This window comes from Ceratotherium simum, chromosome 14, assembly GCF_057802395.1.
Source record: "Ceratotherium simum simum isolate JZ-2026a chromosome 14, ASM5780239v1, whole genome shotgun sequence".
In the NCBI taxonomy this organism is placed as follows: Eukaryota; Metazoa; Chordata; class Mammalia; order Perissodactyla; family Rhinocerotidae; genus Ceratotherium; species Ceratotherium simum.
This window is the reverse complement of record NC_141913.1, coordinates 43,974,474-44,118,652: the sequence shown is the minus strand read 5'-3', so window position 1 is coordinate 44,118,652 and position 144,179 is coordinate 43,974,474.

The following is a 144,179-nucleotide window of genomic DNA, read 5'->3' as shown; positions in this document are numbered from 1 at the left end:
GGTCAGGATCTGAGTGGTGACCTCCTCTGGAATGGATACACAGGTAACAAGACAAATGAGTTCTTACTCAGCTGGGGGAGTTTCCATGGCATTTCACAGAGAAAGAAGAGGACAGTGGGAGAGACAGAGAGAGTAAGAGAGTGAGAGAGACCTGAAGACAGACATCATTTGATACCCTGGGAATGACTCACGGGGTTGGGGGGTGCAGATGGAGGCGGTTGGTATAGAGAAGACAGCAAAGGACAGATAAAAACCAGGGATAAGGAATTCTGGAATGTGGAGTAGCTGAAAGAAGTTTCTTTCCCTCCACCTCTCTAAAGACCTCTCAGTGGTGTTGGGATATAAAAGGGAGTGTGACCCAGAGGGCTGGAGGGCTTAGTGACAATGGAGCTGAAATTTGCAGTTATACCTCATTTTGAATTCTTTACTTTTGCTTCATGTATCAATCTCATATCTCCAAGGAGATTTTTAGCTCCTAAAAAAAGACGAGATTCGCCATATATGTATATGTATATATACATACACACACACACACGTATAGATATATATACACATACAGAGATATGTATATACATATGTATGTATATGTGTGTGTTATTTATATATATACACACCTATATATGGATATGTATACATATACACATATGTATGTAAATACACACACACACACATATATATATATCTTTTAATGGTCCCATTCCTAATTAATTCTTGCATATGAAAGATCCTCTCCAATGTTTTGCTAAATAGCTCGGAAAGGAAAGATTCAGCAACCAGTACTTTTGTGCCTGTTTTGTTTCACATTACCTCGTTGTTGTCAGGAGGTAAATCTTTCCCAGTTTTTGTAGCCAATCTTTGTATGTTATGATTTTTAAACAGAGAGCTTCGATCACCATGATTGTACTTCACAGCTTATATTTTATGTGTAATTTCTTTTTAAGCACATATATAGATTTTCTTTAAAACATGGTGTCTATGTAGCTTTTAAAGAGGTATGATACATTTCTTGGTTTAAAAAACGCATTTTTTTTTTTTTTGGCAAGCAGGTTGAGAGCTGTTCTGTCAGCATTTCCACAGCAACATGGTCTTCATGTTCACAATTGAGATAATGTGTGTGTCAAATAAGAGTTTGATGCTTCATCAAAACTGGCATTCATGTAAATATCTAGATTATCCCAACAATTAATGTCACCTCTAACCTCTATTCAATGTCATTGTAATTGTCAATTTCCAAAGGAAACTGAAAAAATATTATTATATCAAAATACAGTAAGAAACTACTGTTTGCCAAATATAATCAACAGTTATTTACTTCCAAAAACATTGTATAAAGACAAAAGAATAATAAGTACTATATATTCTTGGGCTTCAGTGACAAGAGAGAAAGAAAGGACCCATAGTCCTAGAGACTGGGAACTAGAAATGTAAGAGGCTCTTCTACTGCCCTGATGAATGGGCTTGAATAAGGCACTTTATTTTTCTGTGCCTCAATTTTAAGTTTTTATCGATAATAATGAGGCAGCTTTTTTGATGTCTTCCAGGAAGCCCCCCTCATCACTAATGAATTTCTGGCAGCTACTTTCTTAGTGTTTATTACACTTGAGTAATGTTTAGAGAAGTTTTAAAGAAAAAAATTCATGAACTTTGGTGCTATCCTGAGATGTACTAATAACGTTCTATAAACATGTACTAAAGCAAAACTTGCTGTAAGTTTCCTCAAAATAATAATAACTAATCTTTATTGAATGTTCTTCATGTGCCAGGGACTATACCAAGCATTCTACACGCATTAGCACATTTATCCTTGAGTTTTTAGCATTAGTGAAACTATATCACCAAAACCACACAGCCAATAAAAATCAATTTGACAATATGAATTTAAATGTGATGGATTATGTTGTTTTGCTGAAATTAAATCTGTGATGTTGGGTTTAATCATGGGGAAAAAAATAAAGCCTTAGTTTTAACTTAAACCTGCTTTTGTGTCTTAACTTTAGTAATTAATATTAATACACAGAATGCCTATTTAACTATGTACAACTAAACTAGCATTAGTAACGTCAAGGCTGTATTTGATAATTGAGGATAATCAAGTCTCATACTTAACCAAATTCTGATGATGAGCAATCTTCAAACATCAACTTTAATGGAGTGTCACTTGATCTCTCTGTAAAGCTGACTCATTCACTTGGAAATAAGGTTAAGATGATGGTGTTATGGATATTTGCATTAAATGAGTACCTAATCCAATGATTACTGGAGTCAGAAATGGAAAAATTCCTCCTTGTATGCTTACGGCTCAGTGAAGATGGAATCCTGCTATGGTTCAAAGTCTTTTTGAATCCTCATGACAATATTATGGTACATTTCAAAACTCAATTCTTTCATTAGTTTTATTTATTTGGACTTCTATGAAACCTGAATTTATACAGTGGGCTGTGCTGTCAGTAGACCTTCACCTGGAAGAAATGCATTTGTAAACATAAATATAAATTCAAGCACTGGAATGACTAAATAAAAATTCTAAATTTCTCAAAGAAATTTTGGATGCTCAAGATTTCTTAGACTTAAGTTTGAGATACATGGTCTACATCATTCACTCGGCATTCTGTCATATTCTGCCTGGTGCTGTTATTTAACCTTTTATGTATATTTCCACCTCTTATTTTATGTAGAATTAATTTACACATTTTTTCAATTATGCAAGAAGGCATTTGAAACCTATTAAAAATATATCTATACTCATTTTGGAATAACTTGGTTTAACAATAGTCTGCCAACTTTTGAAGGTCTTCTGTTAACGTTTTTTTCAGAATGCTGTCGCGGAGAGGGGGGCAGCTAACTACTTACAGCAGGATGCTAAGTAGTTTCCAAGACAGCATCCCCATGCCCAGTAAACTTTTGATGCCATATAGTCCTGATTTTCCACAAAATCATGTTTTTGTTCTCAAGCTATATGCTTGTAATGGTTAATTTTTTAATTATATATATTTGAACGGAGGAGGATTGGCAATAGATGTTAGCTCAGGGCCGGTCTTCCTCAGCAAAACGAGGAGGATTGGCATAGATGGTAGCTCAGGGCTGATCTTCCTCACACACACACAAAAAAAAGTTTCTTTAAATATATATTTAGTGAAACCATGATTATAAAATGTTAATTTTGTGATGGCCATCAGATAAAGAAATAGGAAAGGTCAATGCTCTTGAATCATTTACATTATTTTGTCATTCTTCTCAGGGTCATTCACATTTTCCCTCCATCATCTCCTCTCTATTCAAGAAATTAGGCCTTTTTGTTCTCATTATCTCGAGGCAGCATATGATAGATCACAAATCAAAAAAAGGATGCACATTCTGGTTTTGTGTTTTGAAAGCAACAGGGAATGGTGAGGCATAAAGAAAACAGTTGAGAACAGCTATACCATCTCTCAACACACACAGCACAAACACACACAAAATTCCCTCTCTCTCAAAGAGAAAAAATCCCCAGATAGGAAAAGCCTTATAGAAGACATAAAGAAGGGTATGATTAGTATGGGTAAGCACTGTTTGGGTGACTTCTCATGAAAAACCCTGGAGAAGAGAGGACTAAGGTGTGTGATCTCTGAGAGCCGGGAGACTGGCTTTCTTCTCCCCTGGTAGACCTCTAAGGAGGCAGCAAGTCATAAGGAGGAAATGGTTGCAGTGGGTTTAGGCCAACTGGGCCACAGGGCCATAGACAAACCCATTTTTGTCCAACTTTTTGCTTCAGAGTGGTATAATTCATATGGCACAGAAGCAGTGCCAAGAAATCCTTTGTTAAGGGTACAGGCAAACAAGAAAGAGGGATCCTCCCCACAAAAGCAACCTATATGGACAGAGAACTGGGGACCATATAAGGCAATAGGGTCCTAGATGGATAGACAATATTGAAGATTAAAGGACCTGACCCCAAGCACATTGTTACTTTTTAAGTATTGACAACTTAGGTACAATACTAGGAAACAAGAGACCTTAAGTTGACAAAGATTATTCTGTCACATAATATATTGATTGTCATATCTTCTTGAGGAATTGACCCTTTTATAAAAATTGACCCAATAAAATAACCATCTTTATCCCTTGTAATATTCTTTACTCTGAAATCTACTTTGTCTTTTGAAAAGTAAATTCCAGCTTTCTTTTGATAGGTCTTAACATGGTATATCGTTTTGCATCCTTTTACTGTTTTCTTATTTGCATCTTTACATTTAAAGTGCCTTCTTTATAGGCAGCATACAGTTGGGTCTTGTTTTTTATCCAACTTTACAACCTCTGCATTTTAACTGAGGTATTTAGACCATTTACATTTAGTATGATTATTTATGTGGTTGGGTTTAAATCTATCACCTTGTTATTTGTTTTCAATTTATCCCATTTGTTTTTTGTTCCCTTTTCCCTCTTTTTTTTTTTGACTTCTTGTGGATTAACAGTATTTTTTATGATTTCATTATTATCTCCTTTGTTGGCTTATTAGCTATCACTCTTCACTTCGTTATTTTAGTGGTTGCTTTAAAGTTTATAGTGTATATATTTAACTTACCAAGTATGTTATATGACTTCATGTATTCAAATGATATTGTACCACTTTGCATATAGTATGAGAACTTTACAATGTTATCCTTCCATTTCTCCCCTCCCAAACTTTCTGCCACTGTTGTCATATATTTTACTTTTAGATATAATGTCCACACTAAAATTGTTATTAATTTTCTTTAAATAGACAGTTACATTTTAAAATAATTTAGGGGCCAGCCTGGTGGCGTAGCAGTTAAGTTTGCGTGTTCCATTTCAGTGGCCTCGGGTTTGCTGGTTTGGATCCTGGGCACGGAGCTACTCACTGCCCATCAAGCCATGTTGAGGCGGTGTCCCACATAGAAGAGCTACAACTCTACACCTAAAATATACAACTATGTACTGGGGCTTTGGGGAGAAAAAAGAAAAAGAGGAAGATTGGCAACAGATGTTAGCACAGGGCTAATCTTAAAAATAAATAAATAAATAAATAAATAAATAAATAAATAAATAAATAAATAAATAAATAAAATAATTTAAATATTAATGAAAACATTTATATATTTACTAGTATTGATACCATTTTCAGTCCTCTCCATTCCTTTGTTTAAATTCATATTTCCATCTGTTATCATTTTTCTTCTGTCTGAAGAACTTTCTGTAACATTTCTTTTAGTGCAAATCTGATGGGGATGAATTCTTTCAGCTTTTGTATGTTTTTATTTTGAAAGATATTTTTACTGGGTATATAAATCTAGGTTGACAATTTTTTTTCTTTCAGTACTTTAAAGATTTTGCTTATTATTTCACTTGCACTGTTTTAGATGAGAAATTTACTGTCATTTTTATCTTTGTTCCTCTGCATGTGACATGTTTTTCTCCTCCTGCAGCCCCATTTAAGATTTTCTCATTATCATTATTTTTGAGCAGTCTGATTATGATGTGCCTTGGTGTGGTTTTCTCTATATTTCTTATGCTTGAGGTTCATTGAGCCTCTTAGATCTTTAGGATTACAGTTTTTATCAAATTTGGAAAAATATTAGCCATTATTTCTTCAAATATTTTTGCCCCTCCCATTTTGGGGACTCCATTTATACCTATACCAAGCCATTTAATATTGTTCTACAGTTCACTGATGCTCTGTTCGTTTTTTAAAATTTTCTTTCCTCTCTGTTTCATTTAAATAGTTTCTATCACTGTGTCTTCAAATTCACTAATCCTTTTTCCTGCAATGTCTAATCCAGTGTATTTTTCACCTCAGACATTGTAGTGTGTGTGTCTGAATGTCCACGTCACTACTTAATTTTTTTCCTACTTAACTTAGTTAACATATGGAATACAGTTATAATAACTATTTTGCTGTCCTTGTCAGCTAATTCTTATGTTTGGTTCAGTTTGGGTCCTTTTTAAATTAATTGATTTTTTCTCCTCATTGGTGGTTATATTTTCTTTATTTCATGCCTAGTAATTTTTGATGGGATGCCAGATTAGTTTTATTTTTGGGGTACTGAAAATTTTTGTTTTTCTATAAATATTCTTGAGTTTTGCTCTGCAACATAATTAAGTAAATTTCAAACAATTTCATCCTTTTCAGTCTTACTTTTAAGATCTGTTAGGCAAGACTATAGCAGTACTCATGCTGGGGCTAATCTGAAGCAAGATCTTTCTATCCACTACCCCCAGTACCTTGTGAATCATGGGATTCTTCAGTTTGGCTGATGGAAACAGGTAGTATTTTCAACTCCGTGTGAGTGTAAGGCATTGGTATCCCTAATCATTTCAGGTGAGTCTTTTCTTGACCTTGAGTATTTTCCTCACACACATTATCTGATCAGTATTCAGCTAAATATTTGAGGGGACCCCCTGTAAATCTCTGAAGTTCCTTCACTGTGAAGCTCTCTCTGCTCCCAGACTCTGTATTGTATAATCTAGTGGCTGCTCTGCGCAGCTCTCAACTCTCCCATACTCTGCCCTGTATAATCCAGCCCTCTTGATCTTGTCAGTGTCTCAGCTCTGTCTCCTCAACTCAGGGATTTCACTACGTTCTGCTTGGGTTCCCCACCCTGCACTGCAACCTAGAAATTCTCTTAGGGTGGTAATCTGGAGGCAATTGTATAGCTGGCTTACTTAATTTGCTTTAAATTTTCTTTAATACTTTGTTGACAAGTGTCTTGAAAATCATTGTTTCACACATTTTTTCAGCAGTTAATGATATGAAAAGGGATGTGCGTTAACAAGATTAATATGGAAACAGTGGTTAGATTAGGTGATGGATAGGATGATAAAGAGAATGGGGCCCTGGAGACCAGAAAAGAGGTGATGGGTCCCTAAATCTGCTTGGCCTTTGACAGTTTAAAATGTGCTTCACACCCAAAATTTTATTTGCTCCTTATAATAATCCTGTGATGTAAGTAGGAAAGATATCCCATTTTAGAGATGAGAAAGTCAAGGCTCAGTTCAGATTCTCTGATTCATGTCAATGTTCTTTTCACCATACCATGCTGATTTTTGGAAATTTCAAGGTTAACTTTATAACTATGAGCCTTCAAATAGTGCTAAACCTCAGAGATTCTGGAAGTTCTTTCAAGGGTTTGCAGTTGTAGGCTCCAGGCTCTCAGTTCAGCCTCTTCTTACCACACCTGCTTTTCTTATGTCTGTGCTTTCATATAAGATTTCCTTTGACAAAGTGGTTCTAGGGTCAAACAAATAAATTGAACAAAAAACAATTTAAAAATTGCCAATCTACAGAACTTTGCGATTGATTAACTATAGGGTGTGATGGAGAGAGGGAAATCAAGACTTACCTTGTAAGATTTGGGCCTGGGTACTTGGAACAACAGTAGTCAGAGCAACAGTAATAAGGAAAGCAATAGGATTGGTTTGGGGAGGCAAATACGATAAGTTTGATTTGGGATGAAGATAAAGATATTGTTTAAGCATCCTGCAGGATCTGGAGAATAAGACCTAATTTCTACTCACAAAGATTTGAAATTTTTACAAAAGATTCTAGTAATTAATGCTTAACAGTTAAACTGAAATGAATAACTCAATCAATAAGTATTTCAAGGAGAAGAACTATTGTGAACTGAAGTGGTCCGAGAACTCTTCATGGAAAGCTTGGAATTGAGCTGGGTTACAAATACTGTTTAGATGGTTGATAAAGAATTTTGTCCAGTAAAGAGTTGGGCACTTACATAACTTGCCAACTTTGGGTGGCATTAATTTGGTAAAAGGTAGTGGTTTATATTTTTGCAAATGTGTTAGGATGAATTCATTTTCTGCCATTAGCAAAGAAAAATGTAGAAGGAGATTGTTCCAAAGCCCAGATAACCACCCATAGACCCAGAGAAATCAGACGAAGAGAGTTGAGTGTGACATGGTATTGATGACAGCAGCCAAATCAGCATTCAGGAGCCAATCACTTGCTTTTCCATTGTGTCAAGTGATGAAGTTGACTCTAGGTCAAACCAAGCAGTAGGATGTGAACATTCAGTTTCAGGAATGTTTCCACAATATCACTAAAAGGATCAGATAGGAATTAACCGTATCCAGGAAGAGGCAGCAAGGAAAACAGCAGCAGGTGCCACAGAGGAGAGGAGACATAAAAGCAGAAACCAAGAAGTTATGATGATATCTTGTCTATTCTTACTTCCATGTGGCAAATGAAAAGTGGCTTCATTTGCTAGCTCCGTATCTATTGGACATGGCTGGGAAGTCTTCTCAAGCCAGTTCTTTGTGTGGGATTTCAAATGTCCTCTTGCTCATAGGATACCATTTAAAAGGCCCTGGAGAAAATAGCAAAAATACAAATATGCCCACCAAACACAAAACTTTGCCTCCTGAAAGTGCGTCAGCCTAGAATTCAGCTGAATAAAGGACCCTAAAACATTTTCTTTTCTGTTGTTCTAAAAGATTGTAAAAGTTTTCTAAATGTAATTTTTATCACCTTTCTTTCTTTTTTTTTACCATTTATGAACATATGTGTTTTTTATTATATTCACAACATGCTTGTGTCACAAGATTCAAATTTAATTTCCTGCAATTACTGCACAATATGCATGGCAAAAAATGATATAAAAATGACAGAAAATAATGAACAGTTACTCCATTTCTGCTAAGTTACCTTTTTGAAATAAAACTCAATCATAACCCAGCCGAGGATTTTGATTGGCTATCCCCAATCCATGTTGTTTAGAGGCATTGGTAATAATCGTTAGAAATTTTCAAATCTTCCGATAGTAGCAAGATTTAGTTTATTGGGAAATTATCATCCGGCACATGCAGAGATTTAAGAGAGGTTGTAACTTCCTTCTTACTACTCAGGAAATATGGAGTTAGGATGGTTAGATGATGGTTTACCAACAATGCTTTGCACCTTCTAATTTGGAGTCAAATGTACTTGAGCTAATTTATTCATGTCATTATGTATCTCATTTCTTACAGGTACAGGTAGTTCTACAATGAACTTGTAGACAAACGTTTGCTTATGACAGAGGTGGAAGAGAAATCCTTCTTCCTATTTCCATGGAGGCATTGAAACACAGTGATTAAAAACTCTGGATCTGGGGCCAGCAGACCTGGTTTAAAATCCTTCTCCACCACTTGGTGGTAACTGTGACCCTGGGATAAGACTTTTAAACATTCTAAGCCTTAATGTCCCCACCAGCTAAATGGACATTTGAAAAGTTTCTATTTCAAAAGGTTGTTGGAGATGAAGTGAGATAATGCATATTACGTGCCTGGTGTAATGTAAACACTGGATACATGTTAGCTATTGTTATAATGATGATGATGCCATCCACAACAATGAAGATGAGTGACCAAGACCTTTTCCAATGTAGAAAATAACAGCTATAGTATATTGAGGTAGATGTCGGAATACAGTAATTTCTGTTGCATGAGTGACACCTCCCACCTGTGTTTATTTGCTTTAGTTCTAATTCAGGCATCCAAAAAAGGGACAAAATATGTTTTGTCTTACTAGGTGTAATTTTCATGAAATGTCATTCCTGAATTGGCTTAACTTCTCCCAAATGTTCATGAGTGGGAGAAAATTCTCAAGTAAATAGGAAAAGAAAGAAAGGAGGGAAGGAGGGAGTAAAAGAGAGAGAAAGCACAAGAATTGCAAAAGATGACTGGCTTTAAAGATAAAATTCCTTGGGGAAAAAAAAAATTAACCAACATCATCTCCTGCTAAGTAAGAAACACTGACATCCACATGTTGGCATTTGATGAGCTACAGTTCTGCAAGGATGAGCCATGCTTCAGTGTTTTTACTCCATTAAAACATAGAAAAGACTTTTCCTGAGTGGGAATAGAGCTCCCTGCTCCAACTATTTGCTTTCCTTAGCTAACTCACTGATAATAAAATATCCAGCTATTGAGAAATAAAATGACATAATGGAGGATATTGAGAATTATAAAAGACTCTTTCATTTTGCCTTCACTCCCTGGTTGCCCATTGTTTATTTATATTTCACCTATTACTCTGGTTTTATCTAGTCTTCCAACCCTTGGATTGGAGTTGACAGGAATGCATGAGTCTGGGATGAGTAAACATTCCTTAGAAGTCTCTGCTCAAAGAGAACAAAGGTGGAGGAGGGAGAGAAGGGTTCTCTGAATGGGACTGAATGAGAACAGCATATCCTTAGACCAGTTCTGTATATTAGCTGCTTAGAGCCCCATGTTGAGAGAGTGTGATCTTGTATCCAGGCTCAATGGGAATGATTACCAGTCAAGAGAGATTATTGAGGTCTTCCATGGGCCCAGTATAAGAATTACTTGTTTATGTCATCCATGGTCCAGAAGTTAAGGGCCCACGTTGGATTATAAAGGCAGGCCAGGGTCCAGGGGCAGTGGTAATAAAGGAACTAAGGAAAGTATACCCATAGAACCCTATGGGTTCTCTAACCCAGAGAGCTCACACTCGTAGGGGACCCATGAGCATCCGTTAGTATCACGTCTCCTTTCTGCAGTAGATATTGTTGAACAATAAGACTGTGACTATTTAAACAACTGTGGATTGACTACTGATTCACATCACTACCACACTCACCCCCTGCATACGCACACCCTGTTTTTATTGAACTGAACTAAAAATCATTTGATGTAAATTTTTTTAAAAAGTCATTTGTCAGGGAAGCCCAGGTCACCTTGTGTAATCGAAATTTTGGATACATGTTTATCACCTAGATATTTTTCATGTTTTTAATTTCATGAGCTTCACATGGTTATTGAAACATTTTAACGAAAAAACAGCCATAATAATTTTTAAGTGATTAAACATGCGTATGTCTCGCCTAGCATGAGGTATATTTTTAAATGTGAGTAATAAGCCAGTGGCATGGAAGCAGCAGGTTTCCACCAAAAAGCCATCTTGAAATCACATTTTTCACAGACCGATTTCATGTAAACAGAAGTCTCTCATCACCAGAATTTCCACTTCGGTTAGCAACAATGAAACAATCCGCTGGTATCTGCTTTAGTCCAAGGTCTCCATGGGCAAGTGCCCCCAAGCTAGTTCCTCTCAATGAATTAAGGGTTCATGTATATTAAGGGAAACATGTATAGCTCTGTTGTAATGTACATGTAAACATTCACGGAGTTGATTTATTGTGATCCCTGTTTTCTTTTGAATTAATACCAAATGTAAAAGAAAATGCTTTAAAATTAAATGTTTCATAACAGTCACTCATTGAAAACATTACTGGCAGATGTGGGCTGAGTAATATAACATTGTTTTAAAACTGTCAAAAGTGTAAGTCAGTGACCTCTTTGCAGAAGTGGAGGTTTAAGACAAAAAACTCTCTTTAGGCTGCGTTAACGCAAGTAGAGTGTCCCTATCAGAGTTCTGTGCTCTGCAGAACACATTTACTATATTTGTTTTCAGTGCTGGTTCCCTACATGTAAGAGAGACAGTGACAAATTAGAATAGAATTGTCCAGAAGAAGACAAATGTAACAGAGAGGGGAGTTTGGAAGCTGTGTTTTCTGAGAAACAGTCAAAGGATGTAGATAAAATTTTTTTAAGAGTCTGAGTTGTCTTCACGTAATTATCAGAATAATTTGAGAAAGAGGGGCAACCTGCTCTTTGTTGTTCCCTAGAGCAAAACAAAGCATAGGGTGGAGATATCAGAAAAGCAAATTTCACCATAATATGAAGAGGATGTTTCTAAAGATAAGAGATTTGATTTTCCCTTTATGAGACTTATTCCAACAAAGGCAGATCTCTGTGCTTCAGCCATTATAAAGGGGCTTCCCTGCCCTGGGAGGAAGGGGGTACTACCTTCAAAAGAGTCTTAAATTTCCTGAATGTCTTCCTATCACCCTTTGGTCTGTCAGTTTGGTTCCATTCAGTCTTCAGAATATGTAGTTATAGATATAGATATATAGTTTATCTCGAAACAATCAATGGATCCACTTGGAAATTGTGTCAATCAAATCTTTTCATAGATAAATCATATTATAAATGCACTTAAGTAACTCACTATTTAGAGGAAACAGAATGTCGATCTTTTGTTGAGAATCCTTTTGCATGCAAATAATTACTTCCAAAATGAAACATTTTTATTTCCTTGAATTGGTCTTTCTTACACAGAGACATCTGTATATCCTGGCAGTGCAAGATGCCCCACAAGTCATTAAAGAGAAGAAATTCTGATTCTCTTGGTGTTATGGAGAAAACATTGAAGCTCCACCCTACTCCTCCTCTCATGGAATAAACACTTCATTAGAATGTTTCACACTGGAAATATTAACACCAAATTAATGAAATTCAGTGCCATCAGGAAGCTACAACATTAACTTCTTGCGCCCTGTGTGGGAGTTAAAGTCCTCTTTACTAGAGCTCCTTCCCAAATCTTGCACTAACCACCCATGGGATCTGCTTCACCCGCTTCAACTTCAATTTCCTCATCTATAGAACGCTGGTAACAGCATTATATGCCCTTGGCCGTGAGGACTGTATCCAAATATACTACCACATAACTTCAAGATGACTTGGAGGAGCAGCCTCTGTTCCACATGGGTTGGCCAAAGCCAGAAATACTTGAAGATGGAAGGAATCTTTAAAGGAATCTTTAATCCAACGTCAGACAGCACCATAGTTGCCAAAGTACTAACCGGCCACACACTTTGGGGCAGGCTTTTACCTCCAGTTTCTCTAAAAAGATTAGGAACTAGAGAAATATCCCATCTAAAGCAATGAATGACAATAACGTTCTCTAAAGTTGTGATCAACAGTAGATGTTTAACAGCACACACCTAGGTAGGAGTTACTTTTTAGAGGGATTTACATAAAATTAGAGGAAATTACATAAAAATTTATAAAATAAATTTGATAATTTATAAAACCTTATTTTCAAGGGGAAATCCTGGAGTTTGCTTAGGGGCAGAATCACATTTTGTATGCTCTTGGCACCATTTTTTAAATATATATTTCTCTCTTCCTGCTAAAAGGTTTGCATGGTCTAGAAGCTGCTGTCTTGGTGAGGTTTCTAGTAGTGGTGGGTAACAGTATTTCCACAAGCATGAATATTTACCCCACCAGATCAATGCCCAATTGGTCTCTGGAATGTCCACAATCACAAACACATCCGAGACTGTACAGTTATGTTCTCCAGTCCAACATTTTATATTTTGAACAATCCAACATCAAGAACTATCCTCTATTAATGATATTTTCCTTTCTTTCTTTCTCAAAATGAAATGAAAGGAACAAATCCGGTCAAGAGAAGAAAAGTTACCATGACACTTGCTATGCAACCTCAGGCAAGTCATTTCCCTTCTGGGCCTCTGTTCTGTTTTTGTAAATAAGGAGGTTGGATGAGACCAGGAGTTGGCAAACTACAGTCTGTGGGCAAATCCACCTGCTGCTTGCTTCTATATGATCTGAAAAAGGCTTTTACATTTCTAAGTCATTGATAAAAGATCAAAAGAAGAAGAATGTGTTGTGACATGTGAAAATTATAAGAAATCTAAATTTCAGTGCCATAAATAAAGTTTCATTGGAACAGCAACACCCATTCATTTACGTATTGTCTATGGCTGCTTTTGCACTAAAATGGCAGAGTCGAGTAATTATAACAGAGACCACACGGCCTGAAAAGCCAGAAGTATTTACCACTGGCCCTTTGCAGAAGAAGTTTTCTGACCCCTACACAATTACTAAGGTTCTTGCCAACTCAAATGGTTCATAATTTCTTCCCACTAACTTTACTTCAACTCTCTTTCTTTACCTGATCTTTAGACTTCAAGAATTATGGAAACAGAATCAAAAATAAATGAAGCAATATCAACAAAGTGATATGGCAGAGCCAGGGACGGAATGCAGGCCTCATTTTAGTGCCCTCCACAGCTTTCTGCTTTTCTTATCCCTACTGGGTTCTCTTTCTGTCTGACCCTCTGCTCCCCTCCTTTGGCCTTTCTTGCTTGGGCTCACCAAAGTCATTTCTCGAATGTCTCCCCTACTGTACTGCAATGATGATAGATGCTTAGATTTCTATAAACGTCAATAAGAGAAGGAAATATTACTTTATTTTCCAAATATAATAAGCAAAATTTCCAACGAAATGGTGGTAGAATTAAAACCCTAATTCTATGATTTCTGGTCTGAAGGTATTACCTTTATCTCCTTTGTCAGTGGCCCCTTCCAGCAATTCAAATGATTATTGTTAACATTTATTGAGGATTCACAATAAAATAGGGATAGAGTCTTGAACCTGAAAAGCAGTCATTTTGGACGTTACCACAGCCACAGCTGGACAAACTTCCTCTCTTCCATCACCTTCAATCTCTTTGCTGTTTGCTTTATCTATGTACAGTTGCCTTTAAAAAATAGTCATTCTTGAGTAGTAAATAAATCATAGAGATCTGATGCACAGTATAATGAATATAGACAATAATATTGTACTGTAATGATGTAATGTGCTAAATATTGCTTCAATGGCACTCATATTACAAATTACAGTGTACACCTTAAATTTGCAAAATGTGACATGTCGAATTTATTAAATAAAAAATAGGCATGTATAGGATGTATAATCAAATATAAACTATTGTCTGGAATATTTTATTTTCTATTACATGCAAAATATATATAAAATTCTGACATTTATAGGCTTTTCCCTCTGAAAATAAGATTTCATAAATTATCAAAAGGTTGTAAGTAAATTCCTCTACATATCAACTCCTACTAAGGCCATGTTAAACACCTATTCTTAATCATAGCTTTAGAGAGCATCTTTGTCATTCTAGGATGTGGACTCTCTCTTCTGGTAACTTTCTTAAGTGAGCAACCAGATTTTCTTGCTAATGTATCAGGGTAGCAGTATAATAAATCTCAATGAAACTCAAATTTAGACCTTTCTTGGTAAGGAAAAAAAAAGTGAAGAGAATATGTATAATCTCCCACAGGCCATGCTAGTAGATTTGTAATTTAGTAATTTGCGTTTAGTAAGTCATTGATAAATTCAGCAAATGTTTATTTGTGCCTTCTGAGTTCAGGATACTATGCCAAATACTGTGGAGTGTAGAAAATAGTACATGGGCCCAGTGAATAAACACCTATAGGAGTTTACAGTCCATTTTCTGGGTTGAACACAGACAGGCTCTTGGAGAAGGTGACATAAGACCTGCATCTTGAAGACTTGAGAAGATTTTTCTGGGAAATATAAAAGAAGCATTTTTGCCCTGGATGGAGACATAAGGACTGAACAGAGGCCAACTGAAATGTGTTCCTGAAAATTCCTCTAGCAGATATTTTTTCTGGGTTTATTACTAAAAATAGAAAAGAAAAAAAAAGAATAAAGTGTAGTTTTGAAGTCAGGAATTTTCTACATTGCTATTTCTCACTTCATATCTTTAAAGTTCCAGTGCCCTTTGAAGACACTGCTCTGAAGCTTTCACAAACCAATCTGAGGACATTTGTACCTAATTTATCCAGAGATGATAGGTCCTTGTACTGCACACATGGTCTGCATATTCTGAATTGCTAAAGCCGTTCTGATGATTATTTTTATTGGTTTTATGAGGGTGATAAAAAGAAAGTGTGTTGCATTTGCAAACATTTTTTAAACATTATTTATACCTAGGATATATGGTTGCATGCTCCTAAATAATAAAAATGAATGGATTTGTCTAAATTTGTGGCATAATACAGAGTAACCAAGAGCTTTTGTCTGTCATCATGAGGAATACTAGGACAAGAGGATTAAGGAAAAAGACTTTGAAAATCAGAGTTCTTGTTAGTGCCTCTTAATGGACTAACAATTTAGATTTAATTGATCACAGCTTTAACTGTCCATAATCTCTATATACTAGGGTAGCCTTGTGGGATATTACTAATCAAATTAAAACTAATTCAAAGCAATCTCCAATTACAGAATGTTTTGTCTCTCTTTCAGATTTGGGGAGTCAGGGGCAATGTTGTGTTGAGGAGAAGTTGAGCCCTGTCCCTGCATGGTATAAATGGCTTTTGAAGACTCATTTTCATGGAGCTGTGCTGCACAGTAGCCTTATGCAATTGAATCTAACGAAAAAAAGGACTTTTAACATTTTTAAATTAAGAAAAAATGATGACATGCTTAGGCTTCAGTTCAAATGTATGAATCTGCCAAACTTTTCACATTGGATTTCTGTGGTAGCCTCATTCATTAGCAACACACAGAGTTAAACAAAGTGTTATAGACTGAATGCTTGTGACTCCTAAGTTCGTATGTTGAAATCCTCCCCCCTCCCCCCAGTGTAATGATATTAGGAGGTGGGGCCTCTGGGAGGTAATTAGAACTAGATGAGGTCAGGAGGGTAGAGCCCTCATGAATGGGATTAGTGATGTTGAGTCCCAAAGAGCTTGCTTCTCTCTGCTCTCCACCGTGTGGAGAAGGAATGAGAAGATAGCCATCTACAAGCCAGGAAGCGGGCCCTCACTGGACATCTGATCTGCCAGCACCTTGATCTTGGACCTCCCAGCCTAAAGAACTGTGAGAAATAAATGTTTGTTGTTTAAGTCACCCCATCGTCTATGGTAATTTGTTATAGCACCCTGAACTGATTAAGACAGGGAGTGATGAAAATCCTTATAAACACAATGAGCAGATATTTTTGTTTCTTGGTCAGTGTTGAATCATGTGACTTTATGGTGTTGGGTTATAGACCAAGGAAGAGATGAGTGTGCTTTCAGAATTCTGCTTTAATGGGGCAATCCTCAGCCTAAAATCCCTTGGTCTCCATCATGATTTATAAGGAAACATAAGGAAAACAAACCAGCCTTTCCTACTCCTAATTCATGGCCTAATCCATCCATATCCTCTCCTGGCACATGGAAAATTCCTATTAAAAGCACTTTTTAACCAACAAGGTGAGAGACATCATTTTGCAAATCTACTCTGTGGTTGCTAAAGACTGCTGAAAATGTTAGAAAAGAGTGCAGATTTGTGCCACATATCAACTAAGCCTTCTTTTTGGGCTGGCAGCAATTCTCACATCTATCTCTAGTTATTCTCTCTGATTCTCCAAGATGGGAATTTAAAAACTTCAGTCCCCACAGGCCTCCAAACCCATCACCACTTTCTTAGTCTTCAGACAGTCTTCCCATGTAGATACAGAGTCTGTCTCACTTTCCTGCCATCGAAGTTTGCATTTCCTGTATTTCTCTGTTACTGTGGGATAGGCTCCTCCACTGATGTCCCCAAGCACCCCGTATTTACCTCTTCTTAACCCTTCATATGCTGTATTAAATTTGCCTATATATGTGCCCACATTTCTCACATGACTGTAAATTTCTTGGGGACATAAAGTTTTATTCACACAGTATCCCCAGTATCTAGCACAGACCATGATACAGAGTAGACACTTAATAAATATGTTAACTGAATTTGTAATTCCTGTACTTGTAGTTCAGTCTGAGCAACCTCTATTCTTACCCTGGGGTTTAAAGAAGAATTCAGCTCACAAGCACACTCTAAAGCTCCATCTCCGTAATGTATCAGACGAAAAGTTTTTCCTTAATGTCTCCTGTAGAGGTGGGAAGAAGATTCACATCAAACACCTCCTAGAACACAAAAGTCTTATTCCTGATCAGATTTCTCTGGTCTTTCCCCAAAATTTGGTTTTCTCAACCAATTTCTCATCTCTTACCACCTTGCTTTCCCTACAGCCTCTAAAATGTCCACCTCCCTGCAGCCTCTGCAATTCAGCTCCTCCCCTCTGCTTGCATACCCCATTCAAAACAAGTTGGCAAATTAGCTAAGCAAGGATGATCTCATTTTCCCCAGCACACTAGAATGTGTTGGAGCAAAGGAAGGGAAATTGGGAGGAGTCTAAATTGGCCACAAATAATGGATTAATGAACGACCAGCAGTATGCTAAAAAATAATTTGAGAACATACTGTTTATCTATTCAAACTACTTCATCTTTTTTTCTTCTAGCCTATTCTCTGCCTTCCTATTGTAAATTTTCCTGATCCTCAGCAAATATCTTGAGAAATCTGTCAACACTTCCTCTAGATGGACCCTTCTAACAATTTTAAAGAAATAACTTCTTTAAAATTATTTAAAGTTATTGCCTTGGAGAAAAAACTTCTAAGAGTGGGGACCAGTCTTTTACAAAAAGTCTTTTGTTCCTTAATGAAGATAATAACATATTTTTATGCAAGAGACCAAGTCTAGGCATTCTGGTGGAATTTCTGGCCACAATAATGCACAGGCATGATAATACCATCTACCTCATAAGGTAACTATGAGGACAAAATGAGATACTACAGTTTCTAGCACATAGTAAATAAATATTAGTTTTTATTTGTGACATTATTAATTAATGTTAACATTGATTAATGATCATTGTACTCTTGAAGAATTGTCTAAAGAATTTTGGCAAAGAACCTTATAAAAATGGTATAGCAAGGATCCTTACTAATTATTAGCAAACTACACCAGCAACTCAAACTCATAGCTACTTTTAATACAATTATTATTACTGCTACATCCTGAGGCAGCTTGCCCTAGACCTTCTGAACACGCTTGATCATGAAAGACATTGAACTCTCAATTATCTAACAAGAAATTCAGTTCTCATTTTTCTGGTAAGTAGCAAGATCACACGGTTTTCTTTTTCTTTCCTCCTTTTATGCTATTTTATTGTAGGCTTAGAAGCAAGAATGGGAGTTTTAGAAGGAATTGAGGCATCAATAGCCAATCATGTTGGCTACAGACATGACTAACTTTTTTCAGGAAACTTTGGAAAGAAAATTAGGAAGAATGTTGAAGAAGTGGAAAATTGATTTCAATGACAAGATGTTTTATGGTTAATCCTGCAAAGGCAAGGAGGCCTAGCTTCAACAGAGATTGTCTGTGTCCACAGCAAAAAGGACGAGTCTAAAGGCAGGGATAGAGTTATACTTTTGTGATATTGCATTATGGCACAGAAGCCAAGGAAAGATTGACCTTTAAAGGATCACCTGGGAGATGTTCCCTGGGAAATTCAAGATTAGGGATCCTGAGTTTGAGTCCTTTGTGGCTTAAATTTAGTGGAGAGCCTTACAAGATGAGACTTGCTAGTTCAAGGAGAGAAGGGCTTTAAAATCCTATAAACAAAAGTGTCCCAAGGCGTCTAGCAAATCAAACAGCCCTTACCAAACATTTCATGAATTAAGTGCAAATGATTTAGAAACATGTGCATTAAATTTCCTTTAAAGTGCACATGGGTTTAAAAGTTAAAAGGGAAAAATTTGCTTTGTGGAAGTAGTTTTGGGTTTTGTTAAACACAATAAAAGGAGGCAGATCTGTGTTTCCTCCCAGGAATGTGTCAGTGTATTCAGCACTCCAGTAATAATCACTTATTGTTCAAATTCTATGATACTTCTTGTGTATAGCTGAGAATGAAATACTGTATTATGTATTATGTACGTATTATATATTGCCTGTATTGAGGCAAGACTTAAGCGGTATCTAAACTGACCGCAGGAAAATTTGGGTTTCTCTAACATACATCAAGGTATTGCAATAAATACAATTCCAGGGCAAGTTCTGAACTAGCATAAAAGCTATACATTCTCTTCTTTAATCTTATGAAGAGTGATTGTAATGGAAAGAATACAAAATGTGCAATCAAAAGTCCTGGGATTAGGTTCTCATCCTCCACTTACAAACTATGTGATCTTGGGGAAATAACTGGCACTCTCTGAATCACAGTTTAATAACATCTACCTAAAAAAGACTATTGTTAGCATACTAAGTGATAGAGTGTGGGTAAATGCATTAGGTGAGTTGTTAACATTTTTAAAATGTATTTTTCCCCTTAGATTTCAGTGATACATAAAAGAATCTAAATATATACCCAATTTCTAATCCATTGGGAACATTTAAAAGCCTAACCTAAAATCAAAGAGAGGTAATTTTCCTTTAGGTCCTCAAACTCACAGGTTAATGATCTATTAAAATCTCACTAAATTCCGCTTTGGACTGTTCTGTACTTATTATCTCTAAGAACATTTTCCAAAACGTATTCCTTGAATCAACATTTATACAAGATGATATGGTCTCAAAACAACACTATATGAGCAGAGAAGTTTGCAAAATACTGTATATTCTGGTAGAGAGTCATGATGCTCTGTAGCATATCAAAGTCACTGAAACAGAATGCAAAATGGGTGACTCATGGAATTCTTTTTTTATTTGAGACCTATTAATATCATAGAACACACTTTGACAAATCCTTCAGGAAAGTGGTTTTTTTATGTATAGATTGGTTTGTGTAAATAAGGGTTTCTTTTTATTTTCCCTAAAACAATTCCTTCAAGCTTCAAGAAATAATATAAGAGGAGCAACTTTCCTATTCTGGGATTTAATGTGAAAACCAATGTTCCACTATCCATGTCTTCAGGATTTTATTTTAGTACAAGGCCTGCATATAACAAGTACTTTATAAATACTGGTATATAAACTTTGGTCTTCTTTTAACTTTCTTTCTCCTCTAAATATTTTTTTCATTTATGCCTCGCATAAAGTTGCTCTACACTCTTGACATTTCTAATTACCGTCTTCTCATTCTCCTCCAGCTTTTTATCTCTTCCTTGAGGTAGACATATCAGAACAGCCCCTGAAATATTTCAATTGTAGATGCACTACATGTAAGATAAGATTTGTTATTTTGCTTCTGATGATGACTAGCATCTTGTAGACCTTCTTGGTATAAACTCAGGAGGCAAGTGGATTTCCACACTGGACTCTAGTCTGTAACTTATAGCCGTTTCTTACTTCTGTTTTATTGAAATGTTGAATGTATTAAAAATGAGGCATACTGAGATCCCAGTATGCTATGATTTAAGAATAGTCTGTAAGATTTCTTTTTGGGGAGTTTTTGCTACATGTTGCATGCGACAGTAACTTGAAGGAAACATTTTTAAAAGCTTTGACTTTCCTGATCTGCCTTCCCAGAGTCCAGCTCTTTCCCCACTGCCTTCTGCCTTTTGCCCTTTCCTCATGCCTATTTAAAAAAAAAAAAAAGATTCCACATCATATAAATTTTGAAATTGCTACATATTATCTCTCTTTTTTAAGATTCCCAGTGCACATTAGTATATTTTAAAGGCTCTGAGAAGTCTTGCAGAAAAAGAAACCTGGTGAACAAGGTTTAGTCGTGTTTTCAAATGATTTGATCACTGTACCTTATTTCTTAACTGATACCCAGTTCAGGAGGAGAACAGTTGGAAAGACTCATGTTCATAAGTTTATGATCCCCTCATGCATAGCACAGTGCCTGTCACTCAATAAACACACGCAGAGTTACTGTAAGTATTTCTGGAGTTCAGTGAAGACATGGAAGAGTTAAAGCAGGAAGTGGAGGACCAAAACTAAGCTTTCAGGATGCTTAGTGGCAAACAATAGAAACAAACTTTGTTGAATTTAAGCAGAAAAAAAAAATTTTTAAGGATATTGAGGGGTCTGGCCCTGTGGCATAGTGGTTAAGTGCGCTCACTCCGCTGTTGGCGGCCCTGGTTTGGACCCCTGAGGCGCCACTTGTCAGGCCATGCTGTGGTGGCATCCCATATACAGTGGAGGAAGATAGGCACAGGTGTTAGCCCAGGGCCAGTCTTCCTCAGCAAAAAAGAGGAGGATTGGCATGGATGTTAGCTCAGGGCTGATCTTCCTCTCAAAAAAAAAAAAAAAAAAAGGATAGTGAGTAGCTTCTAGACTCTCAGGGCTAAAAGTTTGGAGACTACACAGCCAGGAACACTCTAGAATGACAACGAAGCTCTCTAAATCTGTGATTAAGAGTAGATTTTTAAAAAATTTTGTTTATTATTATTGTTCTCTCTTAATTTATTTTTGCTTTTTTAATGGTGGCAGTATGGTATTGTGACAAGACCTGAGTTTGAATCCCAACTCTGTCTAAGACTCTTGACCTGAGACAGTCAGCATCCTATCTGGGTTGTACAAAATAACGATCAGAAAACTTACTTTGGAGGGCTCTTTTGAGACTGAAATAAGGAAATAAATGTTAAGCTCTTGGTACACAGTAGGTGATTCATAAAAGGTAGCTATATTATATTCTAAAGAGAAATGCACTTCTAATTCAGGAAACAACCCTTTAATCACATGGGGACATCGAATGGCAGAGGAAGAGGGGGCAGGATAAAAGGCACGGGCTCTCCCTGGGGATCTGCACTTGTTCCCCTCCCCTGCTCTTGGCTCACAGACAGCGCTTGGAGGCAGTCTCCCCTTAGACCCAAACTTGAGGGAATCTTCGACCATTTCCTTCCTTTTAGAGAACGGGCTGAATGTTTGGACTAGAACACTTTGACTTCAATTTTTTTAAATATGATTTATTGATTCTAATTAAATTTTTTTTAATGTGTAGCAGAAACTAGTTAACTTTAATTTAAGGCTGACATTTACATCCTACCTAAGAAGTGGGAACCCAAGGTGGACAATTCATTTTCATTTTGGTGAAAAGCATCATTTAAATGTCAGAAAACTGCATATTTACCATTTGCAGTAATTAAGGGACTTTAATTTAATAATAAATCTCTCTGTCTTTATCTATTTACACACTTTCCTCTGTCCTGGTCTGGCACCTTCCTTAGTGAATCAGCTATCACTAATTGCTTCTTTTTGAAGTGTAAATATTTTTTAATTCTTCGTACAGGCCAAGTAGCACGTTTACTATTTAATTGGTAATTACCTTTTCCATGAATTACTTCCTTTTGGGGGCTATTCTCAGGGGAGCAAAAAATTTTGTTTACACTTGGCCACTGTGGAAATCAATCTCCCTGTAATTCTAAGGGAGGCGGCTCCATGACATCCACACGAGCGAACAGGGCTCCCCTCAGTTTTGTGTTTCAGCTCAGGGGAGACCTTCCCCTGAGAGCCAGATGCATCTCAACTCCTAATGGGGACAGTACAGTGTTCCACAGGAATACACTGTGGATGAGGATTGAAAGATGGTGAAAATACTTTGAGATTTTAATTTGCCTTACAGTGCAGAGTACACGTTTAATATTAAAACATTGTTGAAATATGGTTGACTTACATACAAGGGTTCAGATCATTGAGGTCTTGTCATAAGACTAGCCAATATGATGGTTTCGATAACCCACTATTAAGCAGTTTTAATAAGGTTAATGAAGTTATGGAAATGAACAAGACCTAACATGCCCTTTGGAGAGCAAAGGTCAACTTACATGCCCCAGATAGAGCATAAGATGATCATTTATACTAAAAACAAATCAATAAAATATCAAGGCAGTTTATACACATAGTTTTCTAATATTCTGAGATACACAATAAATGAAGAGTAATATAATGTAGCCTAATGTGAATATTACTCTTTAGCCTATTAATTTAAATGATCTTCTTTTTTGCTTAGATAAAGCACGCATATGACACAAAATTCAAGAGAAGCAGACAAATGTTCTGTGATAGATTAATCCTTCAACCACCTAGATCCCCTCACCAGAGGTAACAACTATTCCTTGTTTTCTTCTGTACTCTTCCAGGGACAATCTTCACACATATAAGTATATAAGTATGCATATTCTTTTGTTTTTCACAAATGGTAGCATATTATACATGTTTCCTTATGCCCATTTTTTTTTCACTTGACAATGTTTCTTAGCTATAGTGTTACATATGGAATAGACTCATTGTTTTTAACAGGTGCTTAGAATTCCATTGCATGGATTTACCATAATTCACTTAACCTGTGTTAAATTAATTAAACATGGGGGCCATTACTGAGGCAGCTCTAATATTCCGGCAGCCTATGTAAGCACTGAGCCTGTAAATGCCTCAAGGTTATGAAATTGAAATCTAAGGACAACCAATCACAAACAGCCAACTAGGCTTTAAGCTGTTGCCAATCAATCATTTCCTTACTTTGCTTCTGCCTTTTCTCTGTAAAAGTCTCTCCCTGAGCTCCTTTCGGTGGATAGCTCCCAACCACTTCCGGTTTGGCACTGCCCCATTCCAATTGATTTTTGCTCAAATGAAGTCTTAAAATTTTTAACATGCCTCAGTTTACCTTTTAAAACCTGTCCCCCATCATTGAAATTCACATTGTTTCTAACCAATTCTTATTAAAAATACTATAGTGAATACTTTTGATTATGAATTATTTCATATCTGTGGAAGTGCGTCTGTAGAATAAATATCTAGAAGTAGAGTTGCTGGATCAGACAGTATATGCTTTTAAAATTTTGATTGATATTGCTATTTTGCCCTCCACGTAAATTGTAAGCATTTATATTCCCACTAGCAGTCAATATGCTGCTTTCTCCAGAAGAGAGCTTAGCCTACTCATGTGCCAGAACCATAATGTTTTAATCATTGTGATTTATCATTGTATCATTGAATTGGTCACTGGTAAACCTAGTCTTCCTTAATTACGCTGTTTTCTCCCCAAATTTTTGACTATTTTGATTTTTTTGACTATTCTTGCCAATTCATTTTTTCATATAAACTTTAGTTTATTACATTTAGTTCTAAAATAAATCCTGTTTGTATATTTATTGAGATTGAGATAAATATAAGATTAACTTATAAAAATTAGCATATTTTTGACGTTGAGTTTTCCTATAAGAAAAAAATGCTTTTTGTTTTTTTCAGTTCTTCTTTTATGTTTCTTGGTAGCATTTTTAAAAATCCAGTATCCATTCCTCATTAAACTCTCAGCAAACTAGCAATAGTAGTGAATTTTCTCAACCTAATAAAGGGTATCTACAAAAAAAACCATGGCTAACAACATAGTAAACGTTGAACGACTAAATGCTTTCCCCAAAGACCAGGAGCGTGACAAAGATGTCCTCCTTTACCACTTCTATTCAAGATTATACTGGATGCCTAGTCTGCACAAGGAGAAAAGAAATAAGAGGAATCCAGATTGCAAAGGAAGAAGTAAAACTGTCTTTATTCACAGATGATGTGATCATTCCTGCAGAAAATCCTGTAGAATCTATAAGAAAGCTGCCAATACATGAGTCTAGCAAAGTTACAGACTAGAAGATACATATATAAAATCAATTAAGTTTCTATACACTAGCAATGAAAAAATCAGAAATCGAAGTTTTAAAAATAGCATTTACAATGGCATAAAAAAATCTGAAATACTTAGAGGTGAATCTAACAAATGATGTGTAAGATTTGTGCACTAAAACCACCAAACTATTTGAAAGAAATAAAAGAAAACCTAAATATAAATAAATGGAGAGAGATACTATTACAATGGATCTGAAAACTCAATATTGTTAAGATCTCAATTCTCCCCAAGTTGATGTATAGACTCAACGCAATCCAAATCAAAATTACAGCAGGGTTTTTTGTAGAAATTGAAAAACTGATTCCATAATCCATATGAAAATGGAAAAGGCCTAGAATAGCCAAAACAACTTTAAAAAAGAACAAAGTTGGAGGACTTACACTACCTCATCTCAAGGCCTGTTTATAAAGCTACTGTTTTCAAGACAGGGTGGAATGGGTATAATTATACATAAGTGGATCAATGGAACAGAAAAGAAAGTCCAGAAATAGACCCACATATTTGCTATCAATTATTTTTTGACAAAGGTGCAAAAGTACTTCAATGGAGAAAGACTAGTTTTCAACAAATGGTGCTGTAACAATTGAATACATATTATACGTAAAAATGAACTCAAAATGGATCATACAAATAAATATGAAACTTGAAAACATAAAACTGCTAGAAGAAAATACAGCAGAAATTTCTGTGACTCGGGTTAAGTATAACTTTCTTAGACATACACACCAAAAATACAATACATAAAAGCAAAAAATGATAAATTGGACTTCACCAAAATTAAAAACACCTGCTCTTTGAATGATACCATTAAGAGAATGAAAAGACAAGCCATGTACTGGGAAAAAATATTTGTAGATCTCATATCTGATAATAGACATTTATGTAGAATCTATGAAGAACTCTCAAAACTCAGTAATAAGAAAATAAACAAAGCAATATTTAAAAAATTAAAAACTAACATTTTAGGAAGCTAAATCTAGAAGCTAGAAGATGGTAAGCCTGGCTGAGATAGAAAACGGAGACTGAGAAATCAATTATGGTGGATGCTTAGTTTTTGTGTTTTTTGTTTTTAATTTCTTTTGTAAACATTTCAGTGTATGTCCTTAAATGATAAGGACCTTTTTAATAAAATATAATCACTATACCATTATCACATTTGAGGAGCAATGCTAATTGATAATTCAAGCATAATCGTTATATTATATACCCACTATGTGGCAGAAATTTTAAAGACATTGTTGAATTTACAGAAGCCCTATAAGATAGATTAATATGCCCTCTTCAAAGATAAGGAAACTGAGGCTTAAGGACACTAAATAACATGTTCAAGATCATGTAGCTCAAAAAGTTGCAGCGCTTGCATTCAAACCCAGATCTATCTAGCTTTAATACGTCATTGATCTCGCCACCGTAGTATCCAGTCTTTTAGCAATTGAAGAAATAGTGAAAAGTAAATAAAGAATGTTTTTTAAATTCCTTGCTATATTAATTAGGCTATAGACTAAGCTTCTATAATCAATTCAAACATGATGGAAAGTTTAAAAGTGTAAATAAGATAGACATTCATTTATCTCTCACAGAGCAGTGAAGAAACAGATGGTCCACGACCAGTACAGCAGCTCAACTCCATGAAGTCATCCAGGCAACTAGACTCCTTCCATCTTGTTGCTTCACCGTCCAGACTGATCTTCACATCTGTATGATTAAAGCTAGCTCACTAGTATCCTTTCTGGCTCATGAAAAAGGAAAGAGACAGCAAGCTGATCCCCTTTATGAATTTGACCCAGAAGTTATGTAACTCTCTTGCACTCATATCCAGTGATTTTAGTCTCATGAACACACCCCGCTGCGAAGAGGCTGAAATACATCTTCTCCAGCTAGGCACCCAAAGAATTCTACTTCTAAAAGGAAGAAACGATGGATGGGGGCTGGGGAAGGCAATTAATTATCGGCCAACTGCGCTTTCTCTTGTCGTATGTTCTTGACACAATAGATCTGACTTCTGTGGTGTGATATTGGGAGACTTGTGGTTATCATCTCTATGCACCCTGTGAAAACTGGCCAAGTGGTATCTCCATAGTTCATACAGTCTCATTTCTTGTGTTCTGTTTCTTCCCTATCCCATAGCCAGAAAATGGTAACATTGTTGAATAATAGCTATAATTATTTGTATATAACCTATGTTGTATATAGCCAGAAATCCTATTTGAGGAAGGGAGTGAGTGTAGCAGAATGGTCTTGGCCTCTCATCAAGAAGAAGACACCAAGATTAAGGGTTAGACTCCAAAACTTTCAACTAATATTTTATTAATTGGTAAAAAAATAAAAATCAGACCAAGGAGAGTTGTGGTCTGAAAGCCAAAAAAATGTCTTGCTCTAAGCTAACCCCAACTGCCATTGTCACAATAATTCACAATTATTTATAGATCATCCTTTTTCCCCATTTAAATTTTGAATTTTGGATATAATAAAAGGCCAGCGGCTAGAGAAAAACCAAGATGTATTCAGAGCTCCCCTCAAAACCAATCCACTATTAGAGCTATTCAGAGACTGTGAAAGCTTTCTTGTCTGAAAGCCAAGGAACTTCACCATAATGATGACATGATGCTCTCCTTTCAAAACCAATTTATTTCCTAAACATGAGAGTAATGTCTGAAACACAGAGGAAACCCTCAATTCTGACAGATAGAAAACCCTAAATTTCCTCCTAGGTAGACATAGGACTAATTCAACCACACGATGGGAGGCCCAACTTACCAAGTCAGAATAATTCAATCATAGTCTCAAAGACATTTCAGTAATATAGTGTAAATAAGTACAAGATAGCTACACACTAATTTGCTGGTACTACCTTCATAGTGTGGAAGTTATAATTACGGAGATGACTTATATTTATTGGGCAATAACTTCAAAAGAGGAACTCTAAAAAAGGACTTGGTTTCTAGAAATGCACTAAGGGTTCCTATGGAGCAAGGGTGGGGCTCAAAACTCAACTGTTGAAAGTGTAGGAGAGATGGAAGAAAAGGATAGGATGTGCCACGAGTATAAGAGGGATGTTTTAAATCTATTCTCAGAGTTTATTAATTCCATCTTTGCTTTCTGCTCAAGTAAACTTTTTCTAAGACTAAAGCAGCGTCTTTTAGAAATTTAAGTTAGGCAGAAAGTTATTATTTCATTTATCTTCTAGTACAGTTTTGTTATACGACTATATAATGCATATGTGACAGGTCATGATGTTATATATGATGCTGCTGGCAGATCTGAGTAGATTAGAAATGACTCTAGTTACTGGCATAGTGAGCATAGAGCTGTGGGAGTCTATTTTCTGCCATTGTTCTGAAGGACAGGCTAACTGTTTCAATTATTTTTCCATGTATTACAAGTATTACTCTACTTTTATATATGGAGTGAAACATTCTGCTAGACCAGAGGCCGCAAACTAGTGAATGACAGGCAGATTCATACTCAGTCATGTTTTGATGGCCAGCATGGTGTTTATCTTTTTAAATTTGAATTGGTTGTTTTAGTGGAAATTTGTCATGCTTTTTCGTTACCCATTTCTTTTGAATACTCCTCTTTTTTTTTTTCTTCCTGCCTTATAAGTCCTTATCTCTCCAAGATAGAAGACAGATACTCTTTCCCCCAGGCTGCCTTGAAGCAAGAGTATGGTTCTCCCAATTAGACACACTAGAATGAGACTTCACTTCAAAAATAGCACTGCAAAGAATCCTGTCTGATTAGAGCAACAAGAGTGGTGGCAGAAGTTCCTGCATAGTATCAGCATCGATGGTGTGAGTTTCAGTGTCTACGCCCATTGGCAGCTGTAGTACGGTCTTCACCAGGCTAGCCCTGCAGTATGTTCTGGATGCTGTTGTTGGCTGCATAGTTTCTAAGACTGTCTTAGTCTTTTCAGGCTGCTACAACAGGACTAGGTGGCTTATAAACAATAGAAATTTTTTCTCAAGTTCTGGAGACTGGAAGTCCCAGATCAGGATACCAGCATGGTCAGGTTCTGGTGAAAACCCTCTTCCAGGTTGCAGACCACTGACTTCTCACTGTGTCCTCATATGGTGGAAGAGACAAAGGAGCTCTTCCTGGCCTCTTTTCTCAAGGCAGTAATCTGTCTTGAGGGCTCTGCCTTCATGACCTAATCACCTCCCAAAGGCCCCACCTCCTAATACCATCACCTTAGGGGTTAGGATTTCAATGTATAAATTTTGGAGGGACACAAACATTCAGACCATAGCATTGATTCTCTGGTCTCCTGGAGCCTGTGTGCATGTATATTGTTTAGTAAATTCCTTTGTTTCTTAAACTAGCTTGAGGCGTGTCTGTTATTTGCAACTAAACAATCCAACTGATACATTTTTCAACCTTAAAAAATTGACAGAATTCACAAGAAAAACCTGAATTTCTGGTTTCTTTGGGAAGAGCAGATCTGGCAACCTTGAGCTTATACTCCTGTAGGCCAACATTTAGCAGGACCCCTCATACTAGGTTGTGATATTGTGATTTGGAATAAGAGATATGTATTTGGTCTTCATCCCCATTTCCAGCACAGAGCTCCTAAAACTCTTGGAATTTCCTGAGCGACAAGAGCAATGGCAGCATCTTTTGTTATAATATTTGGTCCCTTGTCCTCAGTTCCTGAAAACCCTTCAGAGCCATGAAGGTAAAATGGGTGGGGTGTCTTATTATTCATTACAACCCCCTTTCCACCACAACTGGGATTATGTTAATGAGGTGACATTTGGAAAGCACCTAAGGATGGGGCTCGTTGCCAGGGGAACCAACCATGAATAGAAGTTGAAACTTTCAGACCCACCTCCTGATTTCCAGGGAGGTGAAAGGGGCTGGAGGTCGAATCAGTCGCCAATGGCCAATGAGTTACTTAATCATGCCTATCTAATGAAGCCTCTATAAAAACCCAAAAGGAAGGGGACTGAGAGAGCTTCCAGGTTGGGGAACCAGAATGCTTCCGCTGCCACTGTGCTGGGCACCAAACTCCACGAGGACAGAAGCTCCTTTGCTCAGGACCTCGCCCTATATATGTCTTTATCTGGCTGTTGATTGTATCCTCTGTAATGAAACTGGCAATCTAGTGAGTAAACTGGTTTCCTAAGTCCTGTAAACCACTCTAGCTAATTAATCAACACAAGGAGGGGGTCTCAGGAACGTTTGATTTATAGCCATTTGATCAGAATCACAGGTAACAACCTGGGCTTGCAATTGGCATTTGAAATGGAAGGCAGTCTTGTGGCACTGAGCCCTCAACCTATGCTATCTCTGGGTAGATAGTGTCAGAATCGAGTTGAACAGTAGGACACCCAGCTGGTGTTGGAGAATTGCTTGTTGGATGGGGGGGAACCCCTCCACACACACACACATTGGAATCAGGTGCACAAGCCTTATAGGCACACGTCATGTACTTTATATATATTTACTCTCTGTAAGTTTTTCAATCTTTAGTTCCTGTTACAGTTTCCCATAGGCCCCACCATTCTCTATAGTCATGACACCTTCTCAGATCATGTATGTATAGCACCTGATGCCTTGACCAACTCAAAATACAGTATTTTTATTCATTTGTTTTTAATTAATGTATATATTTTTAGCCTAGGTCAGTAAATAATCTTTAAGAATTATAACTTAAGAAAAGATAGGGAAGAAATGAAATAAACTACCATGTGGATTGTTCACATTTCCACAGAAGCTATAGAACATGTTGTGTGTATCGTAGAAGGCCCCAATGAATATACAATTACCCATTTACTCAGAAAACATGTATTTGCTATTTAGGCACAGTGCACGTGGTCAAGTTCTTATAACGACCCAAATGTTTCTGAATTATTTACACCTACTTACCTATCCTGAGCACAATTTTTGAGGAACAGTCAAGAAAAAAAAAAATGGAAGAAAGAAAGAAGGAAAAAAAGAAAGGAGAAAAGAAAGAAAAGGTAAAGAGCCAGGAGAAGAGGGGAGGGGAGGGCAGGAGAGAAAAGAGAAGGGAGGGTATATAAAACTATACGGAAAATGTGAGTATCCGAAGGTTACCAGTTGTCTTCATGAGGACGTACGAGTGGAAGGGGTTCCCTGAACTAGTTGGACTCATGCTTCTCTATCAAACTGCCACATTACTCCATCAGATACATCTAATTGTTCATTATGTAGATTGATTATGGAACCAAGCCACAGTAAACCAATTAGATCATATTTAACTGTCTCTTTATTAAAAATTGCCCTCTATAATGTATGGTTGTATTGATATTCAAAAAGGCAAAATCTATTGTTATAAAAATCTTAGTACCCTGGGTGTGAATCCAAATAAAAGATGATGGAAAGATTAGTATAAGTAAACTATAAACACTGACACTTCACAAATCAAACTATTGTTGGGTGAAATTGATTTATTATTAATAGACACACGTTGTCTTCTTAAATCATTACTCATCAACCATAGAGTTTATATTATGCATTTGCTTTAGAGTCAGAGATTGGCTCTGCAACTTGAGATGATTTTGTTGTCTTGAGTTAGTGACTTATTAACCCTGAGTCTCAGTTTCCTTGTCTGTAAAACAGAGATGATCCTATCTACTGTGAAGGGTTTAATAAGAAATAAAGATAAAAGAGTAAATATGCCAAACTGGATTGATGTGGAAGGACTCACCCTAACACCCACACACACACACACCACACTCCCAACTCCTAGAAATTCTGGCTAAGACCTTTGCAACAATAAAAATAAGCTGTTAAAACATAGTCAAGGGACTTGTGGTTAAATATGGCATAACGAACATGTGCATTTAGCATTAATCCTTCCCAAAATTTTATTGAAATAAAGGAATAAAATGATATAAACTCTTAAAGGCAAATTGAACAGAAGAAGATTCAACAGAGAACAAGTGTCAACAAATGTTAGAAGATAGGAAACAGGTAGAATGGTGATAATTGACTCAGCACAGAGGAGAAAATTACAAGATAAATGCAAAAGTGTGGTATCATGCAAAGCAAGCTCATTTGTCAGGTACAAATCTAGAAGGCATCAAGAAATATAAACACCTGATGTGGTGGAATGTGGTAGAAGGAGAATAAGGCAAGGGCTAAAATCGGGGGGCAATGGTTAAAAATGTTTGTATAGCCAACAACCCCACCCCAGCCTGACAATGACTCCATTGCCACATTAGGAATTTATTCATTTCGGGTTTGGGGCTGGGGGGAGGGATTAAGTTGAAAGTCTTCAGACTTGGAGACCCAAGGCTCAGCAGAGGGCAGTGAGTCATTGACTAAATTGAATGGTAAGATGCCTACCCCATTCCCTCTATCCTTCTCCCAGAACATCAGCTACCAGCTAGGAGACTGGAAGATTCTTCTGTGAAGCTGAAAAGCCTCAGAGGGAAAAAAATAAACATATACTACTATTTATACCCCAACAAAAAAGTTATTCTACTCTTCAATCCTGCTACAATGAAGCCCACCACTTACTAGGAAATGATAGCCAAAGATCACCAGAAGTTTGAAGATGGCTTGAAACATGAAAGATAGAACCCAAAACAAACAGGAAAGAGGAACTTGGAGGAAAACAATGGAGGAAGCATGAGAAAAGATCAAAAAACTAATATTAGTTCACTTGATATGATAAAAGAAGACAATGCACACAGGAAACAACAATAGGATGCTGTATTTCAAAAACGAATGGAGAACTTGAAAGAGCTTTGAAAATTAAAAATGGGGGGGCCGGCCCCGTGGCACAAGCAGTTGGGTGCACATGATCCGCTGCAGCAGCCCGGGGTTCACCCGTTCGGATCCCAGGCGCGCACCGACGCACCGCTTGGCAAGCCATGCTGTGGCGGCATCCCATATAAAGTGGAGGAAGATGGGCACGGATGTTAGCCCAGGGCCAGTCTTCCTCAGCAAAAAGAGGAGGATTGGCAGATGTTAGCTTGTTAGCTCAGGGCCAATCTTCCTCACCAAAAAAAAAAAAAAAAAAAAAAAAAGGAAAGAAAATTAAAAATAGGATAGTGAAAACATAAACTACCAATAAAATGAATAAAACATAAAGTCCTAGAGGTAGAAAAAAAGATAATGACGTGCACCAAGACACTTCACAATACTAATATCTTCTAAAAAGATGAAAAGAAATCATTGAATACAAAGCATTAGGAGTCAGATGGCATGAGATTTTCAGGAATAATACTGGAAGCCAGAAGACAGTGGAGCATTTCAAAATTTAAAAGAAAAATGATTTCTATACCCAGCCAGTCAATCCAACATGAAGTTAAAATAAAGATATTTTCAAATTCATAAAGTATCAAATAGCTTACCCCTTATGAGAAGCTACTAGAAGAAATAGATCCAAGACAATATGTGTGCACCAGGCCTAAAGAAAACTAAACACAGATTAGAGAAGGAAAATGGGTGTGGAAAGTAGAGGGTTAACAGAACAAAATGAGACTGGTGAATTGCTGTGTTTACGAGTTCGAATTAAAATACAAAAGTAAAAAAAAATAGTTGTATGTTGTCTAAAAGAAATATTTTTGAAATAAAACAACACAATTTGAAAATAAAAGATGACGAAAAGATATTTCACATGAGTCAAAAGGAAACTGTTCTAAAAATAATTGATATCAGACGAAATATAATTATGGCAAAAAAGTGCCAACACAGGGACACTCTTAAAAGTAAAAGATAACAGTTCACCATCGAACTCTAATAATCACGTTTGTCTTCATTTAAAACCTTAGCCTTCACTCACACACACACAGAATTTCATCATTGCATTTGTAAAAACAAAAAACAACAAAAACCTTAACCTAAAGAATTAAAGCAAAAACTGATAGAATTCTAAGCAGAAAATGATATATCCATAATCATATTACAATTTCAACATACGTCTCTCAGAAACTGTGTTCTCAATCAAACCAAGAATTAGTAAGACTTTAGAAAGTTTTAATAACAATTAACAAGCTAAAAAAAGTCATGGATTTCTTGTTTTCTTGTTCATTGTTATATCCCCGTTGCCAGAAGAGTGGTTGGCACATATTAGATACTAAATATTTCCTGAAGGAATGAATGAATGAATGAATGAATGAAAGAATATATAGAACCCTGCACCCAGCAAATAGAAAATATACATTTTTTTTGGTGAGGAAGATTAGCCCTGAGCTAACATCTGTTGCCAATGCTCTTCTTTTTGCTGAGGAAGATTGGCCCTGGGCTAACATCTGTGCCCATCTTCCTCTACTTTACATGGGATGCCGCCACAGCATGGCTTGATAAGCGGTGTGTAAGTCCGCACCCCGGATCAGAACCTGTGAACCCCGGGCTGCCAAAGCCAAGCACATGAACTCAACTGCTACACCACTGGGCCAGCCCCCGAAAATATACATTTTTAAGTACATGCAACACATTCATAAAAATTGACCAGGTACTAGGCCACACAGAAAATCTGATAAAGAAAAGACAAGTGATGGAATCTGTGTCCTATGACAGTGACTGACATATAGTTAGTTAGTTGATGTTTATAATCATCATCTCATTTCTTTACAGAGAATGGAAATAGACTCCCGAAGTTTTTAAAGTCTGTATTTCTAGAGAGTGAAATATTGACATGATAGAGAGGAGGTGTGTTGAAGTTCCTAGTTAGTAGTTCCTGCTCTGCTAGTAACTAGAATTGAGGCTGGGCCCAAAGGAAGCAAGTCACTTAACTTTAAGCTTCAGTGCCTCCTTTTGTAGAATTTGGAGGTAAAACTAGTATCTACAGTCCCTTCCAATTCTAAGACTTGCTGCTTATCAGCACAAAAGTCCTGTCTATCTTCCATGTCTTCCTCCCTAGATTTCTTAACCAAAGAATGTAATGTGGCTTATTTCTAAATAATAAAAAGCATCCTGACCTATCCCAAAGTAGGTTAAAAAGACACTGTCAGAAAGTTTTCACATTGAGCATATAGGAAAGTTGCCAGGTATAGAGTGAAACCTAAATAAAACATATTTTATTTTATTCAGGGTGAGGAGCTGTCAACCTAAGGAGATGTAATAGCACATACATATCTAAATGGAATACAGATTTAAAGAAGAAGGCAATTTCTGAAATGCCACTCCGTCATTAAAGATGGTCTCTTGGGGTCTGCAATTTCTCCAGAAGGAAATAAGCATCCTACCTTGGTCTGGAATGGTCTTGGCATTTTCCCATGCTTCCTTCCCTAGTTTAAAGCCTTAATATCCATTCAAACTGTCACAGTACTCCAATTATCTCTGGTACAAAATATACCACAGTTCAGTACTGTAAGACATTGTGTGGCTTATAAATGACTAAGTTTTGCCCTGACTGATAACATTTTCCCAAAGTCAAACAGACTCTGCTTTTGTCTCCCTGCTCTTCTCAATATAGCTGCACTTTATTTCAATACTTCTCTTGTAATTGAGCAATTCCATAAAATCAAATAAAATGATTTATAATGGAATGATTACTCCAGGGTAACATTTCAAGTGAAATTAAGATTGAAATCTAATTTAAAAGCTTTAATGTAAATGGGTCATTAGAGGAGGCTCTCTGGGGAATTTGCAATTAAACTAAACTGACAAGGGTTTTGTAGGGTGATAGACCTAAAGGTGTGACAATACTGATACATGCTCATTTTGGATGCAGCTGGCCTTATCACAATTGCTCAACAAGATCAGAGTTGCTGAGTAAAAGCTGCAATCAAAATCTAACAAAAACATTCCTACCCATTACAAGAACTTCTCATGAAAAGAAAAGTTCCGATTTATGTAAATGCTTTAATGAATTCAGTATGTTTAATTGACATTAATTAATCTAGTTAACTGTTAACCATCTCCAGATTATTTTCATGTCAATATCTTACTTTTATTAACTATATTCATTTACCAACAACTAAGTTTTCTATTGATGCAATCTTTAATACATAATTTGCTACTGTGTAATCTCTATACACAATAAAAGAATACTTTTCCTTTCCTTCTAGACTTTTTGAATCCTGTACATCTTCGCTTTCAGATGTTTTCTTTTTGACTGTATGGTTCTTTGACAATTAATCATTTACTTTATTTCTAAATTCCTTTTATTTTTGTTCTTAAATCTTCTATTGATAGTTAACCTTCCATGTGAGTAGTCTCCAGTTCTCCAAAAAGAAACCATGTTGAATTCCTTTTTGTGCTTGGAATACTGCACTGCACATAATAAGGGTAATAAATATTTGATCTTATTAACAATAATAATTATATTAATAGTTAACTTTTATTGAGTGAGTAAGGCTTTATGTTAAGCCCTTAATGTAAATTATCTCATTTAAAATCATTCTAGATAGAAGAAATATTATCTCCATTTTAAAGTTCTATAAACTGAAGATTAGAAATGTTCTGGTAACTTGTCAAGGTCACAGAGCTAGTAAGTGGCAGATCCAAGACTTAAAACCACCACTACGTATCTCCAAAACCCACGGTCATACCCACTACACTACACAGTTGAAGGTTGGTGTTGGATACGATCAACATGAGAACCACCATTATGAGAGTCTCTTCTTATTGTGTATATCTATACATTTGATTGATTTTGTACATTGTCAGATTTAATTGGTCCCAGATTTTCAAAGCTGGACTCATTCAAACATAATAAAAATAAAATTCCTGAGCCATCCAACAGATGCTTCCAAATGTTTAGATTTATTTTTATGAAGGCTTTACAGAAATCAATTTCAATTTATACACTTTATTTTTGTGGATGATAGAGATTTGAAGAGCTCTATTGAAGAGGTGGCTGAAGTTTTACTTATTGCTTTTGAAACTCTCCAATTTTATATATACGGCAGCTTTTTGCAGAAGGGGCAACATTGGGGGTTCACAAACCACTCTTTTTTTCTTGGTTATCTTCTATAAGCCAAGGGTCCAGTGATTGGAGAGGTGTTCAGATCACAAACTATTTAGCTCAATAGCAGAAAATCAAGAGATGGCACAAACAACTTTAAGGAAGGGAATTTGAAGAGAAAATAAACAATCTGAGGATATATACTTTCTTGCTCTCGTCTTATAAGAGATATAATTTTTCCTTCAGACCATCAAAATAATTATATGATTCATTTTAATGTCATATTTGGCAACTTGCCTAGATTTGATTGACAGAGCAGTGGGAGTGGGGGTAGATTAAGCTAGGGTAATAGTTTTCAGGGGGAAGGAAAGATCCTATAACTAATGGATCATCGAGCACCTAGATAGTCAGAAATATTGGCAACTCCTTTTAGCTTATTCTGCCAGGACCTCACATGGAAAAACAGGTATTATTGGACTATCTCAGAGAATAGTTGGATATCTGCCTGCCCTCTGAAGAACGAACGTGGATTGATTCTGATGGTCAGAGAAATCCTGTCCGGATATGAGTGGTCACAGCTTAATTCCACCTAGAGCTGATTTTTGGAGAATTATGTTTTGTGTTGTGAAGACACAAAGGAATTTTTCCAGGAAAGATATTGCATTTACAACCATGGCCTTCAAGCCCTGCAGAACCTGGTCCTAGCCTACCTCCTGGATCTCTTTGATCTCTTCCCCAACGTGCCTCCTCTGGCCATCCCACTCCAACCATGCTGGCTTTCCCTGACTCCTTGAACACAGCAAACTTTTTCCTGCCTTCCTGACTCAGGACCTTTGTATGTGCTACTCTCCCTACCTGGAATCTCTTTCCTAAGACTTTTTCATCCCTTGATTCTCCTTATCATTTAAATTTAGGTCTCTGCTCAAGTGTTACCTCCAGAGAAACTTCACTGACCGTTCTGTGTAAACACACACATACACACACATAATATTTTGATACATATAAAGAACTCCTTTTCCTCTTAAAAGTTAACTGATAATGAAAAACAAGGAAAGATAGAGAAGCTGTCACAGATTAGAGAAGACTAGAAGACAAGATGACTATGTGCAGACTAGTTTCCCATATAAGACCAGGGAAAAGAAAAGGATATTAGTGGAAAAACTGGGAAAATCCAAATAAAGTCTGTAGTCTAGTTCAGAGTACTACAACAATGTTCATATCTTAGCTTTGTCAAATGTACCACGGTTATGTTAATATTTCAGCATTAGGAGAAACTGGGTGGAAAGTATACAAGAACTCCCTATACTATTTTTGCCACTTTCCTGTAAATCTAAAATTCTTCCAAAATAAAAATTACATTGAAAAAAATTAACTTCTGCATGACTTCTATAAGTTTTAAATAACTTACCTGGTCTTCCTGTTGTCTACATTTTCTTTCTCTTTCCTTGCTTTTACTGAATCTGAAGTTTGGTTTTCCACAGTAAGACTTTCAGGAGGGGGCTTGCTTCCTTGGTTTGCGTGGGTGGAGGCATGATGGGAAACACGAGGAAAAGTTACCGCTCCACGTAATTCAAGGCACCACGTTCTGTTCCTTCATTCCTTTCTGGGGTGTGCTGTCCAGACCCCTTGCACAGACCTTAGAAGACTTCCTTGCTCCCTCTCTCAGATGGCCTACATTGACCAGGTATTTCAACCCACTCAGAGACTTAGTGGAAACTGTGGACACCATATCCCTGGTGGGGGTTACAAAACATTGTGCATGGCCAGATTTTCTGAATGTAGAGCACATTTTCATTTGATATAAAAGAAAGTAAGATTTGTTATAGTTAGTAAAACTATGGGCAAGGCATCAGCTTAGCCCTTTGGGGACACAAAGATGAATCAGACACAGACACCACCCCAAAGAGCCTGTTAGAGAGCAGAATACGTCCACAGAGGGCCAGATCTCGTGAAAGAGAAAAGCTATGTTTATAACGCAAAAGTCATAGAACAAGTGACACTTTCAAATAACCTAAATTTAAAGTAAAAGCTTTACAATCCAGACTCTGCCACTTACCAGCTGAATAACGTTGGGCAAGTTTCCTAACCTGTGTACTCTGGTTTGTTCATCTGTAAAATAGGAATAATAGTGATACTTACGTGTGTGAATTAATGAGTTAATTTCTATAAAGTACGGAGAACAGTGTCCGGTAAATGGTAGAGGCTCAATAAATGTTAGTTATTATTATGGTTTTTACTTAAATAAATATGTAAATGACAAATAATGCTAACAGGGCAAGAATTGGGTTGAAAAACTACCATATATTACTGCTCATCAATAATTTATTGTAAGTTATTCTTTCACATAATAGTTCATGGAACCTGCAATTAAAATAAGAATATTGTTTTGTCTGCTGATTTGTGCAAAATGTAAGCAAAAAAGTAACATACATGTATACTCCTTCCCAAGAGAACACAACACAGCCCCCGGACTTTGCCCAACAGATGTTTCTCAAAGTAAAGTGCAAAATAATTTTGTAGTCTGAGAAAAAATTCTCGTTAGTTTATATTATTAATTTCATATCTGATTGAACTTAAATTGGACCTGGTTCTTGAGATGAAATTTTGGGATTTCCTGCCCTGGTTAGCTTTCCTATCAGGCAGCTAATGATATATACAATTTAAGCAGGCATTTCTCCACTATCACCACCATTCTAGACTCCTGGATCAATGAAATGGAGGCACTAATGGTTTGTGATAACCTCCAGGCATTGTAAGATAAAACATTTGCCATTTGAATTGGTAGGTTAATTCTGATGATGTTGATGATAGAATGGAGTGAAGCTAATGATTTTATACGAGAAAGAATCTCTCGATTTCACAGTACTATTAGAGAACAAGATCTCCGCTGTAGTAGTGTCTGTCTGCCCCCAGCATTACATTCTGCTGCCTAACTCCAAATGTGGGCTTTAAGGAGGGGAGAACAAAGGAAGAGAACAGCGAGAAAAGTTTAATGGGCTTTCTGTACTGGTTTGCCTAGGCTTAGAACTGACAAAGAAGAGATCATGTTCCCAGAACATTATCTTCCACAAACACAACCTTTTTCTTTGCTTTAACATGCTCTAACTTTATGATTCTGCAAAGATTTTCACATTGCTGATGGAAAATTCTCAAAGAAAGAAGTAATTCCAGGTCTTATATGAAGGCAATGGCCCCTGGCAATCGTTGCAACACCATCAACATTTCTTTCTTGGTCTTTGTTTTTATTTTTGATATTCATTGACTGTCTACTTTAAAAGCAATAGACAGAACATGAACTATTTAGTCAGAGGAACTGAGTTCAAATCCTTGGTTTATTACTCACACTTTTGTGACTTTGGCAAGTTACTTCTTCCTCTGTAAAACAGATGGTATTTGCTGTATTAAGGCGTAGAAGACCCCTTGGTGCTAGGATTACATGATATGATGTTTACATAATCCTCACAACAATTCTGAGATTTCTGAGAGATGAGGACACTAAGGCTGAGGAGGGGAGGGCCTTGTTCCGGGTCACAGTAATTGCTGGAGCTGCAATTCAAACCCAGATCTAGTCTGACTCTAAACAAGAACATTAGCTACACCTGCTGAGCACCTGCAACGAGCCAGTACAGTACCTTACGTGTATTAACTAATTTAAACTTCGCAGCAATTCCAGGGGGTAAGTACTATTGTTATCCTTATTTCACAGACTGTAAAATCCACTATGCTCCCTTCCTCTGTTGACACACTTCTCATCAAATAACCCCCTCATTTATATGCATATATGATATTTTCCTAATTTCTTTGTGACACAATTAAACACAAAATGCTAATAAGACCCATGCACGTTTTCCAAAATGTTCTGAGCGGGTTTTCCCTTTCACCGTGACTTCCAGTTAGACACCCTTTCTCCAGGTTCCCTTGTGGCATATGGAGAAGGACATAATTTATCCTCCATTTACATTGCTTCTTTCAGTTTATACATATATATATATAAATAACAATCTCATTTATATAAATGAGGTTATATTATATAAATGTTATATAATATAACATTATATATATAAATAACAAGCTCATTTATAAGACATCACAATTAATTTAAAAACCCTTTGTAATTTTCCGCCTGAAAAAAACATATATAACATTTTATTGTTTCAAAAACCACCAGGAAGCAATAAATTTAATGAGAAATTAATGACCAGGAGAATTATTTCAGTCAAATTCTGAACCAAGTTGAACCCTAGGGTTTTAAAATGTTCAATCAAATATTACCAACCTGGTGTGGGCGTTTATTTTTTCTTGGCATCATGTAACTTCCTGTTTCTAAGAAAAAGGATTAAAGTGTCCCATAAAAAAAAGCTCCAAAAGCTTCTTGGACATCAAAGAGACCTTACACAACAACATTTTGATGAGTTAAGTGTAAAGGAATCAAAAACACATGGATTAAATTTCCCATAAAACCCACATGTGTTTAAAAATCAAGGGAAAACGTGCTTGGCCAAATACGTTTGGGGTTTTGTCAAACCCCAAACATTTGAGGAATAGTGTGAGATGTTTAAGGAACCCAAAACACAGCTGGATCAGCCTATATCATTCCAAAAGCATACGCCAGTGAGAGACGATAAAGGAGATAAACTCACAAAACGATAGTTTCGGCCTAAAAACCACATCCCTGATTATTGATAAGAAAGTTTCAGCTTTCAAATATATATTTCGTAATTGCCTCTAAACTTAGAAAATTACAGTTTATATAATCTGCTAGAAGTCGCTTATTAAAGAGCTCTTCTATTTTTTTAAAAAAAAGGAAAAAGGAATCATCATTTTCAACCTTCAGATTTTCCAACTTTAACCAGATGAGATCTTTTCCACAGCTTTCCAACCTTGATTCAGTTCCCCCATGTTTTGTATTATTCTTGATTTAGCTTTGCTAGACTAAGCACATTATTAATTGGTTCTCCTTTTATTTACAATACTATTGCTTGAAATATATACTAGAGTGTATAATTGAATTTTGGGTTTACCGTAATTAAAAAAGTCAAAAGAGCAATAAACATAAGCGTCAGCAAATAATTGCCTCCGAGAACCAGCATAAATCATCAAGATTAAATGATTTTATATCATATCTAAACTCCTTAATTTTAATTTATGATTGCCAGCCTATTTTCAGTCATTGTTGAGTAGAATTTCTCGTCAGTGCTTTATATCTTCAGAGGTGATGGCAAGGGACTTCAGAAGCTTCCTTTTTTATGGAGGCCTACACTATCAGGCTGAAATAATTGATCCATGTCCTTTCTTTCTTATCACTTTCCTAGTGCATTCTATTTATTTAAAAAATTAGCCCAAGTAGTGGGGAGGGCAATTTGATCATGGATTTAAGTCCTTTTTCAAATCTACTTTCTAATTTAATAAAGTAAGATTTTGATCTTTGGGGAAGATCTAGCTTGTAGATATATAAATAAATAGATGTTTCCTGTAGCTAAGCAATACTGTGTATCACTTTTTGAGTGATAAAAATAATTATTGATAGCACTGTCATGATTTCCAAGGGGGTAAAAAGCTAATGAAGCCATGGCTGTGCCTTCTTGAGCCCCCAAATAACTAATCACAAACATTGCAAATTCCTCTTTCTCCTTTCCAATATAGACAACATAGAACACTCTAGAAAAATATAATGCAATGAAAACATGAATAAACAGAAAGTATTTTTCTCTATTGAAATCAGCGCTGTTATGGGAACAACATATATTTTTCCACTCTCAGCCTCAAACACTGCAATATCAATTAATAGTTTCTACACACTTGAATCCAAGCTCTGTTTTCCACATGGTAATTTACGACACATAGCAAGGTCACATCTCAAGAGCTAACCCCATCCATTAATAAAAACAGCAATAGCAACCAGAATACCATTTAATGGAGCCCACCGTTTGCTAAGATCTGAGTCAGACATTTTAAGACATTACCTCTAAAGCTCACAACTACCTGGACAGGTAGATTTCTATTGTTTCCACTTTACCACTGAGGATGTTGAGTCTCCAAGAGATTAAGTCATTTGCCCATGAATACACAGACAGACCTGTTTGGTCACAAAGCCCACACGCTATTTTCAACCCTGTTGCCTCTCATATATTTAAAGCAAATAAAAGAAAACAGTGACCGTCTCTTAGGAGACTGGAGAGGGACCACAGGAGAGACAAGAGTAATATAATCCTGTCTTAAGAGGTTGGCAGGCTCTCACATCGATATGGTTTGTAGTTCTTGAAATCACAGATCCTGTTCCATTGCCCACCCTAATGGCGATTCTACGTCCCAACGTGATACATCTTTCACTCCAGACATGACTTGGGTTGGTTTGCTGCATTTATACTCTTTTAAATTTCCCTTGCACATGCTCAGGGCATCATTTTGGAGAGCAGTCAATTGCTCAGGGAACTGATTCCATGAGGCTGTCAAGGCCATCACCTGTTTCTCATTATTTCTTTCCTGAGGTTAGCTAACAGACATGAGTGTTATACCTTGGGAATGAAAAGTCTGTGGCCAAAAAAACAAAATCACATCCACTATCATTGTGCTCTTCCCATTATAGTCTCGTCTTGCCAGTCAGCAAGATGTGTCATGGGATAAAGAGAAAACCTGCTAAACGGCAAGATGTTTTATTCACCACAGCCTTACAGGCCTTTCCATTAATGCCCGGGGTCAGTAACTAGGCTGCTGGGTCACGTTAGACTAGCAGCGCATAGGAAAATAATTAGGAGGCGATCTTAGACTCCAGCAGGTGCGGTCCTGTGAATAAGAACTGCAGATAGTCTACAGCAGGCCAGGATCGTGAAGAACAATGCCAAAAACCAGAATCACTAGGTGAGAACAAATCAGCAAAGTGAAATCATGAAAGAGGTACAGCTCCTCAAAACAGAGACAAGAAAACGTGCTGTCTTGACAATCAGAGTAAATATTTTAAAGTAAGCTAAACTAAAATTGAGGGAAATGGTAGAAGAGAAGATGGAAAAAACAGATACATTCAAGGTATAAAAGATTGAGTCCATGCATTTTAGATGGCTTAAAAAATTGGAAGCAAATATTTTTAAAAGCCTAATATGAGTAGTTAATAGATAAATGGACAAATAAAGAACATAGATAATTTACAAAGAAGAAGAAATATAAAGAAAAAATCTCTTCTCACTAGAAATAAGAGAAATCTATTTTTTTAATGATGCATTGTTTTGGTCTGTTAAATTCATATTTTTAAAAGTGTATAATCCCATTGATAGTGAGGATCAGAAGAAATGGACACTTTCAAACGTTGCTGATGGTATTGTGAATTAGTACAGTAATTTGGCAATGCATATCAAAATCCTCAAATGTTTATGTATTTTAGCCTCTTTAGAAATTGATTCCAAGGAAATAATCTTAATTATACATGCAAATATATTCATTACAGGATTACTTATAATCAAAATATAAAAACAACCCTAAATGTCCTAAAATAGAATGGCAAATCCATTCAATGAAATATGATTGCAGAAGTGATGATTATGAAGACTATCTAAAAACTTAGGAAATGTTTTTGCTATAATATTGAGTGAAAAAGAGCAAAAAAAAAAAAAAATTCTAGGAGCTAGTCCCATGGCCTAATTGTTAAGTTCAGTGTGCTCCACTTCAGTGGGCCAGGGTTTGAGGGTTTGGATCCCAGGCACAGACCTACACCACTTGTCAGCCATGCTGCGGCAGTGACCCACATATAAAATAGAAGATTGGCACAGATTTTAGCTCAGGGCTATTCTTCCTCAAGCAAAAAAAGAGGAATATTGGCAACAGATGTTAGCTCAGGGTAAATCTTCCACAGCAAAAAAAAAAAATTCTATCATAACTATGGACAAACAAAATTTTGTATCAATAAAAAGACTGGAAAGAAATATACTGAAATAATAGCAGATATTGTACTAGCATGGTGGGACTCTTCCTGATTATATTGTTTTTTTCTCCATTTGCCATGCCTTCCTCAATGTGGTTGCATTACTTTTATTAATATAATATTTTTTAAAGAATAGAACTAATATTTAAAAATCAACATCTTTTTAAATAACTCTTTGAAGGATCAGGCCAAAAAAACACCACAAAGCTGTAAACTAAACAAGTGCAGATATATATAACATTCATATTTAAGAAAAAGGTGTCAGGAAGCCATCTAAATAGTTCCTATAAAATTATGAAGAGATAAACCTCTTTTATCTGGAAGACAACAACATATTGAAACATCCAAAAAGCTTTGGAAAGAGGAATCCATGCCAAATGAAACAAATTTCCTTCTAAAACAGGTGAAAATGTATGTAGATAAGGGAGGAAAGAACAGATATCTGTGAGATGGCTTAGACTGGAGTACTGTATTCTCACGATTTTAATCAACATGAAGTCAATCAACAATCCTATATTTGATGTTGTTTCAGAGTATTTTCCCTGAGGACAGAAGGCTCTACTAGACTTCTTGAATCTCTCTCAACTGTAATTCTGTGAACTGTATTAAATAATAAATAAACAATAAAGTAAGCAAGCAAACTACCCTAATATTTGATTCCAGCTGGTGAATTTAGTGAGACCCAACTACTCATTAAAAGAAAAACTTTTTTTTATTCTTTTTGCTACAGTAAGGTCATCTCTCATCAAAGTAATCTTTCCACAGGTTATTCACTGCCTGCTCAATCAGGAAATGGAAAAGAGACCATTTTTACTAGCAAATTTAAAAAATTTTCTAGTTATTAACTATAATAACGTCTGCCCAGAGATATAGATTAAAATGGCTGGGAGGGGGTGAGGAAGCATAGTCTAATGTAGCAGTGGTAGACTTGCCACAAGATGGCATAAATAGTTTTTCTTTATTTGTAATTAGTTCCCATCTTTAAGAAAAATTAGCAAATTTTGCACTTTCTTGGAACAACAGACTGTGATTTAAATTTCACAGTTTGTGTAGTTCATTTTGTATATCACCACGTTTCCTGTTCTATCACATATCTGGCCTTTATACATTTTGACTTTCCCTCAAATGTGCCGGGATGTCACGTTGTGTCATCTTGGGTAGGTGGTACTGGAGGCCTGGTGGGGACAGCAGGGAATATCTCCCCCCAGCACTCTCAGAAATACCTCTCTCCTATGCTTGTAGAGACCCCAGTCAGGATGACATTCCATCTGGCTCCAGAAATGAGGCGTGAAAATATAGGTATTTCCAATGTAGATGGAGAAGACAGGAAACAGAATCAATCTTAGGGAGCGCTTGCTTTTTGCAGAACATGTTATTGTCACAGGTGAAGGTCAATAAGAGTTTAGACATTGTTGTCTTCTGAAGAGTTAGTGATCTAGTTGGGAAGACAAGCATACATGGATAAAAAGAGACAGTTAATTTCTATAAAAAATGAAAAGGCGCAAGTGAGGAGCCAAAAAAAATAAGTCCTTGGTTGGTATAAAATTTGTCCCTGAAGTCTTATAGTGTAAGACCTTTATACAAGAAAAGTATTACAGAAACTTTACTGAGAACGGCAGCACTGAGAGTGGAGAGATCATTTGGCTCTCTGGTTGCGGGCATTTGTTCACGAAATATATATACACGTATATATGGTATTATATATATATGGCAATATTTATAAGGTATTCTTTATTTTTTTTAAGTATATTCTTGCAAACACCATGGCTCGTTATTTTTACATCTCTAGTGATGTTTTGTCAATTACATTGGTAAGATTCAATATGTCTTTAAGAAGTTGCATTTTACAGAAAGTATCTCAGTGCTAGTGTCAATAATTTCTTTTTGGTCGATTATGGACCAAATCAGGGGATAACAGAAGCCCTGAGATTCAATACAGTAAAGTACTGTGCACTTCTCAAATTCACAAGAGGACTCATTAAACTTTGTTGTCCATCCTTGACTGAATCCCAAATAATTTAGATGTTGGGTGGGAGAGATGCTGTATAGAGATAAAAGAAGAAAAGTTGACTTATAGACTCTTTCATTATATGCTTGTCTACTTGTTTGCTTTCTTGCTCTTAAATTTCAAAATCCTGCAGTAACTGGAATGTGCTTAACCATGTGCTACCCAGGGGGATTAAGGCTATAACCAAAGGAAATCGAGATTCAGCCTGAAGAATGCCTGCCAGTGCTGCACTCCAAGTATGTTGTTATATGAAAATATATACAACTCCCCTTGCTTAAAAATCATGTGTTTTCTTAACATGGTAAATATGCCACCTTTCCACGTGGGCCTGCTGTTCATTTGCTTAGTATGTTAGCAGACAAGACAAGAGTCTACTTTCATCCCAAGGATAAAGTCCCAAATTGATGAGACTTAGCAAACGAGAGCTTATGGCAGTCTTTTAGAAATATTGTTATTGTCCCTGAAAATAGGAGTAGACAACTCCACTTCATCTAGACTTTAAAAGCATCTATTACCCCTGAATGACTCTACTGGCCTGGAATTTGCAGGGTTGAAGCTAGTGATTTAATGTGCCACAGCCCATTCCTGCAGTTTTGAATAAGGTGAAGGCAATATTTCCAACCAAATAATAATGTGCTTCAATCATTCACACTGCCTGCTTCTACAAAAGAATCCTGCTCAGACAAGAAAATTTACTATAAAATATATTAATTGATTAAATATATACTAGAATGACATATCTGTGTGTAAGCTGGTCACTTACCTTTACACTAATCTTGCCTTAATTCAGAAAATGTCATAAACAAATATGAAACTTTGGCCAGAATAGGCTCTAAATTTAACCTATATCAACCATTATTTCCTGAAATCCAAGTGGCAGGCACTGACATTTACTCTGTGAACTCACTTTGTGACAGGGACTATGTCGAGTAATCTATGTCTATTATCTCAGTCGATCCTCATGACCTACCTATGGGGTAAGTGTCATGATCTCTATTGTACAGATAAAGAAACTGAGGTAGAGGAAATTTAAGTACTCTTCCTAAAGCAATTCAGCTGGTAAGTGGAGAATCCAATATGGAACCTCAAATTTTATTCTGTTTACTATATCACTGCTAGATAATCATTATGTAACTGCTGGTGGCTTTTAGAATTCATTAATTCACCTTTCCTTTAAAAAAATTATGTGTCTGTGAGCACAACACTGGGAGTTTTTAAGAGATAAAGAACAAGGATAACAAAGAAAGAAAGAACAGAGCGAGTAAAGATTCCTAAAAAGGCAAAGGACGGGTTTAGTAGGTGCTAGGGCAAGATGCAATTAACACATACATCATGAGAAGCACCAAATAGTGCATTTTTGACACATTTCAGGAAATGATTTATCTAGATTAAGATGGCAATAAGAAAATTATTCATATGAGACAAGTTGTATTGGAATTTCATTTTGAGGTCTTTAAAAAAATAAAGTTGTATTGTAACAGGTTTTATTGGAACAGAATTTGACCACCATTGACTGTCTGATGTGAACATCCTGCTGTCTTAGAACGGTCACTGCCTGAGGGCAGAGAGCACACTTGATTGATTTTTGATAGAGCAATTGACAGATTGATAGAGCTATCTTGTTGATTTTGAGGCAGCCCCTGACAGGATCTGCCAAGCATGGAGAGAAATTGCTTTGACTTTGGGATTTGGTGACAAAAAAGTAACAACCTGCCAGACCCTAGGCTGGGTTCTTGCTGGTCCCTATTCTAAAAATATGAGACATTTCCTTCCTGATGGCCTTGTCTCAACGTCAAAGTCGGATTCTCTCTGCTGTACTTTGTCAGCTTTGCTGTCCTGAGTCCTCACCTGGCTTCAATCAAGGCTCCAACCCCTTGGTGACCACTGGGTCCTAACACCCTCGGTTTACTCTCATTCTCTAGTCCCCCACTTCCCTGTCTTCCTGTTGGGACTGTTATCCAGTTCTAACAAGCTGGGCAAGATCTACCATACAGCAGCACACAGTCTTAAAGCATTTTATGATATTTCTCTGCCTAGGTTATGCAACTCACAGCAGGATGGGTTTGCAGGCATGGGTAGAAGTGGGGAAGCATTCCTTTCCTTCTCTTTCTAAAGCACTTTCTGGAGTTTTTTTGGTTTTTAGTTTGTTTTTACATTGTTATGACTGGTTATAAACAAGCAAGCATTCCAAATATTTTAACTTACATTTTCTTACACAGAGACTGCCATCAATGTGTTCAATGACAGACTTTTTTTTTTTTTAATGATAACTTTGTTGCTTCCTCTAAATCACAGATAATCACAAGCAGAGTTGGTGGTTTTTTTAAATGGTTGCAAATCCCCAGCGCATGTGATAAAAGATGCTGACATTAATATTCTGGTGTGCAAGCTAATTCCTTCAGCCAGCTGTGAGGCAGAGGCTCTGTGACCAAGGTGAGATTGCAGCAATGTGCAGCATGTGCAGGGTCCTCCAAAAGGCTGAGCTGTTATTTGCACCTTGTGCAAATTGTGGCAGCTTGACTGTTTCCATGGCTGAGCAGAAGTGGCTCTGTTTTCTCGCGGCTGCGTTCCGTTTACTGGCTGCCTCGAAAGGTGCAGAGCAGGCCCAAGGTTTGACTGTTAACTATTTCTAGACTTCATCCATCCTTGAACCTTCTGGCTCATAGAGGAGAGATGAGTGAACACAGTACCAGGAAATCAAATAGTATTTAGCTCCCGGGTCTGCTTTGTGTCCGTTAAGCAAATCTCCATGTTGCTTCAGGCTCCATAGAGCAGCCCAGTGTTTTAAAGAGTAACACTATGTTAACTTGCAAAGACTTTTTTGCAGAGAAGTTACTTGACCTTGTAACTTTTAGGATGTACCAGCCATTAACCCGATACTTTCTTATATCATCGTCTAGCTATTTCTTCTGTTTTCTTTCCTTCCCATATAGATTTTCAGGTCCTTGAGTTTAAAAAGTAATGTCTCCTTTGAATCCTCCCCACTTCTAACCATACAGTTGGTTTAAACACAACCATTACTGCATGCTCCATAAATGTTGGTTGTTATTGAAATTGAGGGGAAAAAAAGCAACGATTTTTGACATCTGGATAATTTTGGAGTATCTGGGTAATTTGGGCAGAGCTCTCTTTTTCCTCCCATCCTTCTTGCCCTCTGGATTGACATATAGACCTCCAGAGCTCCACCTCAGCTCTGGCTCCGACTAAACAAGGTCCTTCACAAATAGCTCTGCCCATCAACACTTCTGGCCCAATCTTTGTGACTCGGTACCCCAATGGCACTTTGTACTCCAGCTGAAACTGACTCTGCAAGTCCCTGCTGCTGAGTTTCTGTGCCAGTCTGCTTGCTGTTTTCATGCTCTCCCTCGATGTCCTCCTGGTCATATCCAGGTGATACCTTAGACCCCTCCTTGCTGAAGACTTTTCTGATCTGCTCCATAAAATTGATCACTCCTTTTGTGTCCTCAGGGTAATCTGTACAGTCTTTACATTATTGATCTTATTTGTATAGATATCTCTCTCCCCTACCACATATAAGTCCTCAGAAAACAGGGTTGTGTCTTATTTACCCTTGTGGCTCAGTGCTTGACATATAAGGTGTGGTATATAAATATTTTTAAATAAAAGCATGAACGTCTGTCCCCATGCACCCATTTCTAGAGTAACACTTGTGTTGCCTCCCCTACACACTCCATCCAAGCATCTGTTGAGCCTTTTAGGACTACCTGGTTGCTTGGTTCTGGCACTTTCCTGACCACTCTCACTTTTTCTTAGTTTCTAGATTTGCTCTCTAACTCGTGATGGAGATCTATTAATTATTGTTGTTTAGCACCAAAATTCTTCTTCATTTGAGAAGGAAATGTGCTTCCAAGAGGTGTTGAGGAATAAAATAAAAGATAATAGTGATCTTGAGATAATTTAGTTCAATCCAACCATCCAACACTATGTACTGTTGCAGATCTCACAAGAGGTCATTCCTGCCTAAAGGAATGGAGCTTAGAGTCATAGTAGACAGTGAGAATCGATGAGAATGAAGAACCTGTAGTTATAAAGTTACAACTTTTTAAGAGTGAGCTGAAAAATATGAAGAATAAAGAGCCAAATGGACTGACAAAGAGAGGAGAAACAAAAGCAGCCATCTGGTCTACTAGCTCAGAGATAACCACAGAACTTGTAGCTGATCGAGCCTCCATCACAAACAAAGTCTCATTGCCCACGGAAGACTTGTCCTATCAGTGTTTAATCAGAATGAAAACATCCTGTGCTGTCAAGCATGACCATTCTTTTGGTCATAGATATGGTTCTTGAGTTTATTCCTTGATGAACCTGAGTCTTAACATTGCCCCTTGTGAGTGCAGAGCAGGAGATGACAGAGAAGCTTTTTTGTTTGGGGGTTTTGTTGTTTGTTTGTTTGTTTTAAATCACAGACGAAGGAAAGAGGATGGCTTAGAGAGAAACCCAGGAGCCACATTGCCTAGATTTGAGTCCTGGTTCAGGTTCCTTTTCGTTGTATGACCTTGGATATGTTATCAAGTAGCAATTTCCCCATTTGAAATATGTGGATGATAAAGATATCTACCTCCTAGGTTTGTTAAGAGGATTAAGTAAGATAATGCTTATGATGCTTTTAGCATAATAACTGGCATGCAGTAAGTGCTCAGCAAATTTTATCTACTAACAGTTATAATGTTTAATTTGATTTGCTGGAATAGAGATTCCCACATTCAAGCTGCTCTATCGGATTTGTTGATATCTCCCCTGAATATAGGAGATCATTGTGATTTACAATGTACTACAAAGAAAATATTCTAATGTATCACATTTACTCACTTCTGTAAATCTATGCATCCTAATTTCAACAAACATATTTCTTACATCACGCATTGTACATATAGATAACATACATCTTCATCTGAGAACAATGAAGGATGAGTGTTTCTCTATAGCCATAGATGAAGCAGGATAGAGTGAAAAGTGGCAAAAACAGAAAAAGGATGCTACTGCCTGTGGAATTAAGAACAGGCTACAATGAGTCAAGAGAGATCAGGGGGAGGACTAATTTGCATCTTGTCTCTGCCCTGTTCACCCAGCATTGGTCCATTGAGCTGAGGGATAGCTTCTAAAGGGCTGATCTTGGGCTTCTTTCTTTATAGGCTGAGATCAACTCTACTCTTCAGCCAAGACCCTTCCAGAGAGGACACTTCTGGGTCATCTTTTCTTTTCTCATAGCCGTATAGCAGTGCCATGAACAGAATAGGTGCATAATTCATGTGTATCTTATGGACTGATGGATGGGTGGATGGAAGGAAGGAAGGGAACAAGGATAAATGCATATAAGGAAAAACCCCAAGGCAAGAGTGATGGCAGGGAGAAGTATCCATACGGCTACTTCCACAAAAGGTTCTGAGAACAAAACCTTAGCTCTGTGGAAGAGAATTCTCCACAAATACTCTACATAAATACTGTACCTGCAATCTGGGGCACTCCTGAGGATCTGCAAAAAAACCTACCTAATCTCCAGCACTTTAAAATCAGGCAGGGAGCCAGAGACAGGAAAACTTCTTTCAAGACAGAGATTTCCTATTTTTCTTTCCTTTCAACCACCCTGAAACTTACCACAGTGAGGCAAATTTTAATGTAAAGTAGGTCTTCACACTAAGTCCTATCTTTTTGATTTATTTGAGGAGCAAGGAATCAGGACCTAACAGGAAGAATAGCAGAGTTGTGATGTGTTTTTTGTACTCTGGTAACATCTTGAGTCAAAAGAACCTTTTGTTCAGTAGCCCAAGCTAGAAAAGCTTACAAAGGAGAGTGGAATCAAGGAATGCTGGGGGTGCAGGGAGCTTAGGCCCCTTCTATAGACGTATCTAGTAGGCGATCAACCTGTCCAAGGCCACAAAACTCATTGATAGATGAGCCAAAACCAGGATCTGGATCTGCACACTCCCAAGTGAAGGGTCTTAAAGCTTTCCAGCTCCCTTATTGCACTATTATTTTAAAAATAGTAAACAGATATATTAAACTAAGTCTCCTGTTTAAGCTATTAGAATTCTACTGAGTTTTAGTTGAGATAATCTGATTTTTTTGCTACCCATATTTATGTCATCATTCTACAAAAAGAGAATTAATTAAATAAAATTTTTCCCATAGTGATAACTATATATATTCAACATAATTATTTTATGATGTACTTCAGTGTATTTTGGAACAGGCTGTTGTCTAGTTTCAACCCAGATAGGGATATTTTAAATACAATGACTGAGGCATGGAGCAAAGATTTTCGAGAAGATTAGTATTTTTATTGGCGTAGTTAGGAAGGATGTAAGGAATGTACCTTTATCAGTGATATTTTAAAAGTCTATAATGTTTTCAACTACACTAAAATTTTTGTTGTGTTTTATGCCGGTTCTTTTAGGTCAAGGTACAATAAATTACTATAATCAAGGCTAAATTACTCCATTAGCAGAAAATGGGCTTGAGTCTATTCCTGCCCTAACCCCAGGAAGGTGAGTTAAAATTGTAATTGAAGAAATAGATGACAGTTGAAAATAAGTGATTTCTGGAGAAACTAATGACTAACAAGATTGAGAGAGGTCCTTTCAGTGTAAAACCCAGTTAAATTCATTTGGCATGAGATTCACCTTCCTGAAGACCCTTTCTGGTCATTTCCCTCATCTTCTCAAAACCTTCAATTGCTCCCCATTGCCTACGGGATGGGGGTAGACCATCTTGACCTGACGTTTGACTTGGCCCCACAGTCTGATCCGGTGTACCTGTGCCAGGGTGGCTCTTCCTGTGGTACTTCTACTCCTCTACAAAAACCTTGTACTCCACTGAGCCAACTTGCTGGAATTGACATCTCTTGAAAAATAAGTAACAGAAGGCTCTAGAAAATGTGAAGATGACTAGGATCCAACAGAACTTTCTGTGATGATGGAAATGTCCTACATGTGCTGTCCAAAACAATGGGTATTGAGCATCTCATATGTAGCTTGAGAAACTAGGACACTGCATTTTTACCTTTATTTAATTTTAATTAATTTAAATTTAAGCACAGATTTGACTAATACCATATTGTATCACACAGTTCTAGGGTATCACAACAGATTATGGATATAAGCTCTAAGCAAGTGTTTCAATTATCTATTGCTGCACAACAAAACACCCCAAAATTTAGTGGCTTAAAACAGCACCAATAAATTATTTCTCACAATTTTGTAATCTAGGCTAGGCTAAGTGTGTGGTTGTTCTGTTCCACGTGGTGTTTGCTGGGACTGGAGAGCCAAGATGGCTCCTTCAGTCACTCATCTTATGCCTCAGCTATGATTTTCTGAAACAGCTGGGGGATGGCTGAGTATCTCTCTCTATTCCCACAAAGTCTCTCCATGTGGCTAGACTGGGCTTTCTTACAATATGGTAGTCTCAGTGTAGTTGGACTTTTTACATGGGACTGGCTTCCAGGAGAGAAAGTGGAAGCTTCCAGACTTCTTAAAATCTGGGCTTAGAACTAGCACTGTATCATTTCTTCTACATTCTATTGGCCAAAGTAAGGCACAAGGCCAGCCTAGATTCAAGATGAAGGAAATTGGACCTGACCTTGTAAGGAGAGGAGTGGCATATGCAGAGAGGGAGAGGAGGAATTGTGGCAGCCATCTTTAGAGACTATCACAGCACATCTAGCAGAGTTGGCTGGCCATCAACAGAGCTGATGAATTAAAAAATGAAAAGCAACTTAGAACTTGAACAAAGGTAACTTTGTAAGGATCAAAAAAAGGAGAAAAGAGAGGAAAGTGGAGAAGACAGTCAACTATTGGGAGACCTATGAAAACAAAACATTATCAGAACAACCAGAAACCATGATGGTGACCACCAGCCAAACTGGAGGAACACAGCCATCCATAAGAGCTCTGATGGATAACTACTGATAGGTCCAGCATAAAATATCCACAAAATTGTATCTCTGGTCCAGCTTTGCCTGCGGAAGTTCCACATGCAAGCTCTTTAGTAGTGATCATCCTAAACCCCTCCAGGATGCTTGTGTTGATGTTCCATGCCTCTAGACTTCAGGGTCCCTCAGACAGAAGCAGGAAACCTCTCAGCTTCTTCAGAATGGAGCGCCAGCAAACTCTGATTAGGGGAAAAAAACGTAACTGGAGAAAACTCTAAGGTCTCTTGCCTTAAGGGCTCTTTCTACTAGATGAATCAAACCAGGTTTGCTTGAAGCAGAATCACTCCTACCTCCCAAATCTGTAGAAATGGCACAAGACCACACATGAAAAAAAGTGCTGGCAATATTCCAACTGGAACTAAATGAGGAGTTTTGAGAAGATGCTGACCCATTATCGGAAGAACTCATGCTTTCTTATTGCAACAGTGATGGAATAGCACAAGAGTCATAAAAAAGAGAGGCTTGAGGTGTCTCTGTGTGACCTTGGACAATTAATTTAATGTTTCTGAATTTCTGGTTTCTCATGCAAACAACGAAGATAATTCCATCCACCTTGTAAGGTAGTCATGGAGAATTAAATGCCAACAAGTGTGGATTCCATGAATGCTAATTCCTTTCCCTTAACCTCATCCTGAGTTTCCTTTTTATCTGTTTTAGGACATTGAGTGGAGATAATCCAACTGTTAAAGAGATTATTAAAATGTTGACTTTCTAGATAGACTGAAAAGCATGTACTGTGGTCACACTATAATGTTTCCTGTAAAAAGGAGGACTTGGGAAATTTAAATGGTATTTCCGTAACAAATAACCTCTATCAGAATTTAAGTTGCTTTCTATTGCATTCCACACTTCAGAGATGTTTAAATTTAGTTGTCTTTTCACCTGAAAAAATAATGCTGCATTGGTCAGTAGCTGAAATGGTCTTATCTAAGCCTAATGATTTTGATCCAACACAAGTCTGCATAGATTAACTGCCATGGGAATACATCATGTCAACTCATCCTATTTCACAGTCTTCCATAAAATGCTTATTCACGACATCAGCCAGCTGTCATTGAAAGCCTACTAGGTACTAAGGCCAGAGGGTACAGAGAGGCATTATAATTTCTCAGAGAATGCATGATCTTGTTGGAGAGAAAAATACACAGATTACGAGATAGCTAACAATGCCAGGCTATGCATGATGCATTCCAAACAAATGATAAAGACCATGTATGCTGTAGGAGGTCAGAGGAGAGCACAGCCCCACGGTGCAGCACTGCAGGCCCAGGTTGCATGGAGAAAGAGAGCTTTACATTAGGCCAAAAATGGGAGATAGCATGTAAAAAATGGCAAAGGAGAAGAAAGTGCATTACTGAAAAGGTGAGCAGCGGGAGAGTGGGGATGTGCAAGGCTTCCTGCAGACAGAGTGAGAATGCACGTCTGACTGGGGCATCCATTACCCTCAGGCATAATGAGAGAGACAGGGACCAGGCCATGAATCCTTGAAACTTTGAACAACAGGTCCCCTATAGAAAGTACTGGGGAAAGAAGAATTTGAGATCCAGAGAATGACATGTGTCAAATGTTCTGAGTAGGCCTGGATTTATTGCCTCCCCCCATTTATATTCACCTTAAATTTTCGCTTAGAAATGACAGCGCCTGCTATGAGCAGATCACAGAACACCCATCACAAGACCTCGTGTATTGGTGATCTGAAACTTCCTGTTGAAATGAATGAAAAAGAGTATGACTAAAACAGCATTCTATAACTTGTCTACTTGTCTTGCCGAGCCCTATCAAAGAAATTTCCAACAGCTGTTGTCATTTTATTCCCCTTCCTAGAAATGCAATTTCTTATCCTCTTTGCCAAATATAGAGACCAAATAGTGGCCTAAGTCATCAGCAAGAAGGACCAGAAAAACACTGAAGTTAGTAAATGAAATTTTAATGTAAATATCTTCCCCATTCATAAACGTAGCAAAATGTGTACAAAATACCCAGAAAGAGTGAGGGCTCTGTGAGTGGATTTATATTCTGCGTGTGACCTGAGGCAATTGGCAGAGAGTGCAAAGAGTCTTCACCACCAATCTAGAACCTACACTCAGAATCCTGGACTCCTACGCTCTGACTCTCTCAGTCCGAGCAGACGAATTGACTAAATGTTTACTCTTGAACTTCTTCGAACACTAACTTCTGCTTTTCAGTTTGTCGTGTCAGTTTGAGTACTGAAATGGAAAACTGAATAGTTATTTCAAAAGTACAGATGGAGCCCCTTGTTTATAGTATAATTCTTTACACCAAATGGAGCTGCAGGAGGTTCAAAATTTGTAAAGGTCTTCCAAAAATCCAAACACATTATTCATTTCAACAAATCTGACAATTTTTGAACTACATAAATTTTTGAACAATTTTTTTAGTCCGTTCGTGTTAACTGAGGTTAATTTGAAGACACTGCTACTTCCCAAAAGAAGTAGTTGAATTCCAGAAGGCAATTTATGCCAGAACGTAATTCAGTTGGACTCTTCAATCTTGGGGGAACAAAGAAATTACCTGTACTAAGGACATTAATACTTTTAAAAATCTAGTATAACACATTTTACATTTACCAGATAAATGCTTTTAACAACGTGGTACCGGGTTTTAATCCACTTGCATGAAAGATAAAATACAGACATTAGCTTTTCTCATCTCTCATTAATTCTTATACAATTGTAATTACGTTTGCTGTAAGCATTTAGTTTTGTGCTTTAAAAAAAACAGATTTTTGTTTGAGGTGGGGAGAATGAAATTTAATGGGAAAATAAAATGATTTTAATTTATTTCAGCAAATTATGCTGGCTAGAGAGATTATGGCCTAAACTAGCTGGTATGTTGACAATTCTCCATTGACAAGGTGTTCCCATTATAAGTGATTTTCAAAGCATGCTTTTGGAGAGAGCACTGTAAATGTACGTTCTTCTGGCATATTTTTAAATTTTGAATGCTAAAATTGCTACCTATAAAGAGAGACGAACGGAGAACAGTGAAAGCTGGAAGTCTGGCCAATTGTGGGGCTTTTAGACTTTCTTTTTTTTCCAACAGAAAAATACAAATTGCTGTTTGAAATAAAATTAGTTTCTATCTTTGGACACCTTCAATGAGACGTTAGTGTTCAATCTGATTTAGATGAGGAAGAAATCCAAACCTGAGTCTTCTAAATCACCTTTGCATTTTACTGCTGATTGATGTAATAAAATAAGAGAGCTATGCCCCAGAGAGCAGGTTCCCAAAGAAAAAGCAGATGATTTGCAAAATGACTGGCATAATTAGGTGAACTGGCCACCAAGTGCACCTTTCTGATACCATCAAAGATACTGTGGAAAGGACAAAATCTAACCCTCTTTCTTTTTAAAAATGAATCTCCTTCAAAACAACAAAAGAAAAATTTGGAATTTCATGAGGATTACTCAGAATCCTCCAAAGTAGTCTTAGCTTTGTCAAATCTGGATTTAAATGTCAGTAATTTAAGGCTAGCTTTATGAATACAATGCCTATCTCCCACAGCTGGGCCATATTATTTCAGTGACTTTTTTTATGCTGAAGTTGGCTATAAGTTCTATGCTTGATTTATGAAGCAAAACACTCTATTTACTGTACAATGCTATAGTGCTGACATGCGAGGTCACTCCGTAATACATTTGGAGTGGAGCATGGGAAAAGGGTTAAATGAGCAACATGCAATGGTTTATGAAGGTAAAATGTGGATTTTACCAAAAGAAAGCAAGATTCTAAGGGCCCAAATGAAAATTGTGACAAGCAGTAGCAGGCTGTTTGAATTTATTTGTAGGCACAAAGATTACATTTGACTAGGCAACTTTGGACTGAACTGAAAAGTGTAGAGTGTAAAAAAATAAATAAAATGGAAGTACAGACTTCCCAATGACCCTCAGTGTGGGTGGTAGTGTTCCATAATTAGGAATTTCTTATGCTCACATGGGTCCTCCATTATAATAACTTTGCTTCTTTTTCAGGAAGTCAGGAATATGGGAAATAAAAAGGGAAATGGTCAATATGAATATTTTTAGAATTGACCACAATTGTCAAATTTGGGTGATCCATAACCTGAAAAGCCTCATTAATACAACACAGAGAGAATTTCATCATATTCTGAATTTTAATTCTACAATGAAAACTAAGCACTCATGTAGCTTCTTTCTTATAGAATCAACAAAAGAGGAAATAAATGGATGAATGGTAGAGAGGGCTACTGATTTTCTCTTTTGGTAGGTTTTTTTTTTGGAAGGGGGGGCAATTTTCTAAATTTTGTCAAATGGTCATGAAAACCATGTGGAGTTCAGGTGTGAGATGGAGAATACAAACTTAGAAAGAGCCAGTCAAGTGAGTTGCTAGTTCTTCAATCAATCTGTGATTTTCACAGGATTCAGATTCTTCTAAAATCATTTATCTAAGTAGAGAGAGCAGAACTTTAGAATGAAACATTCCAAATTTGTACCACATGGAAATGGTAGAATGCTTTTCTTAATGTGTTGAATGTCAGAGAACATACCAAGAGTGTCTAACTTGTTTTAGGAATATGCTACCGGAAGATGTGAGCTTCAGATACTCAGCAGCATAAAAAGAAAAATGGGCCAGAACTATGCCAGACCTGAAGAACGGCTGGAGAGCAATTGGTGAAAAGGAAAGAAAAAGCGAATGAGAAAAACACGTTTCTAGAAAGCAATGGTCTCGGAGGCAGATTAATCTTGTTGTTTCCATTGAAGATTAGGTTGCCACTACTACTTAACGCCTGTCAGAGCTGGATACTATTTTATAGTTGAAACAATAACCACTTGAGAAAATAAAACTGATTGCTTTCGAGAAAACATTCATACAATTTTTTCCAGATTCTCCTTTGACATTAGGGGAGACTTTGCAGGATTACCACGTGACCACAATAATGCTGATCCTGAAAGTGGAACAGCTGTGTGAAATATTAAAGCCGCCTTAAACATGTTCGCTCTGCGAAAAAAGTAATCAAAAAGGTAATGCCCCAAGGCAAATGAATACTGTAAACTTATCTTACAGGGAGATCATTCTTAGATACTAAGGGTGCGACCCAAATGCTTCAGTGAAACTTAATTTCCTGCTAGCTAGGGAAAGAATGACAAACACCTAATTTGATTAACTCGGGATGAGAGCTGGTGGGTCCCCTGCCACCATTGTGACTGATAAGATTTCTGCTTAATAGCTGCGGTCAGGGAATAGCCCCTGCCTTTATTTGGGACAACACTTTTGCTACCAAACTGATGGAATATTTTATCAGTCTAAGAGAGAGAGGGAAATAAAATGACTTGTGCTCCCAAGAATCTTGGAAAGCCTCCACATTTTGACTTGAACTAGGGTTTGGTTTGGCAGGATCTACAGTATCAATAGCTCAGTAGGTAACCCAGTATCAATGAGGCCAATGCTAACCCAATCCAGAGCACCATTAGATAACTGTTCTTTCCACTGAAACAAAGTAGGGAGTACAATGACAATTTTGTAATATTAAAATGCGCGATTGCTGTCCCTCCCTGGCTCCCCCATTGACATTCTGAGAAGCTATTTGATATTTTGCATGGAGTAAAAGGAAGATTAAATGAACACAAGTCCACAAATTAGTATAATCTAGTATAACGCAAATGTTGACCCTCTGCTTAGCTTTGTATGACTGAGGGTCAGTACGGATAGCAAAGTACTAAGAAAAGGAGTCGCAATAAAATCCTACCTTCAAGGGGCTGAGAAGCTATTATGAATTTAAAAAAAGAAAAGACAAGAAAACTTTTTAAAAACTAGAGATGAAATAACATTAGGTAGAAAAAATGAGAAGGAAAATATCAACATCAAGCAATACAAATGGAAATAATTTTCAAGAAGATTCAACTCTGTCTTTCTTCCCCAACCACGTCTGCTTTCCTGCACCGACTGACTCCTGCTTATCAAGGCTCAATCTCGGAGTCATCTTGGACTTCTCGTTACTCATACCCTCTAAGTCATGAAGATGGTTAACCACATTCCTCTTAAGTGTGTTCCCTCTTTGTTTGTTCTTACTACCTGTGTGGAGGCTCTCGTCACTTCTCATCTTGTTCCTTGTCTCCAATCTCTTTTCTACTTTCATTTCCATTTATGCTACAAGCCAGTGCCAGAGTAACCTTAAACTGCACATCTGAGTGTATCATGCCCCTGCTCTGAAATCTGCAGTTACTCCCTGTTGCCTAAGGAATTAGATTGCTTTCCATTACTGCTTTCATGGGTCTGTACACCACAGTTCCAACTTATTTTGGAGCCTCCCTAGACACTACACACTCCAGTCCAACCATACTTATCACAGTTCCCTAAACCTAAAGTTTAATGCTCACAATTGTTGAATTTTGCTCATTATTAAGACCCATTTCAAGCATTATTTCCATCTTATAGAATTTTTCCTATTCATTGGTTAGATGCAATATCCCTTCTTTATGAAACTTTCTTTATGGAAATTATTTTATGTTGCCCATTCCTATAGCTGTTTGGGTACCTATCTCATGGCATCTAAGTTTAAGCTCCTTGAGGGCAGGAAATGTCTTACTCATTTTTGGTATTCCCTGCAGCACTCTAAATACTGCCTTAGACATAATAGCTACTCCATAAATATATACTGATTTGAATAAGATGGAAATATAAAATTCAATAAGAAGAAAAAATAAAATTTTATGCAATAAATTTTTTTAATAAATTTTTATCAATAAAAAAAGGTAGATTTTGAAAGGCATTATGTTCCACAAAAGCTTATATATTCATAAAATATGCATTCAAAAAAAGTAGGCAGAAAAACTCATTTTAGGGGAAAATCTTAAAGAATGTACATCATTCACATTCTAGAATGAGCAGCTCACCCTTCAGAAATGGAAAGCATTACCATTATTCCCAAACATAACCTCATAGAAAGTAAAAATGGAAAGGAACTGTTAGGTCAACTTGTTTTTCACCCTGTCAACTCAAGATCTTTACTTCATTCGGTTCTTCACCATGACTGGAAGCAGAAGTCAATTTTAGTCTATTCTCAACTCTTTTTACAAATGAATATTAAATAACTCAAATGACTTTTCTTAAGGAGGCTGGTTTTAACAACGAGTAATAATTCATTCTGCTTGTGAATAAAATCTTCCCAATGTTTTAGAGGTCACTAGTTGCACAATGGAGGTTACTGCATTGATTCTGTTTCCCTTGAATAAGTTGGTCTGGTTTTCAACCCCATCCTTTCTCCTCTAAAACCTATAGAATAAGAAATATTCAAAGACCTTGAGATGTTCATCTTTTCAGTGGTGAGTTTTATTTACTTCAAGATGGCGTCTGGAGAAGAATGCTAAAAACCTATTGCTTAGTGAGCACTAGAAGTCCGTGTCGGTGGCGACTGTGAAGGTTGGTGCTAGGGCATCAGAAATCGGGTACGTCAAGAAACCTGCCAGGGTGACAGACTTGTTCTTGGTTGCTCAAGACTTTCCTAGTTTTAGCACTGAAAGTCCTATGTCCCAGAAAACCCCTCAGTCTCAGACAAATCCTATGGTTGGCGATCCTGTTGTTAACATAGTGCCTGGGGGCAGTATCTTTTCACTGCATACACTTTTGTAACTCTGAATATTGTATTGTACATGTAGTACTTATTCAAAAAATTTAATTAAAAATATAAAATGATGACAGGGAGCCCTAACAATCTGCTTGAAAAAGAAGAAAGAAATATGCCAGATAATCCCAAAAATAAAATGTTGATTGATTCCATCTGAGTCTCAAGAGAAAAAGAATCCCTAGACCAGCACTACTAACCTGGAGATTCCAGGCCCTTCTGGAACTGTGGAGTAACCACAAGGATTCTGCAGATCCATATGTGCACCAAATAGTATCTGTAGACAGAATAATATGACTCATGACTCACACATATATACATCATTGCTCTTCAAATATTTGTAGGAACCACTGTCATAAATAAAATAGGAATTCATTTACAATTTTTAAAAATTCAGTTCTTGAGTCTTAGAATTACAGACTCTCAAAGCGAGATGGGCCTTGGAGGTGGACTCATCCAGCCCCACTCTTTTACAAATCTGGAAGCTGAATTGCACAGCTAGTTAATGGAATGTGTGTTCCACGAACCAATCGGCCTCATGGGGCTAAGCTAATTGCAGCAGGGTTTATATAGCTCTTATAGAATTGTGATTAAGTCCTGCGGGGCTATGTGATCACCAATTTGCTACCTATCTTCAATGGGATTCAACAGTGACTCCCCCACCCTTGAGTTATCACACAGTGGTAGCATGGAGTACAGTGGGAGGGGGACAAGACTCATACTCTAGGCCTGGTTCTGCCACCAACTAATCAAGCAACCTTGGGCAAGTCATTTACCAGCTCTAGGCTTTGGAGTCTTCGTGTAGAAATGGAAAGGGACTGGTCAAGAAGATCTCTGAGGTCCCTTTTCTCACTAACATTTTATGAGCCTGTAACCTGTTAAGAGAGCTTCCTTGGTCAAAGCTTGTAGAAAACTGGCTCCCAGAGTTTAAGCAGAAGCCAAGATTACACAGTTAGTCAATGGCAGAGTTACAATTAGAATCTAATTCTCTGGACTTCCTGCCTTTTTATCTACTTTGGTCCCCCCATAGTATACATAATTAAGCTTGCAATGACTGCCATCTGCCCCAAAGAAGCATGGAATCACAGATCAACACAACTATGGAAAAGAGAAAAGTAGAAAGCAATGATAAAGTCCAAGCTCAGTAACGGAACTTTCTACTTTGCCGGTCATGTCCAAGCAGTGACCTTTACTGGTATCATTATTATTGTTGTTCTCATTGTTATAATTAATGGCATACTTGAAAGATGCCCTAGAGTTAACAAATCACATTACATATATGATGTTATTTAAGTCCACAACTATATTCTGAAATATTTAGAAAGGTTGTTTTTATCATTATTTTATGAGCATGGTGATTGATGCTCTAAGACTGCACTCTCCAATAAGTTAGTTATTAGCCACGTGTGGCTATTTAAATTTAAATAAATTAAAGTTAAATAAAATTTATCATTCTGTTTCTTGGTCTCATTAGCTACATTCCAAGCACTCAATAGCCACGTGTGGGTAGTGGCTCCTATATTGGATAGCATAGATATGGTGCATTTCCATCATTGCAGAAGGTTCTGTTAGCACAATCCTACGAGGTTGTGACTTGCCCGATTCCACATAGCTGGTAAGTGGCAGTGCCGGGGCCTTGGTCTCTTGGCCTCAGGTCTAGTGGCTTCATCCCAGAGCAGCTTCTTCTCGCCATTTAGCCTATATATAGTTCCCTTGCCATTTAATTCGTTGTGTCCACTAGAGAAATGCAATTTTTATATCACCTTAAGGAATGCATGATGAAGTAGCACCATTCTAGTTTATAGAATGTACCAGACTCTCTTGTGATAGAGCAGACAAGCAAAGCTTGAGCAAAAAGCTAAATCTCAAACCCCTCCCCTAGCAACCTGAAAATTAAGTATTTATTGCTCTGTGCCTTTTAAACATCAAAGAACTTCCAAATATTGTCAGTGTCAGGCCTCTACTTTCCAAAGACCAACTCTGAATCTTGAGTCAGCCAAAAAGAGGCAAAAGCAGGACTGGAATTCATGCCACTTGGAATTCTAGCCAAAGTGATTTTACCCACCTTGTCTTTAAAAAAAGAAAAAAGTGTTAATAAACAGACATATTAAAGGAGAAATCTGAACATTATCATACATTTGCCGGTATTGATTTTTACAGTTGTTATGGAAACACTTGCTATTATCTAGTTCCATGTCTGTACTTAACTCAAAGCTGGGAGCATATACTGACGCACTACAAAAAGGGCAACAAAGCCTTGGGAATTTTTTTCAATCCACTTTGGAATAGATCAAAGGTATATATCCTAAAAAGGAAATGGCAAGATAGCTGTAAAGTCTGAGTTTTTTTTTTTTTTAAAGATTTTATTTATTTTATTCTTTCCCCCCAAAGCCCCAGTGGATAGTTGTATGTCGTAGCTGCACATCCTTCTAGTTGCTGTATGCGGGACTCGGCCTCAGGATGAACGGAGAAGCGGTGCCTCGATGCACACCCGGGATCCGAACCCGGGCCACCAGCATCGCAGCGCGCGCACTTAACCACCAAGCCACAGGGCCGGCCCTAAAGTCTGAGTTTTGAAGCTACGCTAGGTTTTGGAATCTTCACTGACTCTTTCCTAACTGTGTGTCCTCTAGTGAATCCTCAAACTTTCTGAGACTCAGTTTCCTCATCTGGAAAATGAATAAGGTATCACCTACCTTACAGAGTTGCCTTAAGGACTGAGGCTAATGTGTGTATAACATGCTGCATAGCGCCTGGTGAAATATGAGTATGTAATAAGTAGGAAGCGTTATTAATTTCCCTCAAGAAAAAACACTAATATGCCAAATTGTATAGCCACTTCATCATTGCTTCAGTTAAAAGAAATCAAGCCACTAATAAGTGAAAATTCTCACCTAAAACAACTCTAGATTACCAATCTAAATTGTTACCTGATTACCATGCTTTATCTCATCTCACCTTAACTATATTTATTTATAATAAACCTCTCATTGAGTGGTTAACAAAACGTTGGATCCAGAAAAGCTTGTTTTTAGATATCAATTACATACATGTACGTTTATAGATTTCACCCTGGGGAGAAAATACAAATGCTCATCATGTACCTATGTTTTATAAGAACAAGTTCTATGGTAACTTCTAAATTCCTTATTAGCAAAGGTTGTATTTAAGATTCCTGTGTCTACTGCTTAACAACACCCAAATTAGTCTCGATAGAATTAGCTATAATTAAGGACATTGTGAAATATGGTGGGGCAAACAGAATTACACTGTATTACTTTATTAATAATATTCTTTAACTACACTGTAAATTGCTATTAGGCCTGCATATTACTGCCTGGATATGGAAATAGTCTTTTGCTATGCTAATCTAACACAATTTTCTTTTAAATGTAAACAAATTATACTCTATTAATATGCTGTTCTACTTGCATAGTTAATTATTATAACAGTAAGGAATAAAATTGTTCTGCTTTCTCTGTTTCTGATGGAAAAAGGGCTACATAAATAGTTTAATAGAGAACTAATTATGCAAAAAATTTAGATGCCTAAAATGTGTTTGTAATTACATTAAAATGGTCTTCTGTTCAAATATTGGAAAGCCTGCTAATTGGAGGCTAGCTGAAAATTTAAATATTGTGAATCAATGATTTTAATACAGTACATGTTTGGTTGTGTTTCTGTTCATATTTGTCTTGAAAATGAAGAGAATATTTAACAGTGTTTAATAAGAAGGGGTCTGAGTTTCATACCAATGAAGTTAGTCTGTGGCAGACTGGAATTTTAAACATGTATTTTACAGCATTATCTTTAATTTTCTCAGGGGCTATGGGCAACTTTTGGCCCAGTAACAAGAACAACAAAAGTATACTGCTTGGAGGATAAGTTGAGGTGAAAAGAAAATCTGATGTAGACCAAATCAAAGAGTCCTGGAAAACGCCCCATGACAGGCAAACCAGAGTGGATATGGTTGTAAATTGCTAAATTGTTTTAGATAAATAAACACATGTAGCAGATCACCTGCCTGCTCTCCAAGGATTTCCAAGTGCGTCACCTTACCCGGTTGTAATTAAGGAGTGTTAAAGACGTAACGCCTGGTTCTAAATGATTCTTCGTGGCATCCAAGCTTTTATTTTGATGTGGAATGGAGGTTCTTAATCTGAGAAAAAAAGCAATGCTAAAAGAAACCCACTCTTTTGGAGAGAATTTCAACAACTTGTCCCGAAATTTTAAACTATTTTGGGAAAAAAAGAAGGGCAAACTGTTCATTATAATTTTTACAATACAAATGAGAGTAGCGCATATGTAACCAGGATTAATTACACAGATAATTGGGGGCCCAGAAATAACTTTATAATTTAAAATTCTTGCCTACTTAACAGGGCCATTGTGAGGATCAAGAGATATAATGTACTTGAAAGCGTGTGGAAGACTATAAAGCTCACAAGTAGGGTAGCAAGACAGTCACCATGGTTATTAATAATAATGAAGAAGATGAAATGTAGTTTGTCCTATAACATAATCCCCTCTGGATAGTTTCTTCCACTCACACATCCATAGCTGGCATACCTTTGTGGTACAATGCAGTGGTTAAGCTTGAGCTCTAGAAGTAACAGCCCACTGTGTGACTCCTGGCTCTACCTCCTAGGGCCTGATAGACCAATAGATGATGCTCTGCAGATCTGTTTTAAGCTCTAGTATGGAAACAGTCACAACCAGTCGATTGACTCATTTCTCATAAACCACTGCCACATTCTTTGACCAAAAGGATAACTTTTGCTGATTTTGAAAGAGACAAAAAAAGGCTCCAAAATCAGAACCAGTTGTAAATACTTTTAAAGATACTCACTGTCTATTGGGCAAAGCCCAACACCTTAGTGTGGTATTCAAGACTTTCTACTCCCCATTTGTCACCTCTGTGAGCTCTCTACCCTCCTCGGCCTAGTAGAGTAATGCCATGCCCCTTCCTACATCTGGGCCATGTGCCTGCCATTCTCCTTGCCTGGAATGCTCCCTCCTCCTTCCCATTAGTCTTCCTTTCAGGCCTAACTCAATTTCTCTCTCTTCCTCTAGACGTCTTCCTTGAACACTCCAACACTCAGTGACTTCTCCGTTCCTTTCAAATTCCACTAGCACGTGGTGTCTGCACCTTTCTCTTGGCACTTGGCTTGTAATTCAGCTTCCTTAGTGTTATATGTATTTTACTCTAACTTGATAATATGCCCTTCCAGGTATTTCGTACATCTTTGTGTTTCTAGCATACACTATACCCAACACAAGGAGACAAGTGAGGGGAGCAGTCTGAGCCTACTGATGGTTCTATTAGTGCACGCGATAGGCCGCTGTGTTTGTCTGAGAAGGCTTCTTGGATAATGGTAGAACAGAACAGTTCATAACAAATATTTTGGTGAGGTGGTGCCTCGTCTAATTCTATCCTCCATTATACCGCAGTTGTTCACTTCTCTGTGTGCACAGTACTGATACTGGAGCTAGACATAAGACATATTTGAAAACTCCCAATTCTGTTTTTGCTCTACTAAAATTATTTCTCAAGTCTCTTTACAAAATAAAAATTTCAAAGATGTTTGATTTCCATTTCCTATAAACGTTCATGTGGGGTATTTATTATGCCTCGTGAAAGCCAGAAGATCATCATATTCTCTGCCTATGAGGAAGAATAGTCACAAACCCCACTCCCCACCTCCCACTGATAGTTTAGCCATCAGTATCTACCTTTTTAAAAATGCACCAGCACTTTCTTACCAGTGGAAAGTCAGGTATTAATTGATGCAGGCACCAATTAATGTATTCCCTTCTTTCTTTCCACAATTATTAATGAGCAGTGAAATGCCGACATGGTGGAAACAGAAGGGCAAAGAACAGCAAAGACACTGATCATTCAAAACGAAAGAAACAGCTCATGAGTAATGGAGAACTATGTGCATACAAATTCCCAGAAGTAATTTCTATTTTTCTATAATATTGTTTTTAGTACTCTCTACTTCATTCTGAAGGGTTCTATTCCCCAGGACAAGGTACAATGTGTGTATCCCGAACAAATAATCATGAGAATGAAAAGTGGCCAAATTCTCTTTACTATCCACCTAGTAGTACTTTCACTAAATTAAAATTCTCTTTACAGAGAGAAGACCCATTCTTGTCCACCCATAGCCTTCATTCTTTACCATCTGCTATGTTCCTAGTTGCAGAAATGTGGAAGAACCTTGTTCAACATATTGTCACAGAGAGAACCCAAAATCACGTCCAGTGTAAAGCAGGTCACAGCGAGAAGTTGAGTTCACTAATTTCCTATTCCTTTTTCAACTGAGACATGTATGGTGCCTTCTTGACCTTTTGCTACATTTTCCACCGGTTGCATTATATATACATATAAAATGACCAATAAAAAATCATATAAGCTGTGCCAGACTAGTCCATTTTCACTCTCTTCTGATCTCCCAGCATATGACTTACAACAGAATATTAAAATCCAAGAAGGGTTTAGCTCAGTGCACATGTTGCCACTGGTAACCCATGGTAATAAGGTAACCCTATATATTCACCAGTGCCATATGTCACATGCATAGATACATATGCAGACAGAGAGAGACTGTTTTTAGAAAACTCATGCTTTCCAATAAAAAAAATGTATTCCATGGAGTACATCACCAGAACTTTAGTCTATTGATTCAATTTACTCTCCAACTTTCAGAGCTTTATTTCTGGTTTTACAGGAATTACAAGAAAACCAAGTTATAAAAGTTCTCAGGAAACAAAGAATGAGTATTTACTGAAAAGTCCCAGTGAAACAAAATCTATAAGTAGAAACCCAGATGTAAGCCACTTAAAGATTTAGATTCAAGCCACATAAAGTTTAAAAAGAAAAAAAAAGAGTACATTCATTTTCTAACAAAATAATATTCGCTACTGTATATATACTGTATATGTACATCATGTATATATAATAATCCTCCGGTAATGAAGGATTCTTTAGTAGGCTGTGATTGTCCACGTCCTCCTCAAAAGTCAAACCCTAAGCATATAGATATGCTAGAAGGTGAAACAGATTCACATTTTTCAGCCCAGACAACACCAAACCCTAACTGTAGCTCCCCTTATTCGATCAAAGGAATATGCAACATTTTTTCTAAAGGGAAAACTAGTTTCTCACAAGACTTATAGGCTGCTTGACATTCTCTTGTTTTGCTCCAGGATGGAAAAAGAACATATTCAAAATCTCTGGGAAGAGTTCATCTGGAAGAGAGTAGCTATGTTTGCTTGATTTTTTTTCTCAAACTTTGGGGAATGCCTCAAGAAAGGCTGCTATGAAGCACCTCGAATGAAGACTTGAAAGGCCCCCAAATCAGAGATCCTGACGCTTCTCAGTAAGTTCTCTTATCTGGAATGACCATCTGCTGTAATGAATGTAGAAGGCTGCCCATTTTCCTCAACAGAATCGGGACTAGGCAGAATCTGAGAAAAAGATAATAAAATGATGCACATTTATTTGGTGCCCATTCCAAAGGGCAGAGTAAAAAGGAACAGTGGGCATATGCTGGGCTATTGATTATATAACTGGCTTCTTTGGAACAAAGATGCTTTCTCCTACACATTCTTGAATATTCCTAAGAATACTTCTATATTAGTGTATACCTCTCTGTATTTTCTTTTTTTCCCCCCAGATTCACTGAGGAATGATTGACATATAAAAATTCCATATATTTAAGGTATACAATGTGATGTTTTGATATACATATACATTACGAAATGATTACCACAATCAAGATAATGAACATACCCATCACCTCACATAGTTACCATTTGTCTGTGTGTGTGTGTGTGTGTGGTGAGAACACTTGAGATCTTCTCTTAGCAAATTTACCCATCTGTGTTTTCTCTGACAGCGTGTATTACCTTGATAGCATGAATAAAAAACAGTGTTAAGGACAACAGCAGCAATGTCTGACCCAAGTCCGCTCTTCTATACAATGTCACAGAGAAAACGATCCCTTCCTCTTCTTCAGACATTCCCATCATGCCTGCAGACTTCTCTCCCCATTTCCTGGCCTGAGGTGCCTCCCTCCACTCCAGGCCCACAGAACTTTCCCTGACCTCCTCCACAACCGCTATTCAGTGCCCGCCACTCCTCCAGAGGCCCTGGCTTTTCCCTCTCCTTCCTCACTTTCACATGCTTATTACAGTAACCTCAAGGAATCGTAGTTACCAGACCAAAGTGCCATGAAAATACATTACCTTCACCTGTCCACATGACATAGCAACAGGAATGGAGAAGGCTTGTCCAGGCCAAGCATTACCAAGAAGTCAGTATATATTAAAGGTGGTAATTCATAGAGTAATGTGCATTCTAATACCTTGGGCCTTTCTAATACCTTTGTTCTCCACTTACAAATAGATAAAAAATGGACCTAAATATCATCATATCTTTTTTACCTCAAGTTATAGCAAGACAAATGTCTAATAAATGTTCAAGAAGTAAATAAATTCATAGTAACACAGAAATTGTAGAAGAAAGGTAAAACAGATTACTCTCTCCTTTAGTCGAAGTTTTCCTTTGCCCATACATTAACATAATTCCTGGATTCTTATATCTAACCTCTTTTTAACACATCTCTTGTGTTTTTGTAGGTGTATGCAGGAAAGAAACTTGTTTTGAGCATCCAAAGAGTCTGTGGAATATTCTACATTCAAAAAATAAATAACCTATTGAACATATCCTTTATTCCCTCCTCCTCATGAGGGAATGAGAACAGTCTTCTCATTCTCTGTTGAGCCTTATAAGCTCTCCAGTTTCAAATCTGCTACTTTCAAAAAAAAGGGGGAGGGAGTATACAGTGCTTTGGGGGACAAAAGTCATTTGTCATTTCGGAGAAATGAAGGTAAACCTAGGGTGCTCTAGGGGGACCAGTTGTTGCATAGTACATGGATTTGCTGTAAATGCAGGGAGAGATGTAGAGACACATCTCAGGAACAAATACGGTAGACGGATTTAAGATAAAGTTGGTTTTGTCGACTAGAAAAAATATACAGACATTAATTATGACGTTATTTAAAATAAAATACAGTATATGTTAAAAGGGCAAAAATACAATAAATCATCTATGGCAATTATCTCTTTATATGATTTTTGTAGCTTTATGTTTTTCTTTAAGTAAGGAAGCAACTCTAGGGCATTGAAAAAAATTGGAACAAATACAAACATCTTCTTCAATTTTTCTTTTTTATAAATTCCCAAAATAAACTGAAGCATTTGTCTTAAAGTTTCTCTATCCTGGGAAATCTAACGGAACTTGACAATTAGGAAAAAACCACATCCGTAATACCTAAACAATAAGTAATAAGTAAACCAGTACCTGCATGGGAGATCAGATGAGAGAGGGAGGCTGAGTGAGGCCCAACTGTGGCCAACCCTTAAATACCCAATAAGGAGTTTCTGTGAGAAGGCATCAATTAAAAAGCAAAAATTAAAGGATTTTGAACTTTGAGTGAAAGTTCTGTCACATTCAAGTAGGCTATTTATGTAATAGATTTTTCAAGAATGTTACAATGCACCATTGAGTCAAATTTTAATAACAATACACTGAAAGTTGAGCCAACTAAGATTTTTCTTCTAAATATCTCTCTTTCACTCTTTCCCAATTATTTCTTCACTCTGTTCTCCGTCCTCCCCTCCTCCATACCACCAAGCTAATTGCTATTTATAGTCATGTTCCATTTAGTGATTCTAAGTTAGGTAGGTCTTCCTTGTACCCTCCACTGCAAGATAGGTACCCAGGCTATGTCCTCCCACATCACTCTAGATTTCCATCTCCATCACTCATTCTAGGTCACACTGCTTGTTTAATTTTCTTCCCCAGCACAGCAAGTTCCAAGGGCAAGAAACATGTCTGTCTCATGAACCATGGTATCTTCAGGACACTCAATAATATTTGCCTGGCACTCAAATATTTGTTGTGTTAAAGTAAAATTTGACCACTTAACTTAGGCCAAACTCATTTCCAATAATTTGGTGATTAAAAGTGTAATGGAGAATGGATTTTCAAATTACCAAAAAATGTCAGGTAAGTAACTTTAACAAATTTGAATTCTTAATTCATTTGACATCCTTTTAAGTGTTTGCTATCATCATTATTAACCAATTGCATTGTCTATCAGCCTCCTTCTCCTCCTTTTCCTCCACCAGGAGCTGTTGTTTCTCTAGCAGTCATTGTCCTCTTGCTCCAAGACAATAAAACCATGGAGGAAAACTGGATATTCACAACAGCAGCAACAATAGTTCTGAAATAACTACATTTCTTCCCTATGGGGTCACATTCCCAGCTCCAACTGCTCTCCACCCAGCCACAGGTACAAACATCTCCAGGGTTACTTATCTGAAATTAGATCATGTTATTTCTGTTACCTAGAAAACAAACATCCAGGCAAATTATTGCTATGTTTTAAAAGTCACTAATGTATCATTTAACCACTTGACGTTCATGGAATTAAGGGATTCCCAATGGACCCAATGTTAGTGCTCCTAGTGCTGCTGCCACCCTCATTAGATTATGTCTCTCAAACTCTCAGATGTTATAAGAGAAATTTGCTGAATTTATGAGCGTCAATATTTAAGAATTTTTTAAAGGAAAAAGTGATAAAAAATTCTGAAAACATGATTTCTGAAATAACCCAGAGCCAGCTGAGACAACCTTGTCAACATTAAGCTTCAGTGATGCACCAATGATTCAAACAACCAATCAACCAAAAACAAAGAGGCAAAGGATTTCATGATAATCATTTGCTAGAATCAAGATAATCTAGAAAATAAAAGGCTGGTGTAGAAAATGCAGGATACAGTTTCATAATCAGCCTTTACAGGAAATAAAACCTACAGGAGAAAGCTCTACCAGAAATAATCACTATTGGTCTTACTTGGTATGTATCTTACTAGATAATTTTAAAAATGCATATTTATGGATTATTTAGTAGGTTGAATACTATGACAGTTCTTTTTTGTTGTAAACTGTTAAAAAAAAATTGGAAAAGACTAGTAAAGGCAAGCCACAGACTAGGAGAAAAAATACATATATCTCACAAAGAACTCATATCTAGAATATAATATACACAGAACTCCCATAAATTGTTACTAAAAAGATACTTAATATACTTAAAAATATAAGCAACCAAATTTTTAAAAAGAATAGGATACTTGAACAGGCACTTCACCAAAGAAGACATCAGAATGGGGCCATAAATAAACATATAAAAAGATAGTTCAAATCACGAGTAATCAGGGAACTGCAAATTAAACCACAAAGAGATATCGCTACACACCTACTAAAATGCTAAGTTGTAAAGACTGAGTTGCAAGTGCTGATGTGCACGTGGATCAATGGGAATTCTCATATGTTCTCAGTGAGAATGTAAAATGGTGCAACCACTTTGGAAAACTGCCTGGCAGTTTCTAATAAAGTTAAATATATACATACATTCCATCCGAGGAATATACTCAAGATGAATAAATGCATATGTCCAGAAAAGGCTTGAACAAAAATTTTCCGAGCTTTATTCATAAGAGCCAAAAACTAGAAACATCACACATGTCCATCGATAGGAGAGTGGATATCCATGGACATCTATGTTGTTAATTGTGTCAGTAGCTCATCCATGTTATTGGATGTATCAGTAGCTCATTCTCCTTTGTCGCTGAGTAGTAATCTCTTATATGAAAATAATAAAAGAGCTACTGATACAGTCATCAACATGTATGAATCTGGAAAACATGATATTAAGCACAAGAAGGAAGACACAAAAGAGTACATATTTTATAATTTCATTTCCATGAAATCTAAGAACAGACCAACTATTCAGAATAGAAATCAAAATGATGCTTGCCTGTGAGGGCACAAGAAAATTTTGGGGCTCACAGAAATGTTCCTTATCTTGGTCTAGGAGATGACTACAAATAAAAAAATTATTGATATGCATTTAACATTTTACTATATGTAAATTATACCTTAATCAAGTATTATTAAAAAAGTAGGTACAATATTATTCCTAGCCTCAGGGAATATATTTCCTTAGAGTGACAAGAACGTTAAAATTTTTAAAAGAGCAATTACTATCTCAGCTGGCCCCAGTGGTCTAGTGGTTAAGATTTGGTGCTCTCACTGCCACAGCCCTGGTTTGTTTCCTGGTCAGGGAACCACACAACCCATCTCTCCATTGTCATACTGTGGCAACTGTGTGTTGCTGTGATGCTGAAAGCTATGCCACTGGTGTTTCAAATGAGCAGGATCACCCATGGTGGGCAGGTTTCAGTGGAGCTTCCAGACTAAGACAGACTAGGAAGAGGATCTGGGCATCCACTTCCAAAAAAATTGGCCATGAAAACCCTATGTAAAGCAGCAGAGCATTGTCTCATATAGTGCTGGGAGGTGAGAGGATGGCGCAAAAAGATTGGGCAGGGTTCCGCTTTGATGTACACAGGGTCACTAGAAGTTGTAATCAACTCGACAGCACTAACAACAACAAATTACTATCTCAAGAAAGGATTTATTGGGCAGGACTTATAGGATGAGAAAGATAGGGTTGGTATGTTTATTCCCAGTATGGTAAATGGCATGAGAACATGTCTGGAAATTGTGATATACAGTAGTCATGGAAGAATTTCAAAAACTGTTTTTTTGAAATAGAAGCTGCTAATGCAAGTTGGGGCTAGATTGTAAAGAACCTTGGGTATCAGGCTGAGGCACTATCCTGCAGGTTGAGGGTATCCATTGTCAATTTTAAGCACATCCAAGTGATCAAAATTAGTCTGACTGAGGTAGGAAAACCAGGTAGAAGTCCTGAGTTTTCACGAAAGGTAGCACATGTTTGTAGCTGAGTAGTTTTACCAACCTATTTCCTGCCTGTAGAAATTTGGAGATTCGATAGCCTTTCATTTCATATTCTCTCTGTCCCTTTCAGTACAAGCTTACAGTGTTTCTGCTGATAGAAAATTATCAAGAACTTTGTGAGTCTCCTGTGTATGTCACTCAATGGGACAAGAAGCTTTTCCACAGGCCAATCCTATTTTGGCTTCTGCTGAGCTGCCTGAGGGGATCTAGGAGTTACATACTTAATCTTTTCAAAGAGCCTTTTGTGGGAATGAATACTCTGACCTTTTGATCTTTCTCAGATTTTAGCAAAAGGTTTTCTTTTTGCTAATTTCCTTTTGCTAGAAAGTTCCCGTAATTTCTCATTCTTTTCTCTATTGCACAGTTTCCTGACAGTAAATCTATTAATTTTAGCATCATTTGCAATCTGGATAGGCTGAACATTTTTCAAGTCATCAAGTCATAGTTTCTTTTTGTTTATCAGTCTTTTCTCCATTTATCTCTTTCCTCTCACATTTTACTATCTGCAGCAAGAGGAAACCAGGCTGCACCTTCAACACTTTCCTTGGAAATCTCAGCTAAATTATAAGTTAGTCATTTACAGTTTCTTCTTTCCACATAACTGCAGGACACAATTCTCCTAAGCTTTCTACCACTATATAACAAGGATTTCCTTTCCTCCAATTTCAAATAACATGTCCCTCATTTCCTTCTGAGCCCTCACCAGCAGTGCCTTTAATATCCATAATTCTACCAGCAGTCTGTTCATGACAAGTTAGGTATTCTCTAAGGTGATGTATGTTTTCTCCACTATACTCCTCACTTTTTTCTGAATCCTCAATAGCAGAGTCATTAACATCCATATTTCTACTAACAGTCTGTTCAAGGCAATTTAGGCTTTTTCTATTATGCTTCTCAAAATTCATCCAGTCTCTACCCATTGCCCATTTGCAAAGCCACTTCCATTTTTAGGTATTTGATATGTCATCACTCGACTTCTAGGTAGGTACCAAAATCTGTATTAGTATTTTATGGCTGCTGCCACAATTTCTAACTTGCTTTTTCAATAAAATATGATATTAATAATGATATTGATAGCCTACATGAGATAAAATCTCTTATGACATATATTAAAGCCATATGTGCCCCTCTGATTACCTGTATTATTATGAGTCAACAGAATTATATTATCCAAATATCCAAAACTCCAACTATCTCTCACCCAGGCTAGACACAGCAGAACTCACAAAGCTGAAAACTATGAATTAGGTTGATCTCTTAGTAGTAATTTTTAGTAATAAATTCTCTATGAAAAATCTACAAATATTGCAAACAGGTTAAGTCCCCTAAAGGATTCCTTGAAAATTAAAAACAGAAGTATTTAAGACTTTGGTGAAAGAAATTGAAGAAGACACAGATAAATGGAAAGATATCCCATGTTTATGGATTGGAAGAATTAATATTGTTAAATATCCATACTACTCAAAGCCTTCTATAGATTTAATTTAATCCCTATCAAAATTCCAATGGCATTTTTCACAGAAATAGAAAAAAACAATGCTAAAATTCATATGGAACCACAAAAGATCCTGAATAGCCAAAGCAATCTTGAGAAAGAACAGCAAAGTTGGAGGAGTTACACTTCCTGATTTCAAACTATAATTACAAAACTAGAGTAATCAAAATGGTGTGGTACTGGCATAAAAACAGACACATATAACAGTGGAACAGAAAGAGGAGCCCAGAAACAAACCCATATGTGGTAATCAATACTTGACAAGGGAGTCAAGGACACTCAATGGGGAAAGGATAATCTCTTCAACAAACGATGCTAGGAAAACTGGATAGTCACATGCAAAAGAATAAAGTTGGATCCCTATCTTATACCAATCACAAAAATTAACTCAAATGGATTAAGGACATAAATGTAAGACCTGAAACCATAAAACTCTTAGGAAAAAACATAGGGAAAAAGCTCCTTGACATGGGTCTTGGCAATGATTTTTTAGATATGACACCAAAAGCATGAGGAACAAAAGTGAAAATCAACAAGTAGGACTACATCAAACTAAAAAGCTTCTGCATAACAAAAGGAACAATCAACAAAATCAAAAGGCAACCTACAGAACGGGAGAAAATATTTGCATACCACACATCTAACAAAGGGTTAATATTCAAACTATGTAAGGAACACATACAGCTAAATAGCAAAAAAAAAAAAAAAATCAATTAAGAAAATAAGCAAAGGACTCAGACATTTTTCCAAAGAAGACATACAAGTGGCCAACAGATACATGAAAAAGTACTCAAAATCAGGGCCAGCCCCATGGCGCAGTTGTTAAGTTCACGCACTGTGCTTTGGTGGCCCAAGATTCACAGGTTAGGATCCCAGATGTAGACCTATGCACCACTTATCAAGCCATGCTGTGGCAGGCATCCCACATATAAAGTAGAGGAAGATGGGCACAAATGTTAGACCAGGGCCAATCTTCCTCAGCAAAAAGAGGAGGATTGGCAACGGATCTTAGCTCAGGGCTAATCTTCCTCACAAAAGAAAAACTACTCAACATCACTATTCACCAGGGAAATGCAAATAAAAACCACCACGAGATATCACCTCACACCTATTAGAATGGCTAGCATCAAAAAGACAAAAGATAACAAGTGCAGGTGAGACTGTGGAGAAAAGGGAACCTTTGTACACTCTTAGTGGGAATGTAAATTGGTACAACCGTTATGGAAAACAGTATAGAGATTCCCCAAAACATTAAAAATAGAACTGCCATATGGTCCAGCAATCCCACTTTTGAGTATACATCTGAGGGAAACAAAATCACTATCTCAAAGAGATATCTGCATCTTCATGTTTATTGCAACATTATTCACAATAGCAAAGACATAGAAATACAGAAACAACCTAAGTATCCATCGACCGATGAATGGATAAGGAAAATGCAGTATATATATGCGATGGAATATTATTCAGCCATAAAAAAGAAGCAAATCCTGCCATTTATAACAACATGGATGAAACTTGAGGGCATCATGCCAAGTGAAATAAATCAGAGAGAGAAAGACAAATATTCTATCCTCTCACTTATATGTGGAATCTAAAAAAGCTGAACTCAGAGAAACAAAGAGTGGATTGGTGGTTTCCAGGAGCTGATGGGTAGGAGAAATGGGAAGATGTTAGTCAAAGGGTATAAACTTCCAGTTATAAGATGAGTAAGTTCTGCAGATCTAACGTATAGCATGATGACTACAGTTAACAATACTATATTGTATACTTGAAATTTGCTCAGACAGTGAATCTTAAATGTTCTCACCACAAAGATAAAGGTAATTAAGGGGCCGGCCCAGTTAAGTTCATGTCCTCCGCTTGGGAGGCCCAGGGTTCACGGGTTCAGATCCCGGGCACAGACCTATGCACCGCTCATCAGGCCATGCTGTGGAGGCATCTCATATACAAAATAGAGGAAGATGGGCATGATGTTGGCTCAGGGCCAATCTTCCTCAGCAAAAAGATGAAGATTGGCAATGGATGTTAGCTCATGCCCAAGCTTCCTCACACCAAAAAAAGGTAATTATATGAGGTGATGGAGGTGTTAAATAACCTTATTGTGGTGATCCTTTTGCAATATATACGTCTCAAATCATCAAGGTGTACACCTTAAACTTACACAGTTATATATCAATTATATCTCAGTAAAGCTGGGGAGGGAGGGAAGAACAGAGCTGTTTAAATGTTTCTGCCATGTCATGTCAGTTTGTCTGACAGATGTCCACATTCTACTAAAGATCATATTTATATTCAGAATATAAATAAAGACTACAGTCCCCTCCAATATTCTTATTTAATTGTATTTAACTAGAGACTGATGAAAATAAATACCAAGAAATCTTTAATTCATTTTACTTTCCAGGTAGCGAGCATGATATAACTCAGTAAATTGCACTAGAATGCATTTTCACATCAAGAAACAGTCAATATGCGGTTCAGTCAGTGAAATATGGCAGTTGAGATGTTTTATGTATGTTAATTTTGAATATATTTAACCTATTTCCAATACCATTTTCTGCATTTATTATCTGTGTTGCTTCATTAGAATTATAAAATTCATGAGTGCTAAATTGTATTTTCTTTATTTTGTTGGAAAAGAAATAACTATCACACATACAATGGGAGCTCAATATTAATTAACGACAATGATCATAACCTCTACATCATAAAAATTGCTTCAGGTGATCAATGCAATATTTATTGATTAGGGCTAACCTATAAAACAGAGTAAATAGCCACTCAGAAAGGAAACTGCTAGGATTTTGGGGGGCCAGGGGTAGTTTGGAAGAAAATCAACGGCATTAATATAAATTCCAAAATACCTATTAGTAAGGCCTTGTTGTATAGCTAGCACTTGGTATCCAGAACCAAGATTAGAATTCTTTCACCGAAAAGAGTCTCTATCGAAATGACCCTTTACCAGGGTTATAGCCTGTTGGAGAGTTAACCTATTAAGCCAGCTCTCCGACATTCATCTAGTGTGAATTACCTAAATCGAAGAATGTCCCCCTCAATATCAGATGAGGTAACCCTTCACCATGGGCATTACAGCTTCGATGGAGAAGACGATGGAGAGGAATAAGAGGCGAAGCGTAACATTATATGGAGTGTGGCGTAGGGTCTGGACGCACAGGTTTTGTGGATGCCTATCAGCAGCAAGGGAGCTGCCTGAGGGCTGAGTTCCTGCAGGCAGAGCAGACACTGAGAGGGAAGCAAAGAATAATAAAATAATGAGGAAATGAGGATCTTGGGATATGTTCTAAGATGTAAAGGCCAGAACAAATAACACTGCCCAGGGCACTAATTGCCTTTTCATTTTTTCCTATACAGGAGATTTTTAAACAGAAATGTAAACACTCATCCTTATTAGAAAATAGAAAGGTAAAAATGTTTCTGGAGTAATTGTGCACTCTGAATGAAAAACCTTAAAAACATGCCTATATTTTGACGCAGAAAAAGCAAATGTTAGGATTTTCTCCTGAGAAAATAACCGAACAAGTATGCCAAATATCTGTACACGTACAAAAAAATAATGTTGCAGTGTTATGTATAATATTGAAAAATATTAAATGACCTAAACGTTTATCAATAGAGAATTGGTTGAAGAAATAATCAAATATCGAAACAGTGAAATCCTCATAAGCACTAAAAATGGTTATGTAGTTCTGTATTTATTGACTTGGAAAAATGTCCATGATATTTTGAGTGAAAAAAGCATATTTACATAGCTGTATGTAGACTATGGTCCCCCTTTTTGTATTAAAAATTTACATATGTATGGAAAACAAAAGGCTTGAAAAATATGCACCTATGTGTGATTATCACTGAAGTGGGATTATGGCTAATTTTATTTTATTTTTTGTATGCCTTTCACCCTTTTCTCCATAAATAGGGAAATAGACATCAAGGTCAATATTAATCATTGGAATGAAATGCATAAATATCAGGAACAGCTTAACTGCATGCCCTGAGCATGGCAGGTACCGAATAACTATGGATTAATTATTTGTTTGATTGACTGATTGATTGAAAAGGTGTCACTAAAGGGAAGCAAACATGAAGCTTAAGGAATTACGGCGGGAGAGTAACGTGGTTAAAAGCTAAAGCTGATTCTATTTTGGTGGCAGCTACAGAATGATTCCTACTCTGCTTCCTGTAATTGCTAGAAAGATATAAATTTTGGAGCTCTAAGTGGCTGCCCTTGATTTGCTTCAGAGAGAGTAATAACACCACCTAACCAATTATGAAGCACTTTCTTCTTCCATCTCATTGGAGACCTAAAATAATCCTGTATCAATCTGGGAGCTTTTATCCTCTTCTCAGATAAGGAAACTGAAGCACAGAAGTGAGTGATATATTAAAGGTCATAGAACTTGTACACACTACTTAGGGTAATACTAGCAGCTGTAACAAACTAATACCAAAACTTCAGCAACAATACAATAAATCTTACTTTTTGATTGTCTTACAGCCCCATACAGATGTTCCTGATTGGTGGACAATCATCCATGAGGTGATTCAGAGATTCAGGCTCCTTGCATCTATGACTTCACCTTCCTCTAGTCTTCAAATCTTCTGTATTAGCAAGCAGATGGGGAAAGGGGAAGTGGAACAAGCATTCGTGTATTTAAGTTTCTCGGATCGGAAGTGATATATGTAACTTCTGCTGATATTCTATGGCTAGAACAAGTGACATGGATCCATTGGAACACAAAAGGATGGTGCTGAGAAATAATCCCTGCCTGGGCAGATGCTTTTCAGTGCAACTCTATTCTATAGAAGAGGAAGACAATGCTACAAGCCAGTAAGTAGAATCTCCAGGACTCAAAACAGATAGATGACTTTAAATCCAGTGTTCTTGCTACAACACATTGCCTCTGCATCCGGAGTTGACTCGGCCTGCTTCACAGCTTTTGAGTGAGTTAGAACCTGACCCTAACACTGGGCAGTACTGCAGAGAAGACTGTCACCAATGGGAAGAACACTTGAACCATCCATGAGGGTAAGCCCTGGCCGTGCCGTATCCGATTGAATGGGCCTGAATAAATCATGAAATCTCTCTACATCTCTTTTTTCAGAAACCTTGATGCAAGCCTGTATTTCCCAATCTTTCTCACTCAAGCTTTTGGACTCTTCTATTATTTTTTCCTAACATTCTTAAACATTCTTATAATGTTATAAGAGTCCATGAGAGCCCCTTTACAGTGAGAGGTAGCTAGTAAAACCATGGTATGGATATATTCCATGCAAAGGTAAAAAAAAAGGCAATGTTACTTAGCTTTCCTGGTCCTAGTTTGAGTAACTGTTCAATTTCTATTAAGCTATTGGAAATATTGAAGAAAAAAATTGCTCACCCCTATTAACTGCCTCTGTGGACCAATTGGGAACCACAGAACTCCATGAGCTCCTAAAGCCCCAAACAGTCACTATCTGAAAATGTCTTTTGTTTCCATAATCCTGACAAGTGAATTCCAGTCACACACAGTCCTCCTGTAAAGAGAGTGTGCCTGGAAATACTGGTTTTCTTCTTCTCCACTTGCCTGAATCCAGAAGTATATATTGAGCTGGCAGTGGCCGGAGCTGATAGACACGGAGAGGACTTTGGAAAGCACACTTCATGAAGTGGAGCAACAAGTCTGTCAGAAGCCTCATTGTCTGTAATGTCGTTTGAACTCCAATATTTAATTCATCATTCATGAGTCCATAATCATCACTCCATCTTGAACAGCTCACTCTTATCCTCACTTCTCCATCTTCTCCATGAAATACATCAGAGAGAAAAATACAGAGATGAACACAAGGAACTCTCATGTATCCCTTCCCTCCACCAGCTTTGTCAAATCTTAATACTCTTGTACACTTGTTTCTGATTTTTTAAGAGATCATGTAAATTATATGTAAAATACTGAAGCCTGACTAGATATTGTTTCCTATTCCCTTCCCCAGAGGTAACTGCTGTTTGAATCTTCGTAACCTGAATAACCCCAATCTAGTGTTTATCATTTCCATGCATAAATTTTTAATAACAATATATAGCACTTTCTTTGCATGATGTGACACTTTACATCTTTATATGTAAATGGTATCATACTGTGTATATTATCCTACACCTGTTTCTTTCATTGCTTGAAATGTTTTGAAATTTAATTATTAAATGCCTGGTCCTCTAGTACATTCATTTTAAGAGATGGAAAGCCATCTTTTTGTATAAATACACCAAATTTTAAAACATTCTCCCTGTGGCAGACTACAAGTGACATATAATGTTGCATTAAAATTCTTGTACATGTTTCCCTGTGCAAAAGTTTCTATAATATACATATGTAGAAATGGGTCAGATATGGCATTCTCTTCAACTTTACTAGATATTGACAAATTTCTCTCAAAAGTGATTTTGATAAGTACTGGAAATTTCCATTACCTCACTTACTTGCCAAATTTCTTCCTACTGCTCTGTTTGGTTTTAATTTGCATATCAATAATTCCTGGTGTGATTAGTATGTTTTCATGTACACATTGCCCATTTGAGTTACATACTCTGTGAATTGATTGTTCATATTCTTTGCCCATTTTTATATTAGATTGTCTCTTTTTAATGATTTGTAGGGCCTCATCATATGTCCTGAATGGTAATCCCTTGTTAGTTGTTGAGTTGCAAATATCTTCTCCCAGTGTTTGTTTTTGTGGTTATTGTTGTTTTTAACGTTCTTTTGGGTTTCTTTTGTTTATAATAATTTAAAATTTTAGTACAGTGAAAGTCATAAGTCTTTTCATTTATGATTTATGCTTTTTGCCTCTTGTTTAAGGAAGATATCTGTACTCACAAATATATTTTCATATATCTTTTTCTGAAAGTATTAGTTTTCCTTAACCTTTAGATATTTAATCCCCCTAGAATTTATTTTTAAGCATTAGTATGATTAGGCATCTAATTTCGTGGAAAACCAATTAATCCAACTTATTTATTGAACTAGTAGAGCTAGTTCCACTATTTTATTATTCTTAAGAATTATACTAATTTTCTTGGCTCTTTGTGTTTTAATAATAGTTTTAGAATCATAGGATAAGATTTTTTTATTGAAATAGCATTGAATGCATAGATTAATTGTGGAGACAGGGATTGACATCTTCACAATTTTAACTTTTCTCATCCAGGATCTTGGTTTATCTTTCTATTCTGGCATTCTTTTGTGTCTTTCAATAATGTTCGTAACATTCTCCACAAAGATCTCTCTCATTTTTAGTTAAATTTGTTCCTAGGTACCTTATAGTATTTATTACTATTTGGAACATCTCATTTTTAATTGGTTATTTCATGTAGGGAGAAATACTATTCAATTTTTGTATATTAATGTTTTATCCAACAACTTTTCTAAATTTTCCTGTTACTTCTAATGATTTGTCTATAGAATTTCTTGATTTTTATATGTAGAATAATTGTATTACCTAAAATAAAAACAAGTCTGTCTCTTCCTTTCCAATCTGTACCATTGTATTTCTTTTTCTTGTCTTATTGCACTGACTAGGATTGCCAGTAAAGAGCATTGAAGAGTATAGATAGTGAGCATCCATTCTTGTCTTTTTCCTGATCAAAATGGAATGCTTCTAATTAATGGTTCACAGATACATGATGTTTGCTCAAAGCTTTTCATAGTCCATTTTTCAGGTTTGGGAAATTTCCTTCTATTTCTAACTTGCTCTGAGTTTTGTATTTTGTTCTTGTTTGTGTGTGTGTGTGTGTGTGTGTGTGTGTGTGTGTGAGGAAGATCAGCCCTAAGCTAACATCCATGCTAATCCTCCTCTTTTTTTTTGCTGAGGAAGACAAGCTCTGAGCTAACATCTATTGCCAATCCTCCTCCTTTCTTTTTCCCCAAAGCCCCAGTAGATAGTTGTATGTCATAGTTGCACATCCTTCTAGTTGCTGTATGTGGGACGCAGCCTCAGCATGGCCGGAGAAGCGGTGCATCAGTGCGCGCCCGGGATCTGAACCCGGGCCGCCAATAGCAGAGTGCGCGCACTTAACCGCTAAGCCATGGGGCCAGCCCTGTTCTTGTTTTTAATTATAGAGTTTTACTAATTTTGTCTGCATCTATTAAGATAATCACTTTCTTTTTCTCTGTTCATCAGCTAATGAGAATTAGATTAGTATATTTTCTGATGTTAAATTATTCTTGCACTCCTGAAGTAAACTCCACTTGTTCATGTTTTTAAAAATACACTAGTAGAGATAATTTGGTATTACTTTATTTAGGATGATGCAACTGTTTGTAAATATGATTAATCTATATTTCTTTCTTTTACTCCTCTTTGAAAGTTTTTACCCAAGTTACAGTTTTTCTTCCTTCTCTGTACTCTGAAATAGAGAAAGACATGATACATCTATTTCTTAAAACTTTGGTGCTGAGACATGAGTTATTAATTAACATTATCATCTAAAACACCAATTGTCCATTTCTAGATATTATCACACTTATTGACGTTTTCTTTGATTTCAATAGCTATATTTTTATTTTTAAGATCTCTACTTTTTTCATGTCTTCCTATTCCTATTTCAACTATGCCTGTTTTTCTTTCATAATCTTTTTCTTTTTAATAAATATAATCTTTTCATTTATCACTTTAAACATTCTAAACATTTTTATATTAGTCTTTTTCTGACTACACCATTAATTCCTATTCTGTTTGTTGATTTTATTGACTCTTTCTTTTAGGATTAGATTTCTTTTCTTGTTTTGGATATTTTTTTTCTGCAGAATTTTTCTATTCTCTCTCTTCCTACCTCCTTTTCTCTTTTTATCTATCTTCCTGGGTTCTCCCCTCCCAGTCCATAGTTGTCGAGATGGACACTCAGTCAACATACAGGTATTATAAGAGTGTATCCTTTCTCCTGCTCCATCATGATTTGAGAGATATCACAAATCCAATCATCAGATGGGTTGGCTCAGTTCCTTTTTTGAGGCAGTGTTTTTGTCGGTTTGTCTGCCTGGGCCCACAGAGTCCTATAAAGCTATAACTTCTGGCAGTGAGTCAGCAATAACTTTTTCTCAACCTGATTTCAGGAGATGGTAGGCCTACCTCAGTTCCTGGCTTCAAGCCATAAGCCTAGCTATATCTGCTCTCTGTCTTAATACAGCAGACTCCAAGCTGCCACTGCCTGCTTCTGGAGTTGGAATCTGGCAGGTCTGCACTTTCATCCCTGCTCACAATTTATGTTCCTGTTTTATTTGTTATCCACAGATATGTTTACTCCTTTTTGTACCTAGCTATATCATTTTCGTTATCTCCTTTTTTTTTCAATTCCATCAATAGCTGCCAAGTGTTTGAGATAGAGGATTTTGTTAAAGCATAACTTTACTCAGCAATTTTACCCCAAATTGCTGAAAATTTGTTTCTTAAATTTATTTTGCATCTTTTCTAATGTCTGATAAGAGCTACGCACTCCATTGACCTTCATGTGACCATATTAAATGAACAAATGAAGGAATGAATAAATGAATGATTAAGGAGGGAACGAAATTAATAGCATGAATAATTAAAAGAGAATGAAGACATACAATGCCAACACAAAGAGGCTTAAATGATTAGAACAACTAATAAATCACATGATTCAAAGTTCGCAGGTACAGTAGGCTTTGGATAAGGTCCTATCAGGGCTGCAGTTTTATTTCTCTGTGATTCTCTTAGCTCTACCTTTCTCTAACCCAGAGTTGCAGGATACCTACTAACAGAAACTAAGACATCTTGCTTCTTCATTCACATGTAGTGAGGGAAAGAATGGTTTCCCACAACTCTGTCAAGAATAAGAAAAACATCCGTAGAAGTCTCCGATAACCTCTAGCTGGGTCTCACTGGCTAAAACTACCTTACATATTCATTCCTGAAGAAAACACTAACAAAAAGGCTGGAATTATCCTCAGACCAACCTGGCCCATTCTTTGAGCAAGGGTCAATTCCTCTAACCACACTGTTGCCTCTTACTGAGAAGGTACAGATTGGATACCACAGAGTCAACAACATATCCACTCTAACAGATAATTGACTTGTCTCCTTTAATGCCAGCGGGTAAGTTATTTGATTGGGTATGGAAGAAAATATAAGTTTAAGTTAAATTTCATTATCCAGAGTAGGATAAAGAAATGTGTTTTTAAAAGTTTAGTCTGCTTATAAAGTGGTAACTATGACAGAGGAGAATATCCCTTAAAATAATTAAAACTATTGTATTCACTTGACATATTTAACTTTTTAAACAGCTCCTTTTCTAAGCTCTTAAGCAATCCTAAAATAATTCTGTGCAGCAGGCATTGTTACTACTATTCTCATTTTAGAAATGAATGCTGACCTTATGAAGTAGTAGATTGGGGAAGAACCACTTGGGGAAGATGGGGTGATGGAGAGGATAGCTAAACAATTAGATGACTGTTTGGCACACATTTACTCTCTTCTCGCACCTCCATGGGAGGAGTATAATATCCTGCTCCACTGATACTGGGCTTGATGATATGACTTGATTTACCCCAAGAGATCTTAGCAGACATAAAATTAACAGAGATTTGAAGTGTACTTGTGCAATTTGGCTTGCTTTTCTGCATCTCTACCATCACCATGAAAATAACGTACCCAAGCCAGCCCACAGGGAACAGGAGCATGAAAGACCCATGGAGCAGACCTGGTCTATCTTGCAGCTTGGTGCCAACACCAGTTGAATCTAGCCTAGATCTACTAAACACCTGCAATTTGGCCAAACTCAGGTGCATGAACAAGAAGTAACAATTGTCATATTAAGCCACTGAGTTTTGGAGTGGTTTTTACGCAACATCAATGAGGGAATAGCTAACTGATACAGAGAGGAAGAGAACACGGAAATCAAGCTGACAGTGAAGAAAATAACTTAAACTTAAATAAATATTTTTAATTGCCCAAGGTCACTCAGAAAATGGTAGGGCCAGATTCAAATCTAAGTCCTCTGCCTCCAGATCCTTTGGTTCTCTTAAGGCATGCATTGACTCTCTATAATAATAAAATATTGTAAGCAGGTTCATTATTTGACTGCAACACTATAGTTTCAATGAGTAATTCAGCCATATTATCACATGGATAATTATTACTCACTCCATTACATTGATTTATCAATGAAGAGATACAAGACAGTTATTGAATATAGGAAAAATGGGCAATAACTAACAATAAACCATTTATAAAACTTCTGTCCCTATAACATTTCAACCACATATTTATTATAGAGCTGCTCTGTCCAATATGGCAACCACTAATCACATGTGACTATTTAAATTTAAACTAAATAAAATTTAAAATTCAGTTCTTCAGTCACACCAGCCACATTTCAAGTACTCAATAGCCACATGTTGCTAATGGTTACCATATTGGACAGCACCAATATAGAGTGTTTCCATCATTACAGAAAGTCCTATTAGACAGCACTGTTATAGAGAATATGCAAAGTGACACTTTCTTTTCAATTAAGTCTAGTTGACTGTTTTATGGAGATTAGTGATACTTTCAACATGCTGCACTTCACCAGGAATCCCTAGATAAATAAGTCTCTCTTGAATTAGGACATGTGGAGCCATACAATTCTGTCAGCAAACCTGGCTGGAGAAGTTAAAGAAAATGTGTACAGGTAGTCCTGACCTCTGGCCTCCTGATTCAGCAGGAGCTTACAGGATAAAAGAGCTTCTGTCTCCATCTGAAAGCATCTGGAAGCGTGCTCAGCAGTCATGCAGCTGTGCTGACCTCCAACTTGCTGCCAAGCTCAGAGGGGAACCAAATCAATTAAAGGGATAGATCACAGTGTTTACCAAGGAGGAAAACCCCCAAATCTATAATGGTGAGAAGAATGAGCAGGTGATAAAAAAACTAGGCATTAAAAAAATTATAACCGTTGGTCCAAATTGGCCCTTATCTAAAGAAGTTATTTTCATTCTCCCAATTTTATATTCCTATCTATAAGATAAATTGAGCACAGTTTAATACAGCCAAATGCCATAATGCAGAATTTCCAGGATTATCAGGCTAACATAATTCCCCACCCTCACTTCCAATAATCAGAGAGTTCTGTTGCATCTACAGGCCAACAGATAATGTTCACTTGCCCTTTGTAGAAATGTGGCTTTAGACACGTGCTAACATAGCTCCTTAGGGAATTATGAAACTTTACATATAGAGTGAAACACTAAACATAAAAGTGCTTGGGCTCTTGCATCTTGAGAAGGAGCCACCCATCCCACAATTCAGAATCTCAGCTTGAGTCACACAGACACAAACAAAATTAAGTATTTAAAATATTATAGTTGTAATAGCAACCCTTAAAATGCATGAAATATAAAAATGAATAAATGCCTGGCATGAGCAGCATTTTACAATTTCTCTTCCAAATGAAAGAGACCCCCTGTTTCTTTTCATTTGGTGGCTTGGCTTATACTTTCATTTTTACAGTCCAGACAACCAGCAAAGTTAAATTCAAGCCTACTTTTGTTCTTTACAAAAGGAGCTTGTTTCCAAATAAAAAGTTTAATAAAAATAATAAATAAAGGAGCTTGTTTGACCTTTTCTGAAAGGTAGATTATTGCCCTGGAGAATGAGGTCATCACTTACTGTATAGATATTATACTCCACCTGAGTTTCCGAACTTAAATAAAAGTTAAATAAAAACTAAAGATATTGTTAACTTACCCATACAGAGACCATTTGATTCCAAACTGTCCTAGATTCCAAAAAAGAACTGAGGTTAAATATCAAACTCTTTTTCTCCTCACTAATCAATATATTTTATGCAGGAAAAAACTGACACAGAGATAATTCACTCAAATCCTCCAACCATTCAATACTTCACCAATTAAACACATTATTAACTTATGATTATTAATCAGAATTTTCTGAAGTTATTTATTTATCCTAGGAATGCAATTCTCATTAAAGTATATTATACATCTAAAAGGTGTGATTGAATTCATTGCAAGGCAATCGACTACTGTGTGAAAAGCAGTAAGAGAAGGCACTATTGATGCAAAGAGATACAAACACAACGGTGACATAGTTCCTGTTTTCAAGAAGTATACGTGTAATCTAGTAGGATTGAAAATGCAAACTACTCACCATAGGTTTAGGCACAGTGAAATATAGGTGTATAACAGAGATACAAATGAAATGCAATGCATTCTGACTGGGAGGATGAGGGAAGGCTTAGCGGAGAATGGAGAACTAGAGCTGAGCCTAGAACAATGGAATGCATTTGATGTGCAAAAAGGAAGAAAGCATGCTCCGGTCCATAGGAAGGATGTATAACAGCATTTTCAATTTGAGGCAAAGTTTGTCATGAGACTGAGCATAGGGCATGTGGTGGGAGGTGAAAGGAAATCGAGCTAGGGAGTCACATTAAGAACAGATGATTGAGAGGACTGAATGACAGCTAAAAGGGTTGAACTTTATGTGTAGACCATCAGAAGTTTACTCTGTGCATCATCAAAGATTTCTAAGCAGAGGATTGACATACTCTTGTCTGTGTATCAGGAAGTTCATTCTGACAGACCATGAAGGATGGATAAAGTTGGAATCCAAGAAACCTGTTCGGAAGATGTTTTGCTGTCAAGAGATGGTACAGGCCTCTCATGGGGCAGAAAGGGCAGGGGGCAGATAACAATGACATTTCAGATACATCACAATGGAAAGGGCAAGGTTAGTATTTCCAGCCTTGATGAATAAGAAGAGCCTGACCTACTAAAGCAAATCAAATTTGTTTTCAGTTCACCTTTTTTTTGAATTATTTACTGTTCGATGGGCTAAGATTTCCTACAGATATAGTGTCAACGTATATATTACGTATCTACATTAACATATTTCTGTGTCATACTCTGTTATCTATTGCCTGACCCTAATAGAAAGCATAAATCCAAAAATAGATGTCTTCGATAGTCCATTATTTATTCATTCACCTGTTTATGTGATCAACAAGACTTCACTGAGCACTCCTTTAGTTTATAGGATCTGGATAATATATACATAAAGAACTACTGTAAAAACCAAATATTTTCTATGTTCACAGGGAAGAAGTTATTTCTGTAGGGAAGATTAGGAAAACATTTTTGGAGGAGGTGGTATTTGAACTGGGCCTGGGAGAATGGGAAGGATCTGGATAAAGATGGGTCATGAGAAAGGGCAAAAGTGCAGATAAGTCAGATATGTCTGAGAAATGGCTGGGAGTCTAGGTTTGCCGTAGCACAGGAATCATAAGGAGAAGCAGTGAAAGCCGAGGTAGGAAAGGTAAGCTTGGAACAGATTTTGGAGACCTTAAAAATTATGACTTTATCTAGAAGACAACAGTCACTCCTGAGGATTTTAATCAGAAATTTGACATGTTTAAAATATTGTTCAAAATAATTTTAGAGTCAAATCCTCATATATTCTAGAGAATCTGTCTTCATTTATTTTGTGTTTTAGAGCTATCATAAAATATAAGGAAATTTTTCTCTCTCTAATTTGAGTAACTAATTAGCATATGGAGGATTAAAATGTTTGGGGTGTCATCAATCCTAGGTTCCATCTCTGCCATAGAAACATCATCATGCTGTTATGGATAAAGGGCAAATGAAAATATATTACCAAGAAATTAACTACAGTCTCTAACGCTTCTGTGAAATGGCCAAACTTTATGCAACAAAGGAAACTTTCATAATTATCGCTATTAATTTGTTTTCATTCATCCAGATCATTTAAACTCTGTTTATTAATTTAAAAAAAGTAAATAAAAATACCTGGTTTAGGAGCTAAGTCTTAGAGTTTCATAAATGATCCTGTCTAAAAATTGTTATGGCTGAGCAATAAATCTCTGGAAAATGATGCTTGTATTTGTAATAGAAATGTCACCAGAGCCTTAAACGTAGCAGTGTGACCTGTCTCTATCACTGTGCAGGAAAGTCAAATTTGTAATTGATTTTGACTTTTACCTCCTACCATGTGTGCTGAGTTGGGTGGCTCTGGACAGGATTTTTAAAAATTTAAAATCCTGATTTTAGTCTAATTAGATTAATCTGTAAATCAGTTTTCTCCACTTACAATTTTTACACACTTCTTTCTCTTCTAAGAGCAGAGGAATGTGTTCTTGGAGTATTTTATTAGTAAATACTGGATTTCAGTAGTTGTTACAATAATTCTTGGAACTCTTACATCTTCTAGCCACGCTTAGATGATGAGAGGTAAAAATAAAGAAATCTCCAACTCAAGTTTTTCATTTATACAGAACTGAACTTCTGATTGTAAGGGCACTGATGGACATTCTGCAGCTGTTATGAAACTATGTGTCAACATCATTTATCAAAGTGATGTGATGGTAATTGTGGTCTTTATTATGGTATAGGAGTAAGCAAGCCAAATAGATACACATACTTAATGACTTTAGCATCTAGAATTCAAAATCCAGTTAATTATTTGTTGCTGAAGACATGTGGAAACAGCAGTACAGGCTGTCTGTGCAGAATATAGAGATACTGTATTTGGTAGTATGGAGTCAAAGTTTAAAAAATTAATTTACAAATGATTTCAGAGATTCTACCAGACGAGAGAACAACAGAGTTACATTGAACCCTTGAGCCGGCAGTCTATGGCAGGAACATTGCCAGCTATAAAAAATAATAATCAGAGGCCTATGAACGGCTCTTTTAAAATGGTTACATTAAAACCCAGACACCTGTAGTTTTACTAGTTGCTAAAACAGCTTGTAATCGCACATGCATGAAACAGATGTGTAACCAGAGCCGTAGTAACTGGTTTCTATTAGACAAACACAGGTGAATGGTAGGCAGAAAGAGGAATGGAAAACCGAGATTTATACACATTAAAGTCTAACATTAAAGATTGCATGTAAACCTTGGCAAGCATTTTTTATTAAATATATGTTGGCCTGTCTCTTGATTGCTTTTAAAGCATGAATATTTACATTTCCCAAAATGATCTGCTTAAATCTGGATGAGACAATAATAACTAATACTCATCCCCGACGACGTGTTCTTCAAAATACTCTTCAAAATAGTCTTAATGAAATAATTGCCATTGCTATAGAAGAAAGCTTTTAATAGACTTGAACTTCTTAGGTTGTTTTTAAACAACATTGCTTAAAGGTCTTATAAAAATCAACATTAAAAGATGTTTCCAGAACTTTAGTCTCTCAAAAAACATGAACCAGGGCCTCATTTCTAGCATTCTGGTATTTTGTAGTTATAAAATTTACAGTATGGTGTGTCAGTTCATTTGGGACTGAGTCATGCAGACCAGGACCCAGTGCACCGAGGAAGTCATGAGAACCGTTGCACAAATACATTTTTGTCAGTGTTTGGTTTGAGAGCTGGGACTCAGCTGAACTTTAGGGGATTGAATTTTAGTTCAAATGTTCCAAAATTTTGGTTTACAACAACATCTGGGATGTGGAGAGTGGATCACTCATTTTGGAATTCCTTAGAAAGGAAAAATGAAATGCAGATAACAAGAACCGTCCTTCCAGAAATTCTCGTCACACCTGGGATGGAACCTTTGAGCCAATGTTTCCTTTCAGATGTCTTAGAAAAAGGAGTGCAAACAGAATGAATGAGTTGGAGCAAACAGGCATCTATGTGAAAACCTCTCTGAATTGAGAAGGAAAACAGGATATGTGTTCATGCTCCCATAACTCATCAGGAAAACTCATTCCAAGTCATTCCCAGGGATGATCTACTCCCCCAGAAGACCTTATCTTTCCACATTTTTTCCATTCTGAAAACACATTTTTAAAAAATCAGAAATCTTTCTTGGAATGGAAATGCAGCCTCTTGCAGAATGTAAATGAAAGACATTTTGACCTGAAGGTGCGGATAGTATTTTTAAAGGGCTATATGGTTGTTCACTCTGTGGCCCCAGTAATTCTCTGCACTCAAATGATTCCTCAGGGACTAAAGCACCATTGATGATGGGGAAGGTGAGTTGTACAAGGCACTTGCTAAGTATTCAAATTCGAGCAAACACAGCAAATGGAGTCAACAGGGCAAAGCTGTTTGGACATATTGCAAAGTCATTTTAGATATTCCCACTATATCTGTTAAATATTCATCTATGTTCTGACAACTATGTCCTTGTTCCTAGAGCTTGAAATTATTGGGTACTTAAGTTATTCTCAGAGTATAAACTGAGCACTCCTAAAAGTGTATTATTTCTTTTAGACTAATGGTATACCATTTACTGCATGAGTATTCCATGGTCAATTGGTGATGAGAGCACCAAAAACTTAGCCCTCCCATATTTTAAGGTTGGGTATACATTCTGGGTCATGAGACCATATAGGGTAGTAGTTCTCAAACCTGGTTGCATGACCGGTAAAACTTTATTAAAATGAAAAAGTATGGGCTTCATCCCAGATTTTCATTCAGTTGGTCTAAAGCCTGTATATTTGAATATTTTCTAAAATGTAAATCCACAGATAATTTTCAATATGTAATCAGTACTAAAAAGTACTGATGAAGAGCCTAGTGTCGATCAAAACTCTGCTCATGCACACTTGCTAAGTAAAACTTACAGACCCACAGAAACGCAGGATTATTGAGCTCATTGCAGCTATAAGGTTCTTCCTAGCTTGTGTGTTAAAAATGTGCGGGAACTGGAGGGCAATCAATAGCAGAGAACAAAGTGGGAAATGTAGAGATGGCTTCTCAAGTTCTTTGTGCCAGTGGCTTTTTTCCTGTCGGATAATATTGTGATAGCCAGCAGTCACAAAGACTGATGGCAACTGATGGCAACGTTCTGGGGAACGTTCCTAGGAAGGTTTTCCCTTAAATAGTCCAGAAGGTTTATTTCTAATACCTCTAGCAATGACTGGGAGATAGCACTCAACAAACTCATAGAACATGGTTGTATCCAAAATGGATATAACTATTGCCAAAATAGAACTGGATAATCCCAAAATAATCACAAAATCAAGGTCGTCCGAATTAAAAATATTGCTTATCTTTTGTCAACAGATGTCCATTTCAAGTCTGTATCAAGGATCAAAAGAAACCACAAAGTATCCTATTCACTTCAAGAGTAAAAGCTTAACTTATCCTTATAATGCTCTTCTTGCGTAAGGTATAAGTTTTAAGTGTTTCATGGAGGATTTTGTTTTGCTTGTGATACCAGTAGCCAATTATGAAGCATTTGTCTCCATACTAAAGTTTTGAGAAAGAGACCTTTCACAGCTTCTTGGTAACAATTAAAGAAATCCAGGTTAGATTGACACCAGAGACCAAAACTTTCATACAGCCAGGAAAACATTCCGCCAGCCTTTGGATATCTGGTTTGCAGAGACAGACATCCACCTCACTATCTGACTTTTTTTTCACCTTTTCATCAGATACTCTGACAATTTATAAAAACACCGATTTTATAACTTCAGTGGAATGACTTAATCATAACTTTTTTAATCCACATAAAAAGGATTAATACCTATTGATAGAAAGAATACATAGAAAACATCTTGAAAGCCAAAGATTCCAATGTCAGGCCACTCTAAATAATTTTTTACCTTGTTCTTTTTTCCATTACAGGATAGAGCAGCTTCTTGTTTGTGCTTTATTTTTTTATTAATACAAAACGTTTAAAGCAAAGTCAGATTGTCTCAAAATCTTGCTTCCACAAAAAAAAACTTTCATTTCAAAACCAGAATTTAATAATATTTAATTATTGTTAAATTGGAAGTATAGCCTGTGGCAGTCTTTTACCCAGCTCTTCTTATAAGGATATTTATTTTTTTAATGGTATTGAGTATTTCCTATATCTTCCAGGAAATACAATCCTGTTAAAGCATCTTGCTTCATTCAGGTGCTATGGTGAAGACCATCCTTCTATAAATTCTATAAATGTAAGAATGAAAGAAAGAAGAATCTCTAGTTGATCACAGTTACTCCACCTTTGAGAATTATTCTCTGGCCTTACAACTGAGCTGATCCATAAGTAGCTGCTCTTCGGTTGCTGTCTCACCCTGGATTCATTTTAAAATGCCAATTTCCATAGTAATTTAATGCAGCTGTTGAGACGATCTCTTTCTTTTGATCATTGTTATTAATGATGTGCCAAAACATGTGCAAAGGCTGGCAACCCTAGCTACCCTTCCTTATACAGTGTGGTGCATTCTCTTTCCAGATCCTGCTCCTCTCCCTCCTTCTCCTGGCCACGGCCAGCTTCAGCCCCTCACAACTTTGAGGGGGCTCATCTCCTGCAGGAAGTTCATTTCCGCATCATTAGTCCTGGACTTAGGAACTCTGGGGACAGTTCTGTGGTAGACCCAGTCGGAAAAGACATGGTCCTTCAGTATTCCCCAGAGAAGCAGCTTGGCCTTAATTGTAGTCTTCCATTTGCTGTTGAATGGTTTATGGCAGAATCTTAGTGCTACTTTCTTTTTGTAACTGTTATTCTCCTCGATGTTTTGAAATAGCTGCTCCATAAGTGTGATTTTCCTTCCCCAAATCTAAATGTGTCAAAATAAACTGGTAAAACCCTTAAGGTTTTAAAAGGAAAAAAAATTCATTAACCTAGACAAAATAAGATAATAAAGGGTCAGAGATAAAATGCCTGCCATAAGCAACCTTGTAAGGAAAAAAGTAGCGTTTGATTAGTACCAAAATATCATATTTTTACCTTACAAGTACAGCCTACAACATCTCATTCCTCCCCATATTTTTCAAATAGGTAAAAAGCTTTGAAATTCATAATCACTTTTGTGATTTTAGTACTTCCTCCAGTAGATGCTCATTCAAGAGAACTTTATTACATATAAAGATTTGTTTTTGCTATTTTGATACAAAAATCTATTCTTTAAACAGATCATTTCTTTACTAGGTCATTATAGAAAACATTTTATCTTTGGGAACAGAGCCGTTGACATTGCAGTTAACTCAAAAGTTTACAAACATGTTTATATGGTTTTCATTTGAAGGTTTCTTCTTGACTTTTCGTAAATTATGTGATTTAGTGTACACGAATGATAATGGGAAAAGATTTATTATTTGGGAAGTCATTTTCAATGAGCTGAAAGGCTGTACGCTCCACAGTGAATTCTGGTGAGGAATATACTAAAGAATTTCAGGCTCTGAAATAAGAATGTTCTTGGAATTGTTTTTTCCGGTTAAAGCCAGTCCAAAAATTGTGTCATGTTTTAATCAAAAAGCATTTAGATAAACGACATAAGGTAAACGTCTCTGCAGCAGCCAAAACATTATCTTAGTTCTTGATTTACGAAATATTAATGTCATTTTCATGGCAGGAAACCTTTTTTGCTTTAAGCATCGCTTTAGAAAAAGAATGTCAGAAAACAGAAAACGTTAGCTGTTGTAAAAGCGTTTTTAAAGGAGCGTGTCAGCCATGTCTTTGAACTTCTGTTTCTGTAATAACTCAGCCCAGGATACGGAGGTAGGTTGGCAAGGTTTTCGAATCTATGCAGAAGGTCACTGCTGATCTTGTTCCTCTTCAGCATTCTTTATTGACAATGACATTAACTCCAAACAAACTGCATAAAAATAAATAAATCCATGAAGGAAACTAGGGGAAAAGGAAAGGGAAGGAAATGAAGCTCAGATTTTCAGGACAATGATCATCAGGGGGAGATAGTAATGACATCAGAATGGAGACTGTAGTCAGAAAACCTTCTCCTCATTCTTCTTGTTTTAATGTGACCATTTCAACAGGTCTCATTTCCTTTAATGTGAAGGATAGATATAATGATTAAAGGAACAACTAGATGACATGGCAGGCATTTTCTGACCTTGACTTCCACAATTCCTCGAATGGGAGATAAGGAAAGGAAACCAATGGGTTATTGATGAGCACTTTTTGCAGAAGAATAACTTGCCCTATGAATTGCCGATATTTACTTATGAATAAAGTTATTTAAAAAAATTTTCCATTAGAATAGTGAAAACATGAATGAGTTACTTTCCAAGTAACTTCTAATTCCCTAAAAAGAAATTGCCCCACTGCATATTCATAGAAGTCCTACATCAATAATGCTTAGCTCTGGGAGTGACAATGCAGATGAAGTCACCCCCCCCCCCCCCCACTGAATACCAAATACTCGAAGCAGGAACAAGAACATTTTACAATTAAGCTTAAGAGTAGCTTCCCAATGTAGAAATGAGCTACCAGCTCCAAGTGTATGGTAGACCACAGCAAAACTCCAGGATTGTGATATCAAGATTAATCCTGGGTCTGGCCATAGGCACCTTTATTCTGATATTCCCCTACCCTGCCACCCTACTCCTTAAGTTGACACAGTTGTAACTCGCAATCATGTTTCAAGTCTTGAACACATACACACGTGTATAGATGTACATGCATAGATGTGTGTGTCTATGAGCAAAACACATTGGATGTTTATGAGAGTGTTTTAATTTATATGCATTTCATTTAAACAATAATGCCCCTGGCATAGGGCATTTTTTAGAGTTTGATGACTGGCTAGTAGCAGATGATGGGCTTTGCACCATTAATTCCAGGATTTTGTTAATCTCTAGGACATGCCCTTCCCTGAGATTTTCACTACCATAATAAAAAAAAAAAAAGTAAAATACAACCTCTTCAAGCCCAAAGGACACAGATTAGTTTTAGGAGAGATATAGTTTCAAATAGGACCCTTTTACTCTCTTGATGGCTTTTTCCAATGAAATGGCATGAATTCCCTCTCAGGAGATAAATCAATTTGTAATTATAGTTACTACATGTTTTGCTTAAACTGCTATGAATCAACGCAGTCAGCAAGGCCTTACATGCAAAAGTTTCCTCTTCTCCATTTTCTTCCCAAGTTTCAAAAGCAAAGGAATGGGACACAAATGAAAAAAATATTCCATGCTGCATTTTTTTTTTAATTGCTGTACAGGAAAAACAGGTGTTGAAATGTGAAACCCTTTGGAGGAATTTTCTCCGTATAACAAATCAGTGCTCACACTAACCTAAAGTGAGGCTGGCTTTAATGTGGAATGTTGTACAAAAGCAGTGCCTATCAACAGAAGATCCACAGATGACTGTCCCAAAATGACAAAAAAAAAAAAAAAGTATACTGTCACTTTAAGAAAAAATAAACTAAAATATGAACTACCAAAAACCCTGCCATTTCCAGCCTGGGCTTGATTAATGATTTTTCTATCTAATAAAAGGTTCACAAACCATCTGTTTTTCTCCCTAATGCCTTGCCCAAAGGTTTTTCGTTCCTATTTCAGGCTCGGGGCCAACTGACATTCCATTTTTTTTTTTTTCCCAGCCTTGTAAACAAACCCTTCTCTCTTTTTAATCTTCCAGTGCTGTTTCCTACCCATCGTTATGCATATTCATTGCGAGTAAACATTTTTAGTGTCTACACTTAATCTCTTCCACTGGCAATTACTGTTCTATGCTGTTTTGTAATGCAGAAGGGCCAACGCTTTCCGTTCTAATAACAGCTGGGCCGCAGATGGGGCCTGCAGTCATTGTAGAAAATAAAAATTTACAAGATGCCAGTGGAATTTATTTCAGTTTTATGGAGTCACAGGAGGAACCTTTCTGTTATCCGCCTTCAGTGAAATCTGTAGGCACAAGGCAAGCTTTTGACATTTAATCAAAGGGGGGTTCAGGTAGGGTCTGGAACAACACAAGGAAGAAAGCAGGTGGATCGTATTAGGCAGTGCCATGGTTAATTTATTTAGAAGTGATTGGCTTAGATGTGTGCAGCCAATATTTGACATCATGTATATATCTTGTTTAGCATCATGCCTCTAAATTGTTACCACTGGAGAGACAGTGAGCTGTCACTATGGACCGAACCAGGTGTTTGGTCGGGTTGCTGCTTAGAGGTGCTGATGGAGATGGCACTGTACTCACCAAAGACCAAGCATTTTGTGTGGTTTCTAAAAGTCGATTCATTTTTACTCCACCGCACTGTTCTCTCTGAACTACTGTAACTGCTTCTTCAGCAGAACCCTGGGGTGTGCGAATGGGCTTTGGAAGACGGGCTGCAACCTTTAATTTAACAATGTGGCTTAACTGGAAATTTCCTGTTATATGACTTGAATATGTGAAAATGGATTTATTTGAAAGGCTGAAATGTCCGAGGTGCGCGGTTAGGCTGCCGCGGGGTGGGATTCGAATTGTGCTGTGACACACTGCGCAGCCCGAGCACAGTGGTCGGGAGCTAACTGCACTCCCGCAATGAAAAATAAATTGTGACACGCACACATTATGAAACTGCAACGCAATTCAAACACAGTGCTCTTTCTGGAAGTATTCATTCTGGGTCTTGAGCCCATCCTGCTGGATCCCCACTCGGTGTGCCTTCCTTACGGCCAACCTTCACCCCAAAAATGTGGAAAGGAAATCCATGAAAATCACCCAAGGATATTAATTAAATAAATGAACATGGGCTTCTAGACTAGGTGAAACCTATGCCAAAGGTTCTTATGTTTTTACATTTGGGGCCCTCTTTTGCCACACACCTTCAGCTGGTTGCCTAGCAACCATGAGAGACCCACTGAGCATGCTCACTGAGAAGCCTAATTGCTATCACAATTTACTTTTGTTGTTTTTTTTTTTTAAGCCCATTAACCAAAACAGGATGTTTTCCTTTTTGAAGGACAAGGAAGGTCTGCATGAATTTGAAAGGCAAGAGAGTACATTTCTATACCAAAACAATTCATTAAATGCCGATGCCAGGCATGTATGCGGGTACACATAACAAAAATTGGAGCAGATTGACATTAAATAAAGTATAAATTCCCATTTATTCAGATTTTTATAGACGCATTTCTTTTATTCTCTTTATCTATTTTGGTTGTAGCTTTTTTTCTTCTAAGAAAATCATTGAGTAAGAGGGGGAAAATTGAAATTTTATGTCAGGATCAAGTATATTAAGAAACTTTATTAAAGAATTTAAATTGATTTAGACATTAGATAACATGTTTCTCTTCCATTCTCTTCCTTCCTTTCCTTCCTTCTTCTCTTTTTTAATCTCCTAATGGTTCCAAGTCTAAGCTAAGATTTAGGTCCCTTAATCCTTTCACAAAGAACAAGAAATCATTTTGCGCACCTCAGAAGGAAAGATAGTTTTTCCTAACCTCAAGACAAAAACACATTTTATGTTAGGTTAACCTAATCTATACACTTCCTGAAATCTCTCCATAGTTGCTTGATTTTTCCTGAAGTCTAGATTTGTAGATAAAATATGCTTAGAACTTTAAGTACCTGTTGAACTAGTTTTATTACTAAACAGAATGCCTTTTTAAATGAAAATTTATGTATTATACATTTCCAGGATTCTCTCTCTAATGTTTTCCAAATTTTCTACCTCATTTTGAAAAATTAACTCATTCGTTTTAACTTTACATATTTTGTATAAATAACCTTATATTTGCATGAATCTAGGAATTCTAATAGGGGACACGCTTTTTAACTAATTTCATGACGCTGCCTCATGCCCAGTTAGTCCTACGGAACCAAATGTGACATTTATTTTTATCAAATTGCTTTCATGCTAGGGACACTGGCAGGATAAGGCTCCCCCACTCCCCTTTAAGAGCTAACAGATATCAGCAAGCAAAGAAGATGAAATAAGCTCATGAGGTGGAGCTGTATGCTTATCTAAGACTTCGATATACCACAACTACCATCTCCTACTCCACCTCCCACCCATCCCCACCCCCCCGGGGGGCCTTTTTCCCTTCAGCGACATGGCATTCTGGGTAGACAATGTTGTACTGGTGGTGCTTCTGTCATCAACACCAGAAGAATACAGGGCTAACTCTCAAGGCAATGGTACTGTTTCCATAAAGATAAATGTGTGTGTGTGTGTGTATTTTCCCAGATAATAATAGTCCTTGTTTATGTATGAGCCGGTAGTTTTACCATTCCCTCAGAGACAGCCAGCAGAGGGAGCAAAATTTAGCACACGAGCAGAATTCCCTGATGGCCTAGCATTGGTAAGAATTCTGGAAGACATACTGTATAAGAAATTAATAAAATCAAAAATTTCATTTCATTATGATTAACCCTATTATGCATAGAAGCAGGTCGAGCAATGTGGGTAATGAAGAGCTAAACAAGGCTAATTGGTGTAGTCAGGAGACTTGGGGGCCTGTGGTTGTGAATACGATAGCACTTGTTTCCTTTTTCTTTCCAAAAAAATAAAATACACACACACATGTACATGTATACACAATATGTGTGTGTTTTTAGTTCCATGGCTGGAAATACTTATGTTCCATTTATCTAGTTTCACGTATGCTCTTTAATATGTGAATATATATACTCCTGAGGGAAATCTTTCTTCAATTTCATTCATCTTGATAACTTGCTTCTCCCTCTTCTCTCTCCCGGTCCTCTGTTTCATTGATCTCCCTCTCTCTCAGACACACAAAAGGGCTCACGCGCGTGCACACACACACACACACACACACACTCTGCAACACGTTTAGTCCTCGGTGTTTTGGAGCTACTCACATGTTTTGAGAGAAAAGTAATTTTTCAACTTCTGTTTTATCCCAAACCCAACAGGTGACTGGCCTAAAGGGAATCTGTTCCCGTCCCCTGCTTCATGTGGCTGGCTCACCACAGCTCTAGCTTCTCAGAATTTAAATCGAATATGAACATTTGGAAGGAAATAGGGAGTAATAAGAGCCTTTATGAACTGAAAGAATTGAAGCCATTGTTTGGTCGGTTTTTCTCTCTCTTTCTCTCTCAAAGGAGGATCAGAATTGATTGTTTCCTCTCACCTGTAGTCGTTTTCCTATTTTAGCGCATTGATGATATCTGGACCCATGTCGTTTTCAAGTTTTCTCAGCCTTAATCTCTACAAATCCTGTAGAGTGTGTCAAACTAGAACTCCATTCCAGCAAATATATCATCAAATTTCTGTGCAGTTAATTCAATATAGTCATTAGAATTTAAGGTTTTTAAACATTTTTACAGAAGTATATAGATTTTCTCCTTGCCTCCCACTTTCATGCTTTTCCCTGTTTCTTCCTTCCCACCCCACTCTCCTGCTATATTTCAACTATATATACTCTACACCTCCCCCCCAATTCTATTGGTTTCAACTTATAAAAATCTCTTTCATATAACCATCTCCTCTTTTTTTACAAAACCTGACATTTTGTCTTTGAATGCAGAAAAACTTGTACACCAAATACTTGTAGAAATCCAAAGCTTAAGGAAAAAGAAGTTATTAGATTCTGATATATAGTATGCTCTCCTGTTGGTTACAAAAGGAAATTCTTCCCTTTTGTTTTCAGATTTTATACAACATAGCACAAAGATAGCAAATAACACTAAATTATCAAATTTCCATGTAAGTATATACGTTTCTGACTGCATGAAGGCAAATTAAAAATCAGGATTTCCTCATAGATGCTTTTGAAGTCTCCAAAAATTACAAAGCAGCTTCCTTACCAAAGTGCCTTTGAGCCAGTCCTAAGACTGTCTAGACCCCTTATTCATAGAAACCAAAAACCTCCAAATAATTGGCAAATGTTTCCTTTTATTAAAAAGGAGAAAACATACACATACCTACTGGTTTATTACAACTAACATTCCTGTAGGATATGGAGTGCGTGTAATCAGTGCAATTGTACAATCGTCAAAAGCCACAGTTAGAAGAATCTCCTACTGACTTGATGGATAACGCAGATTTTCAAAGATTTGGATAAAAACTGTATATATTTTCCTCCATCAAGAACAAACATCTATATGCAAATTTCATTAAAATAGACGGAAGAGTGCTTAAACTGGGAGAGATGGAGTCAGATGTTTTGTGCTATGGCTTTGAATACTATAGAATTGGTTACTGGATGGGTTTTGTGGGTTTTTTTAGTAGGAAAAAAACCACAAAAATATTTTAATAATGCATACCTAACGTTTGTTTTCTTATTAGTAATTGTTATGAAACCAGAATGCTTTGCCAGCCTATCTGACTGCACCTGTTACTAGATATTTCCAAGAGACTCACACACCAATTTTGCCTCAGTGCACTGGGTGTATTTCCCATTGTTTTGATTGTACAGTCAGGGCACCGGCAGTTTGCATTCAAAACAGACAGCACATTTTATTCAAAGAGGGAAAGTGATGCCCTAGGAACTTCAACCTTAATGAAACACTTTTAAAAAGGACACATTGATTGGAATGGGAAGAGATCCAAAGAGAAGCATCTAGAGAAAAGGGTGAGTGCATGATAGAGAAGAAAGAGAAAAGGATTCGATCAGCAAACCATATCGATAGTATCCCAAGAGACTTCTAAAAAATCTGTATGAAGTCATTACAGGCACGCCGAATTACATGGTGGGGTGGAACTCGCTCCAGAGTGAGAAGAAAGTTTGCCCTCAAAGCTGAATTTCTGAAGAATTAATTCTAAATATTCCCTACTGTCTTAAGAGTTTTCAGTCTCAAATTGCTTAAATGATGATTAGTTGAAGTTCCTCTGACTAATTTTGGCAGAAGTAACATTTCTAGCTGGTTCATTTGGGCATCAAAACGAACCAGTGTCTTCGGACATCTGTACTATAGAGATACCCTTCTGCTAAAATCCGACTCCACTGCTACCCTTCCAAAAATAGCACATTTCCCTTCATGCAGAACGGTGATTAGACTTTCCCAACACAACTCATACTTTTTAAAAGGCGCGTCAGAAATTTAAAGTGCATTAAATAAAGGGCATTGGCACATTAACGCAGCTCTCTTTGAGGAAAGATGCCACATAATTTCCGCTGAACCGTTGCACAAACCTTCAATAAAGAAAGTTCGCAAAGAAAAAAAACACACACACTTGCACACATTCTTGTTGTTGAGAACAGTGTCCTTAGGAATTAAATAACCTCTATGTGTATAAAACTAAGCCTTTATTTAAGGTGCTTTGTTTCACATACTTAAGGCAGAGCGAAAGTCCCCAGGGGACTGTTGTTTTGCAAACTTATTTTAAATATTCTATTTTCCCGCAGCTGTTGCCTGCATGATGACTACACAGGATATTCTGCTCAGTGATTTTTTTAAAATAGATGTTACTTTCTCCTACATCTAAATATGCATTTATAAGAAACAAATGGCATTCTGTATTAAGGGCTTTCGAAATGACCGGGGCGTTGTAAACATTCTGGAAGAGTTACAGGAACTATATGACAGGTGGATTAGCTCTCTCTTAGCTTTGGCTCATGTGTGCTCATCTCTGGCAGAGGTGCAGCTGTCGTTTATGCCACAGGAGATAAGGGTTCTGTGCATGTAGATGCCGGCATTACATGGAGCGCCCAGTTTGCAGTTCTATGGCATGATCTTCATGCCTGTTAAAAGTGACATTGAAAATACAAAATGGGGTGGCATGTAAAACCCAACCCAAATTAGGCAGTTTTTCAAGGCTGAAAGAGACTTAATTGAACGGCTGCAAAATCATCGATAGCAGCTAGAGAGACTTCTTCAGTGGATTTTACTCCGTGGTTGAGTGTATTTCAAAGTTTAAATTCTTAACAAAAGGAAACTGCGAAGATAGAAAATAATTCTTTTTCTGAGGAAAAATAGTGACAATCAAACACGTTGAGTTTCTATAGCCTGTTTGGGTTAGAAAGAAATATCTGTTTTGGTTCTATATCTTTTTTCTATTTCTAAGCCAATGTCAGTTATACTTATTGTCAGTTTGGAACACATAGAAAACAAAACAAAAGAGCTTTGCTATGAGCAATGTTAATAACAGCATTGGCCTTCTGGATGGTGGATCTGCTCCCAGCAAAAAGATCTGGTAGCTAAGTCTGCTCAGATGATTAAGCGGGAAGAGTTACTGAAGTTCATAGTTTAAGTAATGGTTTTCACCTGTAGGTTTCCAGCCACAATCAATAGTTTTGCCAAGAGAAACCCACAAAGTGTTCAGTGGGATGTAAGTAAGTGCCCTTTCTAAATCACAGGTGGTACCATCATGCCTGGTCATTGACGTTCTTTGATGCCAGATAATTTCACTGGCTTCTCGCTCTTAAGAGCTGCCATCTCTTGACTCTTTTCTTCTTTATTCCGTGTCATTTGTCCACTCTAACTGATCCAGATTTCCTATTAAAATTGTAAGCTGCCCAAAACTGCACCAACCAAGATAGGGTGAGAACAGATGAGGTCACCAGAAATATTTACTGGGCGCTAATGGTTTCCAGTCCTGGTTTAAGATTTAAAAAAAAAAAAAAAAAGGTAAAAAAAATTTTCTAGTCAAAATTCAGGCATCAAAGACCAAAACTGTTACACCCTAGGAGGACAGGTATCTCCCCCCATCACTGAGGACATAACTGAAGCAACACGGAAGAGCTTTTCCTGTCATGAAAACATGGCGATTTATGAATAAACAGAGGGTATTCATTCCTCATGTGTTGAGGTGATGTGTAGAATTTGGTCAACATTCAATTCACAACACTACAAAAGAAAGTGCTGTGGGTATCTTTCAGCATGTTCTGGTGAAACAGAGATATTTTAAAAAGTAAAACAATAAGACTCAAACACTTACCACCAGAGAGAGCTTCTTTTGAGCAAGCCCTTTGAGATGTCAGAGACCAAGGCTCAGTTTTCCTTCCCTGAGAAAATGAATTGCACATTTATCTCAAGGGACAGATTACAGATTTTATAATTCTGGTAGAACAACTGTAGCATAGCTTCAGCCTCCCACATGTGTATATGTTACTGTGGAGGGGGGGAATGAGATGCACAAGTCCCATTAATAATAACAGTTGCATGCTTAATTTCATGTGCACTGCACTGAAAAATTACTTCTTACTATCTGAAATAAGATTCAGGAAGAGCCTGGGAAATCAGGAGCTCTTCTAACATAACTTCACGGTCCCTATGTGAACAAGGAGCTGGTGACTCATGTCACTTAGCAGACAAATACAGAGGGCGTTGTTAGTTGATACCCTCAGGGCGGATTCGATGCAAACAACCCAGAGATCAAGGATCCGCTGGCAACAAAGAGAGAAAAGTGTTGTCAAAACCTTGCAATTCTTTTTATGCCCAAGCAAAGGGAACACTGTGATTTTACAGAAACTGCTAATTGTGAAATACACAAGCCAGGGCCTTCCAATATGCTGATCTCTGAAATGAACTCTTCGTTGTCACTTTCACCATTCTTCAACATTATAAATATGACTGGTTAATCTTGGCTGTATTCATAGATTCATAGAATTTTAGAGCTAAAAGATATCTTTGAAATAATTGTCCTACTTTTAGGTTTTATAAGTCTAAATCTAGTATTACTTAGCCTTAATACCAGAGTTAGTAGTAATTTAAATTTAGTAATTAATTTGGTAGTATATTTAAATAAAATATGAATTATTCTATAAATTTTATTTCATATTTAAATATGAATTATTATAAAAATAAAATAAAGGCCAAACCTGTTTTCTTGCCTTCTAGGAAACACCTCCATCCCAGGCCAACCAGGATGGTCGACCATCCTAGATTGCCCCCTAAGTGCCCCATTTCTATTAATGGCACTGCCATTATCTCTGGGGCCCCAAATCTCAAAGTCATCTTGGCTTCCTGTCCCCCACATCCGAACACTCAAGAACTTCTGTCTATGTTTGAAGACGCTCTTTTCCCTACCTTCTCCTTCGTACTCCCACTGCACGATACCAGTTCAAACCCCCTTGATCTCCATTGTGAATCCCCGTGAGCCCCCTCCCTCTTTTTGCTGGCCCCATTTCTCATTCACCATCTGGTCTACCCGCAAATCTTTGCAGATGACTTCACGATGTTGAAAAAGTGTCACTCTGTAACTCAGTTTAGTGACTCTTAGCCTGGCATTCTACACCTCATGATACCTCCCCAATCTATTTTTCTAGCTTCATGATATAGAAAAAACACATAGCTGCAAGCAGAAGATAGAAAAATTGTGTCCCAATTCACCATTCTCCATCACTAAACAGTTATGCTAACAAGGACAAGCCACTTAACCTCTCTTGGCTTCAGTAACCCCAGTTATGCAATATCGTCACCTTCCTTAAAGGAGAGAGCTGGTCTAGTTGATCTCATGAAGTTCTGATTTTGAAAAGTTGTGGTTTCATGACCTATCCCTCATCATTGCTTGTAGATGCTATGTACTATTGGGTAGCTCCCTCTTCTAGGAACAAGCCCTGAGTTTTCCCAGCTCCCTGAATTTTTTGTATGCAGTTCTGCCTGTCCTTATACCTCCCCTCACCCGTCCCATGACTCCCCTTGACAAAGGCCGACCCATTGCCGCCCTCTTCCACAGCCTCAGTTAAATCTTTCCACCTTCTCTGCATTTCCATGGCTCATTATTTTTTCTCTCTCTTGTGACATTGATCAAATGATTCTGGCATTTGTATGGTTGCCATTATGTGTGCACATGCCTTATTTCCTGTGCTCCTGTGAGCTTTCAGTGACAAGGACTCGATCTTACTTATAGGGAGGCATTATGGCATGGTGGTTAAGGGTTATTATGGGTTGAATTGTGTCTTCCAAAAAAGATATATTTGAAATCTTAACCCCAGTTCCTTGGACTAAGACCTTATTCGGAAGTAGTGTCATTGCAGATGTATTAGTTAAGATGAGGTCATACTGGAATAGAGTGGCCCTCTAATCCAATATAACTGGTGTTCTTACAATAAGACAGGCTCGTAAGACAGAGACACACGGGGAGAATGCCATGTGACGATGAAGGCAGAGATTGGAGTTAAGCAGCTGCAAGCCAAGGAATGCCAAAGATTGCCATCAGGAATTAGAAAGAGGTAAGGAAGGATTCTCCTGCAGGTTTCAGAAGGAACACGTCTCTACCGACACCTTGATTTCTGACTTTTGCCTGTGAGACAGAACTGTGAGACAATAAATTTCTTGTTGTTTTAAGCCATCTTATTTGTAATCTTTTGTTATGGAAGCCTTTAGAAACAAACAAGAGAGTCAAAGTACCTGGATTTGAAATCTTGTTTTGCTGCTTACTGGCTTGTGTGAACTTCAGCAGTTTACTTAAATATCTGATGCCTCCATTTCCTCATCTATAATACAATCATAGTAACAACCAATATCCTAGCATTAAGGAATCAAAGAATTAATACATGTAATATTTATACCATGGTCTAGTAATAAATATAAACTAGTTTACCTTTTCATTTTTTATCCTTCAATGCTATGCATATAGTTGGCATTCAATAAATTTATACTGAATTAAGGAAGTATATAAATTGGTTAAAGAAAATGTGAATTTTCCAAACGTATATATTCAGCTTGTTTTTGTTGACTTGATAATTTGATTCAACATGGCAAGATGCTTTGCTTACTATTCACCTTGTATTAAAGTTCTGAGTAAGCGTGTGGGTCCAAATGCTAGTTTTACTGCTTCTTAGATGTGTGACCTTGTGTAAATTGACTTGGCCTCTATGAGGTTCAGTTTCTTCAAAAGGGAGGAATCTTAGAGCCGTCATGAAGATTAAGTAAGATGAAGCTTAATTTTCACAAATATCAGTTATTGCTATCATTTCATTTTTATTTATTTTAAGGTATTTTCCTTTTAATGTTTTCCCTAGTTCTACATCAGTATTATAAATGACTTGCATGTTTCAAACTTGCTAATAGAGTAGCATAGAGAAGGAATCTCTGGTTGGCTGGGTCTCAATTTCTTGCTCTCTAAAACAATGCTTTCAATTGTGAGCAAATTTGCACCCGCCTAGGGGACATTTGGCAATGCCTTGAGACATTTTTGATTGTCATGATTGGGGCGGGGAGGGGGGGGGGGATGTTACTACTCGCATCCAGTGGATAAAGGCCAGGGTTGCTGCTAATTATCTTATAATGCACAGGACAGCCCCCTACAACAAAGAATTATCCAGCCCAAAGTATCAATAGTGCCAAGATGGAGAAATCCAGCTCTAAAATGAGATGATTGGGCCAGGTGATGGAACCAGGTAAACTTTCCCATTCCTTCTAGCTCAAAAATTTCATAAGCCTCTGATTTCCATAATGCATTGTAAATGCCATGCTCTCAGGCTGTTCAATTAATTATTTTTATCACTTGCTATTTTTTAAGCTGTGTTTTTTTCCCCTGAATGTCAAGACAGTAATTATTTAAGATAATCTAAGTTCTCTTAGACTTTAGCCCAATTCTCACTGTTGCACCTTCTGGATTGCTTGATCCAAATGTTCCTATAAAAGCTTTGGTTCACTGTTTTAGTTAAGATACAGGCTTAGCGCATGTGATGGAAACCCAAAATAACAGTGGCTTGAGCAAGATAAAAGATTATTTTTCTTTCCCATTTATTTCTCTCTCTCATCCTTGGTAAGAGGTGGCTCTGCTCCGGGAAGTCATCAGGACCAGCAGCTGCTATGGGGCTACGTGGAATCAGGGCCCCAGCTCCTTCTCTCTTGTTGTTTGGCCATCCTTAAGGCTTTGCCCTCATCTGCATCACTCAAGATGGGGCATTACTGGGTCTACATCCCAGACTTTGGAATAGAAAAAGGGAAAAGAGAGAGCATGCATCTTCCCTAAGTGTATGACTCCAAAGGTGTCCGTCTAAGTTCCACTCATACCCCAGAGCCTAGAACTCACATGGTCACATCTGGCTGCCAAGAAGACTTGAAAATTGTCTTTATTTTATATGGCTACGCACCCAGAAAAAGAAAAAAAAAACCTATTACTAGGTAAAAAGCAGAGAATGTAGTTTCTGTTAAGTCTCCAAAGTTAAAACATTGTCAAAATATTGAGATCATGTTCTAGGATAGCCACCTATTATCATACTCCGGGTTCATATCAACATGTATCCAGGAATGGGATAGGGCACTGGGATGGTGACTCTCTAGAAAAAGCCACCCACTTCACATAGACTAAACTTAAGCTCACTGAAGAATCAAAGCATTTGAAGAAGATAAGTTTCTCCAGACTCACATTCAATAAGCAAAGATCAGGCTGCCACTTGCATGGGCAGGTGCTGGGAAGAATATAATGATGCACAGGTCAGCTTCTGCCATTGCAGTGGACCTCTTTTTTTCTAGGATGCTGCACAGCCCACCCCTCCTTATGGAAACAGAGCCCTTGTTTCCTCCTGGAATATGCAACTTTCTTGCTCTGCATGGTTTCTTGCACCTCAAGCACAAATCTGTGCCCCTCGCAACACAAGCCAATGACCACAATAGTATAAGGATATCTGTGTTTAAAAGGAATAAAAGAGAAGGAGATGAGCAAAGGGGTTAAGAGTGTTGATAAGGGAATGGTTTTAATGGTAGATCATGGAATGTAAGTTTGGTATCAGTCCCTGGAAAGGGCTCAGATGGGCCTTCTTGAGTCAAATCTCCTCCTCCTATCCCCTGCCTCTGCCCCTGGACATCCAAACTGCATCCCCAGTCTGATAAGTCCTCTCCATTTCCTCAGCTACTGAACTAGCCTGAGCCTAATAACCAAGCAGGAAGAGTGACAGAGGCCTGCAGGAGCTAGAAGCCATCCTTGCCAAAATGTGGGGAGACACCACCTAAGAAAAATCCAACACAGAAGAAAACAGATTTCAGAGAGGGAGCAAGAGAGCCTGAGTCTTGAAAGCATTGTTTCCCCTCCACAATCCAGAAAAGCTCAGGGATACCCATTTCTTAGACTTCCTGGTTGAGCCAATAAATTTCCTTTTTTGTTCAAGCTGGTTTAAACTGTGTTTCTGTCACTTTCACCCAGAACACGCCTCACTAATATCACCTTCCAGCAATTCTCATTTTAATGGAGGCAGAAAACACCAAAATTATTAACTTCAACCAATTCCACATAGGGCCAGACTTCTCTTTTCCATTACCGAGATAGAAAATATATATTTCCAGGGAAAATGATAAAACTTTGTTGCTTTAGGAAAACTAAACATTCAATTTTGCTTCACTCATTTTGGATAGACACTAATACCGGTATAAGAGACACTAATATTGGCATCCATCACTTCATAGGCTACTCTTAATATTTTTAAAAAGTCTTTGAAATATCCATTTTTTAATGAAATATTCACGGTGGCTTTCCTTTTGTTTAAAAACTGATTAAATTTTCAAAAGAAAGTATTTTTCTCGCAGCTAATAGTCATGAAAGAACTTTGCCCATTGTATTCTTGGGTGGCCTTGAATCATAGGTGGCTACCACACGGCAGAATTAATGCATCTAAAGTTGTTCTGAATGCCTTATTTAGGGCTTCTGCTTTAGTGCCAAGGGCAGAATTCCATAGCCTTGAGCCTTTGCTCAAGAATGTCTTCTTTTCAGGGTGAGCCAAGACTAGGTTAGATGCCTGAAGAAGAATCAACTAAAAACAGACAATATTCTTCAGGTTTAGGGTCTGGGCCCACTCAAGGCCTGGTTCACGCTTGAAAGTGGATTTGGTGCTAAGTCTTCAGCTTGTTTGAAAGGGATTATCAGAGCCAATGAGAGGAGTTTTGGAACTAGTACAAATGATAAATTTTGGGTCCACGAGCATGGAAGATTGACTTGGCCAGTGGAAAATTACCAGACCACGCTTGCCAACTCCAAAACACTCAAGGGCAGCACCAGAACCTCTGGGCTGGCGGAAATTTCCCTGGCCGTTCCCTCCTGCTGGCCGCTCCTGAGAAGACAGTGCTGTGATGGTAATGTTCAGCTGTAAACCTGCAGGCAGCCTGCTGGGCTGGGCACAAGCTGGAGCCTACGTAAACATGTTGCCTTTCCAAATCTGCATATTGTTCTCCGCAGTAGTCAGATGCCCACCCCTCCAAGCTGGGACCTGGGAGTCTTCTCCAGAGTTTCATTTCCCTTTTCTTTCTCTGTCCAATTTATCATCACACACAACCCCCTCCCCCCGCCAGCAATGCTCCTCAGATTTGACCTCCCTCCCTCTTTCCTCTGTCAATTCTCCAGCCACCTGCTGGGGCAGAGGTGACCATTTCTTTGCTGTATTTGCTGCCAGGACCAGTTTTATGCAGAGATGGAGTTGAAGGTTACCCATGAAGCCAGATTTGAAAGATGGACAAATGTTTGTAGGGACCCAGTATACTGTCATTCCCGTTCAACCATGCCTGACATTTTTGCAAATAATAAAAATAATAACTTGCCAAAACATTTGCTATGTGCCTGGCACTATTCTAAGATCTGTACATTTATTAACTCATTTAATCCTTTCATCGCAATATTAGAGATGAGGTTTAAAGTGTCAAAATGTTCAACAAAATTTGTCCCAGCTTCAGTTCATACTAAAGTGTCTACGGCTGATTGCAGATCGGTTTCCATTATAATCTTTTCTAAATGTGCAGAAGAGATGAGCTGAGCGAGATGAAGGCAAAAGTGTCTCAACGAGAAGTTGCATGCGACGGTGGGGAGAAGAGGGCTGAGAAAGGGGAGACTTGGCACAGAAACAATAATAAATCGACAGTATCACCTACCTCATTCCAGAACTTCTCTCCTTCATTTACCTCCACTTGTTCAAATAAGTCATACATACTGTACCCCCGGGAGTGTTAGAATCTTCTTTCCATGTCCCGTTCTCATGTCCCATGTCTCCCGTAATAGCTTCCCATGAACCCTGGAAATAAATTAAACTGTCACAGAGTCCCAGCAGCCCCAGTGTGAATTGCACCTTACTCACCTGCACTTACCTTCCCGAAACCGCAGCTTCTGTTCTTCATCTCTCCTGCTTGTCAGACCGTGCAATGCAATAATCAGAAAGTGATTCGGGGCAGCAAACTCTATGCCTGATCTAGAGTTCACATAACACGATATAAGCATAATATGTAAGTATAAAATGCATAACCTTTATACACAAGACAAACATTAACTTAATATTATATTACTGTCTTCAGGATGCTTTATAGGGATTAATTACATGATGTCTGCAAAGCAGTTTGAGAACCTCCGGGAAAGGTGCTATGTAAATACAAGGTATGATTATTTTTAGGAGCTTCTACTGCTGACATTCGGCATCGCATGAAAGAATGAAAAATTATCTCCATGTTCCCCGTCGTGGTAACAATTTCAGCTTAGGGTTTAGAAAACCCATTTATAGAAAGTGCTAAAATTAAAAAATGCATTCCTTACATGAGCTCATCTATGTAGCTTGATCTATGGAAAAGGAGACCTTTCTAAGCACAAGCCTTTCAACAATTCTTAAACTTGATGACTCTCTAGGCCAAAGTAAGAAGTCTAGAATTTTAAAATCTTTTCACTGCAGGACTCAGGCGTCTGGCTCTAGTCCAGGTCCCTGCCTCCAAGGGACTATGTGTTTGGATGGGTGTCGACTACCCCATTCCTGAGGTTCTCCAGGGGGAGAGAGTTCTCAATCGACTTCAGCCACCTGTTTCTGTTTAACAACCGTGCTGCTGGGAAGTTCTTCCTGGTACCTTATGTAAACCCTTGTCCTAGAAATGTACCAGCTTCCCTCCTATTTATCCTCTCTGTGAACCCAGAGCAGAGCTGGTGAGTGACTTTTTTTAATGTAGTTGACATGTAGTCTTCCTGTTATAATCCTTCTTGTTTGCTGATAACTGTCACCCTTTTCAACTTTGGGAATAAATGATTCTGCTCATAGAATCACTTCTTCCAAATGCCATTCTTCAATTCTATTTCCTCCATGTATATTATCATAATCCTACTGATCTTATGGAATAAAAGCTCCATGAGGACAGGGAATTTTCTCTGTCTTGTTTACTGCTGGATGTCTTGTATGTAGAACAGTGCCTGGAACAGAGCCCACAGTCGTTCGTATATATCGAGTAAATGAATCAAGTTGTTCTAATGATTAAGGGAGGTACTAGTGTGCTTAGTTAGCACTTGAGCATGGAACAAGCGAGGCCCGGCTAGATGTTGATGTCAGTCCGCTTCCATATGCCCGAGCTGAACCATTTCCTTCTTAATATCTGGACCCTGGGAACAGTGCACCGAAGCTCACACCATGGCGCCACTTGATCCAGTCCTTATACTTGGGTTGTGTTTAGCTCCTACAATTTTTAAAAATTTTAAATAGCTTGCAAAAGTTTAAAAATTGGAAAATTTTCCTTCAAAGGTAGATTTCTGTCTTATCCTGAAAACTCAGAAGACCTGGCAATGAAAAGACCCCATTTCCCCAAGACAACCATGGCCTGGAGCTGGGCAGCGGCCTGCTCCTTAAACAAGACATTTGCGCTCCATTAGCTCCCATCCACCGGGTCTGCAGCCTCGCACGTGTGACCCACCTGCTCCTGCAGGTGGCTGGAGTGAGCGCCCTGTTGGGGATAAAACATCCAAAGGATCCACTGAAGTGTCCACTTCACAGTCAGATACGGTACCATTTAGATGCACCCATAATGGGATTATTTAATCCTTAGAACACCCCTGTAAGATATGCATTATCATCATCATCATCATTATCATTGTAGTCATGTCACAGATAATTACATGATATGCAGAGATAAACTGAAGTTCACACAAGCCCCCTGTAGGGAACTATCTCAGTTTTCCTGCTCCCTCCGCAAAGAACTGATTCCCAGTCCAGAGGTCAGCAAGCTAGATTTAGGAGTCAAATCTGGTCTCCCCCTCCCTTTTGTTATTGAACATAGCCACGCCCATTCATTTACATACTGCTGTCACAGTTGCTTTTGAACTACAGTTGTAGGGTTCATGGTTGTACTATAAACCATATGACCTGCAAGCCTAAAATATTTACTCTCTGGCTCTACGAAAAAATTTTGCCGACCCCTGGCCTATGCCTTCGTCTACTTGAATACTTGAAATGGGCCTTAAGATGCCATTTAGCATCTCCTCTCTCTCAGGCAGGATAAAATTTAAACTGTACCAAGCTGGTCATTCTCCAACTGACTCAGAAGTATACTGTCATCAAAAACTTTACCTTGGCATCCACTGTGACCATGTTGTAATTCTAATAATTCTATTTAAAAAAAAATAGACTTAAAATAGATGCATGATTTACCCTAGGAAACTTCATCTAAATTGGGACACAGAAAAATAGTAACATAAATATAAATATATATATGCACTCAAATGTATAGTGTGTGTGTATATACATTACGTGAGTGCATAAATTAGACTGAATAAATCTAAATGAGCAGAAAAAGATTGGCAGAGAAAGACTGGGATTGAGCAAATCCTACTAAAGAATAGGATGTCTTTTGTCTGTCTGTGTGTGTGTGTGTGTGTGTGTGTGTGTAAGTAAATCTATCTTGGTATAAATGTGGGATGGTAAATACCAGGTACATGGGTTGCCACAGACAACTCCCTGTTCACTCCTCATGACTATGACAGGCATTGCTAAACCAATTACTGCCCGTTCGCCTGCTGAGCCTTAACAGGGCTTCAGAATCCTACTTAACACAGTGCTCCAGACAGCCAACTGTGTGATAACAACTGAGCAGAACTGACACACTAGATGAAACCTTGACATCTCTTGAGAAAAGAGACTAGTTCGCAATGCAAGGCAAGAGATTTTGTTCTCATTTCAATCTTATTTTTAGAACCTAAGTCATTTACAGTATTTTTATCCCTTGCTGGAGTGTGGGTAAAATAAGAACAAAGGAGTTAATGATCTCCTGAGAAGTTAAACATGCTGAGCAATTGTAAAGTATTATTTTTATGGCATAGGCACTTAATGAACATAAAAATATGAGAAATAAAATAGCAGAAGCTACAAAAGGAAGGCTATCCTGAAAGAAATAAAGAGCTCAGCTGGAGCTTTCCCAGAACGAATGCCTTTTGTAGATCTGAACCATTAAAATTTTCTATTTGAAAAAAATAAAAGTGACCACTTGGGTCCACGAAAGTGATATGAGTAAGGCACTAGAGGAAGACGATGTTATTGACGAAGATGAATTTGGCTTCTTTAGAGTTCATTCAACACATATTTATAGAATACCTACCAGCGGGAAGACACACAGTGCTTGTTGCTTTTGAAAACACAATGATGTATAAAGAGGAGTTGGTGGTCCCCTAAAATCCTTTTTTGAAATAAAGTGGTGTGGTGGTGTGAGTTTGGAATTGAGTTCAGCAACTGGCTACAGATTGCAATACAGTGGGTTAAACATGCAAGGGCGTATTTTTGTCATGTCACTAAAAGTCTGGGTCAACAACTTTGATGTTGGTTCAGCAAATGGTTCAGAATATCTGGGCCAAAGACCCTCCGTTTTCTTGGCCTTTCTCTTGTGGTCTCTAACCAGCTGCTGGAGCCAGCCAATATAGTCAAATCTGAGGCAAGACGAGAGAAAAAGAGAAAACAAAACATAGATGCTGCCACCTGAGTTAGGCCTTTTTAAGGAACTTTCCAGAAGCTCTACCCAATGACTTCTACTCACTTTTTGATGGCCTCCCCATCTGCAAGGAAGTCTGGGAAATATGGTGTTTCTTGCTTTCTTTTTTCTTTAACTGGGCTCATTGCTGTCCAACAGTGTTCTTTGTTGAGGAGGAAAGGGAAATTGGATATTCAGTAGTAATTAGCAATCTCAACCACTTGTATAAATTAAGTTATAAACAAAATGCTATGTTAGTTGCTGTAGGAAATTGATCTTTCTTTCAAAGAGCTTCACCTAATAGGGGAAATAAGTTATGTGTGTGTGTATATATATATATGTATATACACAACTTAAAATAAATCAGAGTAGAAAGCAATTTATCAGCTAGATACACTACAAACTATCCAAAGGATACAAAACTGTATTATATATACATCAAAATATCACAAGTGGGGCCGGCCCCGTGGCTTAGTGGTTAAGTGCGCGCGCTCCGCTACTGGCGGCCTGGGTTCGGATCCCGGGCACGCACAGACGCACCGCTTGTCCAGCCATGCTGGGGCCGCGTCCCACATACAGCAACTAGAAGGACATGCAACTATGACGTAAACTATCTACTGGGGCTTTGGGGAAAAAAAAAGGAGGAAGATTGACAACAGATGTTAGCTCAGAGCCGGTCTTCCTCAGCAAAAAGAGGAGGATTAGCACGGATGTTAGCTCAGGGCTGATCTTCCTCACAAAAAAAAAAAAAAATCACAAGTGCTTTTTATTAGGTAAATGGACAATGGCTAATTTTTATTTCCTTCTTTACAATGTTTTGTATTTCCAAATGTCCTATAATGAGTATTTGCCAAGGTAGAGAGAGATGGCATCATAAAGAGGGATGGCATGATTTTGTTTCCACATCTATTATTTCATTTTATCATTACAACTGCAGCATTTAGAAGAATGTGAGGGCATAATTAGACATAATGAACATTTTAATAATAAGCCCATATGAACTGAGGGTTTTGGAAAAACGAGGAAAGAACTGAATGCCTAGACTGGGTGTTGGGCTCAACCATGATGATAATTCTTTGCACTCAAAATGTGTAGCATCATAGAATGTTACGTGGGCTGTGAAAAACAATGACAATCTGGGCTGTCACTTACACTTCTGAGCCCAATTCATTTCCCATTTTCTAAAGAAAGTCATTAGTGGAAGTATGCCAGAAAATGAACAGCAAAATAAGGTAGGGATCTGGCACGATGTGCCAACCTGAGCTTTGTGATTCCAAGGATCTGGGCACCAGCACCTTCCCAGTGCCCCCTGACATCTGTACCAAATAGTCGTCTTTATGTAACAACTTTTAATACCATAGTCAAAACTGTCAAAATGGCCAATTTCCGTTACCTCACACAATAGTAAATTAAGTTTCTCATGGGCCTACTGGTACTTTAAAAATACGTGAGAAACAGTAAGAACAGGGTTGGAGGCAAAGGCAGGCTGGGAATCCTGTTCTAAAGTGCCTTAGCCTCCTCAAATTATGTGGTAATTGCACAATTGATCAAGGAGAACCACTGTTGCGTGAATATGAAACACAAATAGCCATCTTCTTAGGAAATGTTGAAACAGATGAGCCATTTCTGTTTCTTTTCATGGTGAGGTTATCTTTACCCTTTGATTTTGTGGTGCTCTTTTGGCATAATAGTGCTCTTGTCCTACCCAGCTAACAAAACACTATCCTCCCGGTTATTATATAAACAGAGTGTCAGGTGCCTACTGTACCTCCTGCTCCTTTTCCCATCAGCTCTGACACACAGTTCATTGCTACGGTCACTCATTGGGATATCTGACATCTGAAGACCCAGCTCTCAACACCTCATGCCCTCTTTCCTTGCTGGATTTCTCTTTTTCTTTTTTTTTTTAAGCACTTCTCACGATCTATACTATGTAATATGTATTATTCATCTTGCTTATTGTTTTTCTCCCTCACTAGAATGTAAGGTCCAGGAAGGCAGAAATTTTGTTCTGTTTTGTTTTGTGCTGTATCCCTGGTGCTTGCAAAAGTGAGACACTGTATATTGTCATTAAGTATTTGTTGAACTAATGAATGTCAATCAATATTTACTGAGGAATTACTAAAAGGCACTATGAGCAGAGATGGTCTCTGGAGTTGAGTGCTGTTCAGTGTCGAAGAGGTGGAAAGATGGGCGCCAAATAACTATAATACCAGGTAAAATGTGGCAGATGTATAAGAAATTCAGACAACGGAGGGAAAGCACACTTCCAGCTGGAAGGGATCAGGAAAGACTCAAAGAAAAAGTAAGCAACTGAACTACTCCATGGAGGACAGGTACATTGAACCTGCAGAGATGGTAGGAAAGGCTAGGAAAAGACATTCGAGGGCAGTGGGGCTGCATGAGCAAAGGTGCGAACACATGGGGTGTGTTGGTGGGAGGCATGGATTAAGAGCACAGGCTTCAGGCGACAGCCTTGAGCATAAATCCTCCTTTTCCACTTAACAGCCTTGTCACCTTGAGCCACTTAACTTCTCTAAGCTTCAGTTTCCCCACTTATAAGATGATAACAAAAGTAGCTGCCTCCTAGGATTGTTCAGAGGACTAAAGGAGATCATATATGTAAAGTGCCAAGACCAATGGCAATCAATATATATTTTTTGAGCATCGACTATGTGCCAAGAACTTTTGTGAGTGCTGGGAATACAGCAACAAAAAAGATAGACAATGTCTCTGCCCTGGGGGCGTTTCTGTTTGTTGGGATGAGACAGATGATAAACACACAGGCAAATAAGTGAATAATTACAGGACTGATAAGTTTCACAAAGAAGATAAATTGGGTAATGAGATAGAGAGTGACTGAGGTTAGGGACACAGCTTTGGCCAGGATGGTAGGGAAAGACCACTCAGAGGGAGAGACGTTTGTCCAGAGACCTGCATGTTGAGAAAGAGGCAGCTACCCAAATATCTGGGGGAAAGATTGGCAAATGCAGAGGCCTTGGGACAGATCCAAGCTTGGATCGTCTGAAGTTCAAATAGGGATGAAGTAATTTTGGCTTGAGCCAAAATGGGTGGTGGTCCATATACATTGCTATTAGATATTAGATAGAAGTAGTTGAATTTTACTCTATGATTTGGAGGGAGAGTGGAGAGAACTTGTTGATGGATAGAAAGTTTAGAAGGCTTTATGCAGGCCGAGTGACACAGTCTGATTTACACTTTAGAACCCACTCTGAGGGGATGGACTGCAGGCGAACCTCTTAGAGGCAACAAGGAAACAGAAGATGGTATAGCAACCTGGGCCAGACACTATAGGGCTTGGACCTGTGAGGTGGCAGCAGAGAAGGAGAGAAGAGGTGGTTCTGGAGTATATTCTGACTATAGCGACTGCAGGTCTTAGGAATGGTTTCAATGTGGGAAGTAAAGAGAAGAGAGTAATCAAAGATAATTCCTAGGGTTGGAGCTTGAGCATCTGAGTAGATGGTGGTGCCATTCATTCAAATAAATTTGGGATGTGAGATGGATTTGCAGAGTGGCAGGATTAATATTACCATTGGGAGGATATCTATTAGACGCTCAAGTGGAGGTATCCACTGTCAGTTGGGTACATGAGCTCAGCGGAGAGGTCTACACTGGAGACACAAGATCCTAACCCATTGTCAGAGCTCACCAAATGGAGACTATCTTAAACATGTTTGACAAAAGATTTTCCTTTCTTGTTACTATTAATCTAGGTTATCTGATAGACTATGGTATTTGGACTTTCATAAAATTTCATTTGAATTTTCAGGAAAAGTTAGGGCCACACTTGATGATCCAGCAGAAATATGGTTTTAAAGGTTATGCCAGAGTGATAACCGGGGGGGGGGGGGGAGGGGTGGAGAGGGAGGGGGAATCAAAGGGATAAGTGTTAGATGACATTATTATCATCATCTATATAAAGAAAGGATATTATCATTAGCTAACTGAGCACTGAGAAACTGACAAGATAAAACATAATACATATGAAAGATCTTAATAATCATATTTAAAATTATTCAAGGAGGAAATTTTGCATTAACTTTCACTAGACTTTTTCAAGTAAGTATCAACTCTGACAGTATTGAGTTTTATTTTGTATCCTTTCCAAGTTTTAATCTTTATACTAATATGATGTGTACCTGCAATAAACTTCATCAAGAATGTACTAACCATAAAAACACCAACGGCAAAAAAAACGAATATGCCACAAAGAAAAGAAAGTTATGATTCTTCTTTTCTCTTAGAGTCTATTATCTAAGGCAGGCATTGGCAAACTACGACCCATTGGTCTAATCCAGCCAACCACCTGTTTTTGTAAATAAAGTTTTATTGGAAAACAACCATGCTCATTCATTTACATCTTGTCTGTGGCTGTTTTCATGTTTTTTTATTGTTATTACAGTGAAAACCCAACAGTGGAAATGAGTAGTTGTGACAGAGACTGTATGGCCTGCAAAGACTAAAGTATTTACTCTCTTATCCTTTACAGAAAAAGTTGGTCAACCCCTGATCTAAAGTAAAGAGCTCAAGGGATGTGATAGACTCTTTGAGCAAAGTAGATCAAAGTGGGGAAAACTGAAAATGGGATTAGCCCTAGTTTATATGTGGCAGTTGCTATGTGACTTTCTAAAGACGGGAAAATGAGACTTTTATATGCTACTCCCCTGTCCTACTGCCCCAGGCAGCCACTCTCCTTTTGAGCAGTAGTCAGGAAGGGACTGTAATAACTCCACATCCTCCAGAGACAGAAATTGGCAATAGGAAAAGAATAGAGGTAATCGCTCTGCTTTAGATGACTGGGTGTCCTCAGAGACCCAGAGCTGTCGCATGGGGCGTGCACCTCAGAAGGATGCAAGAAAAGAGGGCTTTTAGCAGAGAACCTCAAACCTTTTCCATATCATCACTTCCACTTTACACCCACATGGCTTTAGCCTGAAAGCCAAGGAATAGCACAATCACTCAAGCTCCCTGAGTAAACTATGTTCCAGGCTTTGAAAATACTATACAGGTTTTGATTGTTATTACAGTAAAAACCCATTAACGAGAACCCTGTGAGGGAAACTAAATAAAAATGACTTTTTGTGAACCATTAGGTCTTTCTTTAACCCCCAACCTCTTCATTTATTAAACAAAAGTGATTAACTCTAAACTCAACTTCCTAGCATGCCTCACCCCCAGTCCCCAGGATGAGAAGGACCAGGACGATGGTAAAGGATGTTCTAGCATGCCCCGAAAGGTGGGCAGTGAACATACTTGATTTGAAGAGATTTTCTCAACTATCTCCTTGCATTGAGGACCACTGAAGAGCCACGGAGAGAACAACAGTGCATTTTATTTTAAGGAATCCATCAGGGTGTCCAGAGAGAAATCAGTGAGGCCGCCTTGCCTATTTTATTGTTTAAAGCATGCCTTCAAACGATATTGGGCACATGCTGAGTTTGCTTTCAGCTTTTCAGTGGCATTTCAGCTGATTTCCAGTCTTTACAGGCTTGGGCGTTTTCCACGATCTCTGTGAAATAGTTCAGCATTGCAGATCATTTCCTTATCATAAATATCTGTGCCTTGGCCTTCGCATTTATGGTTTGGTAAACTCATTCTCTTTTCTAACAGGTCTTTCTCCTTGGTGGGCGAGACGAATGCCCCACTGGCATAACTCTGGCTGCTGCATGTAGCAGGGCGCGTGAGTCACGCAGAGAAATTTCAGTTCCTGACAAAGCAGGACCACAGCCTCGTCCTCCCCCACAACATCCTCCCATCATTTAATGTGTCCTATTTACTTAAGAAGATCTGGTATTGTGCAAATTCTGCATTTTCATCCTTCCTAACAATTCAGCCAATGGAGAAAGGCAGTTATGAGTTAATCCATTTATCTAACCAACATTTATTAGTTGCCTACAGAATAGTGTTAAGAGCTAACTAACAGCTTATGCTATTTGTACATCAACACCTTCATCTGCTAAACCAGTGATAATAGCAACTGCTGCCAGATGATTGTGAGAGTTAAATGAGATAATACTCCACAACACACTAACAATGTGCCTGGCACACTATAGGCACCATAAATGTTTGCTATTTTTTTGTTATTTTTATTTTTAGTAGACTCTGGGGATAAAAACATATCAAAAAATAAGGAAAGACTGAGGAACTGTCACAGACCAGAGGAGATCAAGGACATATGACAACAAAAGGTAGTGCGGTATCTTGCATGGGATCCTGAAACAGAAGGACATGAAGGGAAAGACCAGTGAAATCCAAATAAAGTCTGGTATTTAGTCAATAGTAATGTACGAATGTTGGCTACTTAGCTTTAACAAAGTAAAGTAAAATGTTAACCTTAATAAGGGAAACTGAATGAAGAGTATATGGGAAGTCTCTGTACCACGCTTGTAAATTTTCTGTAAGTCTAAAATTATTCCAAAATAGAAAGTTTATTTTTAAAAAGATATCAAGAAAAAATCTAAAAAAAATTTTAACCTAATAGGATACAAAGAAGAAAATAAACAGCCAAAAGCCAACATTATACCTGCTATAAGAAAGCTATGGAACCAGGGAGGATGGACAATTAGCTCAAGCTGGAGAGGGCTGCTCTCTGGAATGTGACGTCTGAGTTGTAGTCACTAAGCAGAGAAGGAAGACGGGCTTTCCAACAGAGGAAACAGCATTTGCAAAGTCTTGGTGGTATGAGAAAATTTGCAATATTCAAATAACGGTGAAAATTTGGTGTAGCTAGGGTGCATGGTACCTAAAAAGGGATGGCCAGACCTAGAACTGGAGAAGAATGAGAAGGTAAGATCATAAAGCTCATTTTTTAAAGAACAGCTTTATTGAGGTGTCATCGATTTACAGTAGACTGTGCATATTTTAAGTGTGTAATGCAAGAAGTTTTGACATATGTATACACCCATGAAACCATCACCATAACAAGATAATGAACATATCCATTACCCCCAAAGTTTTCTTATACCCTCTAATAATCCCTCCCTCCTGCCTCCCCCTGACTCCTCCTGCTATCCTGTTACTATAGCTTGGTATGAATTTTATAGAATTTTGTATAAATGGAATCATACAATGTTATAGGATGAATCGGGTTTCCCAAAAATTCATATGTTGAAGGCTTAACCCCTAGTACTCTGGAATGTGACTGTATTTGAAGATCGGGTCTTTAAAGAGATAATTAAATTAAATTGAGGTCATTAGGGCAGGCTGTAACCCAATATAAGAAGAGAAAATTTGGACACAGACATGCACAGAGGGAAGACCATGTGGAGACACAGAGAGAAGACAGCCATCTGCAATCCAAGGAGAGAGGGCTCAGAAGAAACCAACCCTGTTATGGCAGCTCCAGCGAACTATTACATATAGTATATACTCTTTTTTTGTCTGTTTTTTTTCACTCAGTATAACTATGTTTTGGTATGTATCCACAGTTTAGTCTTTTTTATTGCTGTATTCCATCACATGAATACACAAATTGTTTGCCCATTCACTACTGATGAACATTTGGATTGTTTCAAGTTTCTAATTATTATGAATAAAGTTGCTATGAACATTGGCATAGAAGTCTTTTTCTGGACACATGCTTTCATTTGTTTTAGGTAATACCAGGAATGGAATGGCTGGATCATATGGTAAATGTATGTTTAACTATCAAACAGTTTTCCAAAGTGGTTGTACCATTTTACATTCTCACCAGCAGTGTATGAGAGCTCCATTTCCTCCACATCCTTGCCAACACTTGACGTGGTGAATCTTTTTAATTTTAGCCATTCTAACAGTTGTGTGGTGGTATCTCACTGTGGTTTTAATTTGTATTTCACAATGACTAATAATGTTGAGCATCTTTTCATATGCTTATTTGCCATCTGTATATCTTCTCTGATGGTGTCTGTTAAAATATTTTGTAAAGGACTTTTTAGACCATGTTAAGGGTTGGGGTTTTATTCTGTTTATAGTAGAAAACCATTGATAGATTTTGAGCAGTGGAGTAACATGGCAAGATCTCTGATCTAGAAAGATCGCCTTCATGGCGATGGTTAACAGGAGTGAGAATGGAGCCAGATTTCAGGTAAGAGGCTGGTACAGTAGTGGAAGTGAGGGAAGAAGAGAGCTAGGAGAAAAGTGGAGATAACAGAGACTGGGCAGAGTGAGCGGTCAATTCCAAAGATGTTTGTAGGTAGTCAGGACTTAGTGACTTATTGACTCACCAGCTGCTGTGGAGTGAAGGAAAAAGAGGAGATAGGATGTCTCTCTGGCTTCTGGCTTGGGTGATAATAAGCAGTCTGATGGGAGTGGGTCATCTCCAGTGAATTTGGGATAGGGATTAATCACATTGTCAGTGCCAACTCCAAGATTTCAATTGAGTTAAAACAGGGGCATATGAAGAATGAGGCTAAAACATGGCATTGGTTGAAATGAAGAGTTAAGTAACCTTTTTTTAGCAACAGCTGGACCTACCATCCCCTTTTCATCACTTGCCAATTTCATGAGTCACTGCCTTCCCATCAGCCTGGCTGGGCTAAGGGCCCCTCCTCTGAGTCAAGGGCTCCAGGCAGGCCTCTATCCTTCCAGTTAATACTTTATATCAAAATTATTTGCTCCTCACATTAGGCAGTGACCTTCTCAAAGTCAAGGATCAAGTGCTGTTTGTCTACTATCAATGTCTGGCAGAGTCCCTAGCATGGGCAGGCGCTCAATAGAGTATGTCGATGTAAACTGATAGAAGAGAAGTGTGGTAAGGGAGCCATGCAAGGGGACTGTGACAAACCTTCTGTTACAACTCACACTGTGTGGTCAATGGAGGCCAAACCACCTTCTCTGTTGCCCGTTGTTGGGGGACAGTTTTGAGGAAATGTTAAGTTGAAGGGATAATGAACTGCTTTAGCTTTCCTCCAAGTGGGCCCTCCATGTTTGCTCCACCCCCAGGAGAAAACCAGAGGCCCACCATCCGCCTGTAGATCTGAGTCACAATCCTACTCTCCTGTTACTGAAACAAGAACAGGGTGTTCCCACTGCCTGTAGCCAGCCCCCAGTGGCAGGAGAGGTGTCTGGCGCTTCCCAACACCACCTGCAGCCCAGTTCTCGGATCTTCTTACCTCCCGGCACAGCTCCTGGTTTTTTATCTGTTCCTCCAGGGACAGCGAGGAGCCACTGTGGGTGCTGGTGTTCCTCTACGGTGTTTCTGTTTCCTGGGGCTGGCAGTCAGTCATCAGTGCCATCCTGTGCTTTGGGAGGTGATCTTTTGTTGGAGAGCTCCCCAGTGTCTGTTGTTATGTTTGGGACTGACTTTTGTTCCAGACTAGTGGGCTGGGGAGACAAGAGAGCACTAAGTGACACAACATGAACAGAATGCTTGTAACATTTTCCAATCTTTTTTCCCCCTTCTTCACAGAGCTTCCAAAACACTCCCTCCTCTTGTGTCTTCTCCCTACATTCTCATCCATCTATGGGATCTCAGGAGTTCTGCCTTGCTTTTGGAATTGTAGTGTGTGTGAAAGAGTCGACAAACAGGCCACGATCTCCCAAGTCCTCACCCTTCTTCATCTATCTTCCCCCACCTTTCACAGACTCTCTATTTCCTTCAAACTTTTCCATCTGGACTCTCATCTCGTGATTTAAACCATATATTCTATTTTACCCACCCATGTCACTTTCCTCCCAACAGACAAATCTTAGATGTATAGCACGCTTACTGACTTCAGTAGGAATTTTTCAGTTCAGAACACACATCTCTGTTTTTCTCGGAAGAGAAAGTCAAAATTTACCAGCTAAATAACATGGATGATGTGGGTGCATCATTTCCAGTAATTATGGTGCCACAGTCCCTGCTCCCTAATTAAGCCAACAACAAGCACTCTATTTGGGGCCTTAATTTCTTTCCTTTCTCATGTTGTCATAAAAAAAAAAAGTCCACCAACATCTCCTTTTGAACTGAAAATTATTATGCTCTAGTCTCAAGCCAAAGAAAAATTTATTTTGGAAAGTTTGAATCAAATTTTCTGAGTTACTCATGAAGGAAAGGTCATGCAAATGCAATATTTCTGACTTTAGTTTGAAAAAAAAGAAAAAGTTTCTCAGCTTTTGGAATTCCCTCCATTCAAAAATCACTTTTTTTTTTTTAATAAAACTGAACTTTTTATGCCCTCAGATTCCCATAACGAACTAGTCATAAGCTGTACTTAAAAATATGATACTTAAAATGTTAAAGTACATGAATAAACTCTCTGGTTATGTACCAGTGAATTCATAACACTAATTGGCCATCTCTTAGTTATGCATATTATTGGCTGGGGATACACTATTATAAATAGTGGGTAATTCCACAGTAATGTTTATCTACTATTGAAGTGTCTTACATTCTGGGAATTTATAATTCTTCAAATAAATAATGGAGCTACGTTATAAAATTGAACTCCACGATACATTTCATCATTTTCCAAATTTTCTATGTTAAGAATAAACTAATAAATCTTATTTAAAAGTCGACTCAAGCAATGTTGTTCAAGTGTCCCCTCACTCTCTGTGTTTCCTTGGTCTAAACTATTCCATTGCATGATGGAAATGAGCAGAAGAGACAAATTATGAACCAAACATGTGCTTTAGTAATCTAGCTGTATTTGTAATTTCACATTCCCTTAGGTTGTGGGAAGTAATTAAGTGCTTTCACTTAAAAGGCCACCTGGGGGCTTCATGGGGTCCAGAAGTAAATTGTGAATAGAGCCATCAAATGACATTATTGGATTGTTTAATTCTATCAAAGAGAACTTAAAATATGAATCGCTGAAGGTAATTCACAATGAGAAAAATCCACTTATAGAAAATCAAGAATAGGTTTGCATAGCTCTGCATCTATATAAATCTTGATGTCTTAGTCACTTGAGTTTGGCTTTAAGAACTGTCTCAGAGCCCGGAGGGGAGATGTAGCCCAATTGAAAGCCTCAAAATCAGGACTGCTCACTCCTAGCTCCAAAGATGCATGCGTGTAGCTCAGAGGCTGTGGAGGAGGCTCCCATCTGGGAGATCAGTTCTCCTCCCCCTCTGCCCTAGCTTCCCACAGGGCTTCTCAGCACAAGTGAGCTCTGTGGCCTCAGGCAACACGCCTTCTGAGGACTCGTTTCCTCATCTGCAAAATGAGGCTGTTGAAAGACGACAGTCTCGAGTTGAAAACCTCTGATTCTCGCAAGCAGAGAATTGGATTGAATGCTTGTTTGATGTTTGACGGGTTTGATTCTTCTTTTCTCTACTTTCCCTCTTTTTTTTTTTTTAACATTAATTCCATGTGATTGAGGCGCTAGTGAGTTTAAATAGTTCTGAATTTTATTGAAGAAACTTGATTGTTTCTCCACCCTTAGAGGACTCTTTCTCCAGAACCAAGCCCTTGAATGATTGATTACTCTGAATGATTATTCTAACCCAAACCTGTAATCAGAAGTGCTCTTGAATACACCTTAAGGCCAACCTAGTTCTTTAATAAGTTCTCCTTAAATTAAGTAGCCCACAACACTAACTCTTTCCTCTGAACTCCTACACCACTTCTTGTCTATAATATTTATTTGGCACATAACATGCAGCCTTGTATTATTACTGCTCTTAATATACATGTCACACAGCTCCTCAACTAAATCATAATTACCCTGAAGGCTAGAATCATTATGAGGTAGACTCTTATTTGGAAGACACCCGGGAAAATTAACTTTCTTATAACCCACAATGTCTTTGCTGATGCTTAAATCATATGTGGCAGTTTACTGACCCATTCTATCATCGTTATATGGACTGTGACTTTCTACACTTGAGACCTTGTAAGACTGTGACTATAACAAAGAAAATTTGGATACAAACCAGTGATGACTGGCTTTATCCTCAACTGAGTCCTCATTTTCGGCAAGGAGCAAGCTAAAGTCCTCACCTTCTGAGACAGAAGTGGAGGGCGGACTAATATTTTCCAGAGCCAATCCCCCGGATCAGGCCAACCAATGGGCACCAACCAGGATATTTCTGGAATTAACTGTCTCTGACCTGAAAGCCCTGGCCAGTCACAAGAAGCCAAAGTCAATCCCACTGATATTGAAGTCAGAGAAGACAACAGCCATTAAGTGCACCAAAGTACAGCAGGACCTGGAGGATCACACTTCAACCCACTCAAAACTCCCTGCCCCGGCTGCAGGCCAGCCCCAGAGCTGTATTAATCTCACGATCACAACCCTCCATTTTACAGGAATGCATAATCACGTTATGGCAGGAGAACTGATACACTACTCTCAGCGGAGCTGCAAAGCTCAGAAGACCAATGACACTGGCAGGTAACAACAATTAGAGAAACAGACCCATCATGAGACAATAGGGAGTGATGGAGACTAGGGAAACTGGAGAACACACACTCCACCTAAAGGAGGAAGTTGGTTTCAGTTCCCACCCCCTGACACCTTGCAAAAATACAGGCCCACTGCTGTCAGATTCTTATTTTCAAAAGAACTAAAAAATCTGAATTTTTATGTGAATGCACCCGATTGTTAAATGTTGGTAGGCAATAAGAATTTTTTTAAATATTGGGTAAAATAAAACATAACTGGGTACCAGATGTAGCTCCAGGGCCAACAGTTTGCAATGCCCAATTTATATAATTCATTGTAACTATATATAATCTATGTTCCCAAATACATTAAATATTATTTTTAATGTGTTTTTATAAGACAGCACAATTTTTTATGCCTAAAGTAAATGTTATTTCTGTTTTTCTTCACGTTGCACTCTCAAATATAATTCAAAGTTTTAATTTGTGGGTTTTGACCCTCCATTCTTGGTTACATTCTCTTAGCAGTTTTGGACGGTGCTTTTTGCTGTTTTACAACATAGCCTCTACTTTTAACAACAGCGAAATATTTTTTATTCCTTTTTTTTCCTGGACTTAAGGGGGAAAAAAATCCCTCCTCATTTACTTTCCTAACAATGACTAGCGTCATCATTGATGTGAACAGAACCATGAGGGAACGAAGGGAGATAAATTAAATTTCTTTTGACACTTAGATTTTCATGGCAAGAGACGTGAATATTCTGAAAAATAGTTAAACTTGTTTAAAAAATACAGGAAAAATGTTGTTGTTGGTTCAACACCAGGCGCTTTGGTGAAGCAATAAGAATTTTAAAAAGCAAAGCTTTTCACCAGGTGTATGACACCATTTCACACAGCCATTTGGGTTTAAATGGAATGAAACTGGGAAAAGAATGCATTTTGCACTTGTAATTCAGTTAAATAGCTACAACACATGAATTGGTCTGCTGGTAGTTCCCCATATGTTCCTTTAGTCATTTCAACATTTTCTCCACAACCACTAAAAATGATGACTTTTCTATGAGATTTACCCTCTTATTCCTAAATCTAATAGTTAGGCATTGTTTGCTTTTGGATTGATCATTACTATTACCAGAGTAATTATAAACAACAGTCTGAAAATTATTCATCAAGTACTCATCATCATTGAATAATATTCATGTGCACCTGGGGAAACGTTACCCTTCCACGGCAGTGCCCCAAATCTTAAATACCATGCAAATTCTCATTTAAGAGAGGGAAAGGCAACTTCCCCTTTCTGAGATATACACTGGACTCTAAACTGAGATGCAATACCTTACATCATCAAGCCGTGAGGGAAAAATGAGTATATATTATTCCTAGGGAGAATCATTTTTATTTTTTATGCCAATTATTTGTGGCTTTATTTGAAAAACGCAACTAGTGATGTTATAGGCAAGATGTCTGAATTATTACCTGAATGTTAGATGTTTCAACCGAGTCATATTTACATATCATATACAGTCACATAAATGTCAACATCGCTTTTAGAGTATGATTGCCCTTGGACTTGCCTTCTCAGAACCTACAAAAACAAATAACTCCATCAGCACATCATGAGCAAAGGATATTACATAGCTAATATTTGGGCTCCATGCTTTAGAAACACATATGTAAACTGTTTAGGAAGACAGCATATAAACTTCTTCTGGTTTTCCCAATCACCAAGTTCAACACCTTGAAGTTAGATTTGAATCTTCTCTTCTTTGCCTCCCACATCTAATCAGTGGCCAAACCCACTAACTCTGCTTCCACAGTATTTGATGCATTTATCTCTTGCCCTCTTTCACTGACATTTCCACCACACTAATTCAGAATCCCAGTTACCAGTTAAGGACGGAATCCATGGGCATAAGGTCATTTGCTATGTCTAGATACACATGCCGTAAGCCAGGTTCCAATCTCAAGTCATGACTCAGTGATGAGTAGTGGAGTCATTATCAAGGAATCTCCAGGCTCAGTGTGGAGATGATTATCCAAAGTCTCCTCAAGTCACTGTGGAATGGCTGTAAGTCTTAAGGAATGTCTGGATGAGAAATCTCATTTCTCCTGGGACCTGCCTTAGATGATCTATTCCTCTAAGAGGATCCACATGGGCTGAGACCGATTGCCAGGGCGGGATGGGGTTAATTTCCATCTGAAATCACTGGGGGAAGAGAATAGTATGTTAGGTAAATTGAAAGGAATACTGAGGGCTGGGGTTTCTGCCCTGCTTCCTATTTCAGATCTACCTATAGTGTAGCCACCTGGAAATCAACCTGTGGATCCAGCAGGGATAGAGACTAGAAGTTACTGAAGTTCTCCTAAAGTGGGGTGAAAGCTTAGTGGAGAAGGGTGGAATGCCCAAGGACCAGGCATGATGAGATGGAGAGAGACCTTTTAGGGGAGACTAGGAGTGACTGCCCAAGCAGAAACCAAAAGGAAGGTATGACAGAGACACAATGGGTTTGTAGCACCAGTGATAGCCAAGGAAAGACCACGTCAGCCAAGAAAGGCTGTAGATCCTTAGTTGAGCTAAGATCCACTGAACCACAGATCAAATCAATCACGAATCCAGCAGAGGGACAAAGGGACATCACCCCAAAGACCAGAAGAGCTAGAGGACTCTGACACCTCTCTCCACCAGGAGGCTGAGTGAGCCAACTGCTTCCTCAGCAGAATCCAGTCCCATTTTGAAGAGGAGTTGAGGACAGGGCAGCAATAATAATATTAATGACAGAATACCTTCTGAGAACTTACAATGCCAGGTCTCATTCTAAGTATTTCTGTTAACTCATTCAATTCTCCCAACAACCTTTGAGAATTTTATTATATTATATTTTATCCTCAATTCGTGAATGTAGAAACTGAGACACAGAATGAATAATCTGCCTAAGGTCACACAGCTACCAAGTGGAGAACTGAGATTCAAAACAGGCTGCAGGCCTCATTCATAGCCATTCTATGATGATGTCTCTCTTTAAAAATGAAGATATCCTTGTTACGTGGAAACTTACAAGATGGTACAGGAAATCAAGCATTTGTACAAAAACTGGTAGCCAAGAAGTGGAGTAATCCTACCCTTTCCCAGTAGGCCCAACCACCATTTTGAAGAGGACTTGAGAAGAGAGAGAGGTATAGAAATGATGATGATGATGATGACCATGATGATGATAAATATATTGAACCCTTTCTACGTGCCAGGCATTGTTTTGAGCACTTTAGATATATTAACCCATTTATTCTTCATTATAACCCTGTTATGTAGACTAGTGCTGTCCAATAGAACTTTATGTCAGAAATGTTCTAGTCTGTGTTCTGCAATACAGTAGCCACTAGCCACACATGACTGTTGAATTCTTGACCAGTGGCTACTGCAACTAAAGAAATGAATTGTTACCCTCATTTTATTTTAATTACTTTAAATTTAAATTTAAATAGGCACATGTGGCTAGTGGCTATCGAACTAGACAGCACAGAGGTAGGTTTTGTCTAGTTTACACATGAGGAAACCGAGGTACAGAGTGGCTATGTAATTTGTCCAAGGTCACAGAGCTACTCAGCAGAAAAATCTTGGTTTAAACCCAGATAGGCTGACTCTGGAGCACACACTTTTAACTCTAACATTTCCATGAGACATCCTGAGCAAATATCCCTGAACGCTGAGTACTACCTAAAGGTATTCATTAAATGATTGAATGGAACATTTAGTTTCCTTCTTCCTCAGACAATTGGGGCCAGATCTGTAACTGACAAAATAAAGACACCAATTCCCTCTTTAGAATTGTTCAACTGCACTGTCTGCTCTCCAGTAAATACAATGCGTTTCAAACAGTATGGCTGAGGCTGTCCCAGGTTGTCCCTATCCAGGTTGGCCAAGTTGCACTTGCATGTTCTGGATCCAGAGGGCTGCCCAATTATTTTTACCCTGAAAGGTCTAAACCAAGAAGGGCACAGCTAGTGCATGGGGCAGCCAAGCCTGTCTGATCAATGCTGCCAAGATGGTAGCTCACAGGTGCAAGGACCCTGAGGTCAAGCGGAAGGGATGAGGCTGGGGGGTCATCGTCAGAATTAACGGCACAGTAAGTAGAGTGCCAGGAAACTACAAGGCAGAGCTCAAAGCCGAGAGAGAGATGCATATTTGGGAAGGCAAATTGGAAGAATTTTCTTAAACCAGAGGCATATCCTAAAACTGGCAAAATGCTCAGAATAGATACACCAACCACAAAATTAAACCCTGCCTGGCCCCCCTGACATCTTAAAGACCTTAAACAAAGGTTAACGGTTTAATGTCGTCTATGATTTAGTGACATAATATCGGTCTCTTCATTCTAAAATCAATGACTTGTTTGTAAAGTGCTCTTAGCTACCCATAAAGGAAAAGTACCAAAATATACCAAGGAGAGTTTTTATTGGGATTAAGCACTCTTGTTATAGCTTCTTCAATGCTTAATTCATGCACACAAAGAATGTAATTTGCCCAGTTTTTCTCCGATTTCAACTCCCTATGTCTCACTCTGGGTTCAAGACAGTGAAGCTGAGAGATCAGTTTCTATGGATCCCATCTTGCAAAATGGTTTTTGCTGGGAATTGAATCATGGATCTTTGTCTGAGGGAACAGTTGGTCTTGAAATAAAGCTGCTTTCTCTTTGGAATAAAAGATCATATTAAATTTTGAGAAAGGGGAAACAATAAGAACACCCTGGAAACCAAGGACTTGTAAGCGCAAGTTTTATCAAAGCAAAAGCAAGTTCAGCCCACGAAAGTGCTCCTGCAGGACTAAAGGTGGTTAAAGATTTATTACGAGGAACAAAAACCTGGGGAAAATTGTGTGCCAAGGGGGAGAATTTTGCAATTTAAAATGTGTGTGTGTGCGGGTGTGTGTGACATTTGTGAAATTTCACAAAATGTTTCCGTTTTGCCAGGCAACGTTCACAAAGCCAAACCTTGGAGCTCTGCACGGCACCTGGGCCAAAAGCAATCAACAGCCCGAGCCCACACAACAGCACATTAGCAAATACGCCAGCTTCCCTCACATCACGCAGTCAAAGAAATGAAAATTGCAATGCTGAATTGCACAACTCCTAGAACACGAGAAAGAACCAAAAATGAAAGAAGGAAATAATTTAAAGGGCAAGTTATTATTGACAATTGTACATGATGGAGAGATAAGCTTCAATTTCTTTCAGTATAAAGTATATACGAACCGAGTATCCGAATTATTATCAACATAGTCATCAGCCACCCTAAGGAAATCAAGATTTGCTGTTGTCGCCTATCTTCACTGGCTCGTAGAAACACTAAACGTGAGCCCTGGTCATCTATGCTGATGCATGTCTAGAGCAGCAGTCAGCAAACATTTTCTGTCAAGATCCAGATGGTAAATATTGTAGACTTTGCGAGCCATGCAGTCTCTGTTGCAAATACTCAACTCTCTGCCTCTCTTTAGCATGAAGGAAGCCATAGACAACACGTAAATGAACATAGCTGCTCCAATAAAACTTTATTTGCAAAAATAGGTGGCATACCTTAGTTTACCAGCCTCTATCCTCGGAAATCTGATAAGGAGAAGAGTATATATTTTAGACACTAGAAGAAGAAGAGGATTTATTGATATTTAGGGGAAGATATATTTATTTCTAATTCTATGTAATTCTAATTTAATCTAGATTTATCTAATAGAATTCTAGCTAACATTTTAATATAAGAACCTGAATATGAACTAGATAAGATTATAAATTCTCTAGTAAATTTCTGCTTTCATTTTACTATCCAGTTTAAACGTTTCCTCTGCAAAGGAGATTGCCCTGAACAAATTCAGTTACTGGATTCCTCTTCCTCCCACAGACATTCGTTTATAGGTTAGTGTTACCTTCTTCAAATTCTTGTAGCCTAATATTATGCCTAAAATATAGTAGCTAGACAACTGAACAAGTGACTGCACTACTTTTCATTCTTTCATTTAAAAAATAATCAAAATTGGAATCTTAAAATATAGAAGAGAAATATCTTCAAAGTGTAGAAGGAAAAAGATTTGGGATCTCAGTTCCTAAGCCCAATAACTCAATAAAGCCAATTATAGATATTCAAGGACTCAGAAAATGTACCACTCTTTAAAAAATTTATTCAAGAGTTTGTGCCAGAAAAATTAAAAACAAATATAAGGAGGAGAAAGACATTCAAGAAACAAAGATAAGTTAAGGACAGCACAAAACTTATGATTAAATCATAATATTTATTTATGATGGTGCTTTTAACCTTAATCCAATTATTAAAAAATAATTCCTTATAAAATAGGGGCAAGATAAAAAAAAGTGGAACACAAGGTTGAAATAAAATTTCTATCAGCACAGAGGAGGAAGTAGGAAAGAAAAGAGAGGAGAGGCAAAATTTTAGTCTTGTTTAAGGAGGAGGTGAGAGACACTTAACTAATGTTAGAAACTGATAAAAGGGAACATGTTCAAACATGTTATTAAAAAATAAGCATAAAAAATACTACATGAATAGTAGTAGCATGTATAACCTTCAAATCAGTAAACAAAAAAATAACAGTAAAGAAAACTCAATCACTCCAGGGAAGGGTAAAAACTAATTTACATAAAAATAGGAAACCAAACAGGGATGTCAGAGTGAGACCAAATGTTTCCATTTTCCTAGTAAATGGCAATAGATAAATTTCCCAATTCAAAGACAGAGAATTTCAGATTAGGTTTTTCTTTAAGCAAAACCCAGGTATATCTGTTTCCAAGAGATACACCTAGAACAAAATGATTCGGAAAGATCAAATATAAAGGGATGGACAAAGATATAGTAGGCAAATGCTAATAATATAAAACAGGAGTGGTAACATTATAGTTAGTCAAGGCAAGAAGCTTTAAATGAGACAAAGACAGTATAATCCATAAAGAAGATGTAAACTCAGTATATCTAACATTCAACTATCAAACTACAGTTTTAAAAAGTCTGTTTGAAATCAAAAAAGCAATTGACAAATTTAACATCACAATGGGAAATTTTAATAGTTCTCTCTCGGAAATTGATAGAAGAATCACACCAAAAAAAAAAAGAAAAGAGAGAGGATTTGAATAGCACAATTAACATGCTTGATTTAATAAATATATGGACAACTTTGTAACAAAAGAAGGCGAATAAACATCCTTTACAAATACCCATGGAACACTTACAACGCTGATGACATATTAGACCACAAAAATATTCTCAAAAGATTTTTTAATAGTAGAAATCATGTGAACCATATTCCACAGCTATGATGCAATAAAACTAAATGTTAACAACAAAATGGCCAAATTAAAATCTACCAATGGAAATTTTAAAATGTTTTCTAATTAGTCTTGGATTAAAAAGAAATTCATAATTTATATACAGGCTACTTATAAAGTAATAACTTTGAGAGCACTACACATCAAAATTTAGGGGCACTTGGGATTTCATGGAAAACACGAAAAGATTGAAAATAAGTGAACTAAGAACTCATTCTACAACCTAGATAAAGAACAAATGGGCCTACCCACAAAAAAATAAAATAAAAAGAAAGAAAGAAGGATGAAAACCAGATGTGAGTATACAGATAAAGACAGAGACATAAAATAGAAAAAGAAGAATTAATTTACTTGGCTGATAAAAGCAAAAGATTGTTACTTGAAGAATAAGTATGATAAATGTGATCAGGAAAAAATGAAAACACAAACAAGGTTAGAAATGAGAAAAGAGGCTTACCAATAGGTATAATAAATTTTAAAACTTTAAGAGAATGCTATATAAGATTTATGCAAATATACTTGAAAATGTACATGAAAAGGATAATTTTCTAAGACAATGTGAATCTTCAAAATTGAGTCAAGAAAGGGTAAAAGAAAAAAAAAAAACCTGACTAGATCAATAACCTTAAAAGAAATTGAAAATTTAATCAAAGATCAATAGTCTTCTTGTTGTGTTTTATCGATCCTTCAAAAAATAATTTCTATTATTTAATATATTTCACAGCAAAAAAAACCAAAGTATTTAAACTCAAATCACAAAGTGAACAAAACCCCAAAATCGAAATCAGAGTATAGCATCATTCTAACTCATGAATATAAATGCAAAAAAGTCCTAAATAGCATATTACTAAATTGAATCTAATAAGGTATTAAAATGCAAACCCGAGTGGACCAAGGAAGGTTTATCCCAGAACCATGAGGATGATTCAAAATTATGAAAATATGAATGCAATTTAGCACCTTATTAATTACAGATAAATAACGATTTTTCTCAATCTATGCTGATACATTATATGATAAAGTTCAATATTTTTTTCTAAATGCAGAAACAAACTTCCTTAATTTGATGAAGGCTATTAATAGAAAACTACAGTTACCATTATGCTTTAATGGTGAACATTAGACACACTCCCATTCAAAAATGAGACAGGAATGCCTGCCATGACTACTGTCATGGAATACTATGCACCAGGTATCAGCCAAGACAATAAGACATATGCAATATATGCTATAAATAATGGAATTGAAAAGACAAAAATTTTATTATTTGTGGACAATATAATTGTCTAACATATATAAAAAAATCCAAAAGATGCAATGGAATAATATTAAAACAAATAAAAGAGTTCAATTAGATTATCAGATAAAAGAAAATTAAAAAATAATCTTTTTTCAACACCAGCAATAATTAATAAGAAAATATACTGGGGAAAAAAACTCCACTGAAAGACCAACAGAACTATAAAAAATAAAACTAATAAGAACTGATAAAACAGAAAATAAGACTAATAAGAAATATGTAAGATGATAAAAATTATAAAACTGTATTCAGGGCTGTTAAAAAAATCTGAATACAAAGAGAGTCCAGCCATGATAGTGGATGGTAAGAAGCAATATTGTAAAGCTATCGTTTATTCCCAAATTAGTCTATACATTTAATGCTCAAAATCCCAATTGATAAGTTTATTCTAAATTTTAATCTGAAGAGAAAATGAACAAGAATAGCCATGACATTTTTGGAAAATAAAGAAATTTTAAAAACAAGAGCAAAACTTACTGCAAAGCTATAGTAACCAAAACAGTGTGACACTGGCATAAAGATAGACACAGACTAATGGAACAGAACAGATAGTCCACAAATAAATGCTCACAGATACAGTCAAATGCTTTTTACAACGGTGCCAAGACCATTCAATGGGGAAGGGACAGTGTTTTCAATGAATAGTGTTGAGAAAACTGGATATCCACGTACAAAACATGAAATTGAACCCTTATCCTACATTATAGAATTACTCCATGATCCAGCAATTCCACTTCTAGATATATACTCAAAAGAAGTTAAAACAGGGATTTAAACAGATATTTGCACACTCATGTCCATAGAAGCATTATTCACAATAGCCAAAAGGTGGAAGCAACCCAAGCGTCCATCAATGGATAAACGGATAAACAAAATGCGATATATACATACAATGGAATATTATTCCGCCTTAAAACAGAAGGAAATTCTGACACATGCTACAACATGGATGAACCTTGAAGACATTATGCTAAGTGAAATAAGCCAGTCACAAAAGGACAAATGTATGATTCCACTTACATGAGGTACCCACAGTAGTCAAATTCACAGAGCCAAAAAGTAGAATGGTGGTTGTCAGGGGCTAGGGGGAGGGGAGAATGAGGAGTTAGTGTTTAATGGGTGCAGAGTTTCAGGTGGGGAAGATCACAAAGTTTTGGAGATGGATAGTGGTGATGGTTGCCCAACAATGTGAATGTACTTATTGCTACAGACCTATACAATTTAAAATGGTCAATTTTGTATTATGTGTATTTTATCACAAGAAAAAGAAACAGCAACTGGTCTTACTAGATATCAAAGTTTATTATAGAGTTACGAGAGTCAAAATGGTGTGGTATTGGCAAGAGTGAAAATAATCAACATAATAGAATTGAATGTTCAGAAACAAACACTGGCGGAAATATTGTATGTGATAAAGATCATATTTCAAATCTGTGGGAACATAAGAGGCTATACAATAAATAGTTTGTGGTAATTGGTTTTCCATTTGAAGAAAATATAAAAAGGTCCTTAATTTCACATCATATATAAAAATAAAGTCCAGATTGGGGCCGGCCCAGTGGTGCAGCGGTTAAGTGTACGTGCTCTGCTGCAGTGGCCCAGGGTTCGCCAGCTCAGATCCCGGGCGCGCACCAACGCACCGCTTGTCAAGCCATGCTGTGGCGGCGTCCCATATAAAGTAGAGGAAGATGGGAATGGATGTTAGCCCAGGGCCAGTCTTCCTCAGCAAAAAAAGAGGAGGATTGGCAAATGTTAGCACAGGGCTGATCTCCTCACAAAAATAATAAAAAGTGAAAGTGGGGCCTGGCCCCGTGCGTGGCCCAGTGGTTAAAGATCTGCACACTCCCCTTTAGTGGCCTGGCTTCATGGGTTCAGATCCTGGGCACGGACCTACTCCACTCACCAGCCATGCTGTGGCAGTGTCCCACATACAAAAAAATAGAGGAAGATTGGCACAGACGTTAGCTCAGGGCTGATCTTCCTCAAGGGAAAAAAGAGGAGGATTGACAATGGTTGTTAGCTCAGTCTTCCTCAGAAAAAAAAGAAAGAAAAAAAAGTGAGAGTGGACCTCACTGTCTCTTGGACACTACCAATCCACTCCCATGACATGGGAGGAGACTGCTGTTACATAAAAGGAAAACCTTTCTCGGCCTTTGAATCTATTGGAATTAAAAAAAACAAAATGCTGTGTGGCTAAAAACGAAAACATATAATGCCTGAAAACCCAAACTTAATATTTATTACACGCATGGCTTTATAGATTGCTTCCTTGCCCTAGGTCAAATCTTCAGGAATCATAGAAGAATTTAGAAGATAAAGTTCTAGTTTTTGTGGTTTGCAATATGTAACAAACAACATAGAAAAGAGAGCTAGTCACACACGTTTTTCAAAGGCCCTCTGAGCACCAGAGTTTTAAAAAGATTAAAAAAATCACAAAGCAGAGGGTGTTTTTATCAGAATAGTGGTATGTCCTCCAGCTACAGCAGCTCTTCCAAGAATCTAGGACAAGTGTTTATTTGTTTCTTAAGCCACTGCCATGTATTTGTGAAAAACAGAGTCAAGGGCTATGAACTTTACCGGGCTATAGACCAAAGATGAGGGTAGGCAGAGGGGTTACATTTTTATATGGAGAATTTAATGATAAGGTCGCTCAGAGTTACGGGAAGTCACAAGTTGTTTTTAAGCCCCAAATGGCAGCTGTTTTGGTTTTAAAGGTTTATTGAAAGTGGACATTATTTACACCGTGTTCATACAAAAATACAAGCAGTGTTTCCCAGCACCTGTGGCAGATGTTTAAGGGGAAAAACTGAGCTCACGTAGCCTCAAGAATCATAAACATGCCAACCTTTCCCAAAATAATACCTCCCTTTATGGCAAGGCCAGCCTCCCATTTCATGCTGGATCTCTTATCACAATTTGAACTTTGATGAACTGCCTTTTCACTCACCTTTGGCTATGAAACTGTCAGGTCTTGTAAGCTAAATAGGTTCCATCCCGGTCAGTGCCCTAGTGGACACGCTCCAAGGAAAATCAGAATGTTGTCTTAGAAAGCAGTGACTCAGAAAGAGGTGTGTGAGCCTCTGAACTGGTCAAAACCCAAGTTCCCGGCTACTGAGAGGAAAAAAAAAAAAAACAGAGCTGCAAATGACACTGTCTGGACAAAAAACTTGGTTCAAGGGGAAAGTTCTATTCCCAAGGGTCCTCAAGATAACATGTGGGTTCTTGAAATCCTAGTGTTTGTAATATGCCAGTGCCTATATTTTGGTTATTGGCATAAATGATGACTTACCTGTTGAATTGTTCTTTGCTCTCTCATTTAAAACATCCTTTTCTTCCCACTTAAATGAATTTGGTCTTGGTCTGATTGGTTGGGTTGGCTGATTTTGCTCTGGTAATTAGGAGTCTAGACTGGGGAAAGGGAGTTCTGTGGGTTTGTCATTTACGGTTTGGAAGAGAGGAGAAGGGTGCAGGGATGGCTTGGCCAAGATGAAGTGGTCTGCAGATCAACACATTTGCAGGCCATTTCTCCAGGGCAATGGAACTTACAGAGTGAAAGCACCAAGGGATCATTTTGTGGTCTTGGTCTTTTATTTTTTTTGTCATCCATTCGCTTTATTGGGTGTGTGTAGTGTTGTCATGACATCTCCTGGGGGGCTAGGCGGTCACATTTGACACTCATGACATCAGAACAGGTCTGGTGGGGGGGTCCCAGGGTGGTGAATATCCACACAGCAGAGCCCCCCTCCAAAAAAAGGTAAAACTGAGGGCCAGGAGCCAGGTGGGCAGTTGCCTAGCTCTGATCCACCCGTGGTCCACGCTGAGATGCCCACAGTGGCCTCTGCCTATTATGACATAATGTGACATAACATACATGATATAGTATCACCATGATAATATCATGATGTATATATTGACGTTTTTACAGAGACTTTGGTAGTAACTGAAATAGACACAGGCCCTCCTGTGGCTGTATTCAGGGTGCTCTGATGCACCCTGAAGAGTCTCTATGCTCCCTGAAGTCCTCTGCTTACCAGGGAGTCACGTTGACATCAAAGACAGCATATTAGTTGATGATGATTAGTTAACGAACAATTCCTCTTTCCAGGCTCTGTGCCTAGATAAAATCCCCCTCTCTGGACTTCCCTCCTCAGAATTCTTCCTTCTCAATAGGCTCACATCTGCGTAAAGAGAACATTTCCTTTGTTCACATTACAAGGAGCAAATTTTCTTCCACCGGAACCTGGTAGTTCAACTCTGGCCCCTTTCTATGTCTCAGACCACAACTCAGGAAACACTGGGCTTAAACAAGAGGAAAGGATTTTAGAATCACTTCCAACCATCTCCATCAGCTTCTGCTAAGGAAACTAAAGGGGAAAGGGGCCAACTTCACTAGCTAATTGATGTTGAGTCCAAGACTAGAATTTGCATCCCCTGGCTCCCAGAGCTTTCGATAACTACATCCTATCTGTAGGGTGCCCTTGAGGAAACACCATTTTCAGTACACCTTTCCCCATTTCAGACACAAGAAGGCAGGTAAGTAAGGATTTATGCACCATTCTCATTATTTTAAAGTGTTAGTGATCTTGATATAGATGTCTTTCTAACCAATTGTTTCTCCTCTGCTTTAAGATTTATCACTCAGTTGAGGCAATTTCCTTCTTGCAGCCTTGGGGACTATTTTTCCTTCTGTGTGTTTGTGGTGGGGGTGACGGGAGGAAGAATAAGGCCTGGTAATCACCCTCTCAGAAGCCTGCTTCAACATAACTCATGCCTGCAAGAAAAAACATCTGTGGACCGAAATTGCTCTTAGGAACAGGTTATCTCCAGACAACTTAAAAATAATATTTGCTTTGCTGCATTCTAAAGAAATATCAATAACAAATCAAAGAAAGGAAGTAACCAAGAACCTCATTATAGTTTAATAATCACTAAAAATGGAAATACATATTTGGATTTCTAATTACTTAAGTAAAAGTGGGTAAGGAAATTAGCCAAGAATTGTTCTCAAAGGAAGTTGGTATGGGAGAAGAAGGTGGCCTTGGCAATTATAAAGCTCTATAAAGCCTTCAATATCACTAAGAAAAATAGTTGGACTTTCGCCTCACATTGTTCTCCATTTTCCCTTCAAGGCTGCCCCTGATATTCTTTGGAATCTGATTTTGCCTTGACATAATTGCCAGGAGAAGGGGCATAGAGCCCTACACAACCCTCAAGTATGGCCTTGATCACCATAGTTCAAGTTAGTAATGTACAACTAATCCTGTAACATGGTATAATGGCCCTAAGTCAAGAGATTTTCACTTTTTTTTTTTTTTTTTTTGGTCTTGCTTTAAACTTCTCACCAAATTATGTTTGGTTTGCTGGAGGGAGAAGTCAGAGGCAGAGACCTTTGCCACCGAAGAACAGGAACCAATGGGTGCCATTTCAATTCACCCTCCCACCTCCCTTCTTTTTCATTGTCTTTCTCAAAGGAGGTAGCAGATGGTGCCTCTGAAGGCCTTCGAGACTATGTAGAGAAGAAGGCACAAGATTCTCTCTGATCCATCACATAAATTTCCATTAGTTGATCTTCTGAATTTATTTTCCAATTGACCCCAGAGTTGCAAACCATAAGGAACTGCTACCTGACAACGAAAGCAGTTACATGAAAAAAAAAAAGTAGGTCCCTATACCTCATAGGCCAGGAAAAATATCGAATCAAATTACACCCTATGAATTATTTACGGTATTTCTGTTTGCTAAATCTAAGCAAACATTCCACTTGCATCAAATCTACTCCAGGAGGTTTAACTGTTTATTGTCAAATCAAGTACACAATAGCTCTTTCATGAAAGATGTAGCTATATCTTTAGCACTAACAAATATCACACATATATTATGAATGCTTCCTTATTATAAAGCTAAACATTCAGTGCATGAAAGTTTAAGCTCTGTATTCCAAATCATTATGAACAAGATGTTTCCTCTCAGGCAATTTATTCTGGTGATGTGGAATCTTTGAATAAATAGTGACGCTAGTATTTTTAATAGCTGTTTCCCACCACATATTGCAAAGGAAACATTAACAAGGGCTGAATTCATAACTCAGCATTGTACAAATCCCAGATTTCACAGCATTTATAGTGAACTATAAATTATTTTATATGCGAATGTTCTGCCACTTGGATAATTTCACTTGGCTACATGTTCTCCATCTTATCATTTTGAACAAAAAAGATATCCTGTCTATGAAACACCCTTGATAATAATAGGATAGTCCACCAGAACTACTT